Source organism: Bubalus bubalis, chromosome 12 (genome assembly GCF_019923935.1).
Source record: "Bubalus bubalis isolate 160015118507 breed Murrah chromosome 12, NDDB_SH_1, whole genome shotgun sequence".
Lineage (NCBI taxonomy): Eukaryota > Metazoa > Chordata > Mammalia > Artiodactyla > Bovidae > Bubalus > Bubalus bubalis.
In genome coordinates, this window is record NC_059168.1 from 77,697,188 (window position 1) to 77,812,112 (window position 114,925).

At 43.0% G+C, this 114,925-nt stretch overlaps 2 protein-coding genes and 1 pseudogene across 7 annotated transcripts; 1 reads left to right on the forward strand and 2 right to left on the reverse strand.

Moving 5' to 3' along the window:
- Nucleotides 1-973: 973 nt before the first annotated feature.
- Nucleotides 974-90,731, forward strand: LDAH (lipid droplet associated hydrolase). Of its 6 annotated transcripts, XM_044926209.2 has the most exons (8): nucleotides 1,108-1,126; nucleotides 1,588-1,642; nucleotides 5,580-5,735; nucleotides 16,374-16,517; nucleotides 30,724-30,893; nucleotides 63,423-63,657; nucleotides 73,543-73,625; nucleotides 87,069-90,731. In XM_044926209.2, exons 3-8 carry the CDS (start codon nucleotides 5,582-5,584, stop codon nucleotides 87,270-87,272), a joined length of 990 nt encoding a protein of 329 aa, XP_044782144.1. In that variant the 5' UTR covers nucleotides 1,108-1,126; nucleotides 1,588-1,642; nucleotides 5,580-5,581; the 3' UTR covers nucleotides 87,273-90,731. The 6 variants fall into 6 exon arrangements, 5 of the variants coding, with proteins under 5 accessions (XP_006076105.3, XP_025117294.2, XP_044782146.1 ...); XM_006076043.4 differs by lacking the exon at nucleotides 1,588-1,642 and having other exon boundaries at nucleotides 974-1,126; XM_006076045.4 differs by lacking the exons at nucleotides 1,108-1,126; nucleotides 1,588-1,642 and adding an exon at nucleotides 1,669-1,816.
- On the reverse strand, nucleotides 19,076-20,083 carry LOC102404605 (annotated as a pseudogene).
- A 12,414-nt stretch (nucleotides 90,732-103,145) lies between the features above and the next one.
- On the reverse strand, nucleotides 103,146-107,465 carry GDF7 (growth differentiation factor 7). Its single transcript, XM_025261511.2, has 2 exons — nucleotides 107,008-107,465; nucleotides 103,146-104,343 (listed from the first exon to the last, which is right to left on the reverse strand). Exons 1-2 carry the CDS (start codon nucleotides 107,399-107,401, stop codon nucleotides 103,385-103,387), a joined length of 1,353 nt encoding a protein of 450 aa, XP_025117296.1. The 5' UTR covers nucleotides 107,402-107,465; the 3' UTR covers nucleotides 103,146-103,384.
- Between the last annotated feature and the right edge of the window lie 7,460 nt (nucleotides 107,466-114,925).

Below are 114,925 nucleotides of genomic sequence, written 5' to 3' on the forward strand. Positions count from 1 at the left end.
CTAGAAAAGCACTAAATCCCTTCATGGTGACATTGGAGCCTTGTGACAACAGAAGTGAAAGTGAAAGTAGCTCAGTTTTGTCTGACTCTTTGCAAACCCATGAACTATACAGTTCATGGAATTCTCCAGGCCAGAATACTGGAGTGGGTAGCTTTTCCCTTCTCCACAGGATCTTCCCAACCCAGGGATTGAACCCAGGTCTCCCACATTGCAGGCAGCCTATTTACCACCTGAGCCACAAGAGAAGCCCAAGAATACTGGAGTGGGCAGCCTATCCCTTCTCCAGCAGATCTTCCTGACCCAGGAATCAAACCAGGATCTCCTTCCTACATTGCAGGTGGATTCTTTAACTGAGCTATCAGGCAAGCCCTTAAAAAAGCACTAAATCCCTTCATGGTGAAGTCAGAGGCTCATGACAAGCAGAAAACCTTTTGTAAAAAGGAGTGCCTAATTGTATTGAACTTCCCCCCTTCACCAAAATCTTATATATCGACCTTCCACTACTGACTCTTTGGAGCAGTCTCTCAGAGCTATCTGAGGCCGCTGCCTCCCAAGCTGCAGTCCTCATTTTGCCCCCAAATAAACGTTAACAGGCAACTCTCAAGTTGTGCATCCTTTTTTCAGTCCACAGCTTAAAATATTTCTGAAATAGGGATCTTCATCATTTTGCTACAGGGCCGACTAGCAGAGGCTGGGTATATTAACGCTAACAAACAGGTCAGCTGAGACCCAACTTTCCCGTGAATGTGGGCAAACTACAGAAAAAGATGCAACCAGTAAGGGAGGAAAAGGAAACATGGGCAGAGGAAAACACGGGGAAGACTTGGAGAAAGGGAAGCTTTAAGTGTATCAAGGATGCTTAAAATAAAAGGCAGGTGAAATTCAAATGAAGGAGGAAAGAAAGTTCCAGCACAGATAAAGTTTTCCGGCGCTTTCGCTGGATCCGGGCCACCGGGTCCAAGCCAAAGTCAAGCATCTTGCAAAACTCGCCACACCCCGTGACCTGGAGGGGCCCGGTTCCCCAGCGCGGCGCGCGGCGCGGCTCTATTACGTCGGAGGGGGCGGGACTTCTGGACCCTGTGACGCCTGAGGTTTTGGCAGAAGGTGGTGCCTTCCGGGTGGACAGGTGAGGAGCTTCCTCCCACGTTCTGGGGGTGCCTTCGTAGGCGAAGGATGGTGGGACAGGCACCCGGGAGCTAGAGCCCTTTCTCTTAATGGCTCTCGCAGAGCCCGTGCCGCCCTTAGCCAGACGGCCGGTAGGAGCGTGAATAATGGTGCTACGACCGCTTGGGGGCCCGGAGCCCTTTGGCTGCCGGCCCAGCGGGAACGTACCATGTGGACCGCTAAGGGCAGCCTGTCTATAGGGAGTCTTATGGCGGCCCCTTTGAGGGAGTAGGGGGCCCGGACTTTGGGCGGCTGGTTGGGAACAAGTGACTAGAAGTGGCCACAGTCTGGGCTAGGGAGTCCAAAGGTCTGAGTTCTTGAACCAACTTAAGCTTCTAGCCCTGAGCGAGTCAGCTGTCTTGTCGCCCTGGGTGTCATTTTCCCACCTTGTCCATTGATGGTCTCTTTTGGTTTGGAATCAAGTTTCTCCTCAGGATCAACCGCCTTCCCGCCGCCTCTCTCAAATTTGCTACACCAGGTATCCTTGAGAACTGAATGTTGCACCAATCTCTGAACTTGGCACTCCTCTGAGCCTGGCGTGCTGCAGTCTATGGGGACGCAGCGTCGGACACGACTTAGCGACTGAACAACCGCCACCACCCTTTGTTTGAGGTTCACTCTAGTTGGTCTAATAGTTCTCCGTGACGCCAAGGTCAGAATGGCACTTGCTGCCTTGAACTTAAAGAGTGCAGCATTTTGGGAAAACAGTTGTGACTTTTGTTGCCTCTACCGCGTGTGATGCATCATGGTATTTTTCGGAAATAGTCCGTGTCTCATTTTGTCTAATGTATAAAATGGGGTACATTAGTAGCCACTTGATAAGATTGTTTTCTTAACTGAGATAGTTCATGTAACACTTGGAACAGTACTTTGCACGTAATAAGCACTCAGTAAATGTCAACTCGTAAAGCATGACCTGCCCACACCCCTGCACCGATTTCATAGCTCTCTTGAAGTTCTTTGCTGCAGGCTGCTGGGAGTTTTCTTTGAGCCCGTGTTTTGGGGTGGGGAGGTGGGAGGAGGCAAGAATACTGGAGTGGGTTGCCATTCCCTTCGCCAAGAGATCTTTCCGACCCTGGGATCGAACCCGGTTCTCCCGCATTGTAGGCAGACGCTTTACAGTCTGAGCCATCAGGAAGTTTTGGGTTTCCCTGGTGGCTCAGAGAGTAAAGTGTCTGCCTGCGGTGTGGGAGACCTGGGTTCAATCCCTGGGTCGGAAGATCTCCTGGAGAAGGGAATGGCAACCCACTCCAGTATTCTTGCCTGGAGAATCCCATCGACGGAGGAGCCTGGTGGGCTACAGTACACGGGGTCACAAAGAGTCGGACAAGACTGAGCGACTTCACTTTCACTGGGAGTTTACTGTAATCTCTCACCTTTGAGTTTTTTTTTTTTCTTTTTTTTAATTTTTGCACACCAGACAGGATGTGTGAGTCCTTTGAGATCCATGCAAACTGTTGAGTGAGTCGATAGTTTGTTCCTTTTTCTTGCTGAGTAGTACTCTATGGTATGGCTTATCATAATTGGTTTGCTGCTGCTGCTGCTGCTAAGTCGCTTCAGTCGTGTCCGACTCTAGGAGACCCCATAGACGGCAGCCTACCAGGCTCCCCAGCCCGGGATTCTCCAGGCAAGAACACTGGAGTGGGCTGCCATTTCCCTTTCCAACGCATGAAAGTGAAAAGTGAAAGGGAAGTCGCTCAGTCGTGTCCGACTCTTAGCGAACCCATGGACTACAGCCTACCAGGCTCCTCCGTCCATGGTACTTTGCAGGCAAGAGTACTGGAGTGGGGTGCCATTGCCTTCTCCATAGTTGGTTTAGCCATTCACTTTTTTGTAGTGTCCAGTTATAGGCTATTACAAATAGAACTGCTGTGAATCTTTGCTTGAATGTTTTTGCATGAATATGTTTTTATACATCTCGGACAAATACCCAGTAATACAATTGTTGGGTAACAGGATGTGCATTTAGTTAACTCATGTGAATATGTGTTTTTTTTCTTTAGTATCTTAATAGGTAAACTACATTGATTGACTTTTGAATGTTAAATATACCTGGAATAGATCCCACATAACTCATCTTCTATGTTGCTAGATTCTATTTATTAATATTTTGTTAAGGTATAGATATGAGAGGTGTTAGTGTGTAGTTTTCTTTTTCTTTCTTTTGACCTAAATAAAGTTAGAATCCAATTAATATAAGCAGATAAACACCTATGCTTACCTGAGTAAAGCTTACCTAAATTGTGCAGATTGTAGCTACACTGTGTACCTGGATTTTAATCCAGAGTAAGTCTTGCTGCTTGCCAAAATTGATCATTAAAAATTGCTTGTAGGTGATGCCTGAGGGCAGGGCCATCAACCTTTAATAATTTATATTAGAACACATTGTCTCCTGATAATCTGCCCATTGTTTGCAGCATTGAATTACCCTGGGTTCTTAGGTAAGGAAGAAAGTAAAATTTTTCTTTACTTTGTTGTTATTTGGCTGTGTAAGATTCAGAAACATAAGAGTGAAGTAAAATAAAAAGATGCTTTACAATATGTACATTAACTCCAGGTTTCTCAGTGGTATTTTACTTGAAGTGTTTAGAGTTATTGTTAGTGTTTTGCTTGTTTTCCAATTTTCATAGACTGTTTGACTTTCATATCTGCTTGCTTTCTTGTTAATTCTGTGGCTAAACTCCTAAGATGTCATTTACTTTGAAATTAAGTGTTTATGAGTTGAATATAGTTAATAACTTTGGATTCTCTTTCTGGTGCAAATCTTAAATTTAGCCAGTGTCCTCTCTGTCAGCACTCTAATTTTTTACTGTGTATAACAGTTAAATCTAATTGTTTCTAACACTTTATAAATGTCATAAGACCTTTATAAATATATTGTATTTTGTGATAGTTTTAGAGATTGGGCTACAGTGACATTTATTAGTGAACCAAAAATCAGTTGAAAAGGTGAGATGATACTTTTGTTTACTTAGTCAGTCAATGTATTTTAATATAATTTTGAAAGGAGTCCCCACTTCATAAGTGAAAATTTTTCATTCCAGACAGTTTTCCACTATTGACCTTTTGGGCTAGTGATTCTTTGTTGTGGGGGCCTGTACTGTACAGTGTAGGGTGTTAAGCAGTATCCCTGGCCTCTACTCACTAGATGCTGGTAGTAATACCTCCGCTGATACCAAGTGACAATAAAAACTGTTTTTATTTTTTGCCATATGTCTTCTGGGGGACAAAATTGTCTCTGCTTGGAAGTCACTGCTCTAGAGAGACCTCACAGCCTGAGCGTGGAAGTGGGAGGGATGAGTCCTCGAGAAATCTCCTGGGAGAGTATACTGAAACCAGGGGGAAAAAATCCCTTCTTCTGCAGTGTCTCTCTTCCAGCCCGTTCTTCAAGGTTAACATCATGTCAGTTGGCAGAGGGAAAATATTTTAAAAACTCAGATCCATTTGTCCAGAGAAGGCAATGAAGAGTGGATTTGGAGGCAGTATATTGATAACTGGCACAAGGAGGAAAGCATCTGAAAAATGGTGAGGGAGTAAAACATTGGCAAAGCTCTAGGACCAGAAAAGCATGAAGTCAACTGAGGAACTGCAGGGACAAGACAGACCCGAGTGCAAGGTTAATGGTAAAGCAGTAAGGGGAGAAAAAATGAGGGGAATTTATAATCTAGACTCTGGAGGGCTTTGAATGAATGGAAGATAGTTAAAGAGGAGGCTAGAAAGAGCAGTGAAAGTCTGGGACATGGTCCTATTTTAGAGGCAGAGGCAGATTTGGAGGGCTGATAGAAATAATTTGGGACTGCATTTTTGCACGTATCTTAAGTATTCAGAAAATTGTTTTATGGTTATTCAGAAAATTGTTTGTGATGCTATCTGATATTCTGTTTTTTTCTATCTACCCATTTCATAATTTAATAATATAATGCTTTAATATCATAAAAATATAAAATAAAGGAAAAACTCAGAGCTCATCAAGGAGTTCACTGTCCTTCTTTACCTTCTTATCTGGGAGAGTACAAGTGCAGCGAGAGCCTCTGTTTCTTCATCAGACTTCACCAGGTCTCACTGGTAGAGCATATAGCTATAGGAGAATTCCAGCAGAGGGAAAATAAAAGCTAGCCGTGGATATTGTCAGTTTAGACTGTAGAGGAGAGTGGCGGGGTTTTTGTTTTGATTCACACTCCTCTATTGTCTTTAATTTCACCAGACGTGTCCCTCTATCTCCGTACTCTTGTGGTTTAATTTTTTTTTTAATCCAAAAATCTAGGGTAGCGAAATAGTCATATATTTCCCATAACTCTTTGTGACATTTCCTTCTAGGTATATTGAATTTTGTCTTCTTTATTCTCGAATATTGCCTTTGGCTCAAAGTTTTATATTTTAGTGACTCTTCATATTGTTCTTCTCCCCTTATTTAGAAATGGACTCAGAAATCAAGGAAGAAATTCCTGTGCATGAGGAATTCATTTTATGTTGTGGAGTTGAAACCCAGGTTCTAAAGTGTGGGCCCTGGACTGACCTCATTAATAATCAAAGTGGCACGAGGCCTAAGCTGCTTATTTTCATTATTCCTGGTAAGTTTAAAAAGTTGGATAAGATGACTGTATACAGATACATGTGACTATTTCTGATTTTAAAGAGAATTTGATAAACATAAAAATCCTTGTGGAAGGAAATAGAATCACTCAAACCATTGATAATAACCACCCTTAATACTTTAGTGGCTGGACTTTTTAATCTTCTGTGCATTAATAATATATATAATATACACATTTTAAAAATCATGATGTATACCATACATATCATTTTATAACCTGCTTTAAAATTTCCTCAGCAATACTTAGAATAATTAGAACTTTATCAAGTATTTCTAAATAATTTTTACTGTCTCATTTCAAGATGATTATAAGTTTATGGTAGAACATTTATTCTGGAATTTGTCAACTGGGTAATATGTGATCTTTGGCTGAATCAGTGTCAATAGAATGATAGGGAAAGATACTTTATTGCACTATTTAAAGTTATGAGCTTAAATATATATATATATCAGGCTCAAAGATTAAAAATGAAACTGTAAATATGTATCATTTTATAGCACAACATATCATGTACACAGCTAGGCCTATGGAGTATTGTTACATTTTTTTTTCTTGTACATTTTTGTTTTCCCTGTGTTAATAATTGTCTCTTTTATTTGCTTAGCTATCTATGTTTCAATCAGTAATTTATCCTAAAATTATTCTCTAGAAGTGAAAAAATCTTCTCATATTCGGAGTAATCAGTTTTCTGTTTTGTTTTAGTTCATTTTTTGGCACTGTGCCCAGAATTCTATGTTCTTCCATTCCAGTCTAGACTGGTTGCTCTCTGGGCCTCCTACACAGGCCATCCTGAGGACTCGTTTCACTTTTCTCTTGGGTTGTATTCCTTGTTTCCCAATCCCATATTTTTCTTGGTTTATTTCCCTGTTTTCAGTAGACCACACCTGCTAGGAACTTCCTGAGAAGAGGTACATGGGAATTCATCTTTCCCATGCTACATGTATTCATCTTCCCATGTAGCATGGGAAAGATGGTCTAGCCTGTCAGAAAATGTCTTAGAGTTCTAGGTTAGAGATGGTAGTTTCCTTAGAACTTGGAGTAAATTTTCAGTGTCTTCCAGGGTTTTAACTGTTTTTGAGAAGTCTTGGTATTTTTCTGACTTTTTTTTTTATCTTTTATGTGTGAAGTTATCCCTCTCTGCTGGGAAAAAAATACTTTAGATCTTTTCTTTGTTCTAAGATTCTAAAATTTTACAACCAAGCCCCAAGGTGTCGGTGTTTTTCATGCATTGTATTTGGATTTCGGTGGACCTTTTTAAACCAGAAATTGTACTTCAATTCTCAAAGCTCTGTGTTCTTTCTTTTTTTCATACTCTTCTGTTTCATGTTTTGTCGGTGCATAACCTTTTTTTTTGGCTTCTTGCATTATTAGTTGTTGCTGCGTTCTGTTTTCTGTTTCCACTAGTGTTTGTTTTTTCTCAAATGTTTGATAATCCTTGACTACTGTTTCATTTTTAAAAGGAAGACATCAACAGTTGATTGGAAGTTTGTATTCAGAGGTGGAGCTTGTCCACAGATGGCCAACCATCCTAGTCTGAGGGGTTTTCTAGAACACACAACTTTCAGTACTAAAACCATGACAACAGGATGGGCAAAATAGAACGGTTGGTCACCCTACGTTGTCCTCACCTTAAGGTAATTTGATAGGGACCTAGCATTCACTGGAGGATTTCTAGCTTTCAGTATCTGTACCTGTTTTTTGAATTGTTCACTTTTCCCAGGAAGGACTCTTCCTAGCATCGCATTTGAGGCATGGATGCCTGGCTGCTGGTGTTAGAGCTGAACAAGGGAAAAGAGGTTAGAATTTCAGCGTTTCTTCTCAGTATAGTGCTTTTGTTCTCAGCTGGGCTATGATTTCTGATCCAGAACCTCTCTTTGGTTTAACCTTTTCTGAAAATAAACTTCCCATGTTCTGCTACAATGTTACAGTATTTTTGAAAAGCAGTATGTCAGCTTTCTATTAAAATTAAAAATATATTTACTCTGCCTGTAGTGAGGGAGAGTTTGAAATTATAGGCATAAGAAGTGCTCTTTTGATGAAGCAGAGATTTGAGACCATGGTAGAATGTAGGATTGAAAAAATAATCAAAAATATTGTCTTGGACTTTAGAAGGGATATCTTTCTGAGGCTAGAATGAAGGAGGTGAAGTTGGTTACTGAAATGAAGAAGTGTGAAGGCGTGTTCAGAGGAAATGAAGTAGTTCCTGCCTTTTGACCTCTGTTTTCTCTGTTAAGAGTTGAGGTGATCTGTGGGGAGTAAGGATGGCAGAGGGTGATTGTGGCCTTGAGGAAATTGGTCAGCATTAAAAATAGCAAATATGCTGGACTGACACAAATATGCAGAATGAAAGGAATTATTGACCAAAAGCAAGTAGGTAGATTTTGAGTAGGGCTGTGATCAAATACAGGTATATTGGGAGTGAAGTCTAAAAGGGCCAAAGGTCAAGCTGGAAAATGGCTATCAGAGTTGGGATGCTTTGAATGTAAACCATTTCTGGGTAATGAAGAGACACAGACCTGTGATTTTTAAAGTTGTCAGAACCAACAGTATCATCTAATAACTTGTTACAAATGCAAATTTGGGGACCCTGTCCTAAACCTAATGAACCAGAAACTCTGGGAGTGGTACAATTCTTAAGAAGACCTCTAGTGGATTTTTTAAATTTAATTTTTAGTTGGAGGATAATTGCTTTCAATATTGCAGTGGTTTCTGTCATATATCAGTGTGAATCAGCCATAGGTATACATATGTCTTCTCCCTCTTAAACCTCCCTCTCACCTCCCTCCCCACCCCACCCCTCTAGTTGTCACAGAGCATCAGCTTTTAGTTTATGCACACCACCGGTCTAGGCCGAGGCTACTTGAATTGGTTGCTTACGTCAGATATAGGTGAAGTTCTTTGAATATGATCAGGATAATGAATTATGGGACAAAGGTGTTGGCTCAGTTAGTCCACCCAGATTTTGAAATCACTTAAGTCTTTGGAATGACAAGTGAAACTGACATCTCTTTTAAGGGTCAGGGTTTTCAAGGAATGTGTAAGAGTGACTAAAAAGTTGATGGATGGAAGTAGATGGCTTCAACCTTAGAGGAAGAGAGGTTGTTCCAGTAGGATAAACTAGTAATGGAGAAACAGCTTACTCTATACTTACCCACTCAGAGATGTTCATTCACTCACTCACTGGTATGAGGTGTCAGGAATACAGTGTTGCAAAAGCCTTTGCTGTTATTGAGGTGTAGGAAGTGTTAGAGAATAGTGAGGTTTCTACTACACATGGACATCACCAGATGGTCAGTACCGAAATCAGATTGCTTATATTCTTTGCAGCCAGAGATGGAGAAGCTCTATACAGTCAGCAAAAACAAGACCAGGAGCTGACTATGGCTCAGATCATGAATTCCTTATTGCTAGATTCAGTCTTAAATTGAAGAAAGTAGGGAAAACCATTAGACCATTCAGGTATGACCTAAATCAAATCCCTTACAATTATACAGTGGAAATGACAAATATATTCAAGGGATTAAATCCAATAGACAGAGTGCCTGAAGAACTACGGACAGAAGTTCATGACATTGTACAGGAGGCAGGGATCAAGACCATCCCCAAGAAAAAGAAATGCAAAAAGGCAAAATGGTTGTCTGAGAAGACCTTACGAATAACTGAGAAAAGAAGGCAGAGGAGAAAAGGAAAGATATACCCATCTGAATGCAGAGTTCCAAAGACTAGCAAGGAAGATAAGAAAGTCTTCTTCAGTGATCAGTGCAAAGAAATAGAGGAAAACAATAGAATGGGAAAGACTAGAGATCTCCTCAAGAAAATTAGAGATACTGAGGGAACATTTCATGCAAAGATGGGCACAGTAAAGGACAGAAATGGTATGGACTTAACAGAGCAGAAGATATTAAGAAGAGATGGCAGGAATACACAGAAGAACTATACAAAAAAGATCTTCATGACCCAGATAACCACAATGGTGTGATCACTCACCTAGAGCCAGACATCCTGGAATGAGAAGTCAAGTGGACCTTAGGAGGCATCACTACAAACAAAGCTAGTGGAGGTGATGGAATTCCAGTTGAGCTATTTCAAATCCTAAAAGATGATGCTGTGAAGGTGCTGCACTCAATATGCCAGTGAATTTGGAAAACTCAGCAGTGGCCACAGGACTGGAAAAGGTCAGTTTGTTTGTTTTTTTTTATTCCAATCTCAAAGAAAGGCAATGCTAAAGGATGTTCAAACTACCACACAATTACACTCATTTCACATGCTAATAAAGTAATGCTCGAAATTCTCCAAGCTAGTGTTCAACAGTACATGAACCGTGAACTTCCAGATGTTCAAGCTGGTTTTAGAAAAGGCAGAGGAACCACAGATCAAATTGCCAACATCCACTGGATCATTGAAAAAGCAAGAGAGTTCCAGAAAAACATCTCTTTCTGCTTTATTGACTATGCCAAAGCCTTTGACTGTGTGGATAACAACAAACTGTGGAAAATTCTGAAAGATATGGGCATACCAGACCACCTGACCTGCCTCTTGAGAAACCTGTATGCAGGTCAGGAAGCAATAGTTAGAACTGGACATGCAACAAGAGACTGGTTCCAAATAGGGAAAGGAGTACATCAAGGCTGTATATTGTCACTCTGCTTATTTAACTTATATGCAGAGTACATGAGAAACGCTGGGCTGGAGGAAGCACAAGCTGAAATCAAGATTGCTGAGAGAAATAGCAATAACCTCAGATATGCAGATGACAGCACCCTTATGGCAGAAAGTGAAGAGGAACTAAAGAGCCTCTTGATGAAAGTGAAAGAGGAGAGTGAAAAAGTTGGCTTAAGCTCAACATTCAGAAAACTAAGATCATAGCATCTAGTCCCATCACTTCATGGGAAATAGATGGGGAAACAGTGGAAACAGTGACAGACTTTATTTTTCTGGGCTCCAAAATCACTGCAGATGGTGATTGCAGCCATGAAAGTAGAAGACGCTTATTCCTTGGAAGAAAAGTTATGACCAACCTAGACAGCATATTAAAAAGCAGAGACATTGCCAACAAAGGTCCATCTAGTCAAGGCTATGGTTTTTCCAGTGGTCATTTACGGATGTGAGAGTTAGAGTATAAAGAAAGCTGAGCACTAAAGAATTGATGTCTTTGAACTGTGGTGTTGGAGAAGACTCTTGAGAGTCCCTTGGACTGCAAGGAGATCCAAGCAGTCCATCTTAAATGAAATCAGTCCTGAATATTCATTGGAAGGACTGATGCTGAAGCTGAAACTCCAATACTTTGGCCACCTGATGCAAAGAACTGGCTCATTGGAAAAGACCCTGATGCTCAGAAAGATTGAGGGCAGGAGGAGAAGGGTACAACAGAAGATGAGATGGTTTGGATGGCATCACTGACTCAATGGACATGGGTTTGAGTAAACTCCGAGAGTTGGTGATGGACAGAGAGGCCTGGCGTGCTGCAGTCTGTGGCGGTTGCAAAGAGTCAGACACGACTGAATGACTGAACTGAACTGAAAGGAAGAGAGGCCGTTTAGAGAGAGCCAGGTTTAAGATATGGTGAAAAGATAGAAGGAGCATTCATTGAAGACACTGGAAAAAGGGAAGCTTAAAACATTTGTTTCTTAATTGTCTCACCGTTTTCTAGTGCTTTGATCATTTTCATATCGTTTCATTTCCTGGTGTTCTTTTATATTTACCCTTCTATTCTCCTTGCCACCCTTGGCCCTTTTCCTTGGACTTTGTGCAGGCTGTAGACTGGTGCTGCTCTTTAATTTGTGGAGTTCAGAATTGTATTTTATCTGGGGGCTGTCTGTTTGTACTGTGGGGAGAATTAGGATGACAGTTTTTCAAAGATTGTTAAGCCTCTATAGACCTCATGTTTAGTCCATCTCAGGTAGACTGACATAAACCTTTTATTTTAAATCACTTTGCTTACATACATAGCAAAATTTGTCCATGACTTTTAAGTTAGTAATGATGATAATGAGGAATTTTTTATTGGAATCCACAGACTGAGGAGCTTTTAATTTAGTTTCATCTTTTCCAATGAACTTTTGTTGTAGAATTTCTGCTACTAACATACTTGGACTTTAAGTAATGAAATAAGCAAAAGGAGACAGTGTGGGTGTTCACATAGAATATATTGAATCATTATAGTTCTCAAGTGGTCATACGGGGATAGTGGAATCATGTGGCATGTTCTGTGTTGTGAGTACACAGAGTGGAGTTGGAGAAGACAAGACTTTATGGAAAACTCAAAGCCCAAAGTTCTGTCCACATGACAACGTTCTCTAGATGCTATACCACATTAACTTGATATATGGTGGTTTTTGTCCCCTACAAGGTTAACTATTAATAGAAGGCGTAAGTCTACAACTGCAGTGGTAAGCATTTTTTGGCAATTGGAGTCTAGAGATAATCACCACAGCCTCTGTTATCCGTTGCTCAGGCATTTCACTGTGTATGTTCAAGCCGGTGTTTATAACACATTTTGATATCCTTTGATAAAATTTATGACTTTCATTTCTGTATTGGAATGTTTTTGAGCATTCTTACACCTGGAGATGGATACACACACACACACACATCTGATTTTAGTTGTATAAACAAGACCCTTTTAATTTTCTCTGTGGTTTCCTAACCAGGAAGTTTAGTTCATGGTTCATAAAGTGTAACATAAGCCATAACATTTAAGTGGTGAAGTATGCAATGACATTTAAACATTTTGCATTATATTTTCTACCTCCGTCTCTAAGTTGGATCTTTGTTACTGGCCTTTGTGTACTCTTTAGGAGCCAAGTTCTTTATTGCTTGAGGGCCTTTGCACCTATTCCTACATTCTAGTATTCTTTTCATCAAATCTTTACATGGTGAATTTCTTCTCATGTTTTGAGTTTTAGCTAAATGCCACCTCCTCAGACATTTTTCTCAGGCCATCCTAATCTCCTCTGTCATATGATCCTATGTATTCCCTCATAGAAGTTATCATACTCTTGAGCTATTTTCCTGTTTAGTTATAGGAATATATTTGCCTACTAGAATATAAATTACAAAAAATAACTATAAAAGAATATACAAAAAAGAAGCTATGTTCTGAATAGAATGAATGGACATGGAGTGGTTGGCATGATCACTTACTTGCTGGAGATAAAATATTAAATTAGAAAGATTAAGGGGATTTGCTTAAGATCTTACAGTCATTTAGGGAAAGAACTCAGACTTAAACCTGGAGATAGGGAGAAAAAATTGTTTTCTAGTAGTTCAATTATTAGTACTTATTCATTCTGGTATTATCTATCCCGTCATTGCGACTATTGTGTCTAAATCATGTAGTTGTATTTTTGGATTTTCCTTAAAGTTAAACCTGTTTAACATTCTCAGAAAATTTAAAAAGTAATAATAATTGTAGTGATAATAGTAGTAGTAATAAAAATAATAATGACTGTCCATTCATTACCCTTAATGATAATGTCAGCTGCTTTATAGAGCTGTTGTGAGATTAACTAAAACAAGGTATGCAGAAGATCCTAGACTAGGTAATTTTATGTTCTTTCTAAATATCAGTATTATTTTCTTCTGTATGTTCTTTCGATTTTCAGATATTTATTTATCTGAGCATTTATCATCTGTGTGATAGATAGCACCGGTAACACCTTGGGCAAGCTATTTAACCTCTCAACTTCAGTTGCCTACATCCCATAACCTTGAAATAATAATAGTACTAAATGAGTTAATGTATGTAAAACGCTTAAATACTGCCTGCCATGTAAACAGTTATAGCACTTTAAAATGTTGATTATTATTATTGTCTTGCCCTGTGAAGAAACCTATAAAGCTTTGCTTTGTTTGTTTTTTTAAGACTTTTTTGATGTGGACCATTTTCAAAGTCTTTATTGAATTTGTTACAATACTACTTCTGTTTTATATTTTGGTTTTTTTGGCTGCAAGGCATGTGGGATCTTAGCTCCCTGACCAGGGGGTGAACTTGCACCTTCTGTATTAAACGGTTAAGTCTTAATCACTGGACTGTCAGGGAAGTCCAAAACTTTGCTTTCTGAAAGACATAAAATATTTGAATATTATACGTGACACTTCTAGAAGGTTATACTCAGTAATGTAGAAAATATAAAATATTTCTGTTTGTATGTAAATGAGATAAAATTCAATCAGAATTCCAAGAAAAGTTTTAACAATTTAAACTGGTGAAAACAATTCTAAGGACCTACCAGTTACTGAAACATCAAAAAAAAAAAAAAACCCAATGTGGTAATCAAGACAATATGGTGCTGGCAGAGAAGAAAGTGAAAAAATAAGTGAAATTATTTGAAATTAGAATTAGCTGATGAATGTAATATTAAAATGCAGAAATATCACTTTGCTGACAAAGGTCTTTCTAGTCAAAGCTATGGTTTTTCCAAAAGTCATGTGTGGATGTTGAGTTGGACCATTAAGAAAGCTGAGCACCAAAGAATTGATGCTTTTGGACTGTGGTGTTAGAGAAGACTCTTGAGAGTCCCTTGGACTGCAAGGAGGTTCAACCAGTCCATTCTGAAGGAAATCAGTCCTGAATATTCATTGGAAGGACTGATGCCAAGCTGAAACTCCAATACTTTGGCCACCTGATGCAAAGAACTGACTCATTGGAAAAGACCCTGATGCTGGGAAAGATTGAAGGCAGGAGGAGAAGGGGATTACAGAGGATGAGATGGTTGGATGGCATCACCGACTCTATGGACATAAGTTTGAGCAAGCTCCAGGAGTTGGTGATGTACAGGGAAGCCTGGCGTGCTGCAATCTATGGGGTTGCAAGAGCCAGACACAGCTGAGCAGCTGTACTGACTCACTGAATGAATGTAAGAATTCAGAATTGGATCAGAAGACATTTCAAGTCTATGTAGAAGGAATGAGTTATGTAATAAATGGTCTTGGGACACTGCCATTCACTTGGAAAGAAGTCGGATTGCTACTTTGTACTTTACATTCAAAAATATTCCAACCTTACTGAAGATTTAAACATAAAACAAGAATAAAACATGAAACAGTATCATCACATCCAACACTGATGTTACAGTAACTCTGTTCGGATACACCCCTCTTCCCTTCTTTCTCCTCTTGCTGCACAGCAGCAGTTAATCAGCTGACCAAAGAACACAAAGATGACACTAGCACCATCCCAAAAAGGAATTTGGAACTTGAGTCACTAGGTCAGAACGCAACAGTAGCCATGATAAGGCCATCATATGTTACTATCATGGCTGGACACTGATGATGAATTTGAATACCTAACATACAGCGAACAATGTATTGAGCAGTGTTTAAGGACTTTACACATTTTAGTTCATTTAGTTCTCACATGAGATAGTATGCTTCTTATCCTCACTTTATGCGTGAGGACACCAAGGCCCAGAGAGGTTAAATAACTTGCCAAAGGTCACACAGTTGGCTAGTGGCAAAGCCAGGATACCATCGCAGTTAATCTGGCTCCAGAGTCTATACCCTTAACCACTTTGCTACACTGCTTGTGTAGGAAACTAAAACATATAATGAAGAAGAAATCAGTAAAATTTGACAAGGATGACAGAGGTTACATCAGTGCAGCAAAACCCTGTCATAATCACAAAGAGGAGAAAACCTAGTAGCATGAAGAAATAGATACATTGAGTGGACAGATATTGATGGAAATGGTCTAGTATTTACAAAGGCATTGTACAGATGATGATTGTTAGATGAAAACCCCATTTCACTCTTTTGCCCCTAAAGATGTATCAGATCGACTTTTTTTTTTTAATTACTTATTCTGTTTCTTTATAGCAAACCCATGTCAAAAATACGTTCTGTACATACACAAGAAAAATCTATGTATATTAGTTGGTGGTCTTTCCCTCCAGAGATCAAATCTTTACAATATAAGTACTTGTGATAAAAGACCAGAAAACACTTAGTAGACTCTTTAACATTCTCATTGTGAATGATTCTGACACTGGTTTTTATGCAGCTTGGTAACTGCTCACAGGCAAATGTTGAAGGGGCTTACAGGCAGTATTAATGATTTTAGGCGATGCAAAGACACTCAAAGATGTTTAAGTAGGGTGCTGCTCCGATTCTATTTGAGGTTTGGAGAAATCTATCCAAGCACCCTGAAGCATAGATTCCAGGGGGACAAGAGTAGATAGAAGAGCCTTTAGGAGGCTGTCATGAAAAACACAGTGGGAAGTGGTAACACTAACAGAATTGGACAAAATTGAGGTGTATTTTGGAAGCAAAGTCAACAGGACCTCTTGGTGAATTGGATATAAAGAGCAGGGAGGAACCAAGAAAGACTTGTGCTGTTAGGACTTGGTTTATGATTGGTGGTTCCACCTATTCAGTAGAGGAACATGGAGGATGAGTTTGTTTGAAGCCACTGGAGAACAGAGCAGTAGGAGAAATTTTCTAAATGATAATTCCCAGACTTAAGGTATAAAGGATATGAAAATTGAGTTGTACAGGTAATTGTTACTAAATTTGTATGGGAAAGTATAAGGAGATACCTTTCTTTTTCAGTCTGTATTTTGTCTTGTGTAAGTTTATTGTTTTGGTTAATCTAAAAGTCTGTGTTTCTTTTCATAGGTAACCCAGGTTTTTCTGCCATGTATGTGCCATTTGCAAAGGCTTTGTATTCTGCAACAAAAAGACGCTTTCCAATTTGGATTATCAGTCATGCTGGGCATGCCTTAGCCCCCAGAGGCAAGAAGATTCTTAAAAGCTCAGAAGGTACGTCTTCGTTAACATTTGCTTTCTTTTACGGTGAATGGGTGTTCATATTTCTAGAAAACCTGCTGAGGTTAAGAGTTACACCAGTGGAAACCTCTGCTTGTGGCATTGCACCCATGATGCCACATTCCGGTAATTTTAGGATTTGAGGGGTCATTTTAATTATTCTGCAGGTAATTTTTTTAAAGTTTGGGCAAATTAAATAGTTTGTCTAGGACTTACCATCTCTGTTTACCAACTAGTAATCAACTATATATTTATCAGTCATGTACTGTAGTTGCAGGATTGTATTAAGAGGAATGGGGAAGTGTTACAAGACATGGTCCTTAGCCATGGTTCTTACCCTAGAGAAGCTCTCATTCCCACATTTGTAGAGTGACTAAGTGATATTCCCTGGCCTGTGATCATGTGGATACTTAAAGAGTAAACAAAGGAGAGAGTAAACGAGTTTTAACAGTTGAGTAGAATTTGAATTTGAGGGGTGGAGGTGGGTGCAGAGGTGTAATAGGCAGAAGGATTAACATGGGGGCAGGAAGAGACATTTAGTAGGTACTTGAGGGCTGAGCAGGGCCAGATTCAGAGGAGCCTTGAAAGCTGAGGGTAGAACTGTGTGGTAGATTGCTGGAAGCCTTAAATGGAGGAAGTAGATCAGAGAGCTACAAATTACCTGCTTTTAATTCATGAGTATTCTAGCACGTTCACTCTCTTAAAAAAAAAAAAAAAAAAATGACTAGAAACAAGATAAACAGTTTCTCTGTGGGCATTCCCTAAGGGTGTGTGTGCGCTCCGTCATTGTGAACCCAGGGACTATATAGAGCAAGCCAGGCCTCTCTGGCCATGGAAATTTTCAGGCAGGAATACTGGAGTCGATAACCATTTCCTCCTCCAGGAGATCTTCCTCACCCAGGGATTGAACCCACATCTCCTGCATTGGCAGGCAGCTTCTTTACCACTGAGCTACCTGGAAAGCCTATTCCTAAGGGCACCACTTTGTTAATCTGAACTGGGAGAGAGGTGGCTCTGGCTTCATTGCCTAGTTTGCCCCTATTTCTGGTATGCTGCTTCTATGGTCTGAGCATCTTCTTGTACTTATCAAGCATCTAATGACAGAGGAAACCATGTGTGGTTAGGGGAGGGATGAAGAGATAGGTGATATGGGAACTCGCTGGGCTAATCTGCTTACATTTTCTACAACTCTAAATCATTCAAAAAATAAAATCTCTTAATAAAACAAATAATAGAGTTTTTAATTATTTTAATATTTGCATTATACTTTTTTCATTGTATTAGTTCAGACTCCCATAACAAAACCCATAAACTTAGGTAGCTTAAATAACAGGAGTTTATTTTCTCATAGTCTGGAGACTGTAAGTCTAAAATTAGAGTTTCAGCATAACTGTGGTCTAATGAGAGCCCTCTCCCTGGCTTTCAGGTGACCACCTTCTCTTTTTGTCCTCACATGACAGAGGGGCAGGGAGGGAGGGAGAGAGAGTGAGAGGAAGGATGAGAAAGCAAGAGTGAGAGCCAGCCAACAAGCTCTCTGGTATCTCTTCTAATAAGGCACCAGTCCCTTCATGAGGGCCCCACCCTCGTAACCTCCTCTAACCCTAGTTACCTCCCAGAGTCCCCATTTCCAAATATCATCACACTGTGGGCATGCAGTTGTTCAGCACAAAAATTTTAGGGGACACAAATATTCAGTCTACACAGTCATGAAAAAGAATGTTATGTATCCATGTATTAATTCGATCACAAGTATTGGTCAAGGTATGTATATAATATTATACCAAAGCAATAGCAGGACATAGAAATTATCTCTTAATACATTTTTACTAAATATATGTTCAAGTTTTAGTAGCTGCCCTTCAGTCCATCCCCAGAAGTATTACCTTATAGGTGTTAGAAGCAGGCCCTTTGAAGTCTCACTCTTGTTGAGTAGCAAAGGATAAGTTTCTCTTATAAGTGGAAATTCTTTCCACATTCATGAACATCTGCAGGCATGCTAAATTGTTTTTATTTGAAGAAGTGAGTGACAGTTAAGAGGTCATTTCTATTTTTATCCATGTCCTATTTTTGGCTTTTAACTGATACATATGGTCAAGACACAAGGTAGTTATTACAGAATTTGAGAAACAAAATTACTCTTGTGCATACAGAGTAGATACTCTGGTTCTGTAGTTAGTATGGGATTTGGTTCTCTTTTCTTTGTTCATAGATCCAACTATTCATGGGTCATCTCACTGTGAACATCACAACTTGCTGGCTCTTGACTTCTCCTCTGGATTCCTACATTTCATAGTATAGATCAGCTTCCTGAAATGTTAGTCTTCCAGAATACTGTCTTAATTTTAAATTGACTTTAGCGTCAGATGCCAACTCTTCCCCGCCCCCCACACTACACTAGTTTATTTGATTTGTTCAAGAACTTGTCTTGCAAGCATGAGCTTTGATTCTAGGAGTCCAGATTCACATACTTAGGAAGATAAAAGCAAACTGTGCTCCACGTACATGGGTGAAAACTAAAGGCTCATGGTTAATCACACTGTAATTTTAGGTTTCTATAGCCTAGCAGCCAGAAGCCACAGGTCCTTTAGGTCCTTCTGGATGCCCGAGAGGGTATCTGCACTTTTCCTGAGTTAGGCAACCTCTTCATCCTTCAGCTGCTGGTTGATAACACTGGTTAACTCCTGAGCGTTCAGGATACATGGAAGACTCAGGAACACTTCATTCTCAAAGCCATACATCCCTTCACAGTTGTTGACACTAGGTGAATCCTGGATAGACTTTTCATCATGGATTCAATAAGATCAGCCACACTTAATCGAATAGCCCAGATGGTGTCGCCTTTGAGCTGATGACTTATAGGCATTTTCAACCACCATCTTATGCACTTCCTTCCAATTTTCTCTGTGATTATCTGTTCCCATTTCTGGATTCAGTTCCTGAAGAGAAATGCCTGCCACATTTACTTCACTCCACACAACCACACTTGAGTCATCATGTTCTCCTAGAATCCATCCGTGGCAGCTGCTGGGATGAATGCCAAGTTTTACAGCCATAAAATAGTGAAGTCTAGCAAAATCCAGATTACATCCACTGCCAACCACACAGTGCTTGGGTAATCCACTTAGTTTCCAGGTAACATACGTGAGAATATCCACTGGGTTGGAACCACCAGTCAGGACTGTACTTGATGATCTGAGGAATGATGAACTTAAAGACATTAATGTTCCTTTGCAGCAGATTCAGACGACTCTCTCCCTCTGTCTGGCGAACTCCTGCAGTTACCACCACAATCTTGAAATTGGCAGTGACAGAGTAATCTTTGTCTGCCACAGTTTTTGGTGTCTGAAGGAATAAGCTTCCGTGCTGCACGTGCAGCATTTCTCCTTTGAGTTTATTTTCCAAAACACCCACAAGAGCAAGCTTATTAAAGACTTGCCCAGAGTGCTGATGCCACATGCAATACCGACTTGTCCAACACTCACTACAGTGATTTATTGTTTGGGACCGTTGCCTCTTCTTCTGCAACTCGTGGCAATCAGTTTTTCTTTAAGGGTTGACATTGTGTCCTGGGGAAAGAAAGTTCTTCAGATGGCTGTCAGGGTTGCAGAAGAAGATAAAGTCAGAAGCCTGCGTTTCCTAGGGTGCAGGATCGGCAAGGAAGGAGGAGGAGGCAGCCTTGGCTGCCTCTGAGCTTCCTCTACTGTGATTCCAACTCTGTTTAAAAAGAATTTTACTTACTTATTTTGGCTGTGCTGGGGCTTCTTCATTGCTGCTCAGGCTTTTCTATAGTTGTGGTGCACGGGCTTCTTATTGTGGCAGGTTCTCTTATTGCAGACCACAGGCTCTAGGATACAAGGGCTCAGTAGTTGTAGCTCCCTGGCTCTAGAGCACAGGCTCAGCAGTTGTGGCACATGAGCTTAGCTGCTCTGTGTCATGTGGAATCTTCTTGGATCAGGGATTGAACTGTATCTCACGCATTGGCAGGTGAATTCTTTACCACTGAGGCACCACGGAAGCCAGATGCCAACTCTTGAGAGTGCAATCTGAGATTTCTTTTTTCCTAATTCAATTTACTCACTAAATCTTTGAGTACCTGCCTTTGAGTATCTTTGAGCCTGTCTCTTTGCTAGCACTTACAGAAAAATACCTCTGTGCTTAATGTACTTTACATTGTTTAGTATTAGTATTATCTCACCACCCAGACTCCCTTTTTAAAGCATTACATGTAAGATTCCCTTATCTTGGCTAATGTCCTCCTCTCTTCAAAAACAGTTTCCACACTGAGTAGTGATCAGGTCCTTGATAAGCAAGAACATCCAAACTGTTTCAGCTCTAAAGTTGCTCATATTTCTTCCATTACCATTTTCATCTACTTTATATTTTTTATTTCCCTAATCATGTTCTGTTTAGAATGATAAATTTATAGATTAAGTGTAGTCCCTCTATAAATTCCTCCAAAAATTCTAATTGCATTTTTTTTCATAGGAACAGAAAAAAATCCTAAAATTTGTGTGGAGCCACAAAAGACACCAAATAGGCAAAATAATCTGGAGGAAGAGGATTGAAGTTCAGGTTCAAAGTTAAAGTATCACACTCCCTGATTTCAAGCTATATTACAAAGCTAGTGATCAAAACAGTGTGGCGGTGTCATAAGAACAGAGAGCCCAGGAAAAAACCATGAATAAAGGCTCAACTAATCTTTGACAGGGGCACCAGGAATACACAATAGGAAAAGGATGGTATCTTCAATAAATGGTATTGGGAAAACTGGATATCCACATACAAAAGAATAAAAAGAGACTGTTTATATGCATAAACAGTCTATATGCATATTAAGTCATTACCTTGTACACTTTTAAAAACAGTAATGTTGTACAACCTAACTATATGCAAATTTTGTCAGTCATACTTCAGTAAAGCTGGAAAGAAAAAGAATAATTGTTGAAGCTAGACCATGGATACATAGAGATCTATTATACTATTCTCTGGACTTGTGCACGTTTGAAAACTTCCACTCTTAAAAAAAAGAGTTTAAAGAAAGAAAAAGAAATATAGAATCTTAAAGCTGAAAGTGGGTGCTTATGCTCAGTTGTTCAGGCGTGCCGACTCTTTGTGACCCCATGGACTGTAACCCTCAAGGCTCCTCTGTTCGTGGGATTTTCTAGGCAAGAATACTGGAGTGGGTTGTCGTTTATACCTCTGGAGAATCTTCCCGACCCAGGGATCAAATCCACATCTCTTGAGTCTCCTGCATTGGCAGGCAGATTCTTTGCCATTGCACCACATGGGAAACCCCTAAAGCTAAAAGTATCTTCATTAAATTCCATCTTAAACCCTTATTTTTCAAGGAAGGAAAGTAAGGCCCAACAGGGCTAAATGACCTTGTGTCCGTGAATGGTAGAATCCAGACAGGAAGCCAGCACTGCTGACCCTGAGGCCAGTGCTTTAGTCCTGTGGTAGCTCATCCCAGGTGGCTGGTGCAGCAAATAGCCCTTCGTGGTCACAGATTGTATCCTGGTCTGCCATCCTTTTCCGCTGTGACTTGTAAGGGGGACTGGGTAAATGGAGTATTGATGAGATTATGCAACTCGGCAAATGCTTGCCTAAATCCCTCAAAATGCTATTTTTCATAGTGTCTTTCTCTTTTTACATGTATGTGTGTATATATTTTTCTGTGAATGCAATTTACTTGCGAGCCTTTTACACTTTGCTTAAATACTAGGGTATGCTTTGAAAGGCAAGTAACTATGGATTACCTAGCAATGAGAGATTTTGTGAAGTGAAATTGAATATATAGATTTCATTGCCTTGATTAAAAACTTCTATTTCCACAACTATCACCTTCAAATGTGACTGAAAGTGAATCAAATGTGTGGTATACACTTGCTTTACCTTGAAATAGTTTAAAAGATACGTATTTCATTGTTCTAAGTTATTTCTTCATACATACTCAAAGAAAGTTGGGGGTTTATTACAGCAGTTTTTCCTGTCAGGAAATTTATGTTTGCTTAAAATGTGCTTTGACTATCTTTGTGTTGTGTTGGAACACAGAGGTGTTAAAAGAATTCTTAGGAAACAGGCTTGCTTTACATACTAAATCTCGAAAAGCTGCCAACTGGCCTGTTATCTTAAGTCCAGAATGAGAAGAGATAACCACGGACAGGAGGAGATAGGAAGTAGTGAAAATACCTCACAGTACACTTCTTTCATGGTGTTAAAATTTAATGATGATTAGCTAGTGTGTTATATTCCTACATTCAGACCTCAGTGAGAAATACCATCATAATAGAAACTCTGTACTGAATTACCTATTGAGAAGAGTCCCAGCTCAGCTATCATAATAAGCCCTTAAGTCATACTTGAAGACAAAAACATTGAACAGAACATGAGTAGCAACTTTGAAAGTTGAAAATAGACTCAAAGAATAACCTTCCATCAATGGTTCTCAATCTTTGGCAGTTATCAGAATCCCTTGGAGAATTTATTGGAACACAGATTACTGGGTGCCACCTCCTGAGCTGTTGATTCAGTGTATGTGGGATGGGACCTGAGAATCTTCCGCATTTCTAACAAACTCCTAAGTATTATCTGTCCTGGTAACACATTTTCAGAAGTCCTGCCATAGATCTTCACCAGTAAAGATGTCTTGGTGGGGAAAACCAGTAGAAAGTATCTGTTGTTATGTTTGAATTTCCTTAGCTTATGCTGCTTGTGTGCTCTTGGAGTTAATGACAATAATTAGAGCCTGGGTCCTTTGCTACTAATGAGAACAGTGCCATCTAGAGGCATTAGCCCAAAGGGCCACCACAGGGCCAAAGGAAACTGGTTTCTAGAGGAGGGTGAAAGGGCAGTTCATCCATCCTCAAGGATTTATCAACAGCCTACTAGGTTATTGTGTGTGGTGCTACAGATGTATACGAAGAAATGAGAATGCCGCCTTTTAGTGAATTTCCACCCATGTTGTGAGTACCCCAAAAGTTCTATAAAGGGCAGATGGGGGTCTGAGCTTCACCAGTCACCCCCCCACCCCCACCCCCACCCCCGCATTCAACCAGAGCAGTTGTGCTTTCATCCGTTTTACATACTGGAGGCTGTATTTGTAAACGCACGCTACAGTCGATTGATTTGGACAGATATATTATTCATCATCCAAGATTATTGTTCTAAAGTACAGGTTTTCTGACATGCAAAATATGGTGTGAAAAATACATAACTACTGAGAGAAAAGACATAAGCTCTAACCACACATCAAATGTTGAAAGTATGTTTTGCTTCATATTAGCACATGTTAAAATTATGAACAGTTGGAAATAATATTCTAGTTGCGCCACATTATCACAGTCATAAATTGAGTATAATTGGGAGAACAGATGTTCACCAATGTCAGAAGGAGGTGATTCAAGGGAGAAAAAAAGTGTGAAAAGAAAATTTGAGGAATTAGGAGTATAAACTCTTTCTGGCTTTGATTTAGTATGGAGTCAACTTACTTGATGGCAGATTCATTATCAACTATTTTAAGTCATTTGTTCAAAACGTGTAACATAAAAGCTAGAAATCATGGGTTAGTTTCACCTGATAAAACATGAACTAAAAAAATTACACAGTCTTTCAACGAATGATGAATTTGGGCGATGTTTATCCAGAGAATCATTAAACCACTCCCATTCTAGCACCCAAAACTGAAAGAAACAGAAAAACCAGTAGGCCTTCTCTTGCCAGGACTGATTGGCAGAGGAACATGGAGGTTAGAGGGAACGACTACATGCTCTCAAGGCAGGGACAGTCAGTCAAGTCTCAGGGCTCACAAGAAATAAACAAGTGAGTCAGTGGTAGAAAGAGGCAGAAAACCAAAGGGCAGAGCAAGAAGAAATGTTGAGAATCAAGCAAATTGTTAGATTCTCATGGAAGACAGAAGAAAGCAGCAGACAGGAGCAGGGAGCCCAGCATTGTAGCTGAGGTCCTGTAACGCATATGGCACCTTTGTCCTTCCCTTTGAGGTCCCTGGGTCTCTTCTCACTGCTTATACAGTGGAGTCCAGACTCCTGGGTGATGTTCAGGGTTCTACTTGATCTAGTCTCAACCTTCCTTTCTAGCCTTATACATTCTACCTTTCCCATAACCACAAACAGACACAGAACTCATCGTGGTGTCCAAAATTATACTCACACTTTTATGCCTTTGTGTTATACTATCATGAATTTAGAGTGAATTTCATTTCTCTTTTTAGTTATGTATAGATAATGCTAAGTAACACATGATATTGTTTTGTGTGTTTTTTAAAGCTTGACCTAAAGAGCAAGCTGTACATTCATCTTGCTTAAAGTATTCTTTAAAATATGAAGTGCTGTTTTTAGCCCTTAATCTCCATGTGTAAACTGTTTAATTTAATTAAAGTTATCATTAAGGTGTAGATTTGGAGTAATGATGGGCGCAGGATAGGAGACTTCACTGGTTGAGAAAATTCTGGTGTAAGATTTAGAGAGTTTGTCTGCAGGCTCAGTCCTAGCAGAAGGCTCATGTAGCACTAATCTTTGGGCTTGTTAGTTCTGTGGTCATTGGTGACTTGTAAATACTGTTTGTGTGACAATATATACTAAAACATATGCATTTAGATTCAGTGCGTATCAAGATAAATATGTATGTGGATGTTTTGTTAAAATATGTATTGTTAAATTTAGACCATTGTGATAGTGTTCAAATGTGTAGTTAAAATTACAGTTATAGTAGTGTGAATATAATAAATGTATTTTCCAGGTATCTCACTTGGTTTACGTGGAGAAAGGCACAGTACTTTTTATGTACTGTGAAAACATGGCAACATTTCTTTCACTTTTTATGAATTCAAGAGGGTGTTACTTTCCTATTGTGATCCAATAAAACTCTATTTTCTTAAGGAAATGCTTGAGCTATACTTACTTCAATATTTTGTAATGGTATTTTCATCTATTTCTGTTTCCTCTTATTAGACTATGAGCTCCTTGAAGACAAGGGAATATATTGTATTTACATCTGTGTTTTCAGTATTTCATAGGCCAGTTAGTCACTGTTTTCTGTCAGAATAGTCAATTTAGTTCATGTGAAATGAAAGAAAATAATAGTTACCGGTGTACCTGAAGATATACAATGTCAATTTTGATCCAAAATTGACAGAATTTTAGTAACTGGATCAATCAGTTTGAACAAATAGATGAAAAGTAAAGGTGAAGTATTGATATTACTTAATTTCTCAAAGAACAGATTTTACATACCTTTTGAAATAAACTCTATAATCAGTAAATGAGCTATGAAGTGGATTTCATTGAGATGGGTCTAAGAAAGAGGCTCAGGTTCTAAAAGGGAGTTGTCAATATCCTATTCAGGGCCATATATTGATAAAGAATTAGTAAATTGGATTCAGTTCAGTTCATTTGCTCAGTCGTATCCAGCTGTTTGCGACCCCATGGACTGCAGCACGCCAGGCCTCTCTGTCCATCACCAACTCCCAGAGTTTACTCAAACTCATGTCCATTGAGTTGGTGATGTCATCCAACCATCTCATCCTCAGTCGTCCCCTTCTCCTCCCGCCTTCAATCTTTCCCAGCATCAGGGTCTTTTCCAATGAGTCAGTTCTTCACATCAGGTGGCCAAAGTATTGGAGTTTCAGCTTCAGCATCAATCCTTCCAATGAATATTCAGGACTGATTTCCTTTAAGATGGACTGGTTGGATCTCCTTGCAGTCCACGGGACTCTCAAGAGTCTTCTCCAACACCACAGTTCAAAAGCATCAATTCATCAGTGCTCAGCTTTCTTTATAGTCCAACTCTCACATCCATACGTGACTACTGGAAAAACCATAGCTTTGACTAGACAGACCTTTGTTCGCAAAGTAATGTCTCTGCTTTTCAATATGCTGTCTAGGTTGGTCATCACTTTTCTTCCAAGGAATAAGCGTCTTTTAATTTCACGGCTGCAGTCACCATCTGCAGTGATTTTGGAGCCCAGAAAAATAATCTGTCACTGTTTCCATTGTTTCCCCATCTATTTGCCATGAAGTGATGGGACCAGATGCCATGTTTTCTGAATGTTGAGTTTTAAGCCAACTTTTTCACTCTCCTCTTTCACTTTCATCAAGAGGCTCTTTAGTTCTTCACTTTCCGCCATAAGGGTGGTATCATCTGCATATCTAAGGTTTTTGATATTTCTCCTGGCAATCTTGATTCCAGCTTGTGCTTCATCCAGCCCAGCGTTTCTCATGATGTACTCTGCTTATAAATTAAATAAGCAGGGTGACAATATACAGCCTTGACGTACTCCTTTTCCTATTTGGAACCAGTCTGTTGTTCCATGTCCAATTCAAACTGTTGCTTCCTAACCTGCCTTCAGATTTCTCAGGCAGTAGGTCAGGTGATCTGGTATTCCCATCTCTTTCAGAATTTTCCACAGTTTATTGTGATCCACACAGTCAAAGGCTTTGGCATAGTCAATAAAGCAGAAAGAGATGCTTTTCTGGAACTCTGTTGCTTTTTCTATGATCCAGCGGATGTTGGCAATTTGATCTCTGGTTCCTCTGCCTTTTCTAAACCCAGCTTGAACATCTGGAAGTTCATGGTTCACGTACTGTCGAAGCCTTTCTTAGAGTATTTTGAGCATTAGTTTGCTAGCGTGTGAGATGAGTGCAGTTGTGCAGTAGTTTGAGCATTCTCTGGCATTGCCTTTCTTTGGGATTGGAATGAAAACTGACCTTTTCCAGTTCTGTGGCCACTGCTGAGTTTTGCAAATTTGCTGGCATATTGAGTGCAGCACATTCACAGCATCATCTTTTAGGATTTGAAATAGCTCCACTGGAATTCCATCACTTCCACTAGCTTTGTTCATAATGATGCTTCCTAAGGCCCACTTGACTTTGCATTCCAGGATGTCTGGCTCTAGGTGAGTGATCCCATCCATTAATTCAGGCAATCTTCAGTTTAGAAACAGTTTGTTCCAAATATACTTAGTTGACTGTAACTTGGAGGACATTTTCCCTATAATAAGAATGCTATAAATCATTTCCATGTTATCCTGATTTTTGATACAATTGGAATGTGATTTTTTTGCAGTGTTTTATGGAGAATAAGCTAATGATTCCTGGAATTTTTTCAGAGTATATTAGTAATAGAGAAAGTATACAGTCAAGTATATAGATACGCTTTTAGCTTTTAGTTTTTGCTAGTAAAGTAATATCCAGAGGGCACATTGAAATTTTTTATTATTGATTGTTTATTTATACAAAGTACTTTCCCCATTAATCTCATTACTTCAGAAAACACTAAATGGTGTGTTTATCTTGCCAATCTACTGAGCAATTCCCAGAGTTAAAGATAGACTTACCTCTGATCATTACTGAAATATTCATTTCAGTAATGATTTGAATTATAATCATCCTTAAATACAGAGAAGGCAATGGCAACCCACTCCAGTACTCTTGCCTGGAAAATCCCATGGACGGAGGAGCCTGGTAGGCTGCAGTCCATGGGGTCGCTAAGAGTTGGACACGACTGAGTGACTTCACTTTCACTTTTCACTTTCATGCATTGGAGAAGGAAATGGCAACCCACTCCAGTGTTCTTGCCTGGAGAATCCCAGGGACGGGGGAGCCTGGTGGGCTGCCATCTATGGGGTCGCCTAGAGTCGGACACGACTGATGCGACTTAGCAGCAGCAGTGGCATCCTTAAATATGTTATAGAGCCTTATTTCTAGGATCAATGAAGTTTTTAAATGTTTATTATATTTAGCTCATTTTCTTTCTCTTTGCTCTAACCATGTAAATGTTTTTGGTGTCTATTTGAGGGAGGCCTTAAATGACAGGAATTGGAATGATAGCAATCCTAAATTTCATTTCTGAAATAGTTTATGCCAGACCCTTCCTCTGTGCTTTAAAGTGTTATGCAAGCAACATTCCTCAGAGGCTAAAACTGCTATCTCCTGTTTATATGCAAAGAGACTTCAGCCAGAGGTTGAAGGATTTGCATGAGTCACTTAGTGAGGGGCTTAGCTGGAATTTAGAACCAGATTTATCTTGTCTCTGGTGCTCCTGATCTTTGTACTATACTGTCCCAATGAAAGGACAACTTCAACATTTTCAAAAGTTGTCTATTTTGAAAAATAAAGAACTTGGATGGCACATATTATAGGTATTTGTTTTGGGGTATCAGAACAATGTGATCACTCCTGGGTAGAGTGATCAGAGAAAATTTATGAGCATAGTGAGTGTAAAGAACTCAAATAGAATATTAACTAAATCAAAATTTGGATTTGGAGACATCAGAGGCCCTATGAAAATCGAATTCTGTCTCTTCCCAATTCTGTTTTATGTTGAACTTCCTTGTTAAATGGAGAATGAATTCTAGACTGACCTGGAAAGAAGGATCAGAGCAGAACTTGGGTCACCGGGGAAATCGCTTATTTCCATAGTACCGATGGAAATCGCCTATTTCCATAGTACCGCTGAAATAGGGAACTAAGCCTCACTGATCCAGCAAAAGGCTTTTCAGTAACTGTATGCCAGGCATTGTAGAAAAAGATAAGCAAGACATGAATAGTACAGCAGTAGTAGATTAGGAATCATGTGAGACAGACATGGGATGTTGCGGAAACTGAAAGAGGGAGGGCTACTTTACTCCTCATGGACTGAACCATAAAAAGGCTTCTCAGAGGAAGTAACACTGGTTGAGAGTTTGAGGGATGAAAAGGAGTTAACTAGATTAAGCGGCCGCTGAGCACTGAAGGAAGAAAAACCAGCATGTACAGATGAAACTGAAGAGCAGTTCTTCAAAATGAGTTTTAGATACTTATAGTTTGCATCAGTACCTTATAGGAGTCATGAAGGCAAGAACTTTAGTATTCCAATGATTCAAATTTTAGAAAGCTATTGACTACCTTGTGAAATTTTGAAATATTCTACACCCTGTCATTGAGGTTAAAACACTGATACATGTTCATTCAGTTCAGTTCAGTTCAGTCACTCAGTCGTGCCCAACTCTTTGTGACCCCATGGACTGCAGCATGCCAGGCCTCCCTGTCCATCACCAACTCCCGGAGTTTACCCAAATTCATGTCCATTGAGTCGCTGATGCCATCCAACCATCTCATCCTCTGTCGTCCCCTTCTCCTGCCCTCAATTACATGTTCATAGGGAAAACCTATTGAAGTTTTCTCTGCTCATAGAGTATCAGAGCTGGCAGCATGCTCTGAGATTGTCTAGTCAGTTCATATTTTCATTCAACAATGATATTTACTGGGTGCTATTCACAGAGGACACAGAAATGAAAGATGGACCTTGCCTTCAAGGAGCTCATGGTCTAAAGGAGGAAATGAAAAGACAGTTATACAAGTATAATAAAATGCTAAATAAGAAGGGGATACGAGTTAAACACAAAGGAAGGCTCATTCACTTTTCCTAAAAATTAGCTAGATAAAATTTTGATTAGATCTTGAAGAATAGAAGACAGCTCTTCCTTGTGAAAGGAAGAAAGAATGTTTTGGGTCAGGACTGTGCTGGTTAAAAGGAACAGTTTGAAACATTTCTACTTAAATGTTTTAGTCTTGATTTCTCTAAACAAACAGAGATTATCAAAGCAGTGTCATAGATTTTCTTGGCTGTCTACTAGTCATATAACTGAGCCTAACCAGTGGTTTTCAATGTGTGGTCCTGGGACCAGCAGTATCAGCATTTTCTGGAAACTTAGAAATGCAAAATTTCCAGCTCCAGCCCAGACCCACTGAATCAGAGTCTGGTGATGGGGCCTAGCAATTCGTGTTTTAACAAGTCTTCCAGAGGATCCTGACGCATGCTAAAATTTGAAAACCATTGACCTAAACTACAACAGTTCAGGGAATAATTGAGAGTCACGGGCTTCAAGGACAGAGACCTGCGTTTGAATCTCACTGGTCCCATTTCATAGCTGTGTAACTGCCAATCTATTTCCTAACATCTGAGCTTTGATATTTTCTTCTATAAAATGAAGACAAGAATATTCCTTTCCAGGGTTGTTGTGAAGATTGATAGATATAATTTAAGTAAAACACCAACATTGTGGCTTGCACATGGTAGGCTTTCAGTAAATAATAGCTACTACTATTTGTTATTGTTTTTTCTTTTTTTTTCATTAAGATATTTTCCCTGGTGAAATAATTGCTTTCATTTACTGAATGAAGAGTACTTACATATTTCCTTTTAGATCCAAATGCTGAAGAAATTAAGGACATCTATGGAGTCCGTGGTCAAGTAGAACACAAATTAGCTTTCCTGAGAACTCAAGTGCCAAAGGAAATGAAGCTTGTGGTCATTGGCCATTCCATAGGCTCCTATTTTTCCCTTGAGATTCTGAAGCACGCACCTGAGCTCCCAGTAAGTATGCCTCCGAAGGTGACTGTCGGTACTTATTGTGCGCTTGCACAAGTCCTCTCAAATGTCCTTTGCGCTTTTGTCTCTTCTTTAATTGATAAGTAGAACACAGAGAGGGATCCTTGGTGGCTACCTTTACTCTATCTCTGTAGTACTGTGGGCCTGTGTTGAATGTATGTTCATACCTTTCCCACCGTGTTTCAAAAATAATGCTGAACGAGGTAGGAATTTTCTGACTAAATGCCTGTGTTTTAAAAAATTAAAGCATAGTAAATTCATAAAACTAAGATCATGGCATCTGGTCCCATCACTTTGTGGCAAGTAAAAGGGGGAAAAGTGGAAACAGTGACAGATTTTATATCCTTGAGCTCCAGAATCACTGAAGATGGTGACTGCAGCCATGAAATTAAAAGACACTTGCTCCTTGGAAGGTAAACTGTGACAAACCTAGACAGCATATTAAAAGGCAGAGACATAACTTTGCTGACAAAGGTTCATATAGTCAAAGCTATGGTTTTTCCAGTTGCTGCTCCTGCTGCTAAGTCGCTTCAGTCATGTCCGACTCTGTGCGACCCCAGAGACGGCAGCCCAACAGGCTCCCCCGTCCCTGGGATTCTCCAGGCAAGAACACTGGAGTGGGTTGCCATTTCCTTCTCCAGTGCATGAAAGTGAAAAGTGAAAGTGAAGTCGCTCAGTCGTGTCCAACTCCTAGCGACCCCATGGACTGCAGCCCACCAGGCTCCTCCGTCCATGGGATTTTCCAGGCAAGAGTACTGGAGTGGGGTGCCATCGCCTTCTCTGGGTTTTTCCAGTAGTCACGTCAAATGTGAGTTGGATCATCAAGAATGCCGAAGGATTGATGGTTTCAAATTGTGGTGCTGGAGAGACTTGAGAGTCTCATGGACTGCAGGAGATCAAATCAGTCAATCCTAAAGGAAATCAACCTGAATGTTCATTGAAAAGACAGAAGCTGAAGCTCAAATACTTTGGCCACCTGATGCGAAGAGCCGACTCATTGGAAAAGACCCTGATGTTGGGAAAGACTGAGGGCAGGAGGAAAAGGGGGTGAGGATGAGATGGGTTGGATGAGGATGAGATGGTTGAGATGGGATCCCTGACTCAGTGGACATGAGTTTGAGCAAACTCCAGGAAACAGTGAAGGACAGGGAAGCCTGGTGTGCTGCAGTCCATGGGGTTGCAAAGAGTCGGACACGACTGAACGACTAAACAACAGATAGTTAATTTATAGTATTTTAGTTGAGCAAATGTCTTAAACTAGGGTGATCTGGAGTTTTTAAGTTACATATAACCTGCTGTTGTTCATAAAGGATTATTTAAAGGCAGTCACCAACTAAGACTGAGGCAAGAATCTTGTCTAGGAAGAGAATTGTATAAATATTCATTTTTGCTCTTGTTTAGTCACTAAGTCGTGTTCGACTCTTTGCGACCCCATGGACTGCAACACGCCAGGCTTCCCTGTCTTTTACTATCTCCTGGAGTTCGCTCAGATTCATGTCCAGTAAATTCTCATATCTCCTCTCAAAAGGAGGAAGATTTATCATCATCCTTGTTGACAGGAAAACAGCTATGCTTAAGGAACACTAGATTGTTATTTAGTCATAAGTCTGCATCCTTATCTGCTTTGTAGCTTGGCAGCCTTTTTGAGATACTCATTCATAAATACTTACTGTGTGCCCCTATGCACCAGATAATAAGTGAGACACTGGAGACATAAAGACCTGTTTAAAGTGCCAGGAAAGCTAGCGAACTATACAACACTTCGAAACAAAACAAAACCTCATACCTTTACTGACATATACCATTGAAATGATGCATTAAATGCGATTCACAACATAAATTATTTCCTCATTCAACAAACTTACATATTCAGCACTTGCCATGTAACAGGCCTCATGCTGCATTTTGATGACATCCCAGTGAATAAAATAGTCTGTGAGGCCAAGAGAGCCTGAAGCCTAGTGGAAAACACAGACTAACCCATAGGTGTGGTACCTACTGTCTTATGTGAATAGAGAGTGTGTGGGAGCATGAAGGAGTGCTATTTAACCCGGTAATCTGAAGGCAAGACAGGAATGATTCTTTCCTGGAACCTCCCTAGCCTGGGAGATTTTCACTCTATGTGAGAAAACATCCTCAGTGGTGTCTCAGTTCAGTTCAGTTCAGTCACTCAGTGGTGTCTGACTCTTTGCAACCCTATGAACGGCAGTCTGCCAGGCCTCCCTGTCCATCACCAACTGCCGGAGTCCACCCAAACCCATGTCCATTGAGTCGGTGATGCCATCCAACCATCTCATCCTCTGTCATCCCCTTCTCCTCCTGCTTTCAATCTTCCCAGCAGCAGGGTCTTTTCAAATGAGTCAGCTCTTTGCATCAGGTGGCTAAAGGATTGAAGTTTCAGCTTCAACATCAGTCCTTCCAATGAACACCCAGGACTGATCTCCTTTAGTCTCAGAGCTCACTAGAAATTTGCTCCTTTTCCCACCGGCTTAACACACTTAACTTCTTACTTATAATTGCCATTGGGAAAATTACAACTGTAACTGCCTGGGGTATGGTGTTTCATACCAAATGGGGGCTGTTAATTTCTCACATTGGGTATAAGAAAGTATATATTTCATTTTAATTGTGAATTCAATCAATTCTAGATCACATTCCATTCACTGTATTATTGCTTCTACTCTATTTTTACCCCCCTAGATAAGGCATTTCAATCAGAAAGCAGGCTTCCCTTTTTTTTTTTTTTTTTTTTTTTTTTAGCATTTAGCATGGCTTCTCATCTCTGTTATGCCTCTGAAGCTCCTCTGGTACCATTTTATGAGGTTACTGTTTTCATAATATCCAGTCCGAGCCCTTAGCAGTTCTCTTTGCACGGTTGCTACGACTCCTTGCTCTGGAAACAAGACACCTAGGTTCAGACAGTTGCTGTCGTACTTTGCTTGTATGACCTTGCGCAAGTTACTGAGTCTCCCTGTACCTTTGTTTCCTCATCTGTAAAAGGGGGATAGTAATATGTTCTTCAAAGGACTTTTGTGAGAAATTATATAAAGAATGGTGGCTCAGAAGGTAAAAGTGTCTGCCTACAAGGCAGGAGACCCAGGTTAGATCCCTGGGCTGGAAAGATCCCCTGGAGAAGGAAATGGCAACCCATTCCAGTACTCTTGCCTGGAAAATCCCATGGACGGAGGAGCCTAGTAGGCTACAGTCCATGGAGTAGCAAAGAGTCGGACACGACTGAGCAACTTCACTTTCACTTTCTTTCATATAAAGAATACCTAGAACTTAAAAGTTTTACGTAAGTATTAGCTATTATTATCATAGTGGAGATAACTGGAAGCACTGGCTCAGACATTAGGTTAACTACTGTGTTAGTAATCTCAGCTCAGAACTTAACAGTATAAAGCACTATACATTTATTCTCTCCCAGTTTCTGTGGATCTGGTCATAACTTGGCTGGGTCCTCTGGTTCAGGGTCTCTCACGAGACTGTAATCAAAGTGTCTTCCAGGGCCGTGGTCTCATGTGAAGAGCTGAATTGAGGAGAATCTGCCTCAGTTCACTCCTTCAAGTTTGTTGGACTGAGGGCCTCGGTTCACCACTGGCAGTTGGGTACAGGCCACCCTCAGTTCGTTAGAATGTGGGCCTCTCTAACTTGCCCCATCAGAGCAAGTCTGGGAGAAGAGCCAGAGAAAGAGTCTGCTGGCAAGATGGAAGTCACAGACCATAACTTTAATTACAGAAATGATATCTCACTATTTTTACAGTATTCTCTTTGTTAGAAACAGATTACTAAATCCAGCCCAAACTCAAGGGGAGTGGAGTATACTAAAGCATGAATATTAAAAGGCGAGGGTCACTGGGGGCCAAGTCAGAGGCTGCCCACCCCACCAGTATCCCAGTTAGTATTTCACTTGTGTCATGTACTGTCAAGCATGTGGATATATAGGCATATATATAAATTAAAATACCGAATACATTTCCTGGTGTAGGAAGTAACTTGGTCCTGTCAAATAAAATGTAGCAAACTGATATGAAGTATAATTTTTGGTTATTAGTTATTCCAAGTGTTTCAAAAGCTTTAAAACCATTTTTGAAAGTGTGCTTGCATGTTTGAAATAATAATAGCATTATTATTTGTGATGGTTAGTTTTACATGTCAGCCTTATTGGTCTAAGGGGTACTCAGATAGTTAGTAAAACATTTCTAAGTATGTCTGTGAGGACCAGAGAAAATCAGCATTTGAACTGGACTGAGTAAAAAAGATCTGCCCTGACCATGGTGGGTGGGCTTCATCCAGTATGTTGAGAGCACAAATAGAGCAAAAACTCCAGGAAGGGCAGATTTTTTCTTTCCCTCTCCTAGAGTTGAGACAGCCATCTTTTCCTGCCCTGTGACCTTGTAGTTCCAGATCTCAAGCCTTCGGCTTCACCTATTCCCCTGGTTCTCAGGTTTTTGAACTCGGACTGAACTATACAACTCACTTTCCTGGTTTCCAGCTTGCAGGTAGCATATGGTGTGGGACCTCTTAGCCTCTCTGAGTGTGTGAGCCAATCCCTATAATAAATGTTTGGAGTCTGTTTCTCTGGGGAACCCTGGCAAATACACCATTCTGTAAACATAGGAAAGAAAAGATCCATTTCTGAGTCCTTCGATTTGTTAACTTAGAGATCTTTCCTTTCAGTTTTTGTTCGTTTGCTCCACATCCATTCTGCATGTACTGTTTAATTTTTCCTGTGCATATTTGAAGATAGTTGTTGAGCACATTTGTTTTGAACTTCTCTCTCTTTTTTGGCTTGTGTTCACATATCTGTTGGGAAAGAAGTAGTCCCATGCATCTTACAATTAATGTAGCTTCTTGCAGCTTCCTCAGCTCTATCACTTTCTCATTAAGGATCTGCTTTCAGGTGTTCCTGCCCTTGCAGGAATAGTGGTGAAAAGAGAAAAGGCAGATGAAACACGAGCTTAACCTAGTCTAATTGTGGAGACATAACTCATGCTGTGATTATAGAGTTTCCAGAGAAACACAAAAGGCTGTGTTTTCTTATAAAGGGTGTACTCTAGAAAATAGCGCATGCAATAAATTGTCCATAAAGTTTACCCGAGGAGGAAGGTGAACATCTGTATGATTTTTTTTTAATTATTATTCAAAAGCTTTATCTGGTTTCAATTAACTGCACTGTTGAAGTCCTCCCCCCAATACACACCCCTCTTTAAACACCTGGCCCAGCTAATATTGGTGGTGTGATCCCTGCTGAAGTGTTGAAATTTCAGTGTCTCTGGCCTAATCTCAGACGGCACAGTGCCTGCATGCCTGAAGTTAGCATGATACGCTCCATTTAAGATGTATTTGACAATCAAATAAGTTTGTATTAGCCAGAGTGTTGCAATCCCTAATCATTTTGCCAAAAATAAGTTAGCTGTTATGTTTTACAACATATGAAGTGTGATAATAAGAAACTTGTGTTTCCATCTCTTATGTTATTTTTACTGGAATATTTGACTCCCATAAGATTTTTGAGGACATATGTGTAGTTTAGTAGCTGGTTTATTTGGTTTTATTTTGGTTCAGTTCTTTATAATATTTTTGTAACTAATGATAGGAAACTATGGTCATAAAATCATTTTAAAAGACTTACTGTATATTTTACACATAATGTCTGACCTATTTTTTAATATACTGAAGGAAATAATTGACTCACTCTTAAAAATCTCGTATTAAAAATTTTGTTTCTTTAAGCAAATTTGGTAGAATTATAAAAAGTCTTCATATATTTTGACATGAATGTCCAGAATAAAGAATTTTTAAAAGAAACTTGAGAAAATAGATAGTTGGAAGATTGTTCAATAACACTGTCATGATTCAAAATAATAAACACAATTTCAGATTAGTAGGATCTTTAGAGACAGTCTAGTCCCATCTTTAATTTTATAGGTAGAAATGGAGAGAAAAGTGCCTTGCCAGGATTCAGCCTTGGCTCTATCTCAATCTAGGGGTAAGATATGATTACAATAATTGTGGATATATTGTTGTTGTTTAGTCGCTAAGTCGTGTCCAACTCTTTTGTGACCCCATGGACTGTAGCCCGCCAGGCTCCTCTGTCCATGGGGTTTCCCAGGCAAGAATCCTGGAGTGGGTTACCATTTCCTTCTCCAGGGAATCTTCCTGATCCAAGGATTAAACCCATGTCTCTTGCATTGGCAGGCAGATTCTTACTACTTAGCCACCAGGGAAGCCCAGCTGTGGGTATAAAGAAAGTCTAAAGAAGATATCTGCTACTGCTACTGCTAAGTCACTTCAGTCGTGTCCGACTCTGTGCGACCCCACAGACGGAAGCCCACCAGGCTCCCCTGTCCCTGGGGGATTCTCCAGGCAAGAACACTGGAGTGGGTTGCCATTTCCTTCTCCAAAGCATGAAAGTGAAAACTGAAAGGGAAGTTGCTCAGTCGTGTCCAACTGTTCGCGACCCCATGGACTGCAGCCCACCAGGCTCCTCCGTCCATGGGATTTTCCAGGCTAGAGTACTGGAGTGGGGTGCCATTGCCTTCTGATGGTTCTCTAAATCTTTGGATGGTGGCAGAGCCTCCAGATAGTAAGGAATGTTCCTAGAGTGTACACAACCAGCTCCATGCAATTCATTACATTGTAGCTCATGAAGTAGTAGATTAGACCCCATGAATGAAAAAGAAAAAAGCATTAGTTGCTCAGTCCTGTCTAACTCTTTGTAACCCCATGGATTGTAGCTCACCAGGCTCCTCTGTCCATTACATTCTCCAGGTAAGAATACTGGAGTGGAGTGCCATGCCTTCCTCTAGGGAATCTCAACCCCAGGGATTGAACCCTGGTGTCCTGCATTGTAGGCAGATTCTTTACTATCTGAACCACATGACTACTGCTCTGTCAATGTGGGGCAGAAGGGGTGACATGGGGATAAAAATGTAATCATCTCACTATCTAGAACTTTCCTTTAAATCAGTCTTCTGTATGTTCAAAATGTGCCATCTGATTCTTCCAAAAAATTGCATAAAGTTCAAGGTTGAGAGTTAAAAGCCCCGGATTCTTAACTGGGCACTAAGTCATAAAGTGAAATTCAAGTAATTTAACTTTTATTTTCCTCTAACAATTTATATGTCATTTAATGATAACACTTCCTCCCTTTCCAAGGGTACCAGATCCTTCAAAACTTAATTTTTTATATTATTTGGCCTTCCTTGGGGAAAATGCACAATACCATAGAGCTTCCTTTGTCTATCTGGTTGGCAAAAATACCTTCTCTCTAAGTGAAATTTCCAGATTACTTAAATTTACTCTTTAAAACCCTAGACTATGGGTAAAAACTTGTCTAAAACATATTTTTAACTTATCTGCCTTCTTCAACAGTGTATGTTGATTATAGAAGAACTTTTCATTCAAGGACATCATTTTGATACTATTATACAATAAAATACAGTTAAAGGGATTTTGCCCATGTCCTGAAATTTCTTAGATGACAGTGCTTTTTTAAAAGAGAATTCTCATGTCTATTTATTTTATAGTTACTCCATCTCCTCTGTCAGTGTTAGGTACCATTTCTCCTCCCTACTTATACTTTGTTGCTCCTGATTTTCTGCAAATAGAGAAAACATAATCATAGAATTTCTTTTCAAGTAAAAAATGGACACATCTTAAATGAAGATATAAGAGTAAAACTGGCAAAATTAAATAAATGGATTTTGACATTTCTTAGAGAAATAATAAAATAGCTTACTTTCTTTGGTTTATTATAAGCACCCCCGTGATGTATGTAGATAATCAAAATTTTAGTATTTTAGTGAGATACTCAAAACACACCACAAGTACAACTAAGAAGCTTGAAAAACTTTACCAGAAGAGTTAAAATAGCATGTTGGATCATCTCATCTATGTGTTGAATCAGAAGTACATCTCATCTACGTTAGGAAAAAAATAAATTCAAATACTCTGAAAGAAATGAGGTCATTGAGCTTGTGGTACACTTACACTATTCTGGTGAACCTGCTTGTCTGCAGAGTTAGACATGCTAGAGAGAAACATTTATATGATTACACTAAATTGTGTTCAACAGTCAAGATAATCCAGAGGTGGGGGAAGAGTAGAAGATAATTCATTTCTCAAAGTAACTGATGTCAAGAGTCCTGTCCCTAGATTAATTGATAAGAAGCAGAAGGCAAAATGAAGTATCATGAGGCTCTGAGTGTTTTGAAAAGAGAGGGGACTTCTAACTGAAAAGATCAGACAAAAGCATCATTGAAGAGCAGGTGTTTGAGCAGAGGAAGGATGAGTCAGTATTTAGAAATAGAATTTGATGGGGATTTTTTTGGGCAAGGTGGGAGTTGCTATCCATTCTAAACAGTAGGAAATGTATAGGGGGAAAAAAAAAGAGAGAAACGGTTTTTATCCCTGGGCACTGTAAGGGAACCAGCACAGTGTGCATGAAGGGAGCAATGGGGCAGGAGAACCTAGGCTGATAGAGTGCAAGTACAAGAGAGTTTGGACTCTATTTTCTGGACAGCATGGAGCCACTGAAGGACCTGTGATAATAGTAGTCATGCATTGGGTAAATTAACTTCTCAGTGAAAAGGAAATAGTATAGAATCAAAAGTAAACAACCAAGTGAATAGACAAGTTGGCTAGTTCAGATGAGAAATAATGAAGACAATAGACAGGATTCACCCAGGGACATTGTTAAAGAGAGAAAAGAAACAGATCATAGATGTGTATTAGGAAAGTGACTTCATTTGATGGAAAGGAGGATGGAGAGAAGGAAGCAGAGAAAAAGGCAAAATTTATAATTTTCCAGACAATTGTCTGCAATCCATTGGTGGGTCCTGAATTCACTTCAGTGGGTTGGAGCCTGTGGATTAGTCAAGATGTGGTATACTATGCCTTGGTAATACAGTGTCAGTGGCTTTTAACAATAAAAATTTGCTTGTCACTCTTTGAGGATAGGCTGCCCTCGTGTAATTCTCTCCATGCACTCTTATTCCAGAACCCAGGTTGATGAAATAGCTTCTCATGGCAGAGAATAAAGAGGAAATAGTGAGCCACACTTTGCATTTTAAAATGTCTGCCTGGAAGTGACATTTGTCACTCCTCATACTACACTGGACAGAGAAAGTCACATGAACAAGTCTGCCAGCAGGGAGGCCATGGAGTATAGTCCTCTTCAGAGAAGGGAAACATATGTTTGTAAACACTAAAACAGCATTTAAAAATGATAAAAGTAAAATAAAGTAAAATAGAATGGAAACTATTAATTTTATTGTTATTAAAGGTATGTATTGTGGAATGTTTTTTGAATATGTGTTTTTACGAGTATGTGTTGAAATCCTAGGTTACAATATAGAATTGTGGGTCAAGGTAAGGAACTTGAAGGTCATTAACCTCGACTAGGGTATGCCACAGAAGTGAAGAAAAGAGAAAAGAGAATGTCTGGAAAGGCAAAGGTATGTGGTAGATTAAAGACGATCACAGGTTCTTTGCCATTCCTTTCTCAGGAGGTTAGTCTCCTTCCCTTCCCCTTTGAATTTGGGCTGGGTATGTGATCTCATTTCACCAATGGGATACAGAGGAGATGATATTCTGGTACTTCCAAGCCCAGGCCTTAAGGGGACTGGGAGCTTCCATTTTCTCCCTCTTGGAAGCCAAATGCCAAATTAGAGTTTAGCAGCCCTGAGACCACCAAACTATGAGGAAGCCCAGGCTAGCCACCCAGAAGGGGATCATGAGGCCCCAGAAGTGAGTGAAACCTTCTTAAACTTTCCATCTGCTATGGGAAGCAGCCAAGTAAGTGACCCAAGTCTATGCCATGTGGAGCCAAAGTCTAGCTGAGCACTGTTTGAATTCCTGACCCACAGAATCAGAAACAATACATTTGAGGATGGTGTGTTAGGTAGGAGTAGATAACTGGGATAAGGTAAAGGAGTTGAAGAGAAGGAAAATTTAAAGCTTATGGTATTGGTAATCGGAAGGTCAATGATAACCTAGAAGAGAACATTTTTAGTGAAATAATGGGAGAAGGAGGTTGAAGAAAGTTAGGTGCTCCAGGAATTGGCCGGTGAAGTGGAGAAGATAAGATAATAACTTAAGGAACAAGTTGGTCTAGGAAACATCTTTTCCCTGTAAGTGGGAGAGAATTTAGCATCTAGCGGGAATAGCCCATGCAGAGAGAGAGGTGCTGAAAATGAAATAGAAATGTTTATTGGAACAGATTTCCTCCTCTTTGTCCTTTAAGCCTACACACTTGAATACTTGGATTTTTCTCAATCTTCATGTCCTTGCAAAAGGGTTTTTGTGCCTTGTGCTTGGTTCTTCATATGAGCCCAGAAACTTGAAACAGTTAAAAATTGAAGTTATTGTCATTACTCATACAGTTTATCCAAAATTCATTTGAAATTTACAAAACATGTTCACGTGTAACAAAGCTATTAACAACCTAATCTTTTCCCATTTTACAGGTAAGGAGAACAAAGTTCCAAGGAGTTATGTCTTATCCATATGTTAGTTAGCTAGTTAATGGCAAAACTAGGACTTTATATTCTGTTCTCTAGCTTTCCTATCGTTGGCCTTCAGGTGAGTTAGTTAGGAAAGTTATGATTATGAATAATTAGAGCAAGTTACTTTGACAAACCGTCAAAACCTATTTGACCTAAACTTAAGGTTTCAACTGTTAATTATTTAAGACTTGAGTTCTTCAAATACACAAGGAGGTTTTAGTGGGAAGTGGGTGAATGCTTTTGAGGGAAGTAAGAGAGAACTGGGAGAAGCAAGAACATGGCTGAATGTCTGAATCATGGAAGATCAGGGGAGTTGGTACTGAGGCACAGGCAAGGGCAGAAATTAAAGACGGTGAACAGAAACCTAGAATTGAGCTGGGGCAAAAGGAAGGATAGAATGTGAAGGGAATTGGAAGATTCTGCAAACACAGTGCACAGTAGTTCTACAGTTGTGTCTGCATGACCCATTAGTGAACCCGGGTGCAAGAAAACCACAGGGGTCAGGCAGTCAACAACTACTCTGGCTTGTGAAAGACTCTCATAAATCCCCTGTTCTAGGGAAGGTTTGTGCAGAGTATGATTAAATGCTATTTTTCTAATCATGTATGTATATTTTAAATACATATTTGTTGTCTGTTTATGTGTGCACACACACGTTGTCTTTTCTGAATTACCCACAGACTGCCTTGTTGAAAACTAGACACGTGGAAAGTTTCAGCTTCAGCCATTTTTCAGTTATCTGCATATGAAAAAAAAAAGATCCTGAAATTGCTTTCAAAGTGGAAAAATTGTGTGGGCTTTTTTCATCTTTTCATAACTCAAAAACTATTTAATATATTTTTCTCAAACTTTGCAAAAAAAAAAAAAAAAATCACCTTTGGGCTGAAACCAAGCATGGAAAATTTCACCACAAAGGGCTAATTTTTTGGAAAGCTGCAAGAAAGTGAAAACAGGAGTTTATAATAGAACATTCTTCATGCATGTTAATACTTGGTACTTTATCTAATGCATTTCATCTGAGAATTTCTGAACACTTTTCAGATTTAAAAATTGAGCCATTCTAGTATTTGTGGTCCATAATAAATAGACTATTAGATGTGGAAAATTCTCCGCATCCTCTTAAAAGTTCGGTATGTATTAGGAGTTAGTGAGATATGTTTACTATCTCACTACAGATAGGGCAGATGAAGTGAAGTGGCTATTAGCCAGAGAAAGCCTTACATTTACTGCTTAAACACATTTTATCACCACCTCTTCCTGGGGCTTCCCAGGTGGCTCAGTTGTAAAGAATTGGCCTGCCAATGCAGGAGAGTCAGGAGATACAGTTTTGATCCCTGGGTTGGGAAGATCCTCTGGAGGAGGAAATGGCAAACCACTGCAGTATTCTTACCTGGAAAATTCCATGGAGAGAGGAGCCTGGCTGCTGCAGTCCATAGAGTTGCAAAGAGTCTGATGCTCCTGAGCAACTAAGCACTCTTCTTGGTCCAGGAGTAGTTGTGAGTAGAATATATTTGATGACATAGGTTTTAGATTCATCTATCTGAGCCAGTAGTTCTCAAAGCAGTATCAGTATCATCAGGGATCGGATAGAAATGCAAATTATTCAGCACCACTTAAGAATCTTAAACTCTAGGCCTGGGTCCCACCAATTGGTGTTTTTAACAAGTACTGTAGGTGATTCTGGGGTTTCCCTGGTAGCTCAGATGGTAAAGAATCTGCCTTCAATGCAGGAGACCTGGCTTCAATCCTTGGGTCAGGAAGATCCCGTGGAGAAGGAAATGGCTACCACCGCAGTATTCTTGCCCGGGCAATCCCATGGACAGAGGAACCTGGTGGGCTACAGTCCTTGGGTCACAAACATTTGGACACGACTAAGCACACACGCATGCAGGTGATTCTGGTGCATGCTCTAGTTTGAGAACTAGAACTTTCTCCAAAAGATTGGAATGTAGAATATTCAAGATGTTATGGACAATTAAATCTGTCCTTGGTCTTTTCATGACATGTCATCTCTGTCTTCTCATATCATTCCTTGGAAGCGAGAGGAATATTTATCAAGTTATCTAAAAGAAACATCTTCTTTTCTGTATTTCATGTGTTGTAGTTCTTTGCACCTAGGATCTTATCCATGGGTACAGCTAGTCCCCTTGAGTAAAGGTGTTGATACAGGGAAACAGCATTACCAAGACAGATTTTCTCATTTCAGTGATTCAGGCCTGGGATGGGACTATATTTCATTCTCATTTCTTTGAAGTCAAGTTCCAAGATTTAAGCAACAAGGTGGCAGAGGTCTGTCAGCGGATGCTGATTTAAGCCCTGCTTTTTTGTGTGTAAGTTCTCAGTCATATGCTTCGCAGAGACTTTCTGCATTCCAGCAAACTCCACTGTCTATATTTTTATATGTTTAGGCAATGAAGTAATTATATATGTGGCATTGTAACAAGTTTTGAGAATATTCTCCTAGTGACAGAAGAGGACCTTTATCTAATCACTGGTGCCCCAGCTTGTACGGGTGAAACTTAGGCATAGCCTTGGAGGGGTGTTTAAGCAGTTTAAGGTATATTCTTCAGTTGCAGTCCATTTTGGTAGAAGTGTGAATATTATCATCTAAACTAATAATAATAGAAAGGAAAAAGAGACGTCTTTTAAAATTGATGACTTTAAAGTTTTATTATGAAAAATTTCAAATGAAAAAAAATGTATAATAAATATCCAGATAGCCATTATCTGAAGTAACATAGCTACTAATATTTTCTCTTTACCTATTTTTTTTTCTTCAGATATTTTCAGATAAATTAAAGCCCTCATATCTCACCCTTAAAAACGTCACTGTGCATCTTTTAGAAGGATTTTTTTCTTATATAACTACCATGTCATCACACCTAACAAAATTAATGGTACTATCTAATATAGTTCATATTCAGATTTTCTTAGTCCCTAGAATGTTGTTTTACAGTTGGTTTGTGAGTCCTTTCTTTAAATTAAAGGCTTTTCTTTCCAGTCATAAAAGTTAATATATTTTTAAATTTCAGGAAGGTAAGGAAAAAGTTTTTTTAAAAAGTGTACTGTTATTTATTAGGATGTATTTAAGATATCTAATTTCCTTGTAGATATTGAGTATAATTAAAGATTAAATTATTATTAGCCATTTTACAATAATTATTATTTATTATATTACTATAATTATAATTTAAGGACCTTACTTAATTCTTTCAACAACTCTTGAAGGAGGCTATTCTTTTCCCATTTTATACATGAGGAAACTGAGACTTGGACAGAAGTAACTTGTTCAAGGTTAGACAGCTTATCGGGGGTGTGCTAGAATTTGAACCCACATTTGTTTGACTCCAGAGTCCATGTTCTCAGCCACTAACTAGTCTTATTATTAAAAAAGAATTTTTGGACCTCAGGAAAAAGAATAGCAGCTTCTCAGATAAAGGTACAAAGGACATGTACAGATAATTCACTGAGGAAGTTAGAATAAAGTCTATCCAGAAATGTGTACTTAGCACAATGTATGACACAGTGCTTAATAAACCGGCGTATGGTAGTAGTTAATAGTGACCCTATTGACTATGGTATTACTTGATGTTGACGAATGTACCTCAACAGTTATCAAAATGAGTTGCTGCTATTGCAGTATTTTAAAGAAAAAGTTCAGTGTTGTGTGTGTCTACCTCTGTATGCATTTTTAGAAAGTCTGAACAGGTAAATACCATGTGGCTTACAGTGGCTGTCTCTGGGGGAGGTAGAAGTAAGGGTGTATAGGAAGTGGAGACTATATTGTTTCTACTTTTTGCAATGATCATGTGTTACCAGAAAAAAGTAATTCCTATGAAAAGTGTTCATAGCCTTTGAGCCTACTAATTCTTTTCTTTGGAATGTATATTAAGAAACTAATCTCAAAAGTAACACATTCATGTACAAATATTATTTGTATCAAAAATTGTAAACATCCTAATGTCCAACTATGAGGGAAAGTTTGAATATGGTATGTGCAATTATTAAAAGTATATTTACAAAAGACATTCTAAGACATGAAAGATAATTGTAGAATATTAAGGTTGCTATAATAATAAAGAGAATACAGAGCACAACTATATATCAAGAGATAACATGCATTTAAAAGCTTGAAAATAAAATGAATACAGAGATTGTGTTTGAATGTTGTGTTTTAGAGTAATTTTCACCCTTAAAATTTTCTTTTAATGGCACATATTTTTGTAATAATTTACTGGTTATATGTTTCCTTTATATCTTTCCTTTTTTAAAAAGCAGTTTGAATTTATGACTTCATAAGAGAAAGTTGGTTCAGAGAGGTAAAGTTTTTGGTAACTTGTTCCACAGCAAGAGATAACAATCACAGGGGGAAAGAAAGGGTAGCATCAACTTCATGGTTTCTCTGCAGGAAAACCCACCCCTGAAAGCAACAGTGGCTCTCAGTCAGCAGCAGCATCTCAGTAGCAGCCATCCTAGCTTTTTAACTCATCCTACTCCACTCAGTTTGAGCAAGCTGCAGGAGTTGGTGATGGACGGGGAAGCCTGGCGTGCTGCAGTCCTTGGAGTCATAAAGAGTCAGACGCGACAGAGCGACTGAACTGAGCTGAACTGAACTCCACTCAATTAGTTAGGCTTTTTCCATTCCTTGCAATTTTTTTTTTGGTTGTTGTTGTTAATAAACCCTGCTTTCTCCCCCTTCATAAAATAATTTGGGTTGTGGATCGGTGTATATCTTGTTGGCTTGCCTCATGATTGTTATTAGTTTTTGAACGTGATAACAAAATCACAGGTTGGGATCAGCATCATCGTTCAATCCTGCTGCTAGGGTGAAGCAGACCTATTTCAAATCTCATCAGACTGTAAGTTTCATAAGGGCTAGGACTTTAAGAGGCCCTGGGGTGTGAGCGAGCAAGTGGCACATGCTAAGTCAAAGTTGTTGTCTTTGTGAATAAACTGGCAGTTGGATGGATACAGGTCCGAAAAGCGTAGCTCGTACCTTGCTACGTTCAGACCTTATTTTGCCAATGAACTGGATGTTCACAGAAGAACAGATCCTGAGCCCCAGTGGATGGAGCATAGCAGTCAGTGAAGAGATAACATAGAAGAAAGTGGAAACAGATGAGCAAAATTCTGTGAGATTGTTTTTTTGTGGCTATTTTTTATTCCAGCCAGAAGATTCTTTGCAAGTCTGTCAGTTTGTGGAGATGAGAACTATGAATGTGATGGTTAAGAAAGGAAAAGACTCTTTAATATGGTTTCCCTGTGTGCATGAGGCTGGTCTACCCTCCCTTCTTGCTATTATGGAAAATCTGTGAACAATATGCAATGTAGGCCTCAAAAAATTCCCTGAAGTGGAAAAAGCCTAGCAGGCACTAAATGAAAGATGCTTCACAAGAACGAAATGTGGTTGCTTTGAGATCTGACAATACGAGCCAGTTCAGACCAATTGTGTTTGGTTGGGAAGAAGCTAGATTTTATCAGGTATCGGGGAGATATACTGACAAATGGATAAAGACTGAAGGCCAGCATTGTTTCTGACAACCTGTTGCTCGGAAACCAGACAGTAAATAATTTCCCATTGTCAGTCATAAGAGACCAGAGGAAACAACACACGAATGAAGTCTGTAGACAGTCCAGAAGCTCCACTGCAACCAATAATTGTTTCTCTCACCCGCATAGTTATGGGCGCTTCTGTGTAAGTCAAGCTGAGTGTTAGAGAGTCAGCCTTTTCCTCTTTCATAACTTGCTACCCTCAGAAAAGTGCTGAGGAGCTTGTGCCTACTGCAGAGGGCAGTCATGTCGTATGAATGCTGATTGACATGGATTCAGAAGTGATTTCATAAAATCTTGGGGCTGATTCTTGATGATGCCAGGGGAATTCTCCTCAAGGTCCTCAGAGAGGTGGTCTCAACTTGTCCCCTTCAGCCATAGTCCCTACACCAGCCCTGTACATACCTAGTACTCCTTCCTATTATTATCTCGTATTAACTCATATGTGCACTTCCTTTCTGTTTTTCCTACTACACCTAACAGATGGCTTCTGTCCACCATTTCGAGTCATCTCAATGCAAATTCTTTGTGAACTCTTCCGTGATTCTTCCCAGTCATTTTTACTGTCCTTCCTTTATAAACCCTTTTTCTCAAAATTATTGTGTATTCCAACTTGCATTATAGGTATTACATATTTATATGATTCTCCCTATTAGATTTTTGAGCTTATTTTTAAATTGAGGTATAACTTTCACATAGTAACTTGTTTTCTCTCGCTGCTTCAATCTGGCTGTTCTTTCCTATTTTCTAGTTCAGTAACCCTCTCTTCAGCTATAAATATACTTCTTTTAAATCCATCTGTTGAATTCTCAGTTTCATTCATTCTATTTTTTGCTTATAGAATTTCCATTTTATTGTTTTCATAGTTACCATTTCCTAAAATTCTACATCTTGTCACTTAATTTTGTGATCATGTTAATCATGGTTATTTTGAAGTTCATGTCTGACTTTCTCCTTTGAACTGTCAACAGTGTTTTAAAGTACAATTTTATTCTTAAAAAGTAAAAATTCAGAGATGACATATTTGAAATAAAAAATGAAAACTGTACCTGATAATGCCATTGTCTAAGTGTCTTGTCTATACATTTCTTTTCTGCTTTCTCCTTTGTTTTCAATTATGTTGTCTTGTTCCTCAGTATGTTTGTATGTTAGGGTTCTCCACAGGAACAGAACCAATAGAAAGTGACTAAATATAAGGAATTGGCTAACACAGTTATGGAGGCTGACAAGTCCTAAAAACTGGAGTCAGTAAACTGGAGACTCAGGAGAGCTGGTGGTGGAAGTTTTGAGTCCAAACACAGGCCAACTCAAGACCCAGGAAGAGCCAGTATTTCGGTTCGAGTCCAAAGACAGGAAAAAAATCAATGTCCCAGCTCAAAGACAGTCAGCAAGCCGAAGGAATTCTCTCTTACTCAACGTCTGTTTTCCTCAGACCTTCAACTGATGGGGTGAGGCCCACTAACACTGGGGAGGACAGTCTGCTGTACTAGGTCTTACTGCCACAAATGTTAGTCTCATCCAAAACACCCTCCTAGACACACCCAGAGTAATGTTTGACCAAATATCTGCTAACCCCATGACCCAGACCAGTTGACACTGAAATAAATCATCTCTGCTTGTTAAGTTTTTCTTCAGCTGAATACCTATCATTATATTGATATATGAAAAATTATTAAGATAATATGAGGCTTCTGTCTTCCTCCAGAGAGGATTTACTTGTGCTTTTGACTAGCAGTTATAGTCAGGCTTCCCAGGTGGCGCTAGCAGTAAAGAACCCGCCTGCCAATGCAGGAGACTTAAGAGTTGTGGGTTCAATCCCTGACTCAGGAAGATCCCCTGGAGGAGGGCACAGCACCCCACTCCAGTGTACTTGCCTGGAGAATCCCCTAGATAGAGGAGCCTGGCGGGCTGTGGCCCATAGAGTCACAAAGAGACTGAAGTGACTTAGCACAGCAGTTATAATGAGGATCAGTCACTTTAATACGATGAGGAATGGGGCTGAATCAGGGCCTGGTACACCGCTGCTTGTAAGGGGTAGCCAATTAGTAGTTCCCACTGAGAGCCCAGCATCCCTTTTCTTTAATGGGCACCAAATGCCCAAGTTTTGACCCTTGAGCCACAGAAGATTTCCAGAAACTCTTCAATTTCTTGGCTGTGTAGCCATTGCTTGCAAATTGGTAAATGACTAAAAAGAACTGTTTCAGCACACTTCTCAGAGTTTCCCTTTGTCTCTAGAATTTTGGCCCTCCAGGTCCCTTCTGCCTTTGATACTTCCAAAGACACTTTAAAAAAAAACAAAAACTTTTTCCAGCTTTTCTAATTGTTCTTGGCAGGCAGATGGCTCTGCATCCCCACACCCCATCACCGCCATTACTGCTTCTGCCTAGCTTCCCGTTCTCCAAGCTTTGCCTTGAGAAGTGTGCCATTTCGAGTTCTTTGTTCTTCATGTGACCTGTTTTTTCTCTGGACAGTTTTGGAATCTTCACTTTATCCACATTATTATGCTTTGTGATGACATTCCTTGGGTTGTTTATCCTTTTTAATCCGGAAACTGGCATTCTTACATCCTGAAAACTTTTCTCGTATTTTTTTCCTACTTGTTTTCTGATTGTTCACATGTTAAACCTTCAGAAAAGATTCTGTTGATGGATTTCATTTTCCATTGTTCATCTTTCACTCTTTTTAAAGTTCTATATGATGAGAAATGGATAATTTCCCAGCCTTATCTTAGAATCCATCTAATTAAACTTTTGATTTCAGCCTTCATACAGATAACTTCTTGTTCCTTGTTCTCTTTTTGTGGAGTCTTTTTTAACTTTGTGGGTGTTTCTTTCTCTCTCTGAGGAAAGCAGATTTGGGGGGTTTTGCTGTATCATGCATTGTCTCTATTCATTCTGAATTTTCTTTATCACTTTTTGCTTATGTTGATCTATAATAGAAGCTTCCTCAAGTGTCTGACATTCCTTTGTTATCTGTTCACATTTAGGAATGAAGCACCAGAAATCCTAGGAGGTTTGTGTGGGTGTGGGCCTTGTCAACTAGGCAGCTTCACAGCAGCATGATGGGATAGGTATCCTAACTTTTTTTGGGGGGGGGGGTGTTATTTCCCAGCGTCACTATCAGTGCATTCTTTCTCTAGAGCCCTTCAGTATCTCCCCTAAAACCTTCAAATCTCCTGCCCGAAAGCATCATCATTGAAGTGAGACAGTGTGAGAGGCTGGTGAAAGTGTCAGCATTCATGTTGGGCTTTCCCTCAGCCCTCCTTTCCATGAACGGCCCTTTTCCCTGCCTTTCTGCACGCCTGGAAAGCTCTCTCCTTCAACTTGTGTACAGAATAAACCTCCAGCCCTGAACTGTGGCTGGGGAGGGGAGTTGCTCGGGGCTCTTGGATGAGGCAGTGGACCTGGGGGCACCGCCCCTCGGCCTTCCATTTGTTCAGTGTGCTGCGCCCTTGCACTGTCATGGAGTACCTGGTGCGGACTTGAGGCGCCCACGAACCAGGGAAGAAGCCCTGCCCTCTTAGAGGTCATAGTCTGCCAGGGGGAGGTGATAATGAACGCAGAAATTACTATGTTCAAAGGTGAGAGAGACGACCTTGATGAAAACAGTGGAGCAAGATAAAGGAATTAGAAGTGCCACGCCTGGGGGATAGAGGGCAGTGGTGGACTGTACTTCATTTTTTATAACTTTGTGTGGAAATCATTTCAAACTTACCAAAGAGTTACAAGAATAAGAATAGTACATAGAATGCTATATACACTTTATCCTGACTTACTGTTATTATTTTACCTCATTTTCTTTGTTATTTGCTCTCCCTCTCCTGCCCTGCTACACACACACACACACACACACACACACACACGTATATGAGGGGAATGGGGAGAGTCAGTGTATGTGTGTTGTGTGTGCATGTGCATACATATATATAATGTATATATATCTCTGAACTAGTTGAGAGTTAGTTACATATATTATGGCCCTTTGAAGTGAGCGATTTTTTTTTTAAGCTGGTGACTAAAATTTGCACTTGGTAACAGAGTATGTGATTCCTATTTTCATCGTGCAGTATTTTCAGATACCATGGGGCATTTTTAATTGATAAATTAGTGATATTTGGATGTCAGGTGCAGCATAATAAGAGCTGGCAGGAATGTGTAAAGGCTTGGGAATGCAGGCTGGTAGGGGTGGTAAGGCCTTCCCAGAGGCACTTGGCCTTTCTCTGTGCTCTGCAGGAACAGAGGCCTTAGAAGTGCAGTGAGGCCGAGGTAAGACTCAGGAGCCAGGGTGGGGAGCGACTAAGCCTAGGAGATACTGTGGCTACACGAGGAAGGCTGGTCTGCTCAGGGAGCTGGTGTGTCTGGGTGACAATGGGAGCCGGAGCACCCCCTTCAGAGACCTGTGAGGGAAAAGATAACATGGGTACATCTCTGATACATTGTTATTTTTTCCTGAATTGAAAGGAGGACAGATTCTTACTTATTTTATGATCAAAGCTGGTATTGGGGTTTATGGACTCCCTTCAGTTATTTGGGCCTAACCTTTTGCTGCGTGTTAACAGCTTGTTTTCCTGAGTTTTAATCTCTATCTCATGGGGTCTTAGCTTTCCCAACTGTTGGATCTGCCTGCTGCCAGATAAAATGGGACGTGCTTTGCCATAATCCATGCCTCTCCTTTGACTTCCTAGAAGCTCGGAGGGTTTCCTGAGACAGCTTCTGTGGCAGAAATCCCGTGTTGTCTGGTGCTTTGTGCTGCCCCCAGCATGTGCCCTGCCATGGGGCCTTCCCTAGTCTGAAACCCTGTGATGGATACCATTGCTTTGTCTTCATACAAGTATACAGTGGTGTTTTCGTGTGTGGAACTGAAGCGTACACGTTTCACAGCATCTTTCATCAAGGTTAAACGGGGAAGAATCTTTTTTACTGATCTCCCTGGCTGACCCCGAGTTCTTGTCATCAGCACTTTGCTTATGCAGGTATTCAGTGAATGTTTGTCAAATAATTTCTCTTTCCATGGCCCTTTTCAAAGGTTCCTAGGCCATGATGAGGAGGTTTCTTGTGCCCATTTTATGTTTCTCTTGTACCTTTATTTCCGATAGCCTTCTGCCTAGTGTGTGTTTGCCATAAATCTCTCTTCCATTAGACTTCAAGTTCTCTAAAAGTAGAGACTCTTTGTCTTGTTCACTGTTTTGTCTCCAGCTCTCACCACAGCATCTGGTGTATCGTAGGTGCCAATATGTCTTTAATGAATGAACAAATGAACAAGCCAGAAAACAATCAATAAACACAATGAATGACTCCTCCCTCCCTCTCCAGTGATTCAAGCTTTTAAAGACTGGAGTTTCTAATTTAGAAAAGCTCCAACTCCATCGTCAAGTAATTCAGGATTTTACTTCCTGACCTGCTTAGGGTATTCCAACTCCAAGCTTAAGAAATTGCCAAGTAAGATTTTTGGTCAGCAAAGCCATACTTTCAGATCCTGTGTAACTTTGCTGTTATTAACCAATAGAAAGCTGATGTTGCCAGAGGCCAGGATGGTGTTGTGAGAATATCAGAGCTGTAGACGTGAGGGTGGCTTTGCTATTGTCACCATTCACTGAATTCTGGGGCTACCTGGAAAACACTGTTCAGTTCAGAATAACAGGGACTCTGTGATAGATTGCTGGACTCCAGAGCAGCTTGAGCATCATTAGTTTTCTGTTTGAGTTCCTAGTTATTCTGAATCTGAAAGACTCAAAAGGAAGTAGATTCCAAGAGATCTTAAGCTGAGGAGAAGAACGTTTTACATTCAAAATAAAATAAATCTGAAGTGTATAAAATGACAAAAGCTTGAAAAGCATGGATTGTAAGATTTTGAAGCCATGTTTCAAATGTATAAGTGTAATCATATGTAAATATCAATGCAGATATGCAAGTGTTCCTTGTAATTTGCAGCCCTGAAGTGTAGATTAAAAGCATGAAATGACTTTTTTTGTTTGTTTTTTTTTTATATTTGGGTAATTAAAGTGTAGAAAAATCTGTCCTAGAAGATCTGAATATAATTCACATGAATGAAAAATGGTAACAGTGGTCCGTCTCATGAATGTCATCTGTCATATGCAAAACGTTGCAGTGGCGTAATTTTTTTTCAGTATCAACTTTGAAGGGTCTTCTTTCTTAGGATTTAGGGTTATTTCTGAAGTTGAATGATTTGGAACACTTGTAAATATTGGCCTGTCTCTAACAATAATGGTAGCAGTTGTTTCAACCACAGAGTTACATCACCAAACAATAATAATTATTAAGAAATTCTTTTGTCTGCAAGTATATGGTGTAATTAATGGATGGCATAGGCTTCCCAGGTGGCTCAGTGAACCAAAGGAGATGCAGTTTCGATCCCTGGATCAAGAAGATCTCCTGGAGGAGGAAATGATAACCCACTCCAGTATTCTTGCCTGGAAAATGCCATGGACAGAGGAGCCTGGCAGTTTACAGTGCATGGGGTCACACACAGTCAGACACAACTTAGCAACTAAACAATAACAACAGTGTGCTCTGACGTTACCCTGCATGGATTCATCTTTATCACTTTGTAACTAAATCTCAGTTTTCTCATCTATGGAAAAAGAAACTTACTTGATAAGGTTACGCATTAAATGAGATTATGTATATAAAATACATTAGCATAGTTCCTGCTGCTTCTGCTAAGTAGCTTCAGTCGCGTCCGACTCTGTGCAACCCCATAGACGGCAGCCCAAAAGGCTCCCCCATCTCTGGGATTCTCCAGGCAAGAACACTGGAGTGGGTTGCCATTTCCTCCTCCAGGGGATCTTCCTGACCCAGGGATCAAACCTGCATCTCCTGCTTTGGCAAGTGGATGCTTTACCATTGAGCCACCTGAGAAGCCATAAACTGCATACATATGATTCAGTAAGCTGAATAGCCTTATCCTAAAGAGAGGAAAACGTGGCCTTTGGGGAGAAGAGATAAACTAGGATTATTCCTAGGTCTGTGTTTTGACTACTAGCAACTTTATCTTTGAATGCTGCCTGGTTTCTATTGCATGTTCTCTAACATGTCTTAACGACGTTGGCAGTCATATGAAAGGAAAAGCTGTGTGCAATGTGTTCTTGTTTTCAACTTGTAGGAAGTACCCTGCCATTATCACAGCAGGTGGGCTCAGCTGATAAGCAAATAGGGAAAGTAGCAGTGCCATTCTTCTTCTTAAGATGTTGAAGTACCGTTTATCATGGCTTCATTTAGCCATAACAGATAGACATCATTGCTGCACTCCAGAAAAATGGATGCATCTTTCATAAGCTCTCTGAACAGTATAAGTATATTGAAGGTTTCTTTTTTAGATTTTACTCTGTTTAAAAATAAAATGCCTATTTTATGAAACAAATTGTACACAAACCACGCCTGAACTTCATGCTCCTTACCTTATGGCTATACTTCAAATTGTTTCCTAACTTCCTTTCTGGAAGATCATTAATAATAATAATAAATTCAGGAGAAATAAACATCAAAATACTGTCTCCAGTCCCCCAAACATACCCTGTATAAAAAGTCACAGTGTGTATATTTACTTTCCTATACTAGTCAAGAAAATGTGGTTGTGCTTCATTACCAAATGTTGACTCTGTTAGATTTCAAGTGAGAATGTGAAATATATGAAATTGTTTCCTTAGAGTAGAATGAATTGGCCAGCCTAGAAATTATTTCTTTAATAAGACAGTAACATAAGAAAATGTTTTGTCATATACACAAATTTGGAAACTTTCTCTGCACAGCTGTGTTATAAAATCAGGTATATTTCCTTGACCTCAGTGATTTTTTTTTTTTTTTTTTTTTTTTTTTTGCCAATAGGTTTCTCCATGAATAAAAGAAATTTTTATTACTATGCCTTACCCTATCACATTTGGACTATAAATTTCACTGAAATTATCATCATGATAGGTAGGAAAGTCTAAGTTTCACCCAACAGGTAATAACTGTTGCTCTCCAAAGGCAAGAGAGGAAAACCAGCATAGTCAACTAAATATTAGTTGTGATACACAATCTTTGGTCTTCTTATATTTTTAAGAGGTAATGATGCATTCAGAGTGCACATTAGAACTTCCTTATTGTTTTCGATGCATTCCCATGATTTCATAGTGCACTTTAAATCTCAGCTTGTTATTGATACACATCAACAAAATGTAAGCCTGTAGTTACTTGTGTATTTTTAGAGTTTTTCTTTGCAGGTAGTTTTGTTTAACACGGGTCACAGTAATGGATAGTTTATACAAAGTAATGAATTGCTTCCCGTTTCTGCGAGCTGATTTCATCAGTCCAAAGTTCCTTAGGTGCTGTGGGTTACATAACTAGTATGGAATCTGTATGGTACATGTTTCAGTATGACAGTAACTGTATTAACCATTTATATTCTCTGAATCTTTGAGGACATTTTACTAAACACAAGGAAGCCCGTTATTTTGAAGTGAGTAAACTTGAAACTAAAATAAACAATGAGTTAGTTACCTTACAGAGCACATTTACCAGACTTCTTGGAAAAACAGATTATTTTCATTAGTTGATTGTTCTGGCTTACTGTGGATTGGCTGGGGCGGGGAGGGGGGGCGGATTTCTTTCTAACTTTCCCATTTCAAATATTTGTCATGTGTTTTAGCATATTTTCCTGCTTTGATGAGCAGAGTACAATAGAACACAATTTAGTTTTACTTTCCTGAAGAATTTGTAGCACCTGAAAGGACTAGTTCTGAATATTTTCTCTTATCTCTGGTGCCATTATAAATGCAGAAGGTTTAGAGGGTTAGGATTAAATGTACTGACCTCACATTATTCCCTAGAATTATTTTTTTAACCAAATCCCTGATAGTAGTTGGTTTGGTTATTTACTAACATGGTTAAAAGTTACTTGGAGGGAAAAATTAGATTGGAGTTGAGTTGGTAAATTGTAGTTAGTGGGGATTACATTATTCAGTGATGCCTAATTTTCAAACAAAATTACCTTTGTGCGTTCAGGATAAAAAGTTCAGAGAACGTATGAGCCCCAAGGCTTAGAATGTCTCCTTTGCAGCTTGCTAATTCCCTTTTACTCACAATTCCAATCAGTTTATTTCAAAGAATAAACAGAATTAGAACACCCTCATTATTAGCACATACAGATCTACTTAATGTTCATTATACCATAGTATTCCATTAGATAGATATATCATAGTTTATGTAACCAATCATAATTATGGACATCCATCTCCAGTCTTTTGCTATTCTAAATAATTCTGTTCTCCAGTTTTCCCAGCTGCATTTCAGTTCAGTTCAGTCACTCAGTCGTGTCCGACTCTTTGCGACCCCATGGACTACAGCCCGCCAGGCTTCCCTGTCCATCACGAACTCCCAGAATTTACTCAAACTCATGTCCATTGAGTCAGTGATGCCATCCAACCATCTCATCCTCTGTCATCCCCTTCTCCTCTCACCTTCAGTCTTTCCCAGCATCAGTTCTTTGCATCAGGTAGCCAAAGTATTGGAGTTTCAGCTTCAGCATCAGTCCTTCCAATGAATATTCAGGACCGATTTCCTTTAGGATGGACTGTTTGGATCTCCTTGCTGTCCAAGGGACTCTCAAGAGACTTCTCCAACACCATAGTTCAAAAGCATCAGTTCTTCGGCTCTCAGCTTTCTTTATAGTCCAGTTCTCACATCCATATGTGACTACTGGAAAAACCATATCTATGATTGGATGGCCCTTTGTTGGCAAAGTAATGTCTCTGCTTTTTAATATGCTGTCTATGTTGGTCATGGCTTTTCTTCCAAGGAGCAAGCATCTTTTAATTTCATGGCTGCAGTCACCATCTGGAGTGATTTTGGAGACCAAACAAAGTCTGTCACTGTTTTCATTGTTTCCCCATCTATTTGCCTGCATTTATGTATCAGCTTTTTTTTTTTCCTCCTCCACTGATACATTTATCATAAATTTAATTTCCATATATGTTCAGATCTGTTTCTAGACCCATTTCTGTTCCACTGAGCTGTGTGATCCTTTTCTGATCATGCAGTTTTAACTATCATGGCTTCATAATGTGTACTGTCAGTAGAGCTGATCGCCCTCTTTCTCTTCTTTTTCAGAATTCCTAGGTTTGATGTATTTCATTTTCCAGATGAACATTAATATAATTTGTCAAATTTCAAAATAAGGATCATCTTATTTAGTATTTAATTGGGATTGAATGAATTAAATTGATCAGTTAACTTAGTGGCAGAATTTATATCTCCTTTGCCATGGAAGAAGAAATATCCCTTTGGATTTTAAAGTTCTCTTTAGATAAGTGTAGTGGTGTTTAGCTATTATTTTTATACATGAAATTTTGTTAATGTTTTAAACATAAACCAAAAATAGTCATTTTACCTTCCAATATTTCTGTTGTTCAATCGCTGTCATGTCTGACTCTTTGCCACCAATATTTCTAACTCTTACTTTTTTTAATCGTAAAATTTCATTGATACAGTACTTCTAGGACACTAGTAATGATGCAATAGCCAAAGTAATCTTATTAAGATGGAAGTCAAACATATCATCCCTGTTTTCAGAACCCTTCAAAAGCTTTTCGGTGACTCAGAGTGGAAACCAAAGGCCGTTGGACCATCCATCAGCTGCTGCCCCTGTGATTATGACGGTCACAACTGAGCTGCTCTCCTTTCACACACTCTGCTCCAGCTGCACTGCCCTGCCTGCTTCTCTCTTTTTGTAAAATGTTTATTTATTTACTTGGCTGCACTGGGTCTTAGTTGCAGCACCAGTATCTTTAGTTGTGGCATGTGGGATTTAGTTCCCTGACCAGGCCCCCTGCAGTGGGAGCACAGAGTCTCTGCCACTGGACCACCAGAGAAGTCTCTCTTAAACACCAAATTAAGTTCTATCTTATGGCCTATGTACTTGCTCTTCCCTCTCCCAGAAAACCTCTTTTTCCAAATATCTTCTGCTCATTCCATAGCTGCCTTTGCATAAATGTCACCTTTCTCTGAAGCCTTCACTAAAACACCTCGTTTAGAGGTACACCCCCACTTCCAGCAGTTTCCAGTCTTTTTTCATTATCTTCTGTCTTTCCTACCCCACCATAGGACTTGAAACTTACTGGTATCATCTCTTAATTACTTAATAATTATGTTTTTATAAATTAAACTCATATCCATATCCAATGCAGAAAGCCAAATATACTCAAGGCATTTTTGAAGAACAAGAAAATGGGGTTTAACTTACTCTACCAAATACCAAAATCTAAAGCTTTAGTAAATAAGACATTGTGCTCTGGGCACAGAGTTAGAAAAGTAGGTCAATAAAACAGCTTAGAGAGCCCAGGAAAGGACCTTTCACGTACAGGATTTGCTGCAGAAGCGTCACACCAGAAAAGCAGGGGAGGACTGCCTTTGCAGTTAATAGTGCTGTAACAATTGAGTTTCCATATGGAGAAAAATTGTTAGGCCCATATTTCACACGTAAAAATCAGTTTCAGGTAGATTATGGACTGAAAAAGTGAAAGACTAGGCCATCAAACCCTTAGGAGATATTATTGAAGAATATTGCCTGCCAAGGAGCCTGCAGTGACTGTACTTTGGCCAACCTGGCGTCCTTACCAGATCGGGGAACTTTTGCTCCAGGTGGGACTAACAAAAGACAGCCCAGCTGAAGCTCAGAAGTTGGTTTCTTCATCATTGTCTTTGCTGCCACTGCAGCTGCTAAAGAAACCCGCTCTCCAGCGTCAAGGGAGAACTCTTCCTGTGCAATGGGGAAGGAGGTCCTTCGTAGCCCTTCAGCTGAGAGGACCCTGCAGGGCAGTATGAAGCCCTTCCTCTCTCAGTACCAAAGATTGCTCCATATAAACCCACCCCTGTGTGAAATCTCTCAAGTCCTAAGACCAGCCGAACGTTTGTAGCTCTTATAGGAATTAAAGGACTCATGACACTAAAATTACCCAAAAGACAGGGGAAGAAATCTGAATTTGAAGGTGTAAAGTCAGTGGTTAACTGTGTAGCACCTCTCCAATTGCTAAAAGATTTTTTTTATTGTTTCTCCCTCTCAGACTCGTAAAAAAGCATGCTGTTTGGCATCCAAGTGAAATGCTAGAGCCCTGAATCAAACTGCTAACGTTAGACAACTTGATGAAATTTACTTTCTGTGTGGAGCTCCAGACACCCACCAAAGTGACTGTACTTTCAAAAACTGAAGCGGAAAGGCTAGCAATTATGCCATAATAAGTGTTCTTATTGATCCACATCGGTAGTACTTGGTATATTGTTAGATTTCTTAATTTTTGCCACTCTGAAGGATATATTCCACATGTCTAAGAGAGACAGCAGCCCTGTTTGAGCCACTGGGAGCAGTCCTGAAAAATATCTTTGGACAGAAAGGTGAAGGTGAAGCAGTAGCTTGCCTACTATATGTGGACAGTGAGAATAGGGAGGCCTGTTCAGGAGCCCTGGAGATGTCAGAAGGCTGTCAGGTTCTTTACCGATGCTCCCCGAGATTGATGGCACCTGTCGCTGGGATGCTTGTGTCTGTACTCTGCTTACCCTGTGTCCTCAATGTAATCGTCATCACAGGTGGGTCAGGAATGCTGTAGCCCTATGTGAGCTAGAAGGGGACGAAGAAGGTGACCAAACACCCGTAAAGCCCTGCGATTCCGAAGCTGATCTCGTTCCTCCTCTGTTTGTGTTCAAATGCATTGAGTTGGAGTTCACTCTGGAAGTGGCATCCAGGGAGAATGATTCCTTTAACTGACTTTTCTTGTCTAGTCAGATTTCACAGAGACCCCGTAACCCTTGTGTGACTCTTTATATATAACCTTTGTGTAAACCCACTGAGACGCAGGCAGCTGGCTCTGACTGGAGGATTCTGGATCATCCCTGACGTTCTGGAATGACAATGATCTGCATCACAAGCACCCACGAATGTTCCATAAGGCCTTGATTCAATACAGTCCATCCAGCTTCTCCTCTGCTTTGTACTTGAGAAGATGCCAAGGTCGCAGAAACGCAGCGTTCATTCAGAAAGCACATCATGAGCATTTTGCAACGTGTTGTTACCCATCCAGCATTTTAAAAATCATCTGAAAAGGCTGTGGTTCTCAGCTCCCAAAGAACATCTTTTTTTAGTCATCATGCAGGCCGAACAGTATATTCTTACTTACCTGACAGAGAAGGACATGTAGCAGAAATCAGATTATTGTGACTGAAAAAGAAACAATGAAAAGATCTCAGATATTGTTGAGAGAAAAGGAAAAGCCTGCAGGAAATAGCTAAGCCCTTAGCTGCTAGATACGACCAAGGAAGAAGAAGAAGATATTATTAGAAAGAAGGGTCCTCCACAGTTTTTACCCTCAAATCCCTGTTCTCTATCAGTGAGAGAGACATGAAGGCAGAGTGACAGGTGTTACCTGGTCAATGTAACGTTTGGTCAGTGCCATCAGATAGATTATTATGAAAAAGGACCGTCGATGGTAGAAGGTGAAAAAGAGACTGAGTCCACAAAACCCCACCTTTACTATCAGGTCCTACCAGGAGAAATACATCCAGTTCATCCAGAAGGAGGAATGTAAATACTTAAAAGAAATGATAAATCATTGATGCCCGAAATCAAAGGAATAGATTCACAACCAGAGTTAAACCCAGCCCAAGGCTTAAATCCACATGGTAGAACAGATAAGAAGTTACCATTGCCTAATTTCTGAAAAATCTAATTTCTAAAATATTTTTTGAATGAAAAAAATAATATCTTCATGATTTGAGGTTGTAGACGAATTTCTTAAACCAAGGACAGAGAACCATAACTGTAAAAGAAAAGACTGTTAAATTCAGTTGTATCAAACGGAAGAGTTTATCTCCATTAAAAAAAAAATAAGGTTAAGGAAAGAACAGGCAAGTCGAGAACTACAACATGACAAAGGGCTGGTATCTAGACTAAAAAGTAACTTCTACAAATCAATAATTTAAAAAGACCGTCTAATAGAAAAATGTGAGACTTAAATAAGACATTTTTAGAGGATGTATAGAAAATGTTCCCAAAATATAAAAAGACATAAAAACCTTAAGTCAGAGCCATAACGAAATACCTCCAGATAACAGGTTAGTCAATTACAATTATAATTACAAAGTTTGCTAGAACCAAATATGAGGATATATAACACTATGAACCCTAATGGTTGATGGTATGTGTGTATACTTGGCCCCTCAGTCATGTGTGACTCTTTGGTACCCTATGGACTGTATCCTGACAGGTTCCTCTGTCCATGGAATTCTCCAGGCAAGAACACTGGAATGGGTTGCCAGTCCCCTCTCCAGGGGATCTTACCAACCCAGGAATTGATCCTAGGTCTCCTGCACTGCAGACAGATTCTTTACCATCTGAGCTATCAGGGAAGCCCATGTCTGATGGTAGGGAAGTACACTGGTACAAGTTCTTTGGAAAACTATTTGGAACTACCTACTAACACTGCAGCTAACACGTGCAACCATATGTCCACATATTTCTACTTTGAGATGACATAGTCAACAGCAATACATGCACAATAGACATGTGTAAAAATATCAGCATATTTGTAGTAACAACCTAGGTATCTATCTATAAAATCAATTGTGTTGTGTTCTTACAATGGAAAACTAGATAGCAACGATAATGAGCTATTTCTGTATGCATCAACAAGGATGGATCTTATAAACAATATTGATTGAAGGAAGTAAAATAAAAACACACTGCATGATTACACTTGTATCAAGTTCATTAACAGACAAAAATTAACTGTGGTATTAAGAGATAGGTGTTAGTCTGCTCGAACTGCCTAACAAAATGTCATAGACTGGGTGGCCTAAACAACTGACATTTATTTTCTTAGTTCTGGAGTTTGGAAGCCCAATATCAGCATGCCAACATGGTCAGTTTCTGGTGATACTTCTTCCTGGCCTATAGATGGCCATCTTCTCTCTGTGTGTTCTCCAGACCTCTTTTCTTTGTGCTCTTGGGAAGAGTGCAAGCTCCGGTGTCTGTCCTTTTAAGGACACTAATCTTATCCTTGTCTTCGCAAGGAGCTCACTGGTAAAGAATCCGCCTGCCAGTGCAGGAGACAAACAGGTTCGATCCCTGGATCAGGAAGATCACCTTGAGAAGGAAATAGCAACCTGCTCCAGTATTCTTGCCTGGAAAATTCCATGGACAGAGGAGTGTGGCAGGCTACAGTCCATGGGGTCACAAAGAGTCAGACATGACTGAGCAACTGAGCATGCATGCTTTATTGAAGTTGAATCAGTTGTTAAAAATATATTTCATCCTGGGCTTCCCTGGTGACTCAGTGGTAAAGAATCAACCTGCCAACACGGGAGACACAGGTTCAGTTCCTGGTCTGGGAAGATCCCACATGCTGTGGAGCATCTGATAAGCCGGTGCTCTAGAGCCTGGGGAACCACAGCTGCTGAAACCCTAGTGCCTGTGCTCCGCAACAAGAGAAGCTGCCACAATGAGAAGCCTGTGCATCACAACTAGAGAGTAGCCCCCACTTGCCACAACTAGAGAAAAACCCATGCAATAAGAAGACTCAGCACAGCCCATATATATATACACATATATGTATATACACACATATATGAGCCTGACAGACCACAGTCCATGGGGTTGTGCAGAGTCGGACATAACTGAAGCGATGAAGCAGCAGCAGCATATATACATATGGTCCTGTTAAAGATTATCTTTGGCTAGTAAGGTTACAGAATAGAGGAGCTTTTCAAAAGTGAACTATCTCCAAATATGAATAAAAGAAATTCTGACTAGAAATAGAGTATTTTTTGTAGTTTTAATCTCTTTGGGCATCATTAGTCAAATTGGTAATCCACTAAAATGGTAAATTCATTTCTACTTTCAGCAATCTTTCAAAAGGAGTGGGAATTGCTGTCATAATCAAAAACTTATATATCTGGTTTCCTCTTCATCCTGAAAATTAACCCCTTCAACTTGAGGGACATCCTTATATCCTACCCAGATTGATTGAGGGCTGAGAAGGCAGTGGATGGTACTTCTCAGTCTGAATAGATCATTGCTGCTGCTGCTAAGTCGCTTCAGTCGTGTCCGACTCTGCGTGACCCCATAGACGGCCTCCTACCAGGCTCCTCTGTCCCTGGGATTCTCCAGGCAAGAACACTGGAGTGGGTTGCCATTTCCTTCTCCAATGCATGAAAGTGAAAAGTGAAAGTGAAGTCGCTCAGTTGTCCCCGACTCTTCACGACCCCATGGACTGCAGCTCACTAGGCTCTTCCGTCCATGGGATTTTCCAGGCAAGAGTACTAGAGTGGGTTGCCATTGCCTTCTCCGGAATAGATCATTAGCCATGTTCTAAAACCTAGTCATTTGTGGATACTATATAGAAGAAATGAGAAAGCAGTAACTTATCCCTTAGGAAAACTTCTCATCAAAATTTTTTTTTTCATTATAGGTAATTCGCTCCATTCTGCTGTTTCCAACAATTGAGCGAATGTCTGAGTCACCCACAGGCAGGTTTGCCACACCTCTTTTGTGCTGGCTTCGATATGCTCTCTATGTTCCTTGCTACTTACTGCTTAAACCATGGCCTGAGAAAATCAAGTTCTTGGTGATCAGAATGGTCCTTCAAATGATGGACATACCAAAGGAATATTTGTGTATGAATATGTTGGAACCGTTCTGCCTTGGTAAGCACATTTTAAAATGTATATGTTTATTCTTATATCAGAAAGTGTTAAGAGAATAACCTCAAACAGTGGGTGAGTCTCAAACAAGGAATTATTTGTTATATTTTTCTCCCAAAAGTTTAAAACTTGAAACAAAATGAAAATAGTGAGGGATATTCTAAATGACAGAGAAGCCTCATCAGGCTTTAATTTTAAACCTTATCCTTCTGATTCTGTACTCTAGCTGCAGGACAATGAGAAAGAATTTTTCTCTATCTACTATATATGGAGTCCCTTACAGGAATCCACGGTGTTCCCTGTTAAGCTCAGTGTATAAACTGCAAAAATCAGCGCAAGGAAACCAGGCCTAATATCCTCATAGAGTGAATAAACTATAATTTTGCTTTGCTCTTTAGAAGTTTTTGGAGAAATTTTAAAAAGTAATAAATAGTAGTCATGGTAGTATAACATTGGAGGCTTTAGTAATTATAGTTTCTGAATATGCCAGGGAATGGTTTTGGTACTTTACTTTTTGGCTTCAAATGTTATTTTTAAATGTAATTTATCTTTTAGTTAGTACTAGTTTATACTATATTTACAAATGATTTTAATAATAAAATTATGCTACCTCCATAGTCTATAAAATGGAGATATTAATATCCTGTACCTCAAAAGATTATTACAGGATTAAATGTGATAATTTATGCAAAGTGCCTATCTAGTATTTTATTTATAATAAGCCTCCAATAAATGGTATAACAGCAGTTGCAGCAGCAGCTAATAGCACTGTTTTAAGCTTTTACCTGTAGTCCTCAGAAGAACTAATGAAGTTCGGGTATTCCTGTCCCCATTTTACAGATGAAGATACTGAGGTTCAGAGAAGTTACATAGTTTGCCTGAAGTCACACAACTAGTGGGTAGTGTTCATATTCCAGCAGTAGGCCATTGTGTCAAGCTTCCTTTACTCTAGCTGCTGCCGCTGTCTCTTTGCTCCAGTCAAGCATAAAAGCAGGACTACTGTCTAAAGTTTATAGTGCTCACTTACATTGATTCCAACAATTTCACGTGCATAGTGAATTCAGAAACAAGTCACACCCCTGCCTTTATAGTTATACAGCCACAGATTATGCGGGACGTACGCGGGACGTGTTTTCCTAAATAGCAAGAAGCAGTCATCACAAATACAAAATTCAGTCTATTTTCTGTATTTATGGACTCCCCCCCCACAATGTTCTACCAACACCTATTGTTTATTATAGGCTTAGCAAGGGAGGGGAAGAAGATAAGATAGGGAGAAGGGAAGCCAGGCTTGGAACAGTCATAAAAATCACCAAAGACTGAAGTTGGAGATGTCCCTTGAGGACCTGCTGGTCCAGCCCCTTATTTTTCCCTCATAGAAGAGAAAGAAATAGCCTAGTAAGTGAAAATGGCAATGACTGTAAGTCATACACCCTCAGTGAAATACCTAGAATTACCACTTTAAAATCTACATAAGGAGACATGTTTTAAAAAAACAAAAACACTATAAGTAAATCAAAATAGAATTCTAAAACATTCAGTAACACATAGACAGGCCAGAGAAAGAACATAGAAAAATAGAAAACAGATAGCTATCAGAAAACAAATAATAAAATGGCAAACAAGCTCTAACATTACCAATAGTTACATTAAAGCAAATGGTCAAAATACACCAATTAAAAGATAAGGATTGACAACATGAATTTAAAAACATAACCTGAGTATATGCAATCTTCAGAAAATGTAGTTAAAGCATAATCATATAGGTAGGTTGAAAATAACAGAATGGGAAAAGATATATCATGCAAATATTAATCAAAATGGACCAGGAATGATTATATTACTATCAGATAAAGTAGACTTCAGAGCAAAGAAAATTACCAGGAACAGAGAGGGATATTACATAATGATAATGGTAAAAGAGTTAATCTACTAAGGAGTCATAGTAATTCTAATATATGTATGTACAAACCAAGTGTGCTGCAAAATATATGAAGCAAAAACTGATACAACTGAAAGGATAATGGACAGTTATAGCTGGATACGTAAATATCCCTCTCAACAATCAGTAGAATGATAGGACAGAAAGTTAGCAAGGATATAGGTGAATTCAGCAACAGTATCAACCAACAGGATTTAATTTATAGAAAATGACAACTCACTCCAGTATTCTCGCCTGGGAAATGCCATGGGCAGGGGAGTCTGGTGGGCTACAGTCCATGAGGTTGCAACAAGTTGGACATGACTGACACAATTGAGCTGCTAGGCACGCACCCACATAGAACACTTCACAGAATTATAAATACCCTCTTGAAGACACAAGCTCCATAAGTTGTGCTCAAGAGAAAGGAATCTTCCTTTCAGCTGCAGTGATTGACTCCTCCTGAGTCTTTGGGAGCCCTGAATGCAGGCATCAAGGAGCAAGACAGTTTGGGCATAGGACACGTTTCCCTCCGTGACTCAAGGCAACCAGAGCCTACCATCTGCATTGTTGCTTGGAGGAACTGTGGAATTTCTTTCCCATAGTACAGTGCAAAATAGACTGTAAACCAGACTAAACACTCAGCCACGTTGCTTCATCTCTGTTCCAAACAACCAACTTGCAAACAAACTTTTGGAGCACAGCCCTTGTATTTCTGACATCCTTTCCTTCTCTGATTTTCTGTTCTCTTCCTTCTATTGATAGATCTGGCTTTCTAACATCCAAGTAACCAATACTTTAGTAGTCTCTTTTTTTCCCTCATTACTCACCCCATCTATAATAACTTTGGGTAAAGAGAAAGAAGGCAAGAATTACCTGTGTTCTTTCTGCTTTGTGTTCTTGGTTTATTCTCTACAAGAAGGTTCAATCTTCTACTCATGACAGTAGGCTAATCCTTAACCAAGCGTCTCCATCATCCTAGCCAGCATCTTTTTACCTCTCCACTTTGGATACCAATTCACCCTTGCCTCTTCTCGCAATGGCTACCACAAAATGTACCTTTACCCAGACTTGCCCTAGCCATCCACTAGTGATTCCTGTTACCTTGCTTAGGACAAATGGAAGAAGGTCCCAGCTGAGAGAGGCTGATACTCTTAAATCCCTGACCCTTGAAGATGATTAGTGTATTCCTCCTGAGCTTCTATCCCATGAATGGTGAAGGTTAATCAATATTTCAACCAACCACTTGAGTTGATGACATGATTTTCATTTTACACAAAGAGAGGGCTTATTGGGGGAAAGGAATACCAGATCTGAGATCATTCACAGTGGTGAAATCTATACTCTGCAGACCTCCCTCCTCCAGACCTACTTCTCTGTGGTTTGACTATCATCCAGACAATGACCTCCAGTATACCAGTCTGACCAGTTTACCTCCTAAAAGGAGGACTTGCAGTGTTTGCACATTATGTAATGTCTGCGCTTCAGTAGAAATCTTACGGAAACAAACGGAGGAAATTTGCCAGTCCAAGTGGTGGATAATAAATCCTGACCTATCTGGATAGAAACAGATTTTCTGTATCCTTTAGTTTATACACATATTTTTTTGTGGTAGTAAGGTCTGAAAAGTTCAAGGAACAAAACTATTCAGATATTTCAGATGCTGTTGTCCTTTTGGCAAAAATAGCAGTTCTTATAGGCTGAGAGTCTGTGTATTAGCCCTCTTTACCAGACTGAGTAAAACCTCCTTTCCTATCCAGCATTCAAGATAGAGTAGCCCTAATTCAGTTAGTGTGCTTCATAAACTTCACCAAGTGTTCATCAATTCAATTTATGTAACTAGATTGTCTTGCATATTACTTTTAAAGAAAATGTATGGGTTTTTTTTTTTTCCTTTAATTCTGTAATAGTTGCTACTATGTATTTTCTTTATAATAGATGTTCTTCTGTTTCATGAGAAATAGATTTCTCACTGAGACAGCTAAATTGGATTTTCTGATCAAAGCTAAAAGCAAATATATTTTAGCTTAGCAGTATCACAGGTCAAGATAATTAACATTTAAAAATATTCTAGAGTCTTTTTGTTAGTTAGACCAAATTGATGTCTTAATTCCTTTCACTTACCTAATTAGAAAAACATAGTGCAGACAAAGGGCATTCCTAGTGGATTACATTACCTTTGTTGCATGCGTTCTTGTAAGAGACTTTTGTAATCTTTCCTTTCCTTAATCAATATGGAAGTAACTTTTAAAAGCATGTACAGTTATATGAACTGAAAACTATTCAATGAACTGCTGACACATAAGCTTCACTAAAGAATCACAAATTTCTTCTCAGAATATTTTTGACTTAATCCCAGAATAATATTTTGAATAAGACAAAACCAGACTCACATGTTACCTAGTCTCTCATTTTTGTATGTAACTTAGGAAAATCCATTAAAAGCCAACTTCAGCTTTAATTATTCATGGAAGTTTAGCCTTAAATTCAGCAGTGAAGGAAAAAAATTTTGTGTGAGTGTGGTATTAGGATTTAGGCAAAAGGTAATTAGATATGGTATTAGAATATCACCTCTGCTTTAGAATTAAATGACTCAGTGAAGGCTTTATTATTTTTTTCTATAGAAGTTTATGTGTGTGTGTGTGTGTGTGTGTGTGTGTGTGTGTGTATTTAAATTATCTACCCCTCTAAAAAGTTGTATTATTTTTTAAAAATCATATGCCTTGAGTTGTGTGTTTTACTTTGATGAACTCTGTTGCCGGGGTCCAGCCCCGGCTGATCCAGGGTATTCGAAGTGGGGACGGCGTTGGCGACCTATTTAATTATTTATTCATCAAAGATATAAAGAGTAATAGAATGAGGATAGCTCAGTAGAAAAATTCAGTGGAGAAAAGAGGCTGAAATAAAACTTCAAGACAAGAAGTTTGCACCACTTACATAGGCCCCAGGCGTCCTTCCGTTCTCCCGAAGGAGAGGAGACACTGAGGCCTCCCCGGTCGGATCTTAGAAGCCCAGGCATAATTAGTAAGCATGGCGGGTTCCGCGCTCCAGATGGAGACTCAGCCAGAGTAAGAGAGAGAGAGACATGGGGAGACCAGTCTTTTGAGGAACTGATCTCAATTCTTTATTTTCCATGGTCTACTTTTATACACTGAGATGTTATGCAAAAGTCACACGGGGTCAGCAGTCCTGACTTTTATCAAAGTCAGGTGCTTCATACAAATGTAGAGGTCTTAGGGGTGTTACATCATCTTCTGGCCAGGGGGCCTGCTGACAATTTATGACCCTCTCCTTGTGACAGCGGTCAGTCAACCAGGACACTTATTTCTCCAGAGGTGATTATTCTTAAAACAGATGCCACCCAAATAAAGTTACATTCCTATAGGGTGAGGGTGTAGTGGGTTTTAGTTAAGGAAAGAATTTACTTGGCCTAAGGTCTAACGTGATTTATATCAAAGGTTAATACTTATTTCTTCTATATATTCATTAATGTGTATAAGGGCAGGGGATGTGGAGACTTAGCAGTAAACATTGGCTCAACAAATGAAAAACCCTTCACCAATACAATTTCTAATCAGCCCATTATACTTATGCTTTTCTAACTTTTCTAAGGAACCTGTTTTTAGAAGGTTTAAAGCATCTTGTGCCTCTCACGGTTGGGAGGCTGTGAGCAATCACATGTGGCCGGACAAGCCTGTCAGGCAGGCTAGAGAACATTCAGAGGAGTTTGTAGGTTAAAACACTCTTGTCACGTCCAGGAGTTTTTATTAACTGGAGCTCTAGGTTAACTCCTTCTCCGAAAGAGGTGGTGGGGGACAGCCCCCCATAAAGTCAGAGGTGTAGGTGAGAGCACAAAGTAGTAAAGTAGGCAGGCTCTGGTTATGGGGGTAGATGCTCGAGGATTTCCAGGGGGACTCCTGAGGCTCGATCCCGCCTTTGCGTATGTCGAGCCTCCTTCCTCATGACCTTTGCCATGGGCGGAGTGCCTCACGATGGCCCCCAACACTCTGTCACATTGATAAGAGTATCTGTTTACAAATCAGATCAACAAATACCTGCCAACTTGGCTTCCCCATGTCAGCGTCTAGACTCCCTTGTGACATCAGCTCTTGCTCTCCCTCAAGGACGGCAGTAGGTTTTTCCTCCTGACCCTCCCCCCAAACCTTCCCCTAAAAAGAAAAACACCAGCTCAGTCCCTACCTATTTATTTTATTTAACAGCCCTTACTGACACTTGCCATGAACCAAGGACCTGGATAATCACTGGAGAGAATAAATGAAATATAGCTGTTGAGATATATATATATATATATAAAATCACCCTAACATTATATTTCTATTTACATTTATATGTATATAGCATGGTAGAGTACATAAGTGTGAGGAATTTTAATATATCACAGTTAAGACTGATATGAACACAGATACAGGGCAGAAATAGTAACGAGAAAGGGAGAAACTAGTTCTACCTAGGTAAATAAGGGAGAAGACAAATGAATTCGGACTTGAAGATGACTTGGGAATTTTCCAGATGGACAAAATGGCATTAAGGTAGGTGATTAGGTTAATTAAACAGAAGGCAGCCTTCTGTTGTAGATCGTGTTTACTTGGAGAATTTAGTGATAGCGTTTAGCCTGTGACACGAATGTCCTATTGGTCTTCCGGTTTTAGCCCGCCTTCATTTCATTCCTTCGCCATTCCACTGTGAGTTGAAGTCCTGTAGTAATATTTAAACACTAAGGTTTCAGAAGATGATGGTAGCAAATAAAATAGAACATTAGACTCAGTGAGGGTTTTTTATACCTGTATTTAGATTTGTTATGAAATGAAAGTAAGTAAGTACCATTCCTCTAAATCATTCTCTTCCCTTCATGTTTTGTTTCCATTACTGCTACTACTAGATATTTCCTTCACTGTGGTGCTTGCAACTCTGATTTCTGCTGGGTTTCCAGGAATGCTGTCGACAGTCATTGCCAGGAGAAATGTGTTTTCCCCTTAGGAAATTACACTTCTATCTGGTATTATTGTTTCTGACCACTGTGTTGTGTTACAAGCATTTCTGAGGGAAGAAAAGGATGGCTTCCTTGGAGCAGTTACTGGAAAGGAAACTTTATTCTACTTTCTAAAAGCAAACAATGAAAAAGTGTACATAGATGGGAAATTACCTGGAAAAACAAAAATGAGAATAAAAGTGAAGTACATCCCCCAGTGAAAATTTTGCTTTTTAGAAATATAAGATTCCTTACACGTTTTTTGAATTTTTTTACATTTCACTAATTCAAGAATAACACTGCAGAAAAGTGCCTGAAACATAAAAATGTTTACCTCCATGAATGATCAGAAAGCAAACTCTCATGTAACTTCTACCCAGCTCAAGAATCACCATTGCCTGGATACCACAAGCCTCTTTTATGCCCCCTGCATATCCCAAGTCCACTCCTGAGCTCATTCAGGTTGTCAGCAGAATCTAGTTCACTTGGCATTTTGATTGTAGTCCGTATCTTCTTGCTGGTTGTCAACAAGGGGTCCCTCTCAGCTCCTTGAGGTTAGTTTCATATCCTTCTCACATGGGCTCTGTCGTCAAACCAACAGCAGTGCGTTTCATCCTCTTGGGACTTTGAATCTGCGACTTTCTCTTCTGCTACTAGCCAGAGAGAACTCAGGTTTTGAAGGACTCATGTGATTAGGTCAGGCCCACTGGGATAATCTCCCTTAAAGTCATCTCCACTTTATAACATAACCTAGTCATGGGAGCAATATGTCATCTTACTCACAGGTTTCACCCACACTCAGAGGGGATTGATTATAAAAGGGCAGGGATTGTCTGTGTCATCTGAGAATTCTGCCTACCAGAGACCACCTGTTTTCTGCTGTTCTGAAATGCCACCTTTGTCAAGAATTGAATAACCATATATGTGTAGTCATTTCTGGAAGAATTTATTTAGAATCAATATTATTTCTTCTTTGAATGTTTCGTAGAATGAACCAATGAACTCATCTTGCCCTGGAGTTTTCTTTATAGAGAGGCTGTTAAGTTACAAATTTAATTTCTTTAATAGATAGGAGAACTATTGAGGTTACCTATTGTCATGAATGCTTAGTCGCTCAGTCGTGTCTGACTCTTTGCAACCCCATGGATTGTAGCCAGCCAGGCTCCTCTGTCCATGGGATTTTTTTTCCAGGCAAGAATACTGGAGCGGGTTGCCATTTTCCCTTCCAAGGGATCTTGCCAACCCAGGGATCGAACCCACATCTCCCGCATTGCAGGTAGATTCTTAACTGCTGAGCCATCAGGGAAGCCCGTCTGTTGTCAAGTGAGCTTCAAATTTGTGTCTGTGTACAGACTGTTTCATCTGAGTTTTTAAATTTCATGGCAAAGTCCACAAAATTACCTGATTATCATTACTTTGCCAGCAAAGGTCCATCTAGCCAAGGCTATGGTTTTTCCAGTAGTCATATTTGGATGTGAGAGTTGGACTATAAAGATAGCTGAGTGCAGAATTGATGCTTTTGAACTGTGGTATTGGTGAAGACTCTTGAGAGTCCCTTGGACTGCAAGGAGATCCAGCCAGTCAATCCTAAAGGAGAACAGTCCTCAGTGTTCATTGGAAGGACTAATATTGAAACTGAAACTCCAAAACTTCAGCCATCTGCTGCGAAGAGCTGACTCATTGAAAAGACCCTGATGCTGGGCAAGATTGAGGGCAGGAGGAGAAGGGGATGACAGAGGATGAGATGGTTGGATGGCATCACCAACTCTGGGAGTTAGTGATGGACAGGGAGGCCTGGCGTGCTGTGGTCCATGGGGTTGCAAAGAGTTGGACACGACTGAGCGACTGAACTGAACTGATCCTTTTGATGTCTGTAGTATCTGAAGGGTTATCATTTCTCATTCCTGATATTGGTAATGTTTTATGTATTCTCACATTTTTTTTTCTGAACAGTCTGGCTATAGAGATTTATCAGTTTTATTGAACTTGTTTTTAGTTCCATTTAGTTTCTAATTTGTTTTTCTGGTCTCAATTTGATTAATTTCTGCTGTGAACTTTATTATTACTTTATTCTGCCTACTGACTGGAGTCAGACCAACTATCTTTTATATCAATATACACAAGTATGTTAAGTCCTATATTTAAGAGAGAGAGACTTTAAACTGTGTTTTTAAAAAGATCCATTTATGATTTCAAGAGACGTACTTAAAATGACAAAAGAGTAAAAGTAAAAGACAAATAGGAGGATGATGCCAAAAAGAAAGCAAACTAACAATAATAACACCAACCAAAGTGGAATTCAGGGCACAGAGAATCAAATGAAAAATTGTGTAGCAGTACCAGAAAGTCTTTACCACTGAGCTACCAGGGAAGCCCACAAATTTGGATTACCGTTGGCTTTCTTCCTCTTTTCCAGATATTTGTTATCTTGAAAATGGGAGTCACTCTACCTATTTTGCATATAATAGGTATAATAGGACTGACCTTCATTAACAACTAACTCTTCAAGATCATTTAAACCTATTTTAAAACAGACATTCTTTATAGTTGTGTCCTTTCTAAAAAAAGGTTACCAAGATGTTTTAATGTTTGCAACTGTGTGTGGTTTCCCTGGTATGCATGATTTAGCTGTTAAAATGTGTGATTCTAATCCTTAAGTCATAAAAATACCTTGATCAGGTACAGTGATACACATCTGCTGTGATATCTGACATTAGGCCATCATACAGCTAAATGTTGCTGCTGAGAAAGCCAGGTGAAGGTAAGAGAGAGCCTTACATAGGGCATGCCCTTGTTTCCAGAGTCAGTGCATGTCACCGACTCACGCCTCTCTCGGCCTCACTGACATCTTCCATCACATAGCACTTGCCAAAAGAAAAGGGTGAAACAGGAATTGACTATAATTAATTTGACATTTGTGTTTGTCTTATATATTCTAAATGTTTGTCTTTTTTTTTTTTTTTTTTTTTTAATGTAGTTAACGCTGCCTACCTTGGGAGCCAAGAAATGAGGGAGGTAGTGAAGAGAGACGACGAAACCATCAAAGAACATTTACCTAAGGTAATCACTTTAGTGCGGCAGTACTTACTGTGGATGAAAGGCTAGAGTTGGTTAGAATTTATAAGACCTCAAGAGTTTGTAAATTTCAGATCATGTTCTAGTTAACGTTAATGTAGTCCTTGAAAGTTGCATAGAAAGTAAGTAAAGCTGACTGCATAGTTACTTAAATATGTTTTACCGCCTGTTTTTGTTGGGTTTATTTTTAGAACTAATACTTTTCTCTAGAGCGCTGTACTGAAAAGACTCACAATAATATTTATGGGGAAAAAAAGTTATTTTAAAATATAAGCGAAACATTGGAAAAGAACTGACATTCCTGTGATCTGATGACTCGGTGAGCCCGTCTTTCTTATTCTCCAATGCACTAGTGTAGGAATGCCCAGTTCTGACATCAAGACCAGTTTTCTATACAAGCAGGTGCAGAAAGGGAACGACTGAAATAGTTAGCACTTTTAAGTTGCTGCTGTAAGTGATAAAACCTTAATACAAGCATATTTGGAAGTACCAGTTTCTGAAACTGAGGGGCCATGGTTTAGGATGTGTCAAGCACCCTAGAATTTAGGTGGCCCTGGTACTCCCATGGCAGCATTTACCTGTCTGTCCATTCTGAATAGGATAGAGTTGTGCCATCTAACATGGTAGCCACTAGCCACATGGGTTTATTCATGGCTCCTCTGAATTGACCTGTGCCATAAGTATAAAATACACATTGGATTTTAGAAACTTAGTACCAAAAAAAAAAGTAAAATATTTCATTAACATTTATGTATTAATTACATGTTGAAAATGGTAATATTTTAGATACATTGGGTTAAATAATATATTGGATTGGCCAAAAATTTTGTTCAGATTTTTCCGTGTGATGTCACAGAAAAAGCCAAATGAACATTTTGGCTAATCCAATATATTATTAAAAGTAATTTCATCCATTCCTTTATATGATACTTTTTAAAATGTAGTTATTAGAAAATACACTAAACATTTTTTTTTAATATACTTAACGAGTTTTTTTGGTAATTACCTGCGTGCCTTTGTATTTCTGTTGGACTGTGCTAATATAGAACTTTGTAGTCAGTGCTGAACTGTGACATTTGCTGGATGCAATGAAATGAGCCCCACTGAGTGACCAACTCTTACAGGGCCCAGGAACCTACAATCTGCAAGTAAAATCTTAAATACCCTGCTGTGTTTAGAATCTTTAAGACATTTGACTTAAACTTGCCTACAGTTAATTCATATTTCTATAACCTCCCAATAAAGTTATCTTAAAGCAAGAAATGTGTATATTCTTAAAAAAATATTTTTAGAATATTGATCTATTGTAGCTTCACCCAGAAAGGACTTTTGAAAGTGCCAGTCTGTTTGTCTTACGACCACAGTGGTCATCATATTTCTAAAATAGCAGTTGGCTGGAGATTGAAATTTTGAACACAGAGAATACCCTCACTAGCTGAGTGGGGAGGTTGGGGCCTCATAGGGACCCACTTTCCAGGGCTTGCAACTGTTTCCAGTCCCTGATGTCTGTGAAAATGCAAGAAAAACAGTATTTTATTTTTTAGTTAAATTATAAGTGAATGTGTTTCAAAGCCTCATTTAAGTTCGCAAGGCTGGAAGTTGATAAAAACAGCTCAGTTCCCAGTTAAGAAGATTGGCAGATGCTCATTTGACACTTGCTGAGTGACTCGACCCATCATGTGTCATATTCTGTCTTACCACCTGTGGAAGCCAGCTGCTGCGAAGTACTCATCATGCCTGGATTCTGTTTGTATGTTGTGCTCAGAGAGAGGTCAAAGGAAGGTGCTAACTTATTCCTGTCCCAAGTTAAATCCATATGCAAGTGTAATCATTCCCAGATAGAGGGCGGCTCATGGTAACAGTGTCAGGACTGTACTTTGCAGAAACTTTTGTGGGAGAAATATGGAGGTATATGGTAGATGGCAGGCATTTCAAGGTTAATGTTAACACACAGTCACAGGGCTAAACCTTTCCAGCTAGAGGGAATGGTTTTATTTTGTTTTTAAGATAGCATTGAATGTATTCATGAAACTTGGGAAAGCAAGGCACGTTTAGTTTAATGATGCAAAACTACCCGCAGTTAATTGACTACCCTCACTACCAGCCACATTTGAATTCTCCCCCAGAATAAGACAGTTCCAATTGCTAAGTGAAACAAGGTATAAAAAGATAGGAAGTTTATTGCAATTTTTTGTTTCTGTAATGAAAAAAAAAAAAAGGAAACATGCTGTAATTTAATATTGGTAAAAAGTTGAATCAACATATGTCCCAGTCTGCCTGAGAAAGTAAAGAAACGAAAGGGCACATGGTTCTAGCAAAATAGTGGGCATTTCCCCACGCCTTCCAAATCAGTTCCCAAGACTAGACATATCCCTGTTTTATTTTTTTTAATGTTTGTTTATTTATTTGGCTGCATCAGATCTTAGTTGCAACACTTGGCAGGATCCTTCATTGCAACATGTAGACTCTGTTAGTTATGGCATATGGGCTTTAGTTGCTCCATGGCACGTGGTATCTTAGTTACCTGACCAAGGATCGAACCTGCATCCCCTGCATTGCAAGGTGGATTCCTAAGTGCTGAACCACCAGGGAAGTCCCCATATCCCTGTTTTAGGTCCATCTCAGCCCAAACATAAGCATTCAGAAACATCTTTCCTGTTCAGGACTGCACATTGTGAGGATGTTTTGAGCCACACATTTTGTTGCAAAAATCATTCAATTTATCTGTTATTCAACTTTTAAAACAGTTCTGGAAAATGTATCTTTGTGCCATCCAGGCAGGAAGCCACAGTCCTCTAAAAACAGTCACTCTACTGCCTCATGTGGATGGCCTTTGGATTCTTTCTCCTCTAGAAGACTGTCATAATCAGCAGGCTTTGGATCTAAGTTCAAACTTTTTACCACTGCATTTCCATATGAAGAGAACTTTTTAATCTTCTTGAAGCTAATGGGCCTTTTTAACTCTGAAAGTCTCCAGAGCTGACTGTCTTCCTACTGTCCAAGGTCTGGACACTTTCCACCCAGAGTCAGCAGCACTTCAGCACTACATACAATTGTTTCCTTTTCCTGAAGCAAAGATATCAGACTCAGTTGTCTCCAAAAGAGTGGAGCAGGGCCTGTGGCATCATAGGTTGTGTTCTTTCCTCACCTGACAAAACTCTACCTGCCCTTTAGGACTTGGCTCCACTGTCATCTTTAAGAGGCCTTCCCCAGCCCCAAGTTTTGCTTAGAAGTGCCTCCCCTCAGCACCCCTAGCTCCATATGTAGAGTTATAACATCGCATTTCTTACATGGGATTTTTATGTTCCCACCCCCACACTCCTTGGAGGTTTTTCTCGTCTCGGTGTCCGTGTGGCCTAGCACAGTGCATCGTGTTTGGTGAACAATCAGTTGATGTAGACTAGATGGATGGACAGGAAGGCTGTGAGAGTATAGATTCTAAGCCTTGTTTGTGCCATGGATCTCTTTGACTGTGTCATGGATAGACTCCTCAGAATAATATTTTTTTAAGTACATGAAGTATATTTTTTACCACAAAAAGTTATATTGAAGTATCACTATCCAAATACATTAAAAGCATATTTGTGATGTATATTATGTGCATCTTTTCTAACAAAATAAATGAGATATGCCATCAGTCAGAATTACTGTTGTAAATTTGTAGTGATGTACATAAAAACTTTTAGTTTAGCTACAACCAGGGTACTGTAATTTGAAGATTTCAGTAATTTTATAGATGACAAACAATAGATATTTATAATCCTTCTGAAATCACGCTTAGAGGTTAGTGAAAAAGGATGCATTCTTTTTCCTATCCAAGTTCACATTACCCTCTCCCTACAACTGCCACTGCATCTAACCATGAATGTGTGTGGACCTGTGGACCCCAGGTGAAGAAGCTTTGCTTTGAGGCCCTGGAAAGGGTTAGGCAACATGGTGTTAACTCTGGCTTGGGCACTGGCCTGAGAACAGGAAGCCATGATGTGCTACACTAAAGAGACTATTTTGAGTTGTTGGGGAATTGAAGGGTTTAAGAAGGAGGGTAATCAAGGTGATGTTCAAGAGGTTTAACAACCATATCCCTTAACCACTGACCCATCAGAACATACGCCATCTGTGAACAAACAGTCAGTTCAGAGGTACCGGTTCATATCAGTTAGCCCAAGGAATGTGGCTACATTAACCAGTGAGGGGAATTATTTGGAAAAATGCATATCAGAATGTTGGAAAAGAATGAAATTTGAGGTGGGAAAACCGTTTAGAAGACTTTTATAAGAACTAAGGCAAGGGAGTTGGGGGTAAAGAGGGGGTTAGAATTTGGAAAGATCTGGGAAGTAGAATCAAAGACACTTAGCACTCATAGTTCATGAAAGCATGGAGACGGAGTAAGATTATTTTTCTGCATTTGGATTTTGTAACGAGATAGGGAATATGGGAGGAGAAGTGCCAGCAAGTCGCAGGAGCTGGTTGAGAAAGTAGTTCCTTCCGGTCCTTTTGTTTGATATACCTGTGGGACATCCGGGGGACATGTGTCTGGCAGGTAGCTGGATATATGTGGATAGGAAGCCTAGAAGAGGAATCTGGGCTGAACTTTGATTTGGGAATGATAAGGCTATTTTTAGAGTCATGAGCACGGGTAATAGTAACCCAAGGAAGTACATAGAATGAGGAGAAAAGACATATAAAGGCTCATCCTTGGGGAACACAGCTAAAAAACTGGGAGGAAAGAGAGGAGCTAATGACTAAGATGGGAGTGGAGGGGGGCAGGGACAGGAATGAGAGCCAGGATGGAGTAAACCAAAGCAAGAGCATCAACTGTACATTTTCGCCACCCCAGTCCCAATCTTTCTGGGAGCCCCCGGGGTATGCTCTGCATTATGAGGCACCTGGCGTCTGAGGCAAACAGAGGGTCAGCGTTCCCTCGCTCTGTCATTGTTCTCAACTACAAGGGGATGTATGTCTCGTTCACAGAAAAGTGAATTAGTGTTTGGTTTACAAACTTGAAGTTTTCATTTAAAACTCACTTAGGAGGGAAATTCTAAACTGCCGTGACCATCCTTGGCCTAGGCTCATGGAAACAGCTGGTGTGTGCTACTGCCAGACGGAATTCGAGCATCACTATCAGTCAATAGGGCTCTGAAATCGTTCCCAGCAAGAGCACACGAGACGCTGCTTTCTGACCACGGTGGGCAGCGGTGGGAGGACTGCCTGCAAATGGGGCTGCCCCTGCCTCCAGAGGGCCAGCCTGGGGCCACGGTGTGGTTGGGAAAGGGGCAGAGGGTCCTCAGGAACAGGGACCCGCCTCTGCTACACTCGCCTCCTCCTGCTTAACCCGCCCGACCCCGGAGGCGCATGTTGCCTTTGGGAACGAACAAACCTTGCGCTGGTTCTCTGCGGGCCTGGGCATGCAAATCCTTCGGACACGCCCACGTCCCGCTTAGCCGAGCATAGCACGCGCTCCCTGGACCCCGCTAACCAAGACTGCCTTTCCGCCAGCCTCAGCCTGAAACTGATTGTGTTAGTTCTGCCTGTTCAATCTGAAACCTGTTCAGAATACCATAATCATCCTGGAAATAGATAGTCTGTTTGGGTCTCAGTCATTTGGACCTGGAGACCTCCATCTGAAGCACTTTTGTGTCAGCACACCCTGGACTTTTCTGGTGGAGTTTTCTAGAGGAGCGTGATCCAGAGGAGGATGAGTGTATGGGAAGCAGAGTCCCGAGAGTCACTGCCTGAGGTTCACGCTCCAGCTCCGCCACTTGCTTACTTAGGTGACCTTGGTTAAGTTACTGGACTTCACTGTGTCCCCTTTTTTTCATCAATAAAATGGTTTAATAATAGTATCTATTCTCATACAGTTGTTTCAAACTGTAATGCTACATATAATTCATATAAATACCTTGCAAGAGTATCTAGTATATACTAAGCATTGAACAAAAGTTTATTATTATTATAAAGTTAGTCATATCCTAGGTATGCCTCTGAGTACTTTAAAAAGACTTTGCCTAACTTTTCCTCTCCCTACCCACCCTCTTCAGGGCTTCCCTGATAGCTCAGTTGGTAAGGAATCCTCCTGCAATGCAGGAGACCCCGGTTCAATTCCTGGGTTGGGAAGGTCCCCTGGAGAAAGGATAGGCTACCCACTACAGTATTCTTGGGCTTCCCTTGTGGCTCAGCTGGTAAGAATCCACCTGCAATGCAGGAGACCTGGGTCCAATCCCTGGGTTGGAAAGATGCCCTGGAGGAGGGAAAGGCTACCCACTCCAGTATTCTGACCTAGAAAATTCCATGGACTGTGTATAGTCCATGGGGTCACAGAGTCAGACATGACTGAGCGACTTCCACTTTCACCCACCCCTTCAGATGTTTTCATTCTGTAATGAAAGATTTTCGTGATATTAAATACATAGCCAGTCCCATTCTGGCCACTTCTTCCTATAAGATGGCTAAGGGAGGTATTGTGTGGGAGCAGCAGTGAAGGAGAACACAGTGTTACTTCATCCTCACCAGAACCTCCAGTCCCCTGGCGCCGAGAGTTCAGGTAAGCTGGCCTCGGCCACTCCTCTCCATTAGTTAAGCAAGACCCTTCTCATCTGCCGGTTTCCTGAGGCGTATAACCAGGGAGAAACAGACACACGGGGAGATAAGTTTGCTGCTGGTACCGCAAGCTCTGTTGCTTCACCAGAGGAAGATAGACGCCTTGGGTCAGCTCCTCACTCCAGTCCCACGTAAGGAAGAGATGGAACTAGATATCGATGCCCCAGTGACTTCCACTTGGGAACGAGCAGGTTCTGGCCCTTTACACTTGAGTCGTGCAGAGAGGAGAGAGCCCCACTTTGCAGGGCTTTCGATGTGTGATTTTTCCAGTTTCTTGGACAGTGGCCCAGTCTGTAACCAGCTTGGACCTCCTCCAGTGCCTGCAGGGGGAGCAGGGCTTAGTGCTCCTGAAGGATCGTGTGTTCACCTCTGTCCTCAGCCACATTTCTTCAGGGATTTTAATTCTCATTTTTTTTTAAGAATGATAATTGATCCAGTTCTAGATGAAGGAAAGAAAGGAAACAAGGTAAATTGGTCAATGAATTTTCTAAATTCTCTCCCTTTCTTCGGCAGTTGTTCAGGTTCTTAAAAATGGTTGCTCAGCCTCTTATACAGAGTGAAATAAGTCAGAAAGAGGAAAATAAGAATTGTCTATTAATGCATATATATGGAATCTAAAAAAATGGTACTGATGAACCTAGTAGAGAATAGACTTATGGACACAGCAGGGAAAGGTGAGGGTGGGATGAACTGAGAAAGTAGCATTGACATATATACACTATCACATGTGAAATAGATAGCTGGTGGGAAGCTGCGGTATAACACAGGGAGCCCATCCTGGCACTCTGTGATGACGTAGAGGGGTGAGATGGGGGGAGGGGAGGGAGGCTCAAAAGGGAGGGGTATGTGTGTGTGTGTGTGTGTGTATATATATATATATAAATAATTATGAGTGATTTGCATTCTTGTATGGCAGAAACCAACACAATATTTAAGCAATTTTCCACCAATTAAAAAAAATTTTTTAATGATTGCTCAGAAAGTCTACAGTGAGTTAGTTAAAGTTTTGTGATTGTTATTCTTCTGTTCCCAAGAGGGATGGGATTTTTAAGTAACTGAAAGGAGATGCTTGTATTACAAAATAGGTTTCCTTTAACGTTGCAGGGTCAAGGCTTAGGTGTCTGACTTTGGGGGGAGGATAGAAAGAGGAGCCTGTTGCTCTTGTCCAGCTTAGAAGGAATTTGGATAGATTTTTTTCCTGATTTTATTGAGATAGAATTGACACATAACATTGTATTAAAGTGTACAACATTATGATTTAATATATGTATATATTGCACAATGATTATCACAGGTTTCGTTAACATCCATTACCTCAATTACAATTTTTTTCTTGGGATGAGAACTTTTAATGTCTACTCTATTACTGACTTTCAGATATACAGTATAGTGTGAACTGCAGTCACCATGCTGTACATTACATCCCCACAACTTGTTTGTCTTATAGCTGGAAGTTTATAGCTTTTGACAACCTTCACCCATTTCCTTCACATCCTAACCTTTTCAGACTCCACATATAAGTGAGATCATACAATATTTGTCTTTCTATGTCTGATTTCACTTAGCATAATACTCTCAGGGTCCATCCATATTGTCACAAATGGCAGGATTTCCTTCTTTATTTATAGCTGAATAATATTTATCACCAGATAGAGATTTGTGTGTATGGCTTTTCTTTGTGTTTAATACCTTAACATGTTGATATATCATTGAAAGTGATTTTTGTTAGTTATTAGTTAAATATATAAACTTGTGTCATAAGGTGGTTTTTAGTATGTCTTCTGTTCTTACAGTAACCCCTCTAGTAGTAATGCATAAAAGCCATTAACTCCATGTGTACTAAAACAAAACTTTGCTGCATCCCTCAGGTCAGAAGTCAGGTTTTCCTCCTACAGCGCTTTGTTTGTGCCTCTTTCTACCTGTTATGTTCAAGGGCAGCTTGTACCTGCCTGCGTTCTTCCCTACTCTGGAGCTTCTCTAAGGCAGAGCTGTCTTACTTCTGAATTTCAACCACTTAGCCAGTGCCAGGCGGAATATAAATTTAGAGTCATTTTGGGTGGAAATGCTGTGAATCTGTCAGATTCAGCAGCAAAAAGTGAAAAGAAAAAAATACATGAGAAAAGACAACTGTGGCTCCTGTATGGGGGCAAAAGCTTCAAAATTCACAGGGACATTATCTCCTTAGGGGCAACAGAAGGGTTAAAGGAAAATATGTCTGTGAGTTCAGAAATGATAGTAACCATAATTCCACCTTATTGTGGAAGGTACCCAGAGAAAAGCAAAAGCACAGTCCTAGACGATCAGAATCTAGAATTGAGAAAATTAAACTTTCTATTTAATAGAGAAATGATTACTTAACATAACAATTTAGAAATGCAATAATTTCCATCTCTAATAATGAAGATGGGAGATAATAATGTATACTCTTGAACAATTCCCATGCATATCAAAGCAAGTGCCAGGGAGAAATACTATAGGAAATATGTGTTTTCTTGTAATCGTTTGATTTAAACATCCTACTGATAGCCTGAGATTCTTAGTTAACAGTTCCAGTATTTTCACAGTGGTAATCACCCCCATGACATGCAGCACCCTAGAAGAACTACATAGACTTAACCATCACATTCAGTTAGTTTTCATAACCAGTTTAAGATTTCTCAGTCTTCAGGTTTGTGTTTTCATACCATTGTTCTGTTTATTCTTAATCGTAAACAGTGATATAAGCTTCTGACCAGTAATGCTCTCTCTGGATTTATAACTGAATTTTTCATTGGGTTATATTCACTAATTGTTTCAACTTAAGCACATTGGCTCACTAAGCCTAAATTTCCTTTTCTGTAAAATAGGATTAAAATACCTTCTTCAGAATATTATTGTAAGAACTCAGCGAACACAAAACTTAACATCAGATCAGATCAGATCAGTCGCTCAGTCGTGTCCGACTCTTTGTGACCCCATGAATCGCAGCACGCCAGGCCTCCCTGTCCATCACCAACTCCCAGAGTTCACCCAGACTCATGTCCATTGAGTCAGTGATGCCATCCAGCCATCTCATCCTCTGTCGTCCCCTTCTCCTCCTGCCCCTAATCCCTCCCAGCATCAGAGTCTTTTCCAATGAGTCAACTCTTCGCATGAGGTGGCCAAAGTACTGGATTTTCAGCTTTAGCATCTCCCAGGGCTGATCTCCTTCAGAATGGACTGGTTGGATCTCCTTGCAGTCCAAGGGCCTGGCAAATTATTCTCAGTTTTCTTCAGGACATCATTACTTGTTGAGATTCATTTTTACATATCAGTGTATTAATAGTAATGGTATACACTCTTAACCACTATGCTTTGGTGTCTGGTTATTTCTTTCTTTCTACTTCACCTGTCCTTCCCCATCCCCCAGTACTACCTTCACACACCCCATACTTTTCCAGTTTCCTGTTTAGGGCTACAGGTGCAGAGTCTTCTGTTCAGATCTATTGCCTGTGACTTAAAATCCAGAGGAAACAGGAAGTATCTTGAGCCAATATATGTAAAGGCATTAGAAATGACCATGTGTTTGACTTATAAGACAAGATTTTCTTACAGAGCCCTTCATTGAATATAGCCTGAAGAAGAACTTAAAAAACAAAAACACCTTGCCCCACTTTCACTTAGAAATGTAACCAGATACAGCCCCCCTCAAAATAATTATAGTCATGGAGGACTGAGAGATAAAATCAAATGAACGTATGAGGTATCTATGATCCTCGTTGTTAACACTGTCTTCAACACTGACATCACTTTGTGTTGAGGTTCCTAGTACATGCCTTGGACAGTGCTTGCTCCATAACTACTTGGCCAGGACTTGTCTCTTGATACCTGAAGGTAGGTGTATGTCCCTGTAATCCGTATTTATTATTCCTGCTCAACTGTCTGACACCTTCATGCATGAGGAAAGAAATGGTGTTTCCCCAGTGCTGGACTTCTCAGTGGAGACATTTCAAGTTATAATTGCCTCACTGAAAAGTAAATGCATCATAGAAATAGTCTTTGAAGAGTTAGTTAGGTGGAAAGCAAATAGCAGGTGCCACTGTGATGCTGTCCTCCTTGTCAGAGACTTCACTGGGAGTGATCTTTTTTGCCTTGCTTTCTTTCTCACTGACCCTTTTGTATTAGGGTTTTTCACACAACCTCACCACCATAGCCTGCATTGGCATTAGGACTCCCAAAGTACTCTTCTTGGTGAGAGAAGAGAACACTCTGGAGCAGAGGAACAGACAGACCTGATGGCCACAAACCCAAGCCTGAATTTTGAATTTCCAGATTTTTTAACACAGTATGTTTCATACTCTGAGGAAGTGCTGAACAACTGTGCATAATGACTGTTCCAGATGCTGTTTCCTGGATATAATTTAAAGGATTCTTGGTGCTAAGAGTAGGGAGTGGTTTAGAGAGAACCTGAAGTTATTAGCTGTATTGGTAGATCATTAATGCCTGCAGACAGCTTGTACTCCCAACAGTATTTCAAGGGGAAGCTATGGTAGGGTGGTTGCTGAGAAATTTTGAGGAACTTATTTGTCCACAGCCGGCCAGAATCATCACCCACTGGTTGTGAAGTTGCAGCATTTTAGAGCCACAGAGAGACCAGCACCAGGGAAAAAGAACCTGACAACTCTTGTTCTCTAGGAAACAAAAGCAACTTCATACTCTGCTAAGAATCCTGGCAAAATGAATTCTGGTTTTGGTACTTTGGCATGCCCAGAAATGGTCGTAGTGAGAAAAATAGGAGAATAAGAAGAATAAGTGAGAAATCTATGAGCCACAGATCCTTTGCAGCTTTCAAGACTAAATCCCAGGTGACAGCCAGAAGAATCTCTATGAAGTGATTCAGAACAAGTCTACAACTCAAGGTTGAGTTGTTAGTAATTGACTCTCTGGAGTACTACATTAAATATTCTCCCCTTTAAAGTGTTTTTTAATTAACCATCTCTTTGAATGTTGGTTATGTCATAATGTTACTATACTAAGATTGACTTCACCTCTCCTTATTCTGATAATGGATTTAATGGTCCAAGGAGAAAATTAACCCAGTGGGCACTAACACTTATTTCCCGTATCCTCCTCCCATCTCTCCTTGATCCCCTCCAGAGGTAAGTTTCCTACCACACAGACTCAGTCATGTCAGTTCATTGTGTGAAGTCTTTTGTTAGCTCCTGTGGACTTCAGAACAAGATGCAACCTCCTTAGTGGGGCTCAGAGGCTGTTCAGGACTTCATTTCTCTCCACCTCCTCTCCCACCACCATTTTCTAACCACTTCTAATTACTTCCAGTTTCCAAGTGTGCCATGCTCCTTCATACTTTTTACTTGCTCGGTATGCTCTGCACAGTGTGCCTCCCTGCCCCAGGCTGAAGACTCAGCTTGGGCATCAGTGCCCTGGGGAACCTTTCCTGCCCACTGGTTCCCACCAGATGCCCTCATCCAGGCTACTCACCTTGTGTGCAGAGACTGCGTCTCGTTATCTGTTTTCCAGGTTCCTAGAACAGAGAAGATGCTCAATCAGTATTTGCCTGACATTTAATGATTAAGCATTTGAATGAGTGAGCAAATTTGGTGTGTTGTGGAAATATAAGTGACTGTAACTAGCCACTTAAGAGCTAGAGGCAGGCATAACTCTTTTTTTTCCGTGATGACAGATGTCAGAGGGGCCAAAAAATTAGGGTGTGTGTGTGTAGAAATTACCTGTCTGTACCTTTCTGAATAAGATTTCACTTTTGTTGCTTCCCCCCTCACCAAAATGCAGAAGTAGAATGTAGTTTTTTGGTGAAGAACAGCAGCTTAGAGCTAGATGTTAAGATAAAGATGTATGTGTGTATATATATACTTATAAATGTATATGTGAATATACACATACATACACACATATATATTTATGTGTGTATATATATGATTATGTGCCCGTAAACATATGCACATATGTGTGCATATATACACATACGTATGTGTGCATATATACATATATGTATGTGTATATGCATATGTGTTGGAGAAGGAAACGGCAACCCACTGCAGTATTCTGGAAAATTCTATGGACAGAGGAGCCTGGTGGACTACGGTCCATGGGGTCACAAAGAGTCGGCCACAACTGCACACATGCATATGTGTGCATACATGGATGTGTGTGTGTATGTGTATCAGAGGCTGGGGCAGATCAATAAGCATCCTAAGAATGCATCCTCAAAGGAAGCTCTCTCTCTATCCCACCTGCTTGCTGTCACCTGAAGGGTGGTTGAAACGCCTCCCCCCGAATCAGCATTCTCGCCCTGCTCCATGGAGCCTGTTTGTAGAAATGTCATAGACACCCTCAGGGTTCTGATCAAAGTTGTCTGCTGGACTGAGAAACCTGAGTCCATCTGACTCATCTTTGCGTACATTCAATAAACATGTCCCATGTGCCTAGCATGTGGCTGTATGAAAACTGTTAATGTGTAATGAATGGTTGTAAGTCACTCAGTGTTCACGCATGTCTCAATAACTCTTCCTTGCCCCTCTCGGCACACTTTCCATTGTCCATCCCAACCACAATGTACACTACTTTGCTGGCGAGTCCTTTTAGTGGATCATGGGTGATGTATCACACAGTGCTCTCCCTACATGGGTTTCTTAACATCAGATGCCAAGATTCACTCCCATAAACCATGAAGGCCCACTGCCTTGAGAGAGCCGCTCTCTGCAGCAAGCTTTGGGACTAGCGTACAGGGCCAGGTGCAGGGGCTGTTTTCAAAGCATCGTAGGTGGCTTGTGTCAGATCCATGTTGGGAGGGGAAAGTGTTTTCTAATAAAGTGTTTTTGTCTTGTCTTCTAGCTTATATTTTACTACGGTGCTACAGACAGTTGGTGTCCAAAAGAGTACTATGACGACATGAAGAAAGATTTTCCAGAAGGAGATATTCGACTCTGTGAGAAAAAAATACCTCATGCTTTTATCCTCAATTTTTTCCAGGAAATGGCCGACATGGTAGCCGACTGGCTAAAGGATGATCTGTCCAAAATGGAGATATTGTCATAAGGTGCAAGTGCCGACAGTTGGCACATACAGGCAGTAGGTACACTGCCTCCTAGCAGTAAGCAGCATACTTCATAGGTGACTGTCTAATTTTAATATTTGATGTTAGAAGAGAAAAAAGTGAGACCCTCTTGGCTTAAAAAACTGTCAGTTCCCAGCTCCCCATGCTACAGACTGCAACAAACACAGTTGACCAATATTCCCTGGAGTTAACAACACATTCCCAAGACTCAGGGAACACAGCAATCTAAACAAAGTCTTTCACGTGTGCACAAAATGCCCAGTGGCGCCATCAACTTAATTTTGATAGGCAGGATCATTGCACAAAAGGAAATCTAAATTTTTTATTTTAATTTACAATGTAGAATAGCACCCTCCCCCCAGAGAAAATTATGAAAGAACTACTAGAAAATGTAAAAGACCAGTGAATGTCAAGTGCGTAGTCAGACATGTGAAAAATGAAATTATGAGAAGAATACACTCATCCAGGAAGTGACAAGCAGTGGAGCTTGGCAGTGGACCCGGGTCTCTCTTAAGGACAGAAGCTGAAGGTCAGCCCAACTAACTTTGCAAAGATCTTGGCTGAAATCACCAAAATCTGACTGGATACCAGGACAGCCTGCACACCCTGCCTCTTACTACCTTGCAGCGTGTCTCAGACCACCAGGTCAGCCTTCTGTCTGGCCGCCGGTGCGCAAGCCCCAGCAGAGCCAGTGGCAGGGGACGACGCACTGCCTGTCTCCTTCCCTGAGGCGAGTGACTTCCAGACGTGCCCACAGTAATGAGAGAATAAAGCTCGTCAGACGTTCCTCTGGTCAACTAAGAGCTAATAAGCGTTACTGAAGGATTCCGACTATACCTTCCTCCACAGCCAACCAGTAAGTCCTGATTGTGAGCTCCCTGCAGGCTTCCGTTCTCCAGAGCCAGCATGGGCTGACACTGTGCTGCCCCCGATGAAGCTCATACCTGCCACAGGCAACTGCCCATTCTGTGATTTTTTTCAGTCAAACTCCACTGCAGACCAGCAGTGAGCCAAGTACTATAACAGACATTGAGGATAGACTGTTAGCTACATTAATGATTCTTTTCTTCTGAAAATCTTCTAGGAATTAAATTTTGAAAGGGCATCTTTAAATTGCTGAATAGAGGATCATCATAAATGAGTTATCCAGTTAGTTGGAAAGAAATTGTTTTACTAATGAACAACAACAACAAATACCCATTAAATTATGTGAATTCACCCTCTCCAAACACCTTGAGTTCCAATAACGAAGAAGCTTGTTCTCTGACCTAGAGCTTGCTAACAATATTGCTTCCTTCCCTAAACTGATTCAATCTTGGGACCTTAGGATTTACTTAGCCAGTAAATCCCATTGACTGAGGTAATTGTTGATGATAGATAGAAACATTCCATTTTTGCTCCTGGAGGAAATCCCTCACGGTGTTATCATTTCATAAGGACAAGGGGATGTTGTCCTTCTTCTCAAAACCTAAAGCCCTCTGATGAAAGATTCAGCTCTGATATGCTGCCAACCCAGTGGTGAATGTCAAATGAGATATGATCCTTTGGCCTGGCTTCCACATCAGAGCAAATGACGTCTCAGAGGGGAGGAGCCAAGCTCCAGGCAAACAGTGCTCTCAGCCCCAGAAAGGGACCAGTAGATGTATAAGCCATTGGCAGAAGGCTGCATACATAAAGTCTTTATTGGCAGCTGTGTGGAGAGGCCTTCTAGAAATCTAATGTTAGGAGCTGGGTCTCAGGGCTCTGAAGTACCTTGCATACAGGAGATGCTCAATAAGATGCTGAAGCACTTAAGCAAAAACTAGGTAAATCATGCTACTAGAATCAAGAATAACATGCCCAGTGTTTCTGTTAGCCTTATTTTACAATGTTACTTCATGTTTCAGAAGTCCACATGTATGAAATTATATCTGATAAACCAAAGTTTACCAGAGCTTAAAAAATAATAAGTAAAATGATAAAGTAAAAGATAATGGCTTGTAATTCTGTTAATCATCTAAGCACCAAATGAATTTTCAAAACAAATACTTTACCCACACTTTATGATCTTGCCTGGCCTGACCTCTGTATGTTGGGGAGGAGGGTTACAGTCTTCACGTTCTCCTGAGGTAGACTCAGGTCATAGCCTCTCAATTAAGGGCTTCCCAGGCGGCACTAGTGGTAAAGAAGCCATCTGCCAACACAGGAGACTTAAGAGATGGGGCTCTCCATCTCTTAAGGAAAAGGCAATCCACTCCAGTATACTTGCTTGGTGAATCCTGTGGACAGAGTAGCCTGGCGGGCTATAGTCCATGGATCGCAAAGAGTCAGACACGACTGAAGCGACTTAGCACACATGCACACTCTCAGTTAAATTGAAAGCCACTTTTTCGATGTTTCTTTTAGAGAGGGAAGGGTCAGATTTTAGAAGATTGAAGCTCGTTTTATTTCATTAGGAATTAAACAAAAGTGTTCATGCATGTATATGAGGTGATAAGGTATGTGAACTCTGGAGGCCTTACCATCTGTGTGATTTTAGACAGCTTCATCTAATTTCTCCATGTCTGTGTCCTCATTCATAAGATAGGATTAATAATAATACGTACCTCATATTGTTGGAAGAATGGGATGATTAAATGAAAGCATTTAGCACAGTGCCTGACAAAGAGTATCTTCTCAATAAAGATTGGCTGTATTACTGATTATTAAACATCATCATAACATAAAATAAACAAAAGACTAAAGTTGGTAGGCAGTAGGTGAAATCCATTTTCCAGAAGCATTTCTGCCTGTGTATGCCAGTGTGCCACTGTGATGGTCCTTGTCAAAAGGTTTAATAACTTCCTCTGGGGTTATCTAGTGCTGAGTGAAAGACCTACACTGGAAATCATGCCTGGTTGTCCCCAGTCTGCTCTGAACCACGAGGGAGAAGCTCCAGAGGCTACCCCTGTGGCTTTTTGTGGCCAGACATTCAAGGCAACAGCCCACTTACCATAGGCCTTTCCAGTCAACCTTTGAAGAGCCAGTGACCTCCAGAGGCTTGATTTTTCTTTATCCTACATTATATTAAATTTAATTCCAGACTTGAGGGAACACAACAACTTAATATAACACCTGATTCTGGATTAGATGTTATATTAAAAAAAAAAAAAAAAGAAAAAAACATTGTTGGGACAGTTTGCAAAACTTCATTGCATGGGATCTAAAGTTTTTAAATGGGAGTAACAGATCAATGGTAATGTTCTGATGTCAGTGGTTTTATTGTGGCTAAGTAGGAGAATGTCCTTATTTTCAGTGAAGACACTGAAATGCCTCGGAGCCATAGGACATTATGTCAGCTCTCAAATAGTTCAGAGGAAAAAAACATTCTCGTTCTAGCAACATTTCTGTATGTTTAAGATGATTTTGAAATGTATACAAATAATTACTTGGAAAAAAAAAAAACATGCTCTCTCCTCCTGCATCTGTCTCTTATTGCTTCTTTTCCAGAAAGTGAATTATTTCTTCTAGGAAGTAAATGAAGACAACGACTGTGTTTCAAATCATGGGTCTTTCATTTATTAGGTGTGTGATGTTCAGAGGCTTCACCTCCCCTCCCCCACTGTCCTCACCCTTGAAAGCACTTGCATTAGCCTTAGGACCTTGGAAGGGTTTTTATTTGTCTTTAATGGGGTCAGGTGAGGTTTTGCGTATGGTATTTAGCACCCTGTCTGGTAGATGTTCTATTAACCGGTACCCAGAGGACAACAGCACACTTGTTTGTCTTGTACTCTCTTCCCTGTGGTGCTGTGCACGACTCTGCGATTCCCCATTTCTGCGTCGTTTCACCCAGCCTGAGACCTTCTAATTGTCTCAGCGTTTCTGATTCCTATTGATAAAGGAGGGGGCCACTCCCCCACCTGACACAGTTTTCTGACCCCAGGCCATACAGACCTCCCACACACAGCCCCAAGCACCCAAATGTCCCCTCGAGGAACTTATAGTCCTTTGGAAAAGATGTAAGAAGCAAAGTATTTTGGTTTTGTTTTTTTTTAATTGTCTGGGGTATAGTTACTTTACAGTGTTGTATTTCTGCTATACAAGGAAGTGAATCAGCTGTATGTATACATATATCCCCTCCCTCTTGGCTCACCCCACCCCCTCATCCCACCCCTCCAGGTCATCACAGAGCACCGAGCTGAGCTCCCTGTGCAGTACAGCAGTGTCCCACTAGCTATTTTATACATGGTAGTGTTTATATATATATGTCAATCCCAATTCATCCCCCGCTGCCCCCCCGACAAGGTCTACATGTCTGTTCTCTCCATCTGCGTCTCTATTCCTGCCCTGCAAATAGGTTCATCTGTACCGTTTTTCTAGATTCCATATGTATGCATTAGTATGATATTTTTCTCTCATTGACTTACTTTACTCTGTATGACAAAGTGTTTCTTAAATGACAAGAGACATCATCTTTGTTCCTGGCCTCCACCTGCTGGAGAGAAGAGATATCCCTGGGCTCTTCCCTTCCTTGGTGGGGTTGAGCTCGGGGAGCGGGCCGTGCCTGGGACCACGTGTGCTCTGTGAACAAATACATCTCTGAGGCCTTGAGGCTGGAGCCCCTCCTGGAGGAGTGCCAAGGACAGAAAAGATTTCCCTTTCCAAGGGGCTGAGTTCCTGCGTCTGCCTGCTGGAGATGCAGGTGAGCCGTCACATTGGCCGAGGTGGGGAGCCGTTGTGGGACGTGGGTGTGTCCTCTTCCAGCAGACCGCAGGCCTCTCACGGGTGGGGGGCCACAGAGGGCTCCAGGTTGCCGCAACTCTGTAAAGAGAAACATTCTGTGGGGGATGGTGGGTGCTGTTCCTGGTGCCAGAAGGACAGGTGGAAAGGCGGACCTTGGGTGGGTTTGGAACATGCTCCTCGCCCTGCATTTAGAGCATCTCACTCAGGCCTCATGACCATGTGTGCCACCACGCAGGTGCCAAGTAGGGGACTCAGTCAAGACCTCAGAGCCGATGAGTGACCCTCAGCCTCTGCCCCAGGGCCACAGCCTCACCCCTTCCTCCCCGCAGCATCCTGCTGCCTCCTGGAGGAAAAGAGCAGGCAGGCAGCCTGGCAAGAGTGGAGGGTTGGGAAAGGGAGTCCCGGAAGGGCATTCGAGGGCCAGGTTGTCAGCGGAAGTATAGAGTAGATGGTTGGTAACGACTGAGTAGCGTTAAAAGATTGGAAGATGAGACAGGGAGGGGTTTGGGGTGGGATGTCTCAGGCACCAGGCGATGGGGGGTAGGGGGGTGGCAGGGGGTCAGAGCTGAGGCTCAGTTCCACATTCTGGTCTCTGCAGCTCTGTCCAGGGCCACCTAGTGCTCCAGAGACGCTCATTTCTATCTGCTCCTCAGAAGTGCCCCGTGCCCTGAACCTCTGGGATCCACACTGCTCCAGCTTTGAGAGTGCCCAGGCCTCAACCCCACCCCCTGGAGGCTTGACCCAAAATATGAGCTGCTTCTGCCTCCCAGAGCCCTCTCCCCCTCTCCCTTCCATCAGAGCCCTCTTGGCCCCCCTGGCCCCATCCCTAGTGAAGCACTTGCTGTTATTGCAGGAACTGGCTTTTTATCCTCCCTGCCCCACTATTAACACTCCTTCCTGCCCCTGAAAGAGAGTCCTAGGAGATGGGCCTTGTATCTAGTTACTCTATGCTCAGGGCTTATAGCAAAAGGCCTGTCACACAGATGAGTCAATAACTTGTTGTTTTCTAAGTTAATAAAAAGTTGTTGCCATACTTAATATGCAAGCTCTCAAGAAATATAGTTCCCTCAGTTGGTCGGACTTGTCAGAGGATCACGTCACTGGGACTCCTTGTCCCTCAGAACTGAGTGTGTAAATGGAATTGTGACAAGGACTTGCTTATTTATCCCTTAAGCACTTCCCCAGCCTCACTATGCACCACTGAGTCAGATTCCAGGACACAGGCTGGCCACTCTCAGCAAGGCCACTGCATGCCGCGGCCCATTCTTTGGCTGTCCGGCTGCAACTGTTACTTCCATTCTTCTGTGATTAGAAAACCTCTGGACTTTGGGTATTAGCAACAACCAAATATGTGGTTATTATGTGTTGTGAGCTAACCCTGTGCAGCACCCCAAGTGGGAATTACAAGCAACAATACACGAGCCCCGGCTCCGAGACAGCAGAGCGTTTTCATTTTGCATTGCATTCCTCAGACGTTCTGGCAGAGGGGCTGTGCTGACCTCCCCACACTGGGACAGACTCCCTTGCTGGGTGAGTCTATGGGAAAATTCCTCTTCCCGGGATGGGAATGTGACCCTGTGACTGGGCGGCCATGACAGCCAGGGGTGTGGGTGCACCTGCAGGGCCTCCCTCCGCATCCACAGGGGGACCAGCACCCCGCCTCTGCAAATCCACGCTGCACGGGCTTCGCACCACATCTGGGCTTCCTCCCGCTGGCCGCTGCTGCAGGGCCAAGCACCTGCATGTGATTAGGGCTCGGCGGACGCCCCCAGCCTCACGGTCGGTGGCTGCACTCTGGTGACACATCACAACGGACGAGCTTCTCCCCAGATAACTGTTCCTTCTGAGCAGAAGAGAGCTTCCCTGGGGTACAGGAGCACAAGGCATCCACAACCAGATCAGGCAGCTCTGCTCTCAGGGAGGCAGCAGGTGGTGGCATCTTGGCCTCAGCCTGCCTTGAGATGAGCAGGCAGTGGGCACACCAGGGCCGGGGGCCTGGGGGAGTAGAGAAGTCTGTCTTTGCCTCCTTTTAGCATCGGTCATTGCAGGGCCTTTAGACCATCTCTCATCAGTGTTTGGGAAATAGGATAAAATTTTAAATGTGGCACCTGACTTCCCCTTCTCCCTATAACTAGCCCTTCTCAACTGAAAGCGTACTCCTCTAACCACAGAATTCCGGGGTAGGTTAAGTGGAGAGTGAAAAATACTAAAATGAAGAACTGACTGAGGGTTGTTATCATCAAAGTAATACTTTACCTTTTTCAATGACAGAGTCATGAAGCCTATGCGTTTACAACAACCTGCCAAATGAGTTAGTTACAAGGTGAACATTTTTCTGCCAAAGAAACTCCTTGGAACTTACCTGGTGGTCTAGTTCAAACCCTGTGCTTTCAATGTAGGGGGCACAGGTTTGATCCCTGTTTGGGAAACTATTAATAAGATCCCACATGCCCTGCAGTGCAGCCAAAATGTTTTTTGTTTTGTTTTAATTTTTTTAACTTAGAGGCTCCTTTATTTGGTAGTCATGAAAGAAAGAAGCAAAAAGGGAACTTTCTCAATTTACCTTTCACCAGAGAAAGACACATGACATGGGGACAGGCATTAAAATCCCACAAGAACACTGGATTGCAGTGGACATGCGCCCCATTGCTCTGCAAAAAGGTGAGTCACACTGGCCCAATCCATATCCCAGAGAAGGTGATCCTCGTCACAAGTCGGTAGTGAGGCCAAGTCCTCATCCCACAACTGCTGCTTCATCACTAGTTCCCCAGAAATACTTAGGAACGGATGAAATCAACAGCTTTCTCACTCAACTATGGGAAACAGCTGGGAGAGGAAGACTGTGTGGTCCATCCTCTCCTGCCCAATCTAGGGGAGCTGCTGAAGGAGCCGAGACAGCATCACCAAGCACAGATCTCTGTACTTGTCCAGAAGAGTACCGAGAAGCAGTGCCCCATCAAACTCGCTGCAGGACATTCTGGTTTTCCTGACGCATGTTAACTGGCCTTGCAGAGGAAGCTGCAGCAGTTGGGCTTCTACTGCTAGGATTCACAACTGCGCAGCCTCCAGGGTGGGGGTGCCTGGGTTTCTAGGTCCAGCAGGAGCCTGATACATCTGTAAACAGAGAATCTGTCCACTCACTCTGTGCTTGGAATGACAGCGATCACTCATTACCAATGCCAGTGCTTGTTTTCCAAAGAGAAGGTGTTTTCCTCTGTGTTTTGGCCTCCTCCCCTGAACCCAAGCTTGATTCTCCTCCCTTCCCCTGCAATGGCTTCATACCATGTGTGGCTGCACAGTGTCCTCTGCAGGGTCATACCAGCCACAAAGACCCAGGGAGCAGCAGCCCCATGGCTCAAGCCCCCACCCTCCTGGACTCACAGCCTGAGGTGTTTCAAGGGGGAGCAGTCGGTCAGCTTCAAGACTCATGGGCTCAGAACCTCCGGTTCCAATGTACCCACTCCTAAACTCTCAGAGGTTGACTGCTATTCTCAACACGGGAAAACACGGTAACAAGTCAAAAAGTGGTTCTCTAAAGACCAGCCAGGAGCAGTTTTAACAATAAAATATTTAATCAACTTATCTGTACAAAATATTAAGACGGTTAATGAAGAGTACACAAGCACATTTAACAAATATATACTGCTATCTAACTGTCCAGAAAAATAGAGATTGCTGTTTTATAGTTCATTTACATTCCAATATGTACAGTCTATTTAAATTTGAGAATACATATACACAGTGGGTTTGTACCTGCCCTGGAAGAGTTCCCTGCTAGCCTGCCTGGGCACAGGGGTGGCATTCATGACGTCAGCTCGTGCTGCCCAGATAGCCAAGCCGGGCAGCAGGGAGATGAACGGCCCAAGCACCAGCCTCCAAGCCTCAGGCCGAACCAGAGCTAGAAGACAGGTGACAAAGGAAATTTCAGCTTGTGTTAAATGAGTCTAAAAACCTCCCCCAGCTTCCCCATCTCACTCCCAAGCCAAGCTGAGAAACAGTGTCATTGCAAAACAAGAGAGGGGTCTATCCATCCCCCCAGATCGTTAACTGTGTCTTTAGCAGCTGACTGAATGGCATGTCATTCAGCTGTGATGGCATCGCCATCATTTTGAGTTTCGCCCATTTCCTTTAAAATCACTGTATCAGCACTGGAGGGCATGTTTGGCAAAGGGCAGGGTGCCCATCATATCAGACGCACTGCCCGCCCAGCGCCTGTGCAAATGTACCACAGGTAAGCTGGTGCCGGACTCCTGCAGAAGCCTTCACAGTGAGAAAAGCTGCTGCTTCATATATTTTAAAAAAAAGAAGAAGAAAGAAAATGCTTTCCAAACTTTTCAGAATCTCCTATTTTCATCTATTGAAGGCAAGTAAAAAAATCATTACAGAAATCTTGCTAACAGAAATCATTAACTTTCCATGTGGGGTGAAATACTTGCAGCTAAAAGACCTGAAGTGACTCGAAGATGATTCTTCCTCATAAAAAACATAAAAGTTCTTCGTGCTACAGCATAAAGTGAAATGCCAAAAAACAAAATGAAACCATTACTCTAAAGATGCTCTCCAGGTGGAGAAAGACAGAGACGTTCCCCCTTTCCAGAGCCTCCGTTCCTGGCTTGGAACTTGAGTACTTCCCAGCCAGAAAACACATTTTATCACGATCTTGCTTTCTCCCTGAACTGTATCATCACCTTCGAAACAGAGTACTACATGGCTGACTTTGCTCTGACTCTCACAGGTCCTGACCCGGAAATATAAGTTGCAAAGAAAATAAGCCCTGCTAATGGGTGCAGCCTTCCTCAAGCCAGCCTGCCCCCCTCAAGCCAAGTTCCTGCTGCCCTGAGCCGCGGGGACACGTGCACCTTTTTCCGCCCTTGGCAGCCTTCGGTCACTCAGAGATAAACATGCAGACAAGGAAGGGCCTCTGACACACCTTGTCACTGCTTTTCAGACTCACTCACCCCCAGAAAAATCTAGGTGAGGGCCGCTCCAGGTTGAGAGGCGTGAGAGAAAACGGGCTCGTCACAAAGAATGTACAACAGGTATGGTTGTGTGTGGCTGCAGCGAACCTCCACCCAGAGATGACTCTTCCCCATCCTGCAGCCCAGGGAGTGGCCTCAAGGGAAGGGCGTGCTTCCGGGGCAGAGATGGGTTTGTATTGACCTCTAACTCAGCAGGACTCCCATAAATAAGCCCCACAGGGTGGGAGTCTTGTCACTGTCCGCCACAAGCACACCTCAGCCCAGGAAGGTCCAGCTGAGGTTCTAGATTCTAGCAGCCAAGTGTCTGAGCGGAGTCGAGGCTGGGAACAGATAAATAATTTGCCCCCGCCTTTGGATGCAGTAACTGCCGGTCAGGTGGAAAAGCACAGAGAAGAAAAGAACCGGCTGCAAAGAAGACCACCACTGGCCCATGCCCACCTGGCCAGATCTCCACACCATCACACTCCTGTTGGCCTACATCTTAAAAGCCAGTGAAAAAGAAACGCAAAAGCAAAAACACCTCGCTGCGTCTGGAAGGTCTTGAACCTCCAGGCCTAAAGGCACCTGGAACTTGCTGTGCAAAGCTTCTTCTTCTTCTTCTAGACAATTTATTTCACATCCCATTACTGACTTAGAAGATTAAAAGCTTCTGCACTGCCCTAAACTAACAGAGGGAAGTTCACCAGGCCAAAAAAGAGTGAAAACTGCTTCATACAGTAAGTAACACGTCAAACTGTCCTACCCACAGGCTCACCTGCCTGCAGAAACACCTCTTGGGAAGGCTCTATGAACACTCCAGCCCTCTTACTCCATAGGGGTGTGTGTGTGAGAGAGAAGCTAGTCCTTTCTTCTGCCAACACAGCACACAGACTAGATACTAGAGGGTACTAGCGGAGGCCAACGGACTGCCACTGGAAGGTCTGTCAAGGCAGAGAAAGCTTACCACCGCCCACTACCTGTGATTCTCTGGGGGTGTATTTGTACTTTTCAACAAGTACAAGCATGACTTGAAATGCAAACTGATTTTGCAATGACCTCACACGCCTTGATTTTACCCTGGGAGGCCCGGGTGGCCCTGCTACAGCTGCTGCCGCAGCCACGAAGCCCCAGCCTCCCAACGCTGCCCGCCGCCAAGCCCCAGGCCCTCTGCACACACAGCAAACAACGTGGAGGCAATTGTGGGGCGGGTGGGAAGAAGCTGAGCTCTGGAAGCACAAATGTTACAAGCAGAGAGCAGCCCTGAATGACGGACCAGAGCCCACGTGGCCAAAATCACCCCCACTGATGGACCAGGCCGACTTCCAACCCTCTCCATGCAGCCACATCCACGTAGCTAGCTGTCTGCAGACTGGGAGTGTGGCCTTCCCAGACAGAACAGGCTTCTCTAACCTAGAGCCTCGGTGGGAGTTAACTGTTTGTGCAGTTAAAACCCTGGGTGCATATTAAAGTCCAGGACAGCACAAAAGGAGGAAGAAACCTGCTGCAATAAAGGGGGCCGCAGGTTCCAGGAGCCAAAGGCTGAGCTGTCTGAAAAGTTAGAAATAACATCTTTTTCTCTCCTCCCTTCTCATGTTCCTTAGTGTTCAACTCTGCTACTGGTGTCCAGAGCTTCAAAAAGAAGAGGAAGCATAGCTTTTATGGCGTCTGCCCCTGGGTCACACCCCCAGTAGCTGGGCCACACACCGGCCCAGCAATGACGTGGCTGAGGGCCAGGTAGGGCCCTGGCGGAGCAGTTCATCCTCAGGTGGGCTTGCCCGCCTTGTCCAGGACTCCACAACAGCCCAGGTCCCTGTCTGGGCTGTAGCAAGGCGCCACCTTTTCTGTCCTCTCCTCCCAGAGGAGTACCCACAGTGTAGGAGCCGCCGCCCAAGACTTGGTCACAGAAAAATCTCAGCCAGGTGTGGCTCTATCCACCCTGGAGCACAGGCAGAATCCAGCGGGGCCGATAGCGCCCCTCAGCTGGGACATGATGTGAGAAAAGCCGTGGCTCTGGTGAGCTGAGCCCGACCTCCAGGACTCTTGACCTACCTTGCCCCGGGAGGATACCAGAGCAACATCCAAGAAGCACCAATGGAGGCCAAGAGTGTAATGAACAGACACACACCCAAACACACACACACACACACACACACACACACACACACACACAAGAAAAAGCTACAGCACCTGTGACAGCCGCTCTGGAGCTGGGTTGGAGGGAACCTTCTCCAGGAAGTCACCTCTGCTCTGCCTTTGAATGACGTGAATGGGCTCTGGGGACGAAGGACAATTCTAAACCACGGGACCCAAGCGCTTCTCATTTTGCTGACGCTCTGAGCAGGGAGGTGAACCACCCATGACTTGCCAGACTTCTCCAGAGATGCCCAGTGGAGTGGCCTTCCTGTGGGCACTTCCATGGTGGGCTCAGCCTCTGCACTACCCACAGCCCTGTGGAGGGGTCCAGCTACTTCCCACCTCACTGCCCTCTATCTTCTGGGGTCACTCAGCCATGACTCTTTCCTCCCCAGTCCAGACCCTTTCTGAGAGCACGATCCAACCTAGGCCCTCTCGGACCCTGCTTTCCAGCACCTAACAGCCCAGCCCACCTGGTGTCCCCCAGAGGTCCTCTGCCCAAGGCCCACTGAGCTGGCCCTGCTTTCTGGACCTGCAGGAAGCTCTGTGTCCCAAGAATCCCCAAGGCCCCCAACAGCATGTTGGTCCAGAGGAGGCTACAGTGCCTTCTGGTCCTCTCATTGGATTCTCTAGAGCCCAAGTTCAAGCAAGAGGAGAGTCGGACTTCGCACGAGCTGCACTTGGAAAGCATTCAGTTTTTTGTCTCTGCTTTAAGGAAAAGGTCAGTCTACAGTCCCTAGTTATTTTCTGCTTTGAGTTTGAATGAGATTGCAAACAGGATAACTGACTTGTAGGGTTTGAGTTACACTGTGATGACATCCACAAGGTAATCAGACTCTCTTGAGCACAAATGGGAGTGAGGTTTCTGCTCCTGCTGACACCTCCTCCGAGAGCTGTGAAGTCCCAGTAGAAGGTTTGACGGGGCAACTCGCCAATCACACTGTCCACCTGTCTTCTCCCTCCCCTGCCATGGCAGCAACAAAACTGGCCAGGACAGGAGGGCGAAGGGGAGCATGTACAGGATGAACGGCGCAGCTCAAGCCTGCTTCTCCAAGCTAAGCTGACAAGGCCTGCCACCCTCTCCAGAGGACCCAGTCCTGCTGCTTGGAAACCCAGAATTCAACTAGGCAAGCACGGCAGCATTGGTGGGCACAGCCACTTGCCAGCGCTGGGGTCACCCTTAATACAGAAGTCTGGCTTCAAGCGGCAGTGACCAGACTGCCTGGGTGTCTGGCAGACCTGGCACCATCCCCGATGGCCCCAGCTGGCCTGCCCTGTGCTCCCCAGGCAGTAATGCCAAACCCTCCTCTCTAGCAAAGAATGGTTTGCAGGATCTCGATTCTCCCCCAGCAATATGGAAAGCTGGGTCTCCTTTGAGAGGAAGAGTTCGGGGACCCCAGGCTAAAGGAGGGCCACCTTCACTCACAGTCCTGACACTCTGTCCATGACTGTCAGCAGCCCGTTCTCCCATCCGTGGGGACCGGAGATTCCAGCTGGCTGATTTGGGCCTGCTCCCCACTGCCTGGAAGACAGACGACAGTACAGGGTACTACTGACCGTGCAGGGAAAACACTTGTGTCCACGTCTTGACAAAGCTATCCTAACCACATCTCCACAGCAAAAATCTGTCTGTCTCCATGTGTGATGGCCCATTTGCTGTCTTTTTTACAAAGCAAAACACATCATCCTCTCTGTTCACCTCCTTTTAACTCTGAGATACAGAGGCCTGAGACGGGACACGGTGGTCCCTGGTGGGTTTGTGCAGCTCCAGACGAAATCTAGGTGGCATTCCTTTTATCCAGTAAACAAAGAACACATTGAGGGCATCAGGGGTCATCGAAGGAACTGTCAGTGACTAAGGACAATGCCCCCCACCATGGGGTGCAGCCTGGACTCAGATGAGGGAGACACCCCACTTCCTCCATCACTTTCATTACATCTTGGTGGAAACAGGTCAACAGGAGGAAACAGAAAATGGACTATTTTTTTTCCCAGTTACAGAAAGCTCAGACTAAATCAAGGCATTTCTTCCCCTCCAATTGTTTCTCCTAGTCATTAACAAAGTATCAAATGTTTGCTTTTGTCCAAAAAGATTAAATATCCTAGAATTTCTTCAAAATAATATTTAGCTATAGTTTTTCAGCTCCCTTTCTAAATCTTCTAATATCATGACTTTTAATACTTTAGTGCCCTTTTAAAAAAAATTCTTCATTGTGACAGGTCTCAGAGTAATCACTATGCAAATACTATTCAAATCATAGTTTAGAAAATGAGAGTGTCACTTCTCTGGCAAAATTTATAGATGTTTGCCCAGTCACTGAAATTGACTGGAAGTGTACTGCAGCAGCCGCTTTGGGATTTTTGTTTTAATGAGAAGAGACTTGCATTTTCTGGTTATGGATAGCTACTTACATAGTCACAGCATATAAATTCACATTATAAATGTGCTTTCTCCTCCTTTGGGGGGATTTTAAAAGATAAAAAGGACTCAGGTGGGGACCCTTAAATAAATGAGTTATATCTAAATCTTTCAAATCTCTCTTTAAGACTGTAATCTCTGAGAATGAAGATTTGTATAAATCGCCCTGGATCTTAGCATCCAAGACAAGAAGAGTAGCAAAGAAGGCCTCTCAGGGACCCTAAAGGAAAAAGCCCAGCACAGCCTTAAGCAGGAGGACCAGGAGGGCTGCAGGGTTTCTCAAGAAAGCCCTCGGAGCCCCAGGCAGGTGGAATCCAACCTGTTTCTTTCCCTTCTCCCAATCATTTACACAGGCCACAGAGGGCCCCCAGGCAGAAATGAACCAAATAAAACAATGAAGGCTAGCATGTTCTGCCTCCCTTTTACAGGGACAGACAATCCTACTATCAGCAAGACTTCTTGGGGCAAAACAGAGAGACCAGGGATAGTCTTCCACTTCTGACCCCCACACCATGGTCCTTCTGAAGGGACCACAGCAGCGAAACTGCAGATGCCCCTCCACGGAGCAAGGAGGGGAGGGACCGACCTTCCTCCTGCCCTGAACCACTGGGCTGTGGGGAGCTGAAATCTCACAAAAGCACTTTTGTGTGGCTTCACTTCCCGTTACTATCACACTGCCAAAAACTACAGCAACAACACAGTGAAAGCGTGCAAAAGCCGACACAGACTTGATAGCTAAGCACAAGCACATGTGGGCCACTCCGAGGGTGCCATTTGGAGGGGGCTGTGCCTACCTGGCAGACAAGCCCCAGTCCTCCATCCTTGGCAGGAACCTGCCCACCCCACCCACCTCGGTGCCTCTTTCCAACCCTAGAAGCCTCCTCCCAGCTCCTTAGAAAAACCTCCTGACAGGTCTTTAGGGAAAGTTATAGCAACCCCCTTTCCCAATCCCCAGACATTGCACCAGCTTCCTCCTGCGTCCCCCCAAGGCCCTAGGACCACCTTGGTCCACCCAGCTTAGGAGCTGCAGGACCTGGAAGACACCACTCTATCCCATGACAAGTTAGATCAGACCCGCAGTTAAAAGCCTATCCCCCATCTCACCTATCCCCTCCTAAACTGTTTTTTCCACTTTCTAGATAATTCCCAATTGGAATTGATTAAAAAAAAAAAAAAAAAGTGGTGCTGACCTTTGCAGAGATCTGGGAAGCTCCACAATGCAGTCTTTCCGACAAACTCCCCTTTCAAAACTGGGAAATGTTAGACTTTTGGAAGTTAAAGGAAAAAGATGAGGCCTTTTGCAGCGGTTCCTCTCCAGAGTTAATGACGCGGATGCAACGCAAACTTTCAGAAAGGGCATTACTGTCTGCCCCAGGAGCAACACCGGGAACTCTGCCCCCTCCCTCCCAGCCAGCTGTGCCCCACACTTGGCCAGAAACAAAAAGGGAGTGAAATGAGACTTATTCGAGTATCCCGTTAGTTCCCCCCACTCTGAAGACCCCAATTCCCTAACCCGATTCTACTCGATTTAGTGCCAGTTACTGTCACGGCAACGCAGCAACCCCCTACTCTCCCCAAAAGGGGGCAGTGGGCGCAGAAATAGATATCTATTTGCAAAATACACATGACCTGTGACATTCGGTAGCGTCAGATCCTCTCTTCCCAAGGCCTTCAGATGCGTCCACCGTGCACGTGCGCACGAGTGAGGAGTGTGCGGCTGTGCGTGCTGGTATGTGAACGTGCGCGCTCCCTCCTCCATGAGGTGGCCGGGCCAGACTCGGACGCGCACCCCAGCGAGGCGACAGGCTCGGCCCCAAGCTGCTTTTCAGCGGGGAGTCCCTGGGTGGCGCGGCTGCCCCCGCCCTGGCCCGCGGCCCGCATGCTACCTGCAGCCGCACGCCTCCACCACCATGTCCTCGTACTGCTTGTAGACCACGTTGTTGGCGGCGTCAATGTAGAGGATGCTGATCGGGCTGAGGCGCGCGGGCACGCAGCAGGAGGCTGGAGCCGCATCCGGGGCCATGGAGTTCAGCAGCGTCTGAATGATGGCGTGGTTGGTGGGCTCAAGGTGCGAGCGCAGCGGGAAGTCGCACACGCCCTCGCAGTGGTATGCCTCGTAGTCCAGGGGCGCGATGATCCAGTCGTCCCAGCCCAGCTCCTTGAAGTCCACGTGCAAAGGCTTGCGGCTACAGCGGCTCCGGCCCCTGCGCCCGTGGCCCCGGCCCGCGCCCCCGCCGCTGCCCTGAGCTGCCCGCGCCCCGGCCAACGCCGTCCGCCGCCGCCTGCGACCGCCGATGACCGCGGTCGGCGAGCCCACGCCGGGTCCGGAATCGGGCCGCGACTCCACGGCAAGCGCGGCCCCGAGCGCGCGCGCCTGGGAGCGGATCTCTCGGAACAGGCTCTCCTTCCTCTGCGTGCGGGAAGAGACCACCAGCAGCGCGCGTTCCTCCGCCGCCGCGCCGCCGCCGCCCCGTAAACCGAAGCCCAGCGGCCGCAGTGCCAGCGGGACCCGCGCCGAACCCACCACTCCGCGCAGCGAGAGGCAGAACGCGCGGCTGGTGCGCGGTTCCCGGCGGTGGCGCCGTAAGGCGTCTGCCACGTCGAACACCTCCCAGCGCGCGGCGTCCAGGAACTCGGCGGCTCGGGAGTGCAGCAGGCGCGGGGCACGCGCTGCGCTGGGGCACGTGGACAGCAGCAGCAACGGGGGACTCGCGCTGCCGGGGCCCCGCGCCCCGGACTCGCGGCGCAGCACGCGCAGCTCCGCGCCCAACACCTCGTCTGCGTCGGGAAGGCTGGACACGTCGAACAGGAAGTTCAGGCCGGTCTCGGCTGCCGATTCGTCTGCAGGGGATGGGCAGAGACAGATAAAGAACGGCAGTGAGAGCGAAGCGTGCACCCCGTAACTGCAAACAGTCCCAACTTCCCTGGATGTGGGAGCAAGGCTCGCTGGGGCCGGCGCCCACTCGCACATCTCGGCTCCAGTCCGAAAGCCGTCAGCCTGGCCCAAAAGAGAGGGAGCCGTCGCTCAGATTATCTGGATGTGAGCTTTATTTCGAGCTAAATGATGTCCGACAACCCAACCAACGTAGCGCGCCTCGTCGGCACCCGAGACCCAAGCCTTACGGCTCCTACAGTTCGGCTGCCTGCCCCAGAGCCATGGGTTTTCGAAGACTAAGGCGGAGGCCAGACTTTCGGCCGGTGGCAGAAAAAGAGGCCTGGTGGGCGCATCAGAAGTCGTGCACCTCTTAAAGACCTGGAGGCCAGGCCAGGCACGGTCCGGGGACTGCTCGTTATGGCCCTCCTTATCCGCCAGGAGAGTCTCAGAGTCTCGGTTGGGCGAAAACCGAAAGTTCTTGTCCCCTGAAACCTGCTTCTGCGGCTTCTCTTCCCTAGCCCTGCCTGGACATTCCAGCCGGACACGATCTCCCGTGCAGGCTGGACCTCCAAGATTCGTCCGGAAGGGGCACGTGTCCGCAGAGCTGCAGACACCCTTTCCCGCATCCAGCCTCCTCGCTCTGCCGGAGGGGAACTGAGGCCCAAATAGGGGCCGGCTCAGCCCCTGGTCACAATGGGAACTCCAGGCTCAAGCTTCTCCCAGTGTTTCCGCCACCTCCGACGGATGGGAAAGGCGGCATGGAGCGCAAGCCACTTTCTGGGAAGGGCTTAAAGCGGCCGGGACGCCTTGCTGCAGGGAAGGCAGAGGACCGACTGGCCTCCCCGCCAGGGCCCGCTGGTCCCCTCGCAGACCTAGCCTTTCCCTCCGTTAGGACTCAACTCGGCCTCTGGGATTTTACTTCTCGTCGTAGACACTTTTTTCCTTTGGGGGCTCAGAAAGGAAGAAAACAGCTGAAAATTCCACCAAGAAGCAGATAAGGAGTTCCCTTTGAAGAAGGTCATATGGTTTCGTTTTGCCCCAAACGCGAAGAGACTGTGCAGACTCCCCCCACTGTTGGAGCGTTGCTCACCAACCACTGGACGCCAAGCCATTGACTCCCCGGGACCGAAGTGTGGGTGTGCTGCCCCGGCCTCTTGAGCCCTCAGGCAGCCCTGCTCTGAGTGGAGGCTCAGGGCAGAAGGCAAGCAGGAGAGGCGCTGGGCCAAGTGCTCCTTCAGTCTCCCCATGCTTTCTCCCCAGGGCTTTGGGAGCGGCAGCACTCTCTCTGAGCTTCCCCTGCAAGCCTCTCCCTGGTTTGAGATTCTGCCGATGCATCCTCTCCGAAATTTCCTGGGATTTAGCTTAGGCTGAGGCCACTGCAGGCCTAACTGGATCTAAGGAAGAGCATCTGGTGCCTCTACAAGCTCAGGGCCATACACATCTCACCTCTCCCACAGCTGGGAGACCCCCTCCCTCCCCAGGGTCTGCACACCAGGATTCAGGCTCCCTAGAAGTACCCTAGCATCCCATCCAGGGGGCACCCCAGGCTCTCAGAGAATGCTTGAAAATTTCCACCAAACTTTAGGGCCATTTGGGCCCAGACTGTCCCTACATTCCAAATAAAGCGGCCTGTGTAGACCCTGTGTGCATGCTGGAGGGAATGAGAAACCTGATTACTGCACCCCCTCTGCCTGCCTTCCCAGGCTAGTGGTGGGCATACGGAACCCCCAGTGGCTCCCAGGCAGGGCCTGGGTGGCAGCAGCACTTACTTCCCAGCCCTATTGCCTTTCTTTCCCTCCTGCCTTCCAGGCTGGGTCTCTGGCTGGATAGAATTAAGGCCGAAATTACTTGCATTTCCGCCTGAAATTAGTTAAATTTTCCCTATCTGTCTGCTCTAATGGCTTCAATAGAGATTAATAAAATCCAGATGACACTCCCCAACCACCACTGCCTCACCCAAGTCCTACCTTTGGAGGGCTCAGGGTGGAGCAAGGTGGGGTGCTTGGTCTCAGAGAGGCCTGTATTCCTGCAGGTTCGCGGGCCCTCCTCTCCTCTCTGCATAACGTCCTCGCCTCTCCCTCTACCTCCCCAAGGATCCAGCCCCAGGCAGGAACCCGCCTCCACCCAGATCAGCCTGCTGAGAAGGGCCCTCCTCGCACCTGGTGATGCCACCAGCCTCTCCGGAGCCCTGTACTTTAGTCTGATGCCCGCTCTGTCCCGCGTTCCCCTCTGTTTCCCCGAGTTTGTACGGCCCTCCCCGCAAGATTGGGAGCTGCAGAGCAATCAAGCAGCCAACGCCGCCACCACTGCTCAATCCCTCTGGGCCGAATCCCCTCCTTGCTTCTCCGGATCTCCAACTTAGCCTGCCTCCTCGAAGGGACCCGCGGGGCTGGCAGGGCCAGGGCACCCCGGGCAGAGAACGGGCATAGCCCTCTGGGGCCGCGGGCCCCCGCCAGCTGCCGCGGCTCTAACCAGAGTCCTGGCGCTGCGAGGTCGGGTTCGTGGGCCTCGGAGAACTTTCTAACACCTGAGCCTGGGATGTGCGGGTACCGAGGTCCCCCCACGCCACACCGAGGGGAATGGTGCTGGGGCGCAAGACAGGATGGACGGGCGCGGTAACGGCAGAGTACCTGGGATCGCCTGGTCCGCGAAGCCGGTGACTGTGTCCGCGCGGCCGTGGCGGCCAGATCCCGAGGTGGAGGCGGCGACTGGCCCGGCCGGAGTCCTCCCGGCCAGGCTCCTGTAAAGCGACATCATGAACTGGTGCGGCACCACCGAGCCGTTCCTGAAGCCGGAGCCCGTGGCGCGGCGCGCACCGCGGGGCCCGGGAGACGCGGCGGCCAGGGCAGCGGAGGTGCCCTCAGCCGCGGCGAGGGTTGTCCCGCTGCCGCCGCCGCCGCCCCCCGGACTCTCGGCCGGCCCTGCCCCCGCCGCCCGCAGCACGGCGGCCGCTTCTAGCCCGTCGCGGGGGCGGCAGGCGCTCAGCAGCCAGAGGCACAGCGCGGCAGCCGCGCTCAGGTCCATGGGCTCCGAGGGCCAGGCGGGCGGGCGGCGCGGGCTCCGTGGCTTCGGGAAGTCCCCCGGCGCCTTTTGAACATAATGTTTAATAATGGGGGAAGTGTGCGCTGCAAGCTGCGCACCCCCCTCCTCTCCCACCCCACCCCACCCCACCCCCGTCCAACGCCCAGAGCAGCGCCCCCTGCTGAACGCTCGAGCCTCAGCGCCGCGCCCCCCTACTCCGGCCTAAAGGCGAGCCCCGGGCCGGAGCCTCCTCGTCCCACCCGAGCTCTTCGTCCCAACTCTTTCCAGGCGAGTGTCGCCGACCCGAGGCTCCCGCCACCCACCTGGGCCCCGCCTCGCTTCCCCGGGGCCAGGCGACCACCCCCCCTCCGCCCACGCTGCGCCCGGGGCCAGATGCGCCCTCGGGAGTCAGAGGCTCCGAGGCCTCGTGCGTACCCGCCCAGCTCCTTCCCCACTCCCCTGCGGAGAACCACCCGCCCCCTCCCCGCTCCTATTCCGCCCGAGACGCTGGAGGTGGGGCGGCTGAGGGGCTCGCCCCGCCGGTCAGTGCCACGATTCCGTGGCCAGGGCGCACAAAGAGGCCACGAGGGCGCACAGAGGCCACAGAGCGCGTGGGGTGGCCGCCAAAGTGCATTTTTGCTCATGGGTCCCGCGGGTCCCCACCCTGGCACAGCCTTCAAAGATCGGAGCGGGAGGCGGGAGCAGGAAAGAGGACCGGTAGGGAAGAGAGGGTTAGGGGCCTGAAAGGACTGGCCGGAAAGACAGCTGGACGAGGACCGACGGTCGAACCAGCAAAGGTAGGGGTGCGGAACGCGCGCTTAGACGGGCGCCAGGATCTTAAAGGAGTTCAGAAACTACGAAGGCAATTTCTGGGTGACGAGGGGGTTCCCGCTCGGGAGCGGCTCAACTTCATCTGCGCGTGGACAGTAAGGCCCCCTTCGGCCCGCCCGCCTCCCCGGGAGCCCCGGCGAACGGAAACGGGCTCTCGGGTATGTAGGGGAGCGCCTGGAGCCGGGACGGCGGGCGGCGTAGAGCCTCAGGATAGCGCCTCTGTAATTCCTTCCCGGGCCGCGGTTCTCGAGCTGGGTTGGGGAGTAGCAAGGAGGATGGAGGGGGCGCCCAAGACCGCCGTCGCAAGGGCGGCGGGGTGCTTGAGTGCGCAGCCGGCAGGGGTAGGTCCAGAGGCCGCCATCTCAGGGAGATGAGCCGGGGAGAGAGGTCTGGGTGTCGGCTCAGCTCCACCAGCAGCCGGGACATCGGCCCGTAGAGGGCCGGAAGGCTCAGCGGATGGACGATCTGCTGGTGGCGGACAGAGGGCCGGAGCCTGACGGATCCCCGTAGCAGAGCAAGCGCATCTTTTTCTTTTAACATTGTATTTGCTACCGTGCTCTAAATCTAGACGGGGGCAGCGAGTCACGGTTTCTTTGAGTAGGTGATCAGCGTCAATGTGACGCCTCGGGACCCAAAGTCGCAGGAGTTTCACTCTCTCTCAGCCACCGCGCGCTCTGACCCACGGAGGATTACCCACGTGGAGCTCCTGGGCCGACGGCGGCCCCAGGCTCCCGAGCTCCGCTGTACCCGCTGCTTTGTCCCAAGTGAACTTACCAGTCGTCATCCTGCCGACCACTGCAAAGATGCAGTGCCCGCTCAGCGTGGGACTTTGGGTCACTCACCACTCGGGATTTAGGGGGGCAGGAGAGACAAGGGGTCAGGCCCCAAGCGGATCAGGTGGACAGAGGAGGGGGGGGAAAGCCCGAGGTTCGCATGGGAACGTCTGGGCAGGAAGGGCAGTTGGGGGCTGGGATTACTGGGACTGCATTAACCCAACAGGATTTGGGGGCCAAGGACCCAGAGCTTCGACAAGGCCGTGGTCAGGAATCTTCCTCTCTCGCTGGTGCGGGTACAGAGTGGCCCTGCAGGAATCCAGGCAGGCTGTCTGGCAGAACCAACCCCCTAGAGAGAGACACTGATCAGTCCAAGTAGTGGCCCCTCAGGCACAGCTGTCTCTGTGAAAGCCACGACTGGGTCCCTGCTGTCTTTCTTGGCCTCCTTTCCTCCTGCAGCCACGGTGAACAGTCTTTAGATATTTTGCATATCATCAAGACCCTGATGCAAACACTCTGGCATCTCTGAGCTGGAGTCCAGTAAGACTACTGGTTCTTGTCCTGGTTTTGCTGTTAACAACCAGACCTCGTTGCATTGTCTGGGCTTCAGTTCCTCCAATTGTGTGAAGGCGAGAACCTGAAGGGTCCTGGCACTGGCCTGGCAGAGCAGGTGCCAAGTAAACCTTTGTTGATTGCATGATACCTCCACCTTGAGGTCACTCAGGGGCTTAGGAATGAGGAGTGGGTTGGAATCCCTGGGCCCTTGCTGTCCCTAGGGGAGCAGGGACAGCAAGCTCCTCTGAGACTGAATGTCCTCATCTGTAATACAGGGAGATTCTCAATTCAGGAAGTTGGTGTGGATCCAGGATAACAGGTGGGCACAGAGGGGGTTCAGAGCCTCGCCCCTCCCAGTCTGTTCTGGATCCCTAGGGTGATGATGGCTGAGAAAGAAGCAGCTTCTAGGCACCGGAAGGCTCTAGAGGAGAGTGCTAGGGGTGGGCTGCTGCTGCTGGAGCCCCACCCATCATGTGTGTGCTTGAGCCAGGCCTTAGCCACCGTCACCTGTGTTTCTCGGTCTGTCAAGTCAGACAACAATGCATTTCTTCATCATGTAGCCATTCCTCTATTCATTTATTCTTTCCTGTAAATACTTAACCGTGAGTGGCTCTCCATATATTGTGAATTCAGCAACACGCAGGACAAGTGCATGGAGCTCTCGTAAGGGTAGAAGAGATGGTAAACACTTGCATAAATGCACCTGAATATATGGTACACTGTTAGGTGGTTCCAAGTAAAGTGATGGAGGAATCCCCTGGCAGTCCAGTGGTTAAGAATTTGCCTTGCAGTGCACAGGACACCAATTCACTCCCTGGTTGGGGAACGAAGGTCTCACATGCAGCAGAGCAACTAACCCGAGTGCCACAACTAAGCCCTGATGCTGGCAAAAATAAAAAAAAGTAAACTGATGGGAAGCAGGCCCTGGGGGTCTTTTTGACCAGCAGTGGCCACATTGAGAGGCAGAAGGAAGCTTGGGTCATGCCTGGCTCCCTCTCCTTCCTCTCAAATAATGAGGGTAACCAATGTTTACCATTAACCAAATGATAATTATGGTTCTCCAAGTACCAGCTGCTGCTGCTAAGTCACTTCAGTCTGTCCGACTCTTTGCGACCCCATGGACTGTAGCCCACCAGGCTCTTCTGTCCATGGGATTCTCCAGGCAAGAATACTGGAATGTGTTGCCTTTTCCTTCTCCACCAAGTACCAGGTATGTTGCTAACTGCTTAAGTGACTTCACTGCACTTAAGTCTCACCACTGCTCTGTCCTGTGAGGTGTGTGCACGCATGCTTAATCGCTACGGTGTATCCAACTCTTTGCAACCCCATGGACTGTAGCCCTCCAGGCTCTTCTGTCTATGGGATTTCCCAGGCAAGAATACTGGAGTGGGTTCCCATTTCCTTCTGCAGGGGATCTTCCCAACCCAGGGGTCAAACCTGCATCTCCTATGTCTCCCGCATTACAGGTGGATTCTTTACCCACTGAGCCACCTGGAAAGCCTGTCAGTCATTAGTGTTCCCATTTTATTGACAGAGAAAGTTGAGTCACAGAGAAATGTAACACCTTCCGCAGGTAACCTGGTGAATGGCAGAGCATGGAGTCATCCTGTCTTTGCCTAACCCTTGGCTGCTCACAGCGGAGATGGGATCATAAGGGTGTGACCTGCAACACTCTGCTCAGCTCCAGTGGAGAGGCAGACCTGTCTTGCCTGCAAGCTCTTTGGAAAATTCTTGGCAGAAAAGAACTCTCAGGTCCAGGTGAGGCTTATGAAAGCATCGTCTTGAGGACTCCTTCCTGCCTCTGGCATCAGCTGGGAGCTCGCCAACTGAACATAGTCTGTCATTGGCAGCAGCAGGGCCTGCCCGTGGCTGGAGAAGCCACGGAGCTCAGAGCAGAACCGGCTGGTAGGAGCATGTGGTCTGACAGTTAAGTTTACATGAAGTGACCTGATGGCCTAGCGAGTCAGGCCTGCGGCGAGGGCTTGACTTGGACCAGGTCTCCCATGCCCTGTTCAGGGCTTCCCTGGGAGCCATGACTGAGCATCCGTCTGGAGCGGCTCCCTCCCTGAGGACAGGGGAACGTGACACCAGGAGTTCTTGTCCCCCCATAAGGCCTTCTGCTGAGCGGGTGGCTGGCCTCCTGAGGCCCACAGGGCCAGGCCAACCCCGGGCTCACTTGGGGCTTCCTCCAGGGTCAGGGAGGCCTTTGGTAGGTGGGCCAGGCAGGTGGGAGTGTTCTCTCCTGGCCTGGAGACGTTGTGCCCTACCTGCTGCGTGGCGCTCTTTGAAGGTGGCCTCCTGGTCCCGTGTTGTCCAGCAGTCAGAGGGCAGCTGGTGCAGGAAACTTAGAGACAGCTGGGAGAAAACCGGGGGCTGCAAGTTCCAACTTCTGTTCTTTATTAGTCTGAAGGCCACCCCTCAGTGTCCCAAGAACTCCAGACTTCAGCTGTTAACTCCTCAGAGAGCGGAGGTGAGATTGGCTCTGGGGTGGTGGGGGTGAGGAGACAGAGAGGCAGCCTGGTTGGGGGGTGGGTGTTTCTTAGTTGGGGTGGGGAAAAGCGGTCCCCACATTCTCAGTCCCAGAGCCTTGCCTTGGAGAGCACTTGGCCACCCATCTGTCCTCTGCAGAAGCTGTTTGCTTTCTCTGGCCACCATGTTTCTGATTCAGGTCCTAGAATTCAAGGATTTGAAAGAATTTGCTGTTGTTGCTCAGTAGCTAAGTTGTATCTGACTCTTTATGACCCCATGGACTGGCATGCCAGGCTTCCCTGTCCTTCACTGTCTCCCAGAGTTTGCTCAGATTCATGTTCATTGAGTCGGTGATGCCATCCAACTATCTCATCCTCTGTCATCCCCTTCTCCTCCTGCCGTCGATCTTTCCCAGCATCAGGATCTTTCCCAATGAATCAGTTCTTTGCATCAGGTGGCCAAAGTATTGGAGCTTCAGCTTCAGCATCAGTTCTTTCCAATGAATATTCAGGACTGATTTCCTTTACGATTGACTGATTGGATCTCCTTGCAGTCCAAGGGACTCTCAAGAGTCTTCTCCTGCACCACAATTCAAAAGAATCCATTCTTTGGCGCTCAGGCTTCTTTATGGTTCAACTCTCACATTCATACATGACTACTGGAAAAAAAAAAAAACCCATAGCTTTGACTATATGGACCTTTGTCAGCAAAGTAATGTCTTTACTTTTTAATACACTGTCAGGGTTTGTCATAGCCTTCCTTCCAAGAGCAAGCGCCTTTCAATTTTGTGCATGCAATCACCATCTGCAGTTATTTTGGAGCCCAAGAAAATAAAATCCGCCACTGTTTCCACTTTTTCCCTTTCAATTTACCATGAAGTGATGGCACTGGATGCCATGATTTTAGTTTGTTTGAATGTTGAGTTTTAAGCCAAGTTTTTCACTCTCCTCTTTCACCTTCATCAAGAGGCTCTTTAGTTCCTCTTCATGGGTGGTGTCTTCTGCATATCTGAGGTTGTTGATATTTCTCTCAGCAATCTTGATTCCAGCTTGCAATTCATTCAGCCTGGCATTTCACATGATGTACTCTGCATATAAATTAAATAAGCAGAGTCCCAATTTTGAACCAGTCAGTTGTTCCATGTCTGGTTCTAACTGTTGCTTCTTGACCTGCATACTGGTTTCTCAGGAGACAGGTAAGGTGATTTGGTATTCCCATCTCTTTAAGAAATTTCCAGTTTGTTGTGATCCACACAGTCAAAGACTTTAGCGTAGTCAAAGAAGCAGTAGTAGAGGTTTTTCTGAAATTTCTGTGCTTTCTCTATGATCCATCAAAAGTTGGCAATTTGATCTCTGGTTACTGTGCCTTTTCTAAACCTAGCTTGTAAATTTGGAAGTTCTCAGTTCATGTATTGTTGAAGGCTAACTTGAAAGATCTTGAGCATTACCTTGCTAGCATGTGAAATGAGTACAATTGTGTAGTAGTTTGAACATTCTTTGGTGCTGCCCTTCTTGGGATTGAAATAAAAACTGACCTTTTCCAGTCCTGTGGCCTCTGCTGAGTTTTCCAAACTTGCTGACATATTGTATGCAGCACTTTCACAGCATCGTCTTTTAAGATCTGAAGTAGCTCAGCAGGGATTCCATCACCTCCACTAGCTTTGTTCATAGTAATAGTTCCTAAGGCCCACTTGACTTTACACTCCAGGATGTCTAAAAGAATATTGGGATTCTTTGGGCCAACTTTTCATATGATGCATGCCGGACTCTTCACAAACTGCTACCGAGGCTCTGCTTGCATACCTGCAGAACGGGAGCTCCCTCCTAGTCCCGGGTAGTCTCCTGACAGCCCTGAAGGTGAGGCAGTCTGTACCCAGCGCCTGTGAGAGCCACCATACCTCTCAAAGGCACCTCTGCTGACAGAAGTTCACATGTCACCTGGGAACGTGAACTGGCGCACTGGGGTTGATGCCACTTAGGAAGTCAGTCTTGGATTCCACCAGCGGGAGCCACTCTGCTGCAGCCTGGAGCCCCTGATGACAAGACAAGAGAAGGTTCCTTAGAGATGCCTTGCCCTGCGCCTTGCATTGCCCATGCAGGGCAGCCAAGTCCCCAAGGAGGGAAAAGGATCAGCACCCTGGCATTTGGTATCACAGCTGCCAGGGAAGGGGGCGGGGGCCATCTGTGATCCTGTGTCTTTGCTCTCTGTGTGGCTCAGAAGGTCCCAGCCCAGCTCTGCCCTGGGTACCCTGGAGGAGAGGAAGAGGATGGTTGAGGGCTCAGCCCTTGCCCTGCCCATCATTAGTGGTTGTGGGCCCTTGCAGCCCAGCACTATTTTGGAAGTAAAACAGATGCCCCCCTGGGCTATAATGTTGATGGTTCCAGAGAGTCAAGAGACCAGAATGCAAATCTGGCCTCTAACCTCGGACCGCAAGTCCCTTGGCCCTTCCTGGCTTTTGATCCCCAGACGCTGATAACGATCCCCAGTGAGGCTAATAATCAAATGTCCACCAAGGGTCCACCTGTGAGAGGTGGGGAGCAGGTGAGGATGGGGCCCAGTGCCAAGGACCCAGGCAGGGGCCAGCCCCCCAGTTTGGAATGCATTCAGAGCTGGAGAGGGTTAGCTTTGAGGAGGCAGCTTCAGCTTGGGGCTGTACCCCAAAGAAGGTGTCCCTGAGAGGGCTGGGGACGGTGACAACGGTTCACAGAGGACGCCCCCAACCACCGCATCCACGCTGTTGCTTCCTGTTCAGCCGGAGATGTGCTGTAGCCACCTCCCCACGGAAAGACCAGGGGTGGGGCTGTGGATGTGGGACGATCCCCGCAGGCCTCTGGCTCAGCCCCGTCTGATGCCCAGGTCTGGGCTTCCTCTGGCTGCTATGCATTTCCCATGCTCCATG

Coding starts and splice junctions, on each gene's coding strand:
- GDF7 (XM_025261511.2), bottom strand. CDS start 107,401: ATGGACCTGAGCGCGGCTGCCGCGCTGTGCCTCTGGCTGCTGAGCGCC. Junction 104,344..107,007: donor CGCGGACCAGGCGATCCCAG/GTACTCTGCCGT, acceptor CATCCCCTGCAG/ACGAATCGGCAGCCGAGACC.
- LDAH (XM_006076043.4), top strand. CDS start 5,582: ATGGACTCAGAAATCAAGGAAGAAATTCCTGTGCATGAGGAATTCATT. Junction 30,894..63,422: donor AGCACGCACCTGAGCTCCCA/GTAAGTATGCCT, acceptor TTTTCATTATAG/GTAATTCGCTCCATTCTGCT. Junction 73,626..87,068: donor TCAAAGAACATTTACCTAAG/GTAATCACTTTA, acceptor CTTGTCTTCTAG/CTTATATTTTACTACGGTGC.